At 41.3% G+C, this 144179-nt stretch overlaps 1 protein-coding gene, 3 long non-coding RNA genes and 1 pseudogene across 7 annotated transcripts; 1 reads left to right on the plus strand and 4 right to left on the minus strand.

Moving 5' to 3' along the window:
- Positions 1-15917: 15917 nt before the first annotated feature.
- On the plus strand, positions 15918-39003 carry SLC25A15 (solute carrier family 25 member 15). 3 transcript variants are annotated; one of them, XM_063714894.1, is made up of 8 exons: positions 15918-16115; positions 18535-18756; positions 19625-19748; positions 25557-25815; positions 31624-31761; positions 33794-33963; positions 34939-35097; positions 36040-39003. In XM_063714894.1, the coding sequence occupies exons 3-8, from the start codon at positions 19694-19696 to the stop codon at positions 36162-36164; spliced, it is 906 nt and encodes a 301-aa protein (XP_063570964.1). In that variant the 5' UTR covers positions 15918-16115; positions 18535-18756; positions 19625-19693; the 3' UTR covers positions 36165-39003. The 3 variants fall into 3 exon arrangements, with proteins under 3 accessions (XP_063570964.1, XP_009246873.2, XP_054384913.1); XM_009248598.4 differs by lacking the exon at positions 18535-18756; XM_054528938.2 differs by lacking the exons at positions 15918-16115; positions 18535-18756 and adding an exon at positions 16220-16318.
- LOC100432437 (uncharacterized) lies at positions 23092-76982 on the minus strand. 2 transcript variants are annotated; one of them, XR_010136753.1, is made up of 11 exons: positions 76934-76982; positions 65794-65855; positions 64887-65112; positions 59631-59834; positions 59096-59201; positions 57109-57196; positions 53104-53192; positions 52615-52704; positions 34948-35043; positions 31536-33171; positions 23092-27216 (listed from the first exon to the last, which is right to left on the minus strand). It is a non-coding gene; the product is annotated as an uncharacterized LOC100432437 (long non-coding RNA). The 2 variants fall into 2 exon arrangements; XR_010136752.1 differs by lacking the exons at positions 23092-27216; positions 31536-33171; positions 34948-35043 and adding an exon at positions 51465-52215 and having other exon boundaries at positions 59631-59968.
- A 9483-nt stretch (positions 76983-86465) lies between these two features.
- LOC112128559 (cytochrome c-like) lies at positions 86466-90689 on the minus strand (annotated as a pseudogene).
- Positions 90690-93853: 3164 nt separating this feature from the next.
- On the minus strand, positions 93854-124516 carry LOC134759886 (uncharacterized). The gene is made up of 2 exons (XR_010136754.1): positions 100240-124516; positions 93854-95154 (listed from the first exon to the last, which is right to left on the minus strand). It is a non-coding gene; the product is annotated as an uncharacterized LOC134759886 (long non-coding RNA).
- A 9765-nt stretch (positions 124517-134281) lies between these two features.
- Positions 134282-140911, minus strand: LOC129049502 (uncharacterized). Its single transcript, XR_008512633.2, has 2 exons — positions 140502-140911; positions 134282-136465 (listed from the first exon to the last, which is right to left on the minus strand). It is a non-coding gene; the product is annotated as an uncharacterized LOC129049502 (long non-coding RNA).
- Between the last annotated feature and the right edge of the window lie 3268 nt (positions 140912-144179).

Genomic DNA, 144179 nt, shown 5'->3' on the forward strand with positions numbered 1-144179 from the left:
TAATTCACCCATATAAACCTCCACCTGGATTAAGAAATAGAATATTAGCAGTACGGCATACTTTTCTTGATATCACTTGATACCCAGTGGAAAATCCATTCTTGAGTATAATAAGCAGTCCACGTGGATCACATTTAATAGTTACCTCATCTTTTTTCGATTTCTTATAATATCCTTCAAATGGGTGTTTTAAAACCCTAAAATCTCTTGACAAAGAAGATGAAAACTTCCATCAGTTTCTCTGGGGGAAGATCTTGTCCCAGCTACCCTGTTCTTAATCTACTCTAAAGTAGTGCAGACACAGTAAATTATCTCCCTGCTGCATAAGGGTAGATAGGCTGTGACTGTGTGAAAATGCCTGGCTGAGGGTCACAAGCCAGAATTGAAATTTAGTCTTCTCTACCATTTGGTTCCTTCCACTATCACTTTCTTACAAAAGCGGCTTTCTTTGACCACAGTGGTTAATGTAGTCTCCTGCCCCATCCAGTCGCACTCTGGCACGGATTGCTGTTGTCCACCTATAGCCATTCTCTTCTTCTGGAATTTTAGCTGAGCTGATGACACTGTCTCTACCAAAAAATAAAAAAAATTAGCGGGGCATGGTGCCCTAGTGGTCTCAGCTACTTGGGAAGCTGAAGTGGGAGGATTGCTTAAGCCCAGAAGTTGGAGGCTACAATGAGCAGTGATTGAGCCACTGCACTCCAGCCTAGGTGACAGGGCAAAACCCTCTCTCTAAATAAATAAATAAATTTAACTTTAAAAAAAAAAAAGAGAATTAATAGGCTAGTTCTACTTGGCCATAAATTAAATCATAAAGAGAATTTCAATAAATTCCCCCCAAATTTCAGAAGTCTGTCCTTTGAAAAACTAATATAACTTGTGTAATTTTTTTTCCAGAACAATCATTTATGAGAGTGACAAAAATAAAGCCGAAAGTAAAAAATGTTTTTCCTCCTCTAACTTTCTATTATGGTATTTGATTCACCGTCATTTTCTTCCCAGGGACTCCTGGAAATGCACTTTTTAGAAACAAGGCAAGAAATAGAAAATCAACTGAAATTGCTCCTGATATAGAGTGGTGACTTTGTCCTAGCTATCTCATAAAATTCTATACGAATTAACTCAACTAGCCTTCCAAGAAAATGAAGAAACAAAATCACCCTATATTCTAGTTATCCATTGCTGCACAACAAACCATCCTAACACTTAGTATCTTAAAACAACGATCTATTATCTATCCTGGTTCTGTGGTGGACAGTGCTCAGCTGGGTGGTCCCTACTTTGATCCCTCATGTGGTTGCCATCAGATAAGACCAAATGTCCAGGATGGTTTCTTCACCCACACATCTGATGCCTCAGCTGGAATAGCTGGAAGAAACAGGGGCTGGCTGGGCCTCTCTCCACACAGTGCCCAGCCTAAAGCAGGTTAACTCTTACAAAGTTACAAAATCACAGCGAAGATATTAAAGTAGCAGGTTAGTTAATGGTACAAGCAATTTCACTTCATCACAATGAACTTCTTTCCCATAATATTTAATGTATCCCAGATTCATTTCTAAGATTAATTACTATATTAATTCTTAGAAACACTTTAAATCTAGTAAATAATACATCTTGGAAAGATCTAAGTGAATAAATAATACATCTAGAAAGATTCAGAACAATCTGCATAAACTAGCCACTAGTTCATGCTAGTGGATCACAAAAGGGTAAAAACAATGAAGCCCCTTCTCCCAAGTGGCAGGATGGCAGAACACGAATGTCATAGCACAAGTGAGGTTTACAAGCTCTGTGGCTACTTTGCTTGTGCAGTAAAATGTATCATATTCTGCTGTTTGTTTTATGCCATTTTCCATCATACTTAGTCTATGCACTTGATAGGCAATCAAATGTAATTGATTCTATTAATTGCTTTTTAGTCACTAGAATTGCCTTTATATGTAACTTCATTTCCCAATGAATATGTCTATAAATCTGTATATTTTATGTCCAAAGTAATCCTTTTCCCTAAAATCAACTCTGAATTAACTTTCAATGCCTCTGTGTAAAAACGCATGTAAGACTTTTCCCAATAAAATCAGGAGGCAGCATAAACATGCACAATATGGTAATGAGAATAATAACACCACTAACTGCCATCGTTGCATACTAAACCATTTACATTCTTATCTCACTTAATTTTCTCATTGACATCAGACTTATCCAACAAGAGCAGTCCGGTGTCACAGCAGATGTATGAAACCCTGTAGCAAGGAGTCCAGGAATGGTCAATATTTGAAAATCCAACTAGCCAGGTCAGCAATGGCCCCAGTCTTCTGAGGTTTGCTCTTTGTGAAATAAGCCTGCAGAATAAACCCAGTTGTCCAGCAGTTTCAGCTACCTACTTCAATTTACTTGTGGCTCCACTAGCAAAAGTATTAAAGGATTATGAACATCTTTCCAAAGGCGGTGTACTAGCTGAAGTCACAGAAAGAGGAGAAAATGAGGCTGGATGGGCTCACTGGGGACGTAACTCGTCATGAGGCTTCCTGACTTGGGTGATGGATGATGTGTGTGGTACTACACTGGATGTGGTATTTCCCATCTTTTTTCCTAGGTGGATTAAGAGCTTTTTTGTCTGTGCATCTTCCAAGTTGATAAATTTTTTTCTTTCTTTCTGGAATACATATATATATCTCCAGCTGGTCTATCTTAAAAACCAGATCAAACTACAGTATCAAACACAGCCTAAAACAACACTTTAGGAGGCTGAGGCAAGTGGACTGCTTGAGCCCAGGAGTTAGAGACCAGCTGGGCAACATGGGGAAACCCCATCTCCAAGAAACATACCAAAAAAAGCTAGCTGGGCATGGTGGCGTGCACTTGCAGTCCTAACTACTTGGGAGGCTGAGGTGGGAGGATTGCTTGCACCCAGGAGGCGGAGGCTGCAGTGAGTTGTGATCATATCACTGTACTTGGGCCTGGGTGACAGAGCAAGATCCTGTCTCAAAAAAAAAAAAAAGCAATAAATGAACATGCATGCATGTTTATATAATATATAGACAGATGATATTAGTGTAAATGTATAACATTGTGTGAAAAATGTAGCTTTAGTCCCCTTGGAACACACAGATGAGTATGACTTGCTCCCTGCTTCAAGGGGCTGCTGATCCAGCAGCGATCACAGATGTGGAGCAGGTAATAGAACAAGATATGTAATGCAACAGGTGCCCGGCCTGTGGGGGCCCAGAGAGGTTGCACCCAGATGGATGAGTCTCCTAGAGCCCATTACCTTCTTCACAAGGTCTTTAGTGCCCAAAACCAAAGGACAAAGTAAGGGGGAGGGGCGCGGAGAGGCCCACAGCAGCAGAAATTACGGGAGATGGGACGGAAGAGGAAGTGGTTTCGTGCCCTTCAAATTAGATTGTCTAGATACTTGTCTTTCCCCTCTACGTAAGATGACTCATTCTTAGTATATTCATGTTTAAAATTGCTTTGGATTTTAAGTGCATGGAAGACCAGGATCATGTCACACTAATGTGTATTGCACGGCATATGACATAGAACTTTGCTGAAACTGTGCTTAGCACATAATTTTTGGAGATGACAGAGATATGACCAGGCAGAACTGTCCTTAAGTCAATTTCTAAAGTACATCAAAGTACTCTGGTTTCCTCCGCCCATCCTCTTGACTTCTTGTACTCATTCTCTTCTGTCCCTTGGCCCGTCTCTGTGTTGCCTTTTACCTTCTCAGAGCCTCCTTGCTTTGGGTCTCACCCAGGCCTGACACCCTTGCCAAGACCTCTCTAAATTAGCCTTTCATCCCCTCTCCTACCTGCCAAACTCCTCTGTCATCTCTCCACCAGGGGGAGGGCTATATTATTCAACTAACACTGATGTACGAAAACCCACATTGCTAGCTTATTGTACTAACTATCTCAAGAAAATTTAATTTTTAAAAGAGGTGCTTTCAAATTTCAATAAGCAAAGGCTTCGTCTGAGATTATTTTCTTTTTGCATTCCTGGCCCTCTCCAGTTATGCCTTCGGGAAACTGCTTTTCTAAGTGCTAACCCAAGCTGGCCCTTAGATGCATTTGCTATGTTCAAGTGCCCTCTGGAGGCAAAAACAGTCTCCTGTTAGATAAAAGACAGGTCTGTCAAACACCCACAAATGACTGGTCCCTGTGCTGTGGGGTCCATTCATTCCTTTCCATCTTTCTTTGTGCAGATCTAGCACAGCCCTTCCTCGGGGCCTTCAGCTTAGGCACGGAATCTTCTTTGGCCTGGAATAGCCATTCCAAAGACTGTCCCACGATTGGTTCCTTCACATCATCCACTTTAGTTCAGCAGGGCTCTCTCAGGAGTGCACCACATCTAGCCAAGCCAACCTTCCCACTCTGTCATGTCGTGCTGTTTCCTTGTCTTCCTGCATGCAGCACTATCTGAAATAATCTCCTTCCATTCATTCAACACGTTCATTGAGTGCCTGATCATATGCCCTGTCTTATGCAGTTGAGATAGATCAAGGTATAAATACAACACGTTCTCTATCCTAGTGGAATTTACAGGCCTTGTGAATTACATGGTTTCCTTTTTCATCATCACCCTCCTGGCTAGAATGTAAGCTCTGGGAGAGCAGGGACCTCTGTCAGCCTTGTTCACTACTTTATCCCAAGAGCCTAGAACTGTGCCTGGTACATCCTTCATGGTCAATCAATATTTGTGGAATGAATAAACAAATGTTTATGTTAGCCAGACACAATGGCTGTGGCAAGAGGATACCTTGATGCCAGGAGTTCAATACCAGCCTGAGCAACATAACAAGACTCTCTTCTCTAAAAAAAAAATTTTTTTAAGTTTATATTTTCTATCAGGATACACAACTAACATTTTAAACTTCTTTTGCCATGACAAAGTTAATTCATTCCATTATCACAACTATAAAAAATGAGGCAAACTATATACATCATTATTATTCAAATGATCAATAACAACAATAGTTAGCATTTATTGACCACTTACTAAGTACTAGAGGCTATAATAAGTGCTTTATATGTATTGTCTCATCTTCACAAATTTTTCTGAGGCAAGTAACACCATTCTTCTTTTTTTTTTTTTTTTTTTTTTTTGAGACGGAGTCTGACTCTTTTGCCCAGGATGGAGTGCAGTGGCGCAATCTCAGGTCACTGCAACCTCGACCTCCTGGGTTCAAGCGATTCTTCTGCCTCAGCCTCCAGAGTAGCTGGGACTACAGGTGTGCGCCACCACACCCGGCTAATTTTTTTTGTATTTTTAGTAGAGACGGGGGTTTCACCGTATTGGCCAGGCTGGTCTCGTACTCCTGACCTCAAGAGATCTGCCTGTCTCAGCCTCCCAAAGTGCTGGGATTACAGGTGTGAGCCATTGCGCCCGGCCCATCCTTCTCTTTTTAAGATGAGAAATTTGAGGCTTACAGGAGCTTCTCACCATCGCAAAGTCATCAGGTGGAAGAGCCAGCTTTTGGGACCTGGACAGTCCACCCAGAGTCCATGCGGTCAACCTCCTCCACACAGCCACATTCCCATCATGATGTCTGCATCACTCAGCAGCTCCCTCTACCATCTTCTAAAGAAACTCTACACTCTCTTAGCAGGGCCTGTGAGACCCCACAAGATCAGCCCTGCCTCCTTTGCTAGTCTCCTTCCCGTTACCTCTCCTCTTACCCTGACCAGAGCCCCTGTAGCTCCCAGACACGGTCATAGCTTCCCCACCTCCTTCAATCCTATGGTGTGTTCCCTCCTTCTGCCCTGCCTAACTCCTCCTCCTGCTTCAAGGCTCAGCTCTTGCCCCCTCCAGACCCTTTCCTGGTGCTCTGGGTGCCCATGCACTGCTGCTCCCAGCTCCTTGTCCCTGGCTCTGTGATTCTTAGTGAATGGAATGAGGTGTGGCTTTTCATCTCCAAATTTCCAGTGCTTAATTAGAACAGAGGGGTTGGCAAAATACTTTGAATGATGGTGCATTTGGGAGTTGGCCATGTTTTACAACTTTAGGCACAGTGAGGAAAAGAATACTATTGTAAATAAGAGGGTTAGGGCTGGGCACAGTGGCTCACACCTGTAATCCCAGCACTTTGGGAGGCTGAAATGGGAGGATCATTTGAGGCCAGGAGTTCGAGACCAGCCTGGTCAACATAATGAGACCCTCCCCCCCTCTACAAACAAACACACCAACAAAATAATTTAAAAATTAGCCAGGTGTGGTGGCACATGCCTATAGTTTCAGCTACTTAGGAGGCTGAGGCAGGAGGATCATTTGAACCTGAGAGCTCGAGGCTGCAGTGAGCTATGATCAAGCAACTGCACTCCAGCCTGGGCAACAGAGCGAGACCTTGTCTCTAGAAATAAATTAATTAATAAAATAAAATAAGAAGGTTAGAATGTGGCCCATGGAAGTCCTCAAAGGTGCAATCACATGAAGCTGAGAAGCAGCGGCATGGAGCAGGGAGTACTTACAGCGTCACCTGGCAGAACCTGATCTTTTCTCTTATTCCCACCCCAAGAGACTTTTCTGACTCATCCAGCTGGAAGCAGAGAGGCTAGGATTTTCCCTTCAGGTGTCTGACCCAGAGCCTGCATGCTAAGTCCTAAGGTGGCGTCTCAACTGTGCTGGGCCTTTATTTGTGTGTCCTTTCAATGGTTGTATCTGCCTATGTTTGACCAGAATAATTAATTTAATGAAAGCACTTTAAAAATGTTTATAAACAGCCAAGTATCTAGTGATGGGTGCCATATAAATATTTAGATACAAAGGGTCTAAATTCAGATTATTTTTACTGGGGAACCATTATTAATGTAATTATAAAACAGTACATTGCAGATATGTACACACGAGAGAGAGAGAGAGAAGCTGTGTACACTTGCTACTTCACAACAATGATGCAATTCAACAGATTTATGACAATGATCCCTTTAGACAGATACTAAAACTCACCAGGGGCAGAGCCCTGGGCCAGGCAAGGAGTAAGTCACAGCTCCTAAGCCTCAGCAGGGAACACTAAGATACAAGTACTTGCCCTTCCTGGGTGGAGTAGCTCACACCTGTAATCCTAGTACTTTGGGAGGCCAAGGCAGGAGGATCACTTGAGACCAGGAATTCAAGACCAGCCTGGACGACATGGCAAAACCCCATCTTTACAGAAAAATACAAAAATTATCTGGGGGTGGCGGCGCACACCTGTAGTACTCAGGAGACTGAGGTGGGAGGATTGCCTGAGCCCAGGAGTTCGAGGCTGCGGTGAGCTGTGATCATGCCACTACACTCCAGCCTGGGTGACAGAGCAAGGCCCTGTTCGCCCCCCAACCCCCGACAAAAAAAAAATAGTTACTTGCACTTGTGGTTGGAGCCACAGGGGGCATGAGTTCAGCACGGACTCCTGCCGGCTGCTCCAGGCCACTCTCCCAGCACTCCCTGCTTTACTCTCCTGCAGAACCAAACTACTTACCATTCCCCAAACATGCTCTGCTGGTTCATACCTCTATGCCTTTGCATGTTTCCTTGGACTGGAATGCTCGGTCCATGCAGAGTGGACACGCGTCATGTTTTCTGGCTGCTTAGCAGGGTTTGAAAACCCTGCCTATGTTCTGGGAATTTCCTAACACACGAATGAGTCCTGCCAGATGCCAGAGATCACACTCAGCCAGGCTTCTTTGCAGAGCAGGGTACAGGCACATGACCCAGCCTCCCTCCATCAGCTTCGTCTACACAAGATACCAACTTAGAGATGAGCAACCCAAGGCAGTGGATGCGGTGTGGAAGTGATGTATCAGGCAATGCTGGTAATGCAGGCATCAGGCTTTCGGGGAGCAATAGTTACCAGGCTGTGGCCCTGGCACAAGAAGGGGCAGCATCACAAACCATCACATCCAGAGCTCTACAGGGGTAGTGGCAGTGGCTTCCACTGCAGGACAGGTCTGCAGTGGGTGTAGGGCCTTGTTTCAGGACGCTCTTCATGGCACTTTACCTCCCCATCCGTCAAGCAGAAGAGTCACTCTATATCCTTGTAATCCTTTCAATCAATCCTTTTTGTGCTTTTCTTGATTACAACTAAGAGCCTGGCCTAATTGCAAGTCTTCCAGCCCCTGTGGTAGGTGATACACCAACCTACATTAATCCTCTTAACAAAAGGCCACTTGCTTTGCAAAATCCATGTTGGCATGCAGGTCTCCTGTGGGCCTCCCCTGAAACCTTCTATTCCATCCCTCATTCATGCCCCCCTGGGATGCCTTCGCTACTCACATGCCTCTCGCCGCATGCCCCGCTGGATTAGAATTGCTTGTTTCTTCCTCCTCTGCTTGGACCATGATTTCTTTGAAGCTAGCCGTTGACTCTTTCACTTCTGCATTTCCAGCAGTTAGTTTGGGTTGACAGCATCCAACACAGGATAGGTACTAAAAGGAAGTTTGTTACTGATAGGAAGGAATGCTCCGATTTGCTTTCTGAGAACCAGGAATCAGAAACAGGTGCTGTGAGGTGGCTGCGTCTAACATAGATCTCGGTGAATGGCAGGGATTTCAACAGGCGGAATTGGTGGGGATCATCCTGCATATGACGTGTAATTCGCTTTTTAAAAATTATTATATCACTCAGCAATTTCCCGTATCCTTAATATGCTGTATGGGACATACTCAGTTGCCCAACAACCCTTTCCTTGCCCTTCTTTTTTTCAGGTTTGGGTGGTGATGTCTCCAGGAAGGTGGACCCTGCCACAGCCCCAACAGGATGAGTCCTCTTTGCTCCAAACCAGGGGTTGACCAACTACAGCCTGCTAGCCAAATCTGGCCTGCCACCTGTTTTTCTATGGCCTCACACCATACAAAATGCTTTTTATAGTTTTAAATGGTTGAGGGGGGAAAAAAAAAAAAAGAAAAAATTCTTTGCAACAGGTAAAAATATATATAAAATTCAAGTTTCAATGTCCACAGAGACACTGGAACACAGGCATACGTATTTTGTTTCCAGTGTCTCTAGCTGCTTTGGCTGTACAACGGCAGAGCTGAATATATGTGACAGGGACCGCATGCCCTGCAAAGCCTGACATATTTACTGGCTGGTTCTCTTCAGAAGAAGCTTGCTGACCCTGTTCTCAAGCAATCATGCTAATGCCGATCTCCTCCAAGTGTTGATTTTTGGGAGGAGCATGAGACCTATTTCTCGGCCAATGAAACACAAAAGGAAGCCTGACAGAGGGCTGCTGGGAAATATTGTTTTCTCTGATGAGAGGGAGATATGTGAGCGTGTTTCCTTTTTGCCTTTGGATGTTGCCTGTGAGGACATGATATGCAGAGCTGTGGCAGCCATCTTGTAGTCATGAGGGAAAAGCTAGGAGAATCACAGAGAAGCTGCCCCAGATATTATTGAGCTGTTAAATTAACCAGCTCTGGAACCTCCTACTTCTAGGATTTTTTAACATTCAAAATTAATATAGTAGGCTGGGCACATTGGTTCATCCTGTAATCCCAGGACTTTGGGAAGCTGAGGTGGGAAGATCACTTGAGCCCAGCAGTTTGAGACCAGCCTGGGCAATATAGTGAGACCCCTGACTCTACAAAAAAAAAAAAAAATTAGCTGGGCATAGTGGCACACACCTATAGTCCTAGTTACTGGGGAGGCTGAGGTGGGAGGATGGCTTGAACCCAGGAGTTCAAGGCTTCAGTGAGCTATGATCACGGCACTGTACTCCAGCCTGGGCAACAGAGCAAGACCCTGTCTCTAAACAAACAAATAAACTGATAGTTGGGCATTCTGTTAATCGTGGCCAACTTGTCCTAAAGCATATGACATGGGAAGAGTATTTCCTCTTATTGATGAACCATAAAATTTTAACCATTTATGAGCATTTCCCCTTATTTGCTATTATAAGTTTTATATTTTAAAAAATATATATCTTACAAATTCAAATTTAAGGCTTATTAACTATCAGAACATAGAGAAATAAAATAAAATAAAAACAAATTTAAGGCTCATAAAATATGTGCCTCAGCTAGTGCCTTCTCCCTCTCCCTCTTCTGCTTCCTTCTGCTCCCTGTTCCGCTCGCCATTTCTTTCCCTGTACCATTAAAACGTTGCCAAGGAAAAGACAAATGAAAAAAATTGCCCACCCCAAAACACTGTTCTAACAAGTCTTTTACTGGATGCAGATCGCCCTCTTATTCTACATAGACTGACAGAAATCCAAATCCATGTTTATTTATTTAAAATATAAATTCCATTATGGTTATTAGAGGCTGGGAAAGGCAGAGGGAGGAAAAGATAGGGAGAGATTGGTCAACAGAGATGAAATTTAACCTAGATAAGAGGAACAAATTCTAGCACTGTAGGATGAATATAGTTAACAATAATTTATTGTGTATGTTCCAAGAGCTGGAAAAGAGATTTTGAATGTTCCCAACACAAAGAATGAGAAATGTTTGAGGTGAGGCCTATGCTAATTGCCCTGATTTGACCATTACACATTGTGTACATGTATTAATATATCACTCTGTACCCAACAAATATGTACAATTATTATATGTCAACTAGAAATAAAAGGAACAAATAAAATAATACATAAATTCTACCTGACTCCAAAAAAGACTTGTGGGAGTTTTCAATAAAAGTTACATCAGCAAGCCAAGAATATTTAATGGGTACTAAAATTGCATAATCAAAAGCAAGTTTTCTTCTTCTTCTTCTTATTTATTTATTTATTTTTTTTTTGAGACAGAGTCTCGCTCTGTCACCCAGGCTGGAGTGCAATGGTGCGATCTCAGCTCACTGCACTGCAACCTCCGCCTCCTGGGTTCAAGCAATTTGCCTGCCTCAGCCTCCTGAGTAGCTGGGATTACAGGCACCCACCACCATGGCCAGGTAATTTTTGTATTTTTAGTAGAGATGGGGTTTCTCCATGTTAGCCAGGCTGGTCTCAAACTCCTGACCTCAGGTGATCTGCCGGCCTTGGCCTCCCATCTTCTTTCTTATTAACTATAAATACATTTGAATCAGAGATGTTTTATGCTGTTGATCTGCTTGCAACTCCAATTAACTCGCTTTGTTAAAACATGCCCCATGTGGTATAAGAACCAGGGATACATTTTGTGAAATTATTTCTCCTTTTAGTGTCATTAACCAGTGCATTGTGAAATTTTGTTGAAATAGCAAATGCTTGCTTTTCCATGCAGACATTCCATGTCTGTCCTCTCACCTCTGACCTGCGTCACACTGGCCACCCATCACAAAGCCAGCTGCTTTGAAATCTCTGAATCGTGCAATTCCAAGTGCAGCAAACGGTTACCTGGAGCAGAGAGGTCAGTGTGTTGACGTGTTTCCTGTTTGGAACCTAGGTCTGAAATACTATTGAATTGAGCTACCTCTATAGAGAGCAGTGATCCATGTCTCTAAAATGTTGTTCTCAAGAGGCCACAGGATTCCTAGAAATTTTTTTTTTTTTTTTTTTTTTTTTTTTGAGACGGAGTCTCACTCTGTCACCCAGGCTGGAGTGCAGTCGCACAATCTTGGCTCACTGCAACCTCCGCCTCCCAGGTTCAAGTGATTCTTCTGCCTCAGCCTCCCGAGTAGCTGGGCTAATTTGCCACCAAGCCCGGCTAATTTTTGTATTTTTAGTAGAGACAGGGTTTTACCATGTTGGTCAGGCTGGTCTCAAACTCCTGACCTCAGGTGATCCACCCCCATTAGCCTCCCAAAATGCTAGGATTACAGGCATAAGCCACCGTGCCCGGCCAGGATTCCTAGGAAATTACACTCAGAACAAAGTTTGCATGGACACTTTCTTAATTTAGTGCCAACCAGATGATTTTACAATCACTTCTCTGAGCATCTGAGAGATAGGAAGCATTTTTAACATCTATATATTTATTTATTTCTTCCTAAAATAAAGATAGCAGAAAGAGCCACTGTTGTGGGGGATTTTAAGCTGCAGTGGTGACTTTTATAAAATATTATAGAAGGAGATATATTTCAGAAGAAAGAACTTCCAGTTCCTGCAGCCCTTTTGCCTTTTTTTTGAGACAGAGTCTCGCTCTGTCACCCAGGCCAGAGTGCAGTGGCCCAGTCTCGGCTCACTGCAACCTCCACCTTCTGGGTTCAAGCAATTCTCTGCCTCAACCTCCCAAGTAGCTGGGATTACAGGCACCCGCCACCATGCCTGGCTAAATTTTTGAATTTTTAGTGGAGACGGGGTTTCACCATATTGGCCAGGCTGGTCTTGAACTCCTGACCTCAAGCGATCCACCTGCCTCGGCCTCCCAAAGTGCTGGGATTACAGGCGTGAGCCACCGCGTCTGGCGCCTCTTGCTTTTAATAAGAAGCCTCGGCTGGGCTCAATGGCTCACGCCTGTAATCCCAGCACTTTGGGAGGCCGAGGCAGGTGGATCGCTTGAGGTCAGGAGTTGGAGACTAGCCTGGCAAACATGGTGTAATGCCGTCTCTACTAAAAATAAAAAAAATTAGCCAGGTATGGTGGCGGGCGCCTGTAATCCCAGCTACTTGGGAGGCTGAGGCAGGATAATTGCTTGAACCTGGGAGGCAGAGGTTGCAGTGAGCCAAGATCGCGCCATTGCACTCCAGCCTGGGCGACAGAGCAAGACTCCGTCTCAAAGAAAGAAAAAAAAAGCCTCTAGGAGGGAGCACTGCACAGTGTACCAGCTGAGCGCCTGACCTTTGGAGTTGGACAGAACTTTGCTGAGTCCCTGCTTTTCTCTTAGCGCCTGTGTGGTGTGGCCTCTCAACGCCTTGGTTTCTTCTCCAACCTCATTCTTACCAGCCATTGGGCTAGGCAAGGGGACACAGCAACTAAGTTGGACAGAAGACAAATGAATGAGAGTTTGTGCAAAAAAAACCAAAAAAGGTAACTCTGTAGACTATGGATTAAAAATCTGAGCAAAATTCCGATAGTTTCTTATAGAACAAATTGGGAGCCATGGAGAGGAGAAATGTGGAAGGCTTGGGAGTGATGAGAGTTTGGAACAGCCCTTGTCAGGATAGGAGAAGAAGGGGCTCAAAGAAGACAAGAAAAAGCACTAGGCTAGGGGCCAATGGCTTGAGGAGGGTACCAAGCACCCTGCATGGTGGACTGTTCCAGCAGGCTGATGGAGCACAGGGGGTTCAAAGGAACCAGTGATGCAGTCATGCTGTGGCTGGGGTTTACAAAAGGCTAAGTGACTCACTAAAGGTCACACAGGGACATTTACACAAACATTCTGGCCCCAAGTCCAGTGCTCTTTCTAATCTATAACAGGGTCCTTCCTTTTGTTTGTTTTTTTTGACAGGGTCTTGCTCAGTCGTCCAGACTGGACTGCAGTGGCGTGAACACGGCTCACTGCAGCGGCGTGAACACGGCTCACTGCAGCTTCAACCTCCCAGGCTCAAGAGATCCTGCCACAGCTTCCCCACTAGCTGGGACTACAGGCATGCGCCACCACACCAGGTTTAAAAAAAAACTTTTTTGTTTTGATTTTTAGTAGAGACACGGGCTCACTGGTACTGTCTTTGCAAAAATTATAACCGAGAAAATTATGATGGTGAAAGAGATCTGACCTAACTGATCCCATCTTGCTTCTAACCTCCAAACTGTCCTTGTTTTGGGTGTAGGCCCAACTAAGTTTGGGAGGAGCTTAGATTATAGTTTAGCGTTGAAACAAAGAGGATAACAGCCCTTTCCCAAAACAAACCCCCTTCCTGCCTGGGGGCTAGGCCGCCTTGTAGGACTAACAAATTAGCCACAAGTTTACAAATTATGGTTTAGGAGTCATGCAGCTGGAGGCTGCAGGATTCTAAACCTCCCCAAATAGCTCCTCAGGATGACATCACTATTGTAAAACCTAAGATCACAGATAAGATTGAGATATTTTTGCAGACCCTGTACTTGATGGATTGATCAGCTGGCACTACCCAGATTGATAAACTGCCTCATCTGGTTTTGTGGCCCCCACCCAGGAACCGACTCAGCGTAAGAGGAGTTTAGACTCCCTATGATTTCATCTCCAACATGACTAATCAGTACTCCCACTCACTGGCCCCCTACCCACCAAATTATCCCTAAAAACTCCAAACCCCGAATTCTTGGGGAGATTGATTTGAGTAATAATCAAACTCTGGTCTCCTGTACAGCTGGTTCTGCGTGAATTAAACTGTTTCTTTATTGCAATTCCCCCATCTTGATAAACTGGCTCCGTTAAGGCAGCTGGCGAGAAGAACCCATTGGGCAGTTACATCACTGTGTTGCCCAGGTTCAACTCGAACTCCTGGGCTCAAGCAATCCTCCTGCCTCAGCCTCCCAACATGTGGGGATTACAGGCATGAGCCACCACACCCAGCCAAGTCTGTCCTTAATCAGGGTTCTTTTGGGTCTCATTTTCTTAAGCTGCAAAAGCTATTGGACCAGGTGATATTGCCAACCCCTTTAAGCTGCTGTAACTGTAGTTTCAGCTGCTGGATCTGCTTTCAGTTAGTTATGTTCCCCATCACTTTGGACAAGTCATCCCAACTCCCTGGCTTGTTTCTGTAACTCGATTATGGTCCAGAAGCCCTAGTTCTAAAGTGCTGATTCTGATGAGTGCCCATTTACCAGGCACTGTGATCCCATCATTAGCATCTACTACAGCCTGTGAGGTCTACTCAAGTGGGCATTCACGTTAAGCACTAACACCAATCAAATCACTTATATAATGTAGGTAATTATCCAATAGCACGTCCAGACGTGGTGGCTCACACGTGTAATCCCAGCACTTTGAGAGGCCGAGGCAGGTGGATCACCTGAGGTCAGGAGTTCGAGACCAGCCTGGCCAAGGTGGTGAAACCCTGTCTCTACTAAAAAATACAAAATTAGCTGGGTGTGGTGGCGCCTGCCTGTAATCCCAGCTACTTGGAAGGCTAAGGCAGGAGAATCGCTTGAACCCGGGAGGGGGAGGTTGCAGTGAGCTGAGATTGCGCCATTGCACTCCAGCTCGGGTGACAGAGTGAGACTCTGTCTCAAAAAAAAAAAGAAAAAAATAATAATCCAACAGCACATCTAAACAAGGCTGAAAGTTGTAAAATAAAATTACACTGTGTGGAGGGTGTGTGTGTGTGTGTGTTAGAGATGAGGTCTCTGTCATCCAGGCTGGAGTGCAACAGTGCCATCATAGCTCACTGCGGCCTCCAATTCCTGGCCTCAAGCGATCCTCCCGCCTTGGCCTCCCAAATAGCTGAGACTAGAGCCACATGTCACCACACCTTGTTTTTTTTGTCGTTGTTTGTTTTTATGAGACGGAGTCTCGCTGTGTAGCCCAGGCTGGAGTGCAGTGGTGCAATCTTGGCTCACTGCAACCTTCACCTCCCAGATTCAAGCGATTCTCCTGCCTCAGCCTCCCTAGCAGCTGGGCTAATTTTTGTAAGTTTAGTAGACGGGGTTTCACCATGTTGGCCAGGCTGGTCTTGAATTCCTGACCTCAGGTGATCCGCCCACCTCGGCCTCCCACAGTGCTGGGACTACAGGCGTGAGCCACCATGCCCGGCTAATTCCTGTATTTTCATACTTAGTTGTATTTCCTATTAGGGCCTTGAATCCCGAGTATAATTTTGTACTCAAATATAATTTATAAATAAGGCCTTAGCCTCCCAACAAGGTCAAAGTAGTTAAAAAGTAAGTCCTCCCAACCACTGACATTCCCAGCCCCCAGCCCCCAGTCCCAGCCCAGCACGCTAACTAGGGTCCGGCCTTAGAGAGGGTCTCGGTGATCCCAGACGTGGGAAAGTCTCCGAAGGCGCAGGCCCCGCTCTCCAGCTCCACCAGGGTCGGCGGCAGCACCACGCCAGGTCGCAGGCTGGGCTGTGCGCGCCGCGGCCCCACGCCCACTTCCGCTTCCCGTGCTGGGGGCGGTGGCAGGGCCGGTGGGCGGCGGCGGCTCCGGGTCTCCGCCAGGGCGCGGCCCTGCGCAGCCCGCCCCCCGGCCGCAGGGGCGCTCCTGAGCTTCGCGGGGCCGCCGACCAGGATGCCTGCGCGGAGGGCGGGGCGGAGGGCCGGCTGTTGCCGACGTGGGTGTTAAGTGGCCGCCCCAGCCGGCGCCCCGGAGCCGAAAGCGGGCGGCGGAGCCTGAGCTGGACGCGGCCACGCCGGCGCGGCGGTGAGCGCAGCCCGGCCTGGCGCCTGCAGCTGCGGGGAGCGCGCCAGGCGGAGGGAGCGGGGCGCGGGGCGCGGGGCGGGCCTCGGTGTCCGGGCGGCGTGACCTTCCCGGGCGGCGGGGGAAGCGGCCAGCGTCGCCGCGCACGTGCCGCGGGACCCGGAGAATCAAGGGGTCGTCGGCCTCCTTCCCGCAGTGCCCACCTGGTGGGAACTTTTGTCCTTTTGTCCTTCTTTGCCCCCAAGTCGTGTTATTTGGCTGCGGGGTTCCGCGCCCCCGGGGCGCCAGTGCTGGGCAGCACGGAGCTGCTTGTGAATGGAGACTTGCAGGCTGCCCAGGAGTGGGCGGCTGGGAGGGGCGGCGAACGTTTAGGGCCGGGCAGAGAAAGTTGGAAGTCGTTTCCCTGACCTGTGCCTTGCGAGGCCCGGGAGGAGACGCGCCTGGCCAGTCCTTGGCGCAAAACTGATTGGCATCTCCACGCTTTACCTAAAGTCCGGGCTCTGGGGACTGACTGGATGGCGAGCTGGCCGGCGGCTCCTGCCGCCCCAGCTTTAGCCAGAAGCTGGGATCTTCCCGCAGCAGTTCGTGTTCCCTGGTGGAAAATGCAGCCTCATCTACTGACTCTCCCATCCAAAAAAAAAGTTAATTTCCCCAAGGGTCGAGAAAAGTGGGTGGTCGGCACTGTTCCTCAGTCGCACCCTGGTGTAATTTGAGAGAGGGTTCAAAGGCGCTGAAAAGATTCTTTTTTCTATTCCAAGTGCTACAGCAAGCTCATGAATCAGTTTTAATTCATGCTGAACAGTCTTGCCTCCTCCAAGCCCTGTGTCTTCTCCAAGCCAGAGCTACACATAATGTGAATTAGTTGCCCACTCCTTCTGAGTGAATCTGTTAGTACCCATCATCGTTTTCTATCCTAATAATTCTAGTGGCTATTTGTAGAATTTATTTATTTGTTTGTTTATTTTCTTTGAGATGGAGTTTCGCTCTTGTTGCCCTGGCTGGAATGCAATGGGGCGATCTCGGCTCACCGCAACCTCTGCCCCCTGGGTTCAAGCTATTCTCCTCCCTCAGCCTCCCGAGTAGCTGGGATTACAGGCATGGCCCACCACGCCAGGCTAATTTTGTATTTTTAATAGAGACAGGGTTTCTCCGTGTTGGTCAGGCTGGTCTCGAACTCCCGACCTCAGGTGATCCGCCCGCCTTGGCCTCCCAAAGTGCTGGGATTACAGGCGTGAGCCACTGTGCCTGGCCTATTTGTAGAATTTAATGTGTTTAAGTTTGGCTCACCTAACAGGGTTTAATTCATATGGACAGATAGAATGCAATGTGATGTGACTTTCCTTCAAAATTAAGAAGGAAGTGTCAGTGCCAAAAGAAATAAGCGCGTTGAGGTTTATCTAGGAGGCCACATTGTACTTGCCTCTGTCTGTCTTCTCAGTTGCCCCCGCTTTTTTCTTTCCGTAAAATATAGGGTTGAGTGTTTTGTGTTGCCTTTGGCCAGGTCGAAATACTCAGATTAAGGGTTTGTTTGTAGGCACAGGCCTGAAAAGACAGGACTTTGAACTGAATCCTCTGTCACTGACAGTTGTGTGGCCTTGGAGAAGACCTTGTCTTGCTCCAGGCTTTAGTTTGCCTTCTGGGAAAGGATTAGGGCCCTGATAAACTTTTTATTTATTTATTTATTTTATTTTATTTTTTATTTTCTATTTTTTTTTTTTTTTTTTTTTTTTGAGACAGAGTCTCGCTTTATTGCCCAGGCTAGAGTCCAGTGGCACAATCTCGGCTCACTGCAACCTCCACCTCCTGGGTTCAAGTGATTCTAGTGCCTCAGCCTCCCGAGTAGCTGGGACTACAGGTGTACATCACCACGCTGGGGTCATTTTTGTATTTTAAGTAGAGACGGGGTTACACCATATTCGTCAGGCTGGTCTCAAACTCCTGACCTCGTGATCCTCCCACCTCAGCTGGCCCAAAGTGCTGGGATTACAGGTGTGAGTCACCGCGCCTGGCCAGGACCCTGATAAACCTTTTTAGGAAGATACCAGATGGCCACCACCTTTTCAGCCTAGTAAATGGTCCTGTCTCTCCATATCTATCAACAGCACATAAATCAGTGTCTTGCACTTCTAACTTAGTTACTTTATTAAGTAATGTGCCATTGTTGCCACTGGTTTTAAATTTTTTGTAAATGAAGGAGGATTATTTAAGTCTGGTCATTGGCAAAATACTTCAAGAGGTTTAAACAACTTCTCCATGGCCAATGTTTCCTGTTGACATTCAGGGTGACATTGGTGTTAGGAGTGTGCTTGGTGTTCATCTCTGATCCAGCACGATGGGTCACACGGCTCCTCACTGTGATGAGGAATAAGTTGTTCCTTATTATTTGCAAATAAGTTACTAACACCGTTTGAAATTTATACAGGATTGGTTGTTGAGTTGGATATTTTAGTCAACATTTATTAAGCCCACGCCTCAACAGTAGTTGACTTTTGTCTAAAGAGAGAGAAAGAAATTCTAGTTTACCCAAATGCCCAAGGCTCCAACCAAAACATACTGAATCAAGATTTCCAGAAGAAAGTCCTGGCAATTTGGATATTTAATAAGTGCTCCAGGTTATCAAGTGGATTTGGACACAACGGCCCAGGTATTGTATCTCAAAGTGTGAGTCTGTGGACTGGCATTGTCCGCCTCACTTGGGAACTCATCAAAACAGGCAGAATCTCTGGTCCTGTCCAAGGCTACTGAATCAGAGGCTGCATTTTATTTAGCAAGGCCCCCAGGCTACTCCTGCACACGTTTACATTTGAAGGGCTGGTGGACTGTGCTGACAGGAAGATGTGTGTGACAGGAAGATGCTTGCGCAGGGCCTCGTTCTAAGAACACATGATGCTTGTGCACGGTGTGGCGTCCCATCAGTCTGATGTGGCTATTTGTGACTGCCTTTGTTTTATAATATTTTTATTATTCACCTTGTACAGATGAGGACTCCCAGCTGTAGAGGCTGAAGGAGCCATGCTGCAGGTAGAGCAGGCATTCACCAAGGCGTGTGTGATCCCAGGGTGCAGCTCCCACCCTTGGCTGCCTGGGTGCTCTTTTCCAGACCTACTGTCTTGTGAGATCCCCTTAGGCACCCAGCACAGGCTGCTGTCTGAATTTAGAGCTGAGCCTGTTCAATTGATGGCTCAACATAGGCCTCTAAAAAAACAAGTCTGATGCGGTTTGGTACGCCTGTGGTTGGCTTACTTATTTGGTGTTCATTTTTTCAGTTTTCAGAAAGGTCAGTTGAAGTGCTGCTGGTGGCTGTAGCATTGATACGCAGGGGAAGTTTTTGATCTGTGAGCTTTCTAGGGGGCAGTTGCTAAGCTGCATTGATATCTTGAGCCCCTTTCCTTTGGAACAATGTGGACCCCAGGTCATGGCTCCCAGAAGTTTAGGTTCTGTAATTTGGCTGCAGGCCTAGAGAACAGGATGCTGCAGACTTTGACTAATGGTGAACTCTTGCCTCCCCCCAGGGATATGTGGTGCCTGTCATAAGCTCCAGAGAGCTGCCTTCCACAAGACCAGCAGAAGAGTGGGCAAACATGAAGTCCAATCCTGCTATCCAGGCTGCCATTGACCTCACGGCAGGGGCTGCAGGTACAGTCATGTGCCTCATCACCATGTTTCTGTCGGTGATGGACGGTGTATCTGATGGTGATCCCATGAGATTATACTACCATATTTTTACTATACCTTTTCTGTGTTTAGATACATTTAGATACATAAATACCACTGTGTTATAGTTGCCTACAACATCCAGTACAGTAACATCTTGTACAGGTGTGTAGCCTAGGAGCAACAGGCCATACCGAACAGCCAGGTGTGGAGTAGGCTACGCCATCTAGGGTTGGGTGTGTATGCTCTGTGATAGCACAATGACGAAATTGTGTAATGATGCGTATTTCAGAACATGTCCCGGTCATTAAGCAATGCCTAACTGTAATCCCAGAGAAAACCCAGTTCTCTCTATTCCTCAACTACCCTCTAAATGAGATCAAATGAAAGTGGTATGAAAATACTACCTTTCTCCCTCCAGAAGCGATGTGCTTTACCTTTGGGATTAATCCATTTAATGGAAGTTTAGTATTGTTCAGAGAGTAGCAGAAGGTAGAGGAGTGTCTGTTATTGTTAACACCTTGTGAGTCAGGGTGAGGGGTGGAAGGTGCCCAGTACAGCTGGAAAACAGCTCAGAGGTGAAGCCACATGTCCATTGTCACCTGGCTGGGATATGCAGGTGACGTGGTTCTTCGCTTCAAGCCTGGCAGTCTTCAGAGCCCTTGTAGTGCAAAAATAACACCATAGCATCTCCTGGGAAACACCACTTACTGTCCCTGCTAGTGTTGGGAAAGAAAGGAGGACACTCTTAGAAATGTCTTGAAAAGGCTGGGCGCGGTGGCTCACGCCTGTAATCCCAGCACTTTGGGAGGCCAAGGCGGGCAGATCACCTGAGGTCAGGAGTTCAAGACCAGCTTGACCAACATGGAGAAACCCCGTCTCTTCTAAAAATACAAAATTAGCCAGGCGTGGTGGTGCATGCCTGTAATCTCAGCTACTTGGGAGGCTGAGGCAGGAGAATCGCTTGAACCCAGGAGGCGGAGGTTGTGGTGAGCCGAGATCATGCCATTGCACTCCAGCCTGGGCAACAACAGTGAAACTCTGTCTCAAAAAAAAAAAAAAAAAAAGACATGTCTTTGAAAATGAGACTGATAATGGACTGTGTCTTAGAGCCGTGAAAGTTGTAGGATTTGCTGGGAATGTCAGCTAACCTGAGCCTAGGGGCCTGAGCCCAAGAGCCTGAGGCTCCCCCAGCACAGGGAGGTGCTACCTGTGATAAGGGGGTAGTGCTGGCACCGTGCAGGCTACTCCTTAGAAAGATCAGCTTGAAAATGCAGGAAGAGCAGGACCCTCAGGCTGAGGAACAGGGCGGAATGGGAAGTGCGTGGTGGTAATTTGGTTCTCCAGAGTCCAGAAGTAGGAGGAGTGGCTGGAATACTGATTGCCCAAAGGAAAACCCTGGACTACCCTGGCCTCCCACGGGATTCTCATAGTAGTTGCAGCTCCCTGGAGTGGGGAGGCCAGAGGGGGTGTTGCCCAATGCTGTCCTTATCCAGCACGCCCCCCACCCCCACCACCAACAGATGAGTATGGTCATGAATGTGGTCACCTCATCAGTCATTTGCTCAATTGTGAAAAAGAAATTGTTCAGAGAAGAGCAAAGTGTTTTTCCATGAGCCAAAGGTCGGCCAGGGTACGCTAATGAGGAAGACTGGAGAGAGCGCGTCACCGACCCTAATGAGGAGCACTGGGCAAGGGCACTTCTCCCAGGGCAGAACCCACAAGGAGCGTCCCAGCCCCAGATGCCCAGGGAACTGAAGGCCAGCGGGGGTCTGCCCAGTAGTCTCTCGCCCACTGCGTGCCTTTAGGCTACATACAGCCTCCCAAGCCCTGTACCCCTCCCCTCCCCCATGCCACACTGGGGAGGACGCTGACCCTGAGAATGGTGCAAACATCTGCCTGCCCCAGGCTGCCTCTCACCAGCGAGTGAATGCTCTTGGGCTCAGTTCTGTCTCTGCAGAAGGAGGGTGTTTAGCCACATATAGTCTCAGCTTTTGACATTTTATGTCTTTCAGTCAATCTGTCAAAGATCTAGAACCTATGGTGATAGAATTTAAAAGTTTGCCTTTTCCTGTTTATGTGCATACAGGTATTTGGGTACCACATTTATAATTTACAGTTAGTTTGAAGATAGAAATTGCAACAGTATGGTTGGGAGCCTGGTATGTAAGGCATTTGCTGGTGGGCATGTTTTGAACATGTATTGGTCCCTTATGTATACTGACACACTGTCCCCATTACCGTTGGACAGGTATTTCTCCCTGTGCTGGCGACACAGGGATGCCCCTCACTGAGGTAGAGCTGCCGTGGGTAGTCTTAACTTCTGAGGACAACGAAGCCCATTCCTGGGGGGACGGAATGGGGAGGGGGAGCGAGACATGGTCTATAGGTTGGGGGCTGGGCAGAGGAGGTGCCTAGCAGTGACACAAAACCTCTGTTCTGCTGTGAGGCCTATGGAATGCAAATGGAAAGTAGATTCCCACTTTTGAGGATCTTGGAGTCTTTGAGTGCTGGAGCTAGAGAGACCTTTAGACGTTGTTGGCTCCAATGCTCGTTGGATATGTAGAAAAAGGCCCACAGAGGAGCAGTAGATTTGTTGAAGGTTACACAGCAAGATGGTGTGAAGACAGGGCAGGACTGTGGTCCCTGGGTCCCTTGTCTGGTGTTGTTGCTGTCTCTGCTTTAGTACTCTGTAATGCGTCTGCAGCGCACTGGAGGGGAGGGTTAGTTTGGAGCCTTTGGGCCCTGACTTTCTGGATGTGGAACTTGCTAGGCTTTGGAAATTTTCTGCCAGCCATTGATAGGAGCAGAGGACCTGTTGTGTTTTGTGGCAGAGGTCACCCATGGAAGCGATCTGACTGTAAGCACAGAGCCAGCTGCAGCCCGAGGTGATGTGGATGGAGCTTAAATGTGTTGTTGTGTGTGTCTCTTCTTTTCCTTTTAAACAAAGTTTTCCCCACTACACAGGTTTTCAGCCAGCTCGTCTACTCTAAAGTGCTGGGAAGTTCCCATTTCCCTATCTGCAATGGCTGTAAGACATCTAGATCCCTAAACAGCTAGGATAAAGGAGGATTTCAAGAACTTAGGTGATTAGATAATTATTGAAATGGGGGTACGTGGTTCCCAAAAGTTAAATAGCCTTAAAGAGAAACTTGGTACCACTTTAATAGCCATTCAGCAACTCTAAAACAATGCAGTCACTACTTTGACTACTATTGCAGTGTACCTTGTTTAGCATAGTTGGAGAATGTGGCACTTCAGATCATTGAAGTTTATCTTCTCAAATGCCAAAATTAAAAACAACCCCAAACCTTTTTGATTGGAGTTTCTTGAAAATGATATACTTCCCTGTCCTGTTAAACCTTTACGATGGCCTCCAGAGGGGTTTGAGGGTCTCACCTCTGCTTGGTGGGCCTGGTCCTGTGGTGTGAGTCTGCTTCTCTCTTCTCACCTCTCTGCCTTCTTCAGAGCTGTCCCTTCCCTGAGACACTGTCCCTGCCCTGATAGATTTCCTCTGTATCTCATGATTTACCGACTCTATGTCAAGGACTGAAAATCCAAACCACCACCCTTGGTAAAGTGTTAGGTATGACGTAGTCTGAGTGCCTTTCCTGCGGAATAAGATGCTTGGCTGGCCACCATATCGCCGAAAGAATGTTGTTATTTGTCTTTTAAGGAGAATAAGATCAGAAGTCTGACTTCTAGGCAAGTGGAGAAATATAATATTTATTCATGGCTTTATGGACTTGATAGATCTTTGAGAACCTACTAGGTGTCAGTCTCTGTGGTTGGTACTGGTGTTCAGAACAGTCTTCTCTCACTTGAGGGCACAGTGAGCGCCGTGACCATATCATTTGTGGTAAATTACACGGGAAGTTAGCTTACCCTTGCAGAGGATGGGAGACAGTTGCTAGCATTTGTACATTCATTAGCCTCCCCCTTCTTCCTGTTGGAAATGTAACTGTCCCAGATATACAGCAAATGTGTATTCCAGTAACCTGTGATGCCTGAACTGTTCAAGACGATGAAGTTAAAATATGAATGTGCTGAATTAAATGCTTTATTCAGCTTATCTGCATCTAGGCTCTCTGAATTACACACCCACTTAAAACATTCAGTCACTTCTTCTCTTGGAATAGTTAAATTATTTTAATGTAATTCAGATCTCTTTTTATCCTAGCCCAGCAGTACCTGGGAGAGAATGACTCAGGATTAATCATAATAAAATCTTATTAAATTATATTCCACTAATTCAGAATTGGGGATAATTTGGCAATTAAAGGTGGAAGTGTGTCATTCCTCTCCTGTAAGAAATGAACAGTAATGATGGGCTCAGAGAGATCATATTGCTTGTTGCTTAAAAAAGAGATCAAGCAGTTTTCAGACTCTGGAATTGTTGGCTTATTTGCCAATAAATAATTGAGAATTATTCTTAATGTCCCTTCCCCCAACTCCACTTTCCAGAGTTTAGATGGAATAACTATGTATAACATCAAATTCAGGAAGTTGCATTTCTTAAATATTTTCTGTAAGCCTTCTTTTGCATTTTGATGAAGCTTTAAGAGCTCCTCTCAGGTCCAGAAGGAGACGGTAAACACTAACCACTGGCAGTTCCCACAACGCCAACCCTACTACAGGGTGTGGGGATGTTGTAGGGTGGTTACAGTTCGTTCCTTTTCTTCTGTTTAGAATTTTTACTAAAATGATTTCACGTGGCTGGGCATGGTAGCTTATGCCTCCCAGCATTTTGGGAGGCTGAGGCAGGAGGATCATTTGAGGCCAGGAGTTAGAGACCAGCCTGGCCAACATGGTGAAACCCCATCTCTATGAAAAGTACAAAAATTAGCCAGGCGTGGTGGCGGGTGCCTGTAATCCCAGCTACTCGGGAAGCTGAGGCACAGGAATTCCTTGAACCTGAGAGGTGGAGGTTGCAGTGAGCTGAGATTGCACCACTGCACTCCAGCCTGGGTAACAGAGCAAGACACCATCTCAAAAAAAAAAAAATATATTATTTTGTGCAATGTAGACTTTGCTGTATTTAATCTTATAAAAGTATATAAATAAAGGATTTAAGCTAAGCATAAATAAATTTCAGTACATTCTCTATCTAAATACACGTTATTAATCGGTAGAGCTCAAATTAAAGAGGTTTTTCTATAGAATGAAATATTTAGCTCTTTGAGAATTAATTAGCCAGACTCCTTGTTTCCTTTCCGTGGTGCCGGGTCTGATCAGTCCCACTGGGCATTAGGCAAAGTGAGTGGTGAAGTCTTCCCAGGTTTCCCCTCCCTTTCTGTGGTTTCTGTTTCTTGTGCACACAGTAGCTGCTGGTTACTGACCACTTATGTAGCTGGTGCTGTGCTAAGCCTGTCTCCTCCATTTTTATTTAATCCTCACGCTAACCCTGTAAAGTGGCATGGATGAGGAGCTGAGGCTCAGAAGTTACATGGCTTGTCCAGGATCTCGCAGCAAAGCCGTAGTCCCTCTGACCCTATTGCCCAGGCTCCTACATACTCACTGCACTGTTGCATCCTGTGCCTGCCACTGTTGAATACATGTCTGTCTCTCTCCCCTGCCTGGCATGAGCTCCTTCAGGGTGGGACTTAGATGCCAGGCACATCAAGGACCTGCTCTAAATTGTTTACTGGACATGGCTGGAAGGTTTTGGAGGAAAAGAGGTTCAAATGAACTGAAGCAGGGGTAAGTTCTGGGGTAGGCTGCCTGTGCCTTCCTTCCATGGATAATGGAACTGTAGCCTCATACTACAGCAGTCATCTGTCCTGATTTCAGGGGGTACAGCATGTGTACTGACTGGGCAGCCCTTTGACACAATGAAAGTGAAGATGCAGACGTTCCCTGACGTGTACCGGGGCCTCACCGACTGCTGCCTGAAGACTTACTCCCAGGTGGGCTTCCGTGGCTTCTACAAGGGGACCAGCCCAGCACTAATCGCCAACATTGCTGAGAACTCAGTCCTCTTCATGTGCTACGGCTTCTGCCAGCAGGTGGTGCGGAAAGTGGCTGGATTGGACAAGCAGGCAAAGCTGAGGTGAGTCAAGGACACACACTTTTTTAATTTGTTTAAAAAAACCCCACAAAACTGGCAAGGCATGGTGGCTCATGCCTGTAATCCCAGCACTTTGGGAGGCAAAGGCAGGAAAATGGCTTGAGGCTGAGAGTTCAAAACCAGCCTGGGCAACATAGCAAGATCCTCATCTCTACAAAAAATAAAAATTAAAAAAAAATCTACTGTTGTATGGTCACAATTTTACTGGTGCCTTATGTGGAAGAACATTTCCTTTTTTAAAAATAACTGCTTTCCTTTTATTTATGAAGTTATACATTCTCATCATATAAAACTTGGAAACCACATATGCACACCACAGAGGAGACCTGCTCGTCATCCACCACTGAGAATGAACCGCCCTTCTGTTTCAGTTTTCTCCAGGAGAATGTTGTTCAAATGCAGCTGGCGGTGCTACCTCTCGTCAGCAGACATGCTGCACTGAAACTGTAGATGCTGCTTATGATCCAAGATTTAGCTTTTCTTTCATTAGCAAAAAGCAGAGTATTGGAAGAGGTTGTCTGAGCCAGATGAATTTGAGGAGTTTTAGGAAGGGTCGGAAATGTCTGCGAAGATGCAAGGGAACCCACCTTTGTCTGTCCAAATCTTCCCAAAACATCAGACTTTGCCTCGTTGTTGGTCTTGCCTTGGGTATGTACTATATAGAGACTAAACAGAATTTGGAAACCACTGGGATGTTTAGCTGTCCCTGCTTTGAACATTGATTTATTTTATACCACTTAAAATTATTATGTAAGCAAGATTGCAAAGGGCAGTCTTAGTTATTTCAGTAGGAGTTTGAAACCCGATTGCAGCTGCAGGTCCCACACAACTGAATTCGGTTCCTTGTGCACAGCAGTGTTCTCTGGAGGTGCCTGGAGGTCTGAAGGTGTGCCCTTTTATAGACAGGAATTCCACCATGATAGGTAGAGCTTGTTTTTTATAAAGGCTTGGGACGGGATACGATTGCCGAAGAAGACAGGGTAGACAGCGAGGAGGGCTGAGCATGAATGGGATGAGCCTCCCGCACAGAAAGGGCAGGCAGGAAGGCAGTAAAGAAACAAGCAGGGCACAAACCAGGAGAGTATGGCATGCCATGATGGAGACTGAACAGAAGCAAAAACTACAGGCAACTGTAGTTTTGTTCCCTGTTGAAGGAGAGACACTCTATTGGAGAAGACCTGGACTTCAGTTTCCTTAGCAAAGGACAAAATGGGGAGAGAAGACAGGGAAACAGTAAGCAGCCACGTGAGATTCTGGGGAAGACCTGTGTCTTCTGAGCAAAGCAGCCCCTCCAGCCGCAGGATAGACAGTGACTTCTGTCTTGCATGAGTGAAACCACTGGATCTGGCTCTGCCCGCCCCTCCACTTTCTTGCTTCCTTAGCCTGTGAACAAAGGGAAGGACAGGTAAGAGCATATTGCTTTTCTGCTGAGAACAATCTAATACCTTGCAGCTGCATTTTCCCACACTACTTTCAGAACACTGAATTGCTGGGTGTCCTTAAGAAAGGGGTGGGAAATTACGTCACAGTGTCTGTCTCATGAAGAATCACTCTGGGTACATTTATTTCATATAGTGTATGTGTTATTTAGTTCATTAAAGATGCGCAAGGCTGGGCACAGTGGCTCACACCTGTAGTCCCAGCACTTTGAGAGGCTGAGGTGGGCAGATGACTTGAGCCCAGGAGTTTGAGACCAACCTAAGCAACATGGCAAAACCCCGTCACTACAAAAAATACAAAACTTAGCTGAGCGTGGTAGCACATGTCTGTGGTCCCAGCTACCGGGGAAGCTAAGGTGGGAGGATTGCTTGAGCTCAGGAGGCAGAGGTTGCAGTGAGATGATGCCACTGCACTCCAGCCTGGGCAACAGAGCGAGACCCTGTCCCTCAAAAAAAAAAAAAAAAAGGTGCTTAGCTATTTTACAGTAAAGAAACCATCCTGATTAACCTTGTCTAATCCAGCACTCGTCTTTTTTGAGCTTGGGCCCTTTTTTTTTTTTCCATCCTGAGGAACAGTGTTTGCCTCTTACCTGTTGGGGAAGTGCTCTCTTAGAGTCTACAAAGCTCTGACATGTATATCATGTCTCTATAGCCCTCACCGTGATCCTGTGAGAAGAGCAAGGCAGATGTTACCTCTCATAGGGATGGAAAACTGAGGTGCTGATATTGAGCTGCTCAAGGTCACCCCACTAAGGACTTGAACTTGTGTCCTCTGAGCTCCTGCCCTCCTTTCCATCAGACCACAGTTGGGGGTCTGGAATATTTTATAAGGGTCAGTTCTAGAGAGAAGATTAATCAGGAGCAGTGAAAGGAAATAACTGCTTGTGAGAGCCTGTGGTGAATTTATGCAATCACATTGTAAATATTTGTCTGTTCCCGGTTTCAACATGACCCAGAGTGTTCTAGTTTGACGTTTGGCTGGACAGGGTCTTACATATAGCAGGAGTGCTCAGGTACATGTTTGTTGAATATATGACAAATGGATGATTCTTACAAAATCCCATCCTATACCTGTTACTGTTTCAATTCCAGTTCTACACATTCATACTACATGCAGAACCAGGGGCCCATGCACCTCCTTCTGTGCACTGGTCAATGAAAGTATTTATTGGAAAGCCAAAGTCCACTGCATATCTGATTTGACTGTGTCCTTGCACTATAATAATGTGCTTGGTGTTCGTTCAGATGTCTGAGCCATTATTATATCTTAAACTCAATAGACTTCTACATTTATTGACTGCCACCTTTGTCCTGGCAAACTTGGCAGACCCTGGTTAATGCTCCTAATTGACTATTGCCTGTCAACAGGTTAACAGAGAGTCCCTGAGGGAGGCCAACTGTGGATCTGCAGGCTGGCTGCAAGACAGCAGAAACCATTTTAAGCTTCGGTTCTAACAAGCTGCTAAGGAGTGAAGTGGGGGAAAGGAGTGGACTGCACAGCATTGGATGGTTTCCACACCCCATAAAAGCGTGTGCAGGTACATTTGTGTACCTGGTTCTCCTTTGTTAATGGTTTTAGGCTTAATTCTCTAACGTCAAAAGGAAGTCCGTACTGCAAACAGTGTCTTCCTACTGAAAGAAAGCCCCACTCTAAGCCAAGGCTTCTGAAAGACTTGCATTGGCCATGGCACAGAAGCTAGATCACCAGGGACTAGCAAACCAGGGCCAAGACTGGTGCCACCTTGATTTCATACTAATCTTTAACACTGGAAAAACTTGAGTACCCCTGAATATGGTAGGTCCATCTGTGCTTTTTTTTTTTTTGACGGAGTCTCACTCTGTCACTCAGGCTGGAGTGCAGTGGCGCAATCTCAACTCACTGCAACCTCTGCCTCCCGGGTTCAAGCAATTCTCCTGCCTCAGCCTCCTGAGTAGCTGGGACTACAGGCGCCCCGCCACCATGCCCAGCTAATTTTTGTATTTTAGTAGAGACGGGGTTTCACCATGTTAGCCAGGGTGGTCTTGATCTCTTGACCTCGTGATCTGCTCACCTTGGGCTCCCAAAGTGCTGGGATTACAGGTGTGAGCCACCGTGCCCTGCCCCATCTGTGTTTTTGCTCACAGTTTGGAGAAAAATTGTTAGGGGATTATATCTCTACCTGAGTAGTTAGCAGAGGAGATTCCCACCCACCCTTGGGGGCTTTTGGAAATCTGTGAGGGTGATCTTGGCTGTCCAGTGAGAGCATGATGCTGGCATTGAATGGGTGTCAGGGAACCAGTGCAGTCCTTCCTGCCCAATGAAGGATTGTCCCACCCCAAATGCCAGTTCATGATCCTATGACACAACACTCTTCTGGGGCTGGAAGGGATCTTCTATCCCGACTCCCATGAACCAGGAACTCACAGAGAAGCCTTTCTTCTGAAACACTTCTCAGACTTTTCCCCATATTCATTTTTTTTTTTTTTTTTTCGAAAGAGTCTCACTCTGTCGCCCAGGCTGGAATGCAGTGGCATGATCTCGGCTCACTGCAACCTCTGCCTCCCTGGTTCAAGTGCTTCTTGTGCCTCAGCCACCGGAGTAGCTGGGATTACAGGCGTGCACCACCAGGCATGGCTAATTTTTAGTAGAGATGGAGTTTTGCCATGTTTGCTCGCCTCAACTGATCTGCCTGCCTTGGCCTCCCAAAGTGCTGGAATTAAGGTATGAGCCACCATGCCTGGCCTCCCCATATTCTTGAACTCTTACTGGATTCCAGTTTCACAACCCTGCTGGTGACTTTTGGCTGCTGGTACTAAATCCATATATGAGGTGAATGCTTCTGTTTTGTATTTGTGCATTCATTCCTCTGCCTAGTTTAGATTTCCAGTTTAGCCATTTCACCTAATACCATTGAGCTTGCAGACTTGTACTGGCCTCACCCACTCCTGTGGCACCATTTTACCCTCGTCTGTGTTGCTGAGGTGGTAGGTCATCAGTTGAACTGGAAAATGTTTTTGTGATACAGCAACTTTTGGTTAAATGTTTTTTCTGGGTTTTCATCTGTGGCAGTTACATTGCACATCTGGTTGCTCCAGGTTGGATTGTGGGTATGTGGGGATAGGCTTAGAACCTAGATTTATTTAAAACTTAGGGCATACACACTGAAGTATTAATAGTGCCTGTTTTTTAGTGGGGGACTATGGGTAATATTTTCCTCCTTTCCTTTAGGTTTTTTTTGGAGTTTTATTTTGTCATGTCACGATGTATCTTGGCTTTGGCTGCTGTAACAGAATACTACAGATTGAGTGGCTTAAACAAACATTTCTCACAGTTCTATGGTCTGAAAAGTCTAATATCAAGGTTCCAGCAGATCTGGTGTCTGATGAGGGCTTGTTCTTAATTTGAACATAGCCGTCTTCTCACTGTGTCCTCATATGGCAGAGAGTGAGCGAGCTCTCTGGCCTCTTCTTCTAAGGAACTAATCCCATCCCAGTGGCCCTATCCTCATGACCTAATCTATACCTGATTACTCCCAAAGGCCCCATCTCCTAACACCATCACCTTGGGGGGACAAAATTCAGTCCATAACGCTGTGTGTAATCAAAAGAATATGGGTGTTGCAGTCAGGAAGACCTGGGTTCATATCCTAGCACTGCCACTTAGTAGCTGTGTGACTGGCCACATTATGTTATCTCTAAGTGTCACTTCCCATAGGGAACTGGGGTGCTGCTGTCTGCTTCACAGGGTTGTGGGATCCTTAGATGAAACAGCACATGCAAGTTTCCTTCCTTTCATCATTTTTTTTTTTTTTTTTGAGACGGAGTCTCACTCTGTTGCCCAGGCTGGAGTGCAATGGCACAATCTCAGCTCACTGCAAGCTCTGCCTCCTGGGTTCACGCCATTCTACTGCCTCAGCCTCCCGAGTAGCTGGGACTACAGGCACCCGCCACTACGCCCGGCTAATTTTTTTTTTTTTTGTATTTTTAGTAGAGACGGGGTTTCACCGTGTTAGCCAGGATGGTCTCGATCTCCTGACCACGTGATCCGCCTGCCTCGGCCTCCCAAAGTGCTGGGATTACAGTCGTGAGCCACTGTGCCCGGCCCTTTCATCATTTTTTTAGACATGGAGGTCTCTCTTTGTTTCCGAAGCTGGAATGCAGTGGCTATTCACAGATGCAGTCATAGCACTGCAGCCTAGAACACATGGGCTCAAGTGATCCTCCCACCTCAGTCTCCTGAGTAGCTGTAATCACAGGTTCGTGCCCTCACGCCCGGCTCCTTACCCTGCTTTATCACCAAAGTGCCATCTATGTTGTGAGTGCCGAAGGAATGAAGAAACTGAGGGGTAACTGTCTGCTTGTGTACTTTCAGTGATCTGCAGAATGCAGCTGCCGGTTCCTTCGCCTCTGCCTTTGCTGCACTGGTGCTCTGCCCCACGGAGCTCGTGAAGTGCCGACTGCAGACCATGTATGAGATGGAGACATCAGGGAAGATAGCCAAAAGCCAGAAGTAAGCACCACTTGGGCACAAATGTCAGTTCTCTATTGCCCTAGTGTATTGGATGATTTTTCATTTTATATTGTACTAAAGTGGCAGATGTGGAAGCCGATTTATCTACTCCAAAATATTGTTTCTAGAATGCTTTCCCCTATCAGAGATTTTCTGAAAGGATTGGCTGTGATGGGACCCACCACCCACTGCATAGAAAGTCTTAGACAGATATTTAATACCCCAGAACTGGAGAAGCCAGGAGCTTAACACCCTTTTTGGCCTCTTGGAAACATAAGGCATGATCTTCAACCATTTTTGGACGTACATAGTGGGTGGCTTTTGAACTTTGCCTTAGACCTGAGCCTTCATAAGTGCCAATTTGGATTCTGAAATGAATATTTGATGCCCACTTCCAGGTTTCATATGGGTGTTCAGGCTGATTGACCCAGATCCTAGAGGTAACTATTCTTACCCCATTTATCTCCAGTCCTTCAAGTGTACCTGCAAATGGCCCAAGTTCTGAGAATATTAATCAATACTTTTCTAAGCATAGCTACTCTTCAATGATTAAATCACTCTCTAGCTCACTCTTGAAAACACATTCTCATTATCCTTTGAGAGTGCTGTGTCATACACAATTTGATTTACTTGAATTGGAAAGCAATTTATTGTCCTTATTAATTGCAAAACTTGCTTATCTTGACATCTGGCCGAGTTCTGACCAAGGATATTGCTGTGGTTAACTCAAAGCCTATAAATCTGCTGGGAAAAAGCAGTAGATAAATTGACCATTTTCAGGGATCAGTCCCCACTCAGAATGGGGTTTGGAAAAGTGCCCTGTTTTCTGCACCCTTGAGATTCATTACAACCAACTTGAATCTAATATTCATTGCCTAGAAGTCCAAGAGTGTAAGTCTTTAAAACTTTTTATTGAAATATACACATAGTATCATGAATGCACATTTAAGTCACAGTATGCAGTTCTATAAATAGTGACACAATTTATGTGCCCTTGTAACCTGTGTCCAGATTAACAAGTAGAACATTAACAACACCCAGAAAGCTGCCCTCATGTCCCTTGGAACTAATTCAAGGTAATTAAAAGATAGTAATAGTTATATCCAAAGGACTTAGGCAGATCTACACCTTGAATTATCAGTTGACTTTGTATTTGAGGTCTAGCAGTGTTCACACAAGGCATGGTATGGTAGCTTGGGGCTAAGACTCGGATTGGAAGGGAGGTTAATTGTGTTGAGCTGGATTACTTTGTTACATTCCATGTAGCAGTGCTGCAGGAAGGGCTGGCTGATGAGGAATACCTGACAGTGTCTTCTGAAGCTCTCAGAAGGAAAATAGTTTTTAAACGTCTGTGGCCTTTATTACCTTGGGACTTGATCCTTCATCTGTCCAAGCCAAGTCTCCTTCTTGCTGAGAACAAAGTGAGGAGAGAGGGATTCACTAAGTTGCACTGAGTATGTGATTTCTTGGCCTGTTCTTAGCAGGGATAAACCTGCCCTGGTAGCCCCCCATCATGAAGGGGAGTCAGACAAAGAGTGTCCTGTGTTCTGGCTGCTACAGGAGCAGGGCCGCTTAGAAGAAATTCTCCTGCATCCCTGGTGCTCTGAGAAATAAATTCTTGGTGCTTCTGCATAACAGGAGCTATAACTTGTTCTCAGAATTTGTCTTGCCTTCAAACAACATTTACTCCTTCACTCATTTCTCTGCACTGAAACAAAACAGATCCTATAAACACCTGAATAAATTTTCCAAAAACACACCAGAAAGATTGAGGAAATAGGAATCACGGCGATAAGGGACTGGGCAATACAATGCCATTTTATGCTTGCTGAGTTTAGATAATTCCTTACTATAAATAAATTTCCTTCCCACAGAAGGATGCCTTTTAGTCTCAATTCCTGGCTCTTCATTTACAAAATCAGCTTCTTCCTTATTAGTGCCTGATCAGATCTGTTAATTGGTTGCAAATGCCCTTGTCTTTTCTTCCTTCCCCCCTGCCATAACCGTGCTATCTCTCTGTGTCTCCTCCCAGTACAGTGTGGTCTGTCATCAAAAGTATTCTTAGGAAAGATGGCCCCTTGGGGTTCTACCATGGACTCTCAAGCACTTTACTTCGAGAAGTACCAGGCTATTTCTTCTTCTTCGGTGGCTATGAACTGAGCCGGTCCTTTTTTGCATCAGGGAGATCAAAAGATGAATTAGGTAAATGTGTTTGCATTGACAGCAGTGGGGTGTGATGGTGTTTGCTCCCTGCAGGTATGGTTTCTGTGGATTCTCTGCCCTTTGTGCTCTCCTTCCCACATTGGTGGCTCCATCTGGCACAGGGAAGCTTCTGGATGCCTGAAGGTAACATGGTGGCAGGCAGTTGATAGCGTCCACCCTCCAGGCCTGATAATTTCCTTAGGACGGGGCCTGAAGCAGTACATCCCAAACTTTCTTACTGGAATAAAGTTTTTTAATTTTTCTGGATCTATTTTAGGGGAGAAGAAATCCAGAAATTACTTTCCCAATTGGGGAATCACCTATAAAGAATCTTGAAATAAGCTTAAAACTTGGAAATCTTAATAGTGTTTTGAGAGCAGTGAAAACTAGTTCTTTGTAGCTTATCATGTTTAGCTGGTTGGTACAACTACATGCAATGTTTGGCTCACATAAGTGAGTGAGTTTTTCTTACCATCTCCCTCAGTGTGTGTTGAATCTATTCTATGGTTAGTCAAGCTCCCAGACTTAACTGCTATGTTTAATAAAAACAATTTTGGCTTTTAATGATAAAGGAAGAATCAGGGCTATTAAAATGCTTAAGAGTGAGAAAGTTGAAAAAAGACATAGATTGTGTTTGGCCTGTCTTCTCCCCACTGTAGGGGGTTGCCACTCAGCTGGAGGCCTGCTGGTTTGTGTGGGCCAGCCCTTGACACCTCAGTGACCAAACGAAATATAACCCTCACTAGGGCTTCTTGTACTTAGCAAGACCCAGGGGTAGACCTGGGCTACCAAACAAAACCTTGTGTTCTTAGAGCTTGGGAACAAGAGCTTTGACAGTTTTCCTCAAAGAATTGTATTCTGCAGCATTAGCATTTTTATTTTCATCTACCTGCAGCCATTACTACATTGACCTCTGGAAATGTCACATCAGCTGTTCTTGAGACAAAATACCATTTGCTATTTTTTTTTCTCTAGGCCCTGTACCTTTGATGTTAAGTGGTGGAGTTGGTGGGATTTGCCTCTGGCTTGCGGTATACCCAGTGGATTGTATCAAATCCAGAATTCAAGTTCTTTCCATGTCTGGAAAACAAGCAGGATTTATCAGAACCTTTATAAATGTTGTGAAAAATGAAGGTGAGCAAATACCTGTTTTTCAAGCATCTATATACATCTTAAAATCTGAGATACGGGCTGGGCCTGGTGGCTCACGCCTGTGATCCCGGCACTTTGGGAGGCCGAGGCAGGCGGATCACGAGGTCAGGAGATCGAGACCATCCTGGCTAACATGGTGAAACCCCATCTCTACTAAAAATACCAAAAAAATTAGCTGGGCGTGATGGCGGGCGCTTGTAGTCCCAGCTACTCAGGAGGCTAAGGCAGGAGAATGGCATCAACCCGGGAGGTGGAGCTTGCAGTGATCCGAGATTGCACCGCTGCACTCCAGCCTGGGCAACAGAGCGAGACTCTGTCTCAAAAAAAAAAATAATAATCTGAGATATGAACTCTGTTTTGATTGTAAAAAGAAAGAGGACAGTAACACAGAAACTTTGTGTCCCAAATAGAGGACAGATACCTTGTCTGTTACTCATAGTAATCCTCCCTTAAATTTGTACAACATGTAAAGTTTTACAAAGTACTTACACCTCCCTTATCTAATTCAATCTTCATAACCACCCTGGGCAGTACTAATACTATAAACAGGTCTCCAACTTCAAGGTTGGTGTTCCTGCCACTGCCCAGGTGAAGCTGCAAAGCTGCTGCCACCTCTATCTCCATGGTTGCCTCTTTCTGGCCATCTCAGGCCTCAGCTCTGCCCCATCGATATACTAAGAGTTAACCAAGCGTGGAATTGAGGTATGTTACCTGAGCATCAGTCAGTTTTGCCAGGAGACCTGATAATTGTCCTTGTTTCTGTTAGTCTATTTCGGAAAAGCTGGGAATGCATCCTTCGTGACGTGTTGGTTTTTAGCACTGTTGTCTGGGTTTGCATGTGTAAATATACCTGTGCTATGCAGCTGCATGGGTATCCCCAAAGGAGGGATTGTTGCAGTCTTTGATCGCCCTTTTATTTGCTAGGAATAACAGCCTTATATTCTGGACTGAAACCTACTATGATTCGAGCATTCCCTGCCAATGGAGCACTCTTTTTGGCCTACGAATATAGCAGGAAGTTGATGATGAACCAGTTGGAAGCATACTGAAGTGTCTTGGTGGGCCTGAGCCAAGCACAGGTGTTTGAGGACTACAGTTCATCTCAGGGTTTCTTGGAGTACAAGACCAGTGTGAAGTTATTCTGATTTCTTGGGAATTTTGCTTTTTGTCTTCCCTTCTACCCTACATCTTAAACTTTATGGAAGAACCTCTATTTTGCATCATATCATTTCTGTCCATAATTGTACTGAAATAGAAAAGTCACTGCTCTTGCTCTTGGTAAAATATAGAGGAGTGGTCAGTAGCCTTATGCACCTAATTCAAAAGGTGGAATATAGTTCCGTCAGGGCTTTTACATAAACCTCCACTTGTACATGCAATTTGGACAGTTATGTGTTGAGGGAAATACAGTTTGGTTCCATGTTTATTTCAAATATCAGAAAAACCCAGAGGTGATCATTTCTCATGAAGATGCTTATAAATGGTTGCTTAACCCATTCTAGATTTAGGGTCTGCTTAATGTGTGTACTTTTCTAAGTGGTTGATTATTTTTTATTTTTTTGATATGGAGTCTCACTCTGTCACCCAGACTGGAGTGCAGTGTCATGATCTGGGCTCACTGCAACCTCCGCCTCCTGGGTTCAAGCAATTCTCTTACCTCAGCCTCCCGAGTAGCTGGGATTACAGGTACACGCCACCATGCCCAGCTAATTTTTTTTGGTATTTTTTGTAGAGACGAGGTTTCACCATGTTGTCCAGGCTGGTCTCGAACTCCTGACCTCAAGCGATCTGCCCACCTCAGCCTCCCAAAGTGCTGGGATTACTGGTGTGAGCTACCACGCCCAGCCAGTGGTTGAATTTTTAAAAAAGTGTTCATGGGGTGCTTGAAAACTAAAATATCCTTCTAGATTTGTAAGACAGTGTACCTGCATACTGGTGTGGCTTCCATACTTGAGTAAAAGCTTCAGAGTAGGCATCCTAGATTTCCCCAAGATGCTGTACTCTTAAAATAGTGCCATTCATTTTCTAGGTGGGATCATATTCCACACTGACTATATTGCTAGGGGTGGCCCAGAGGGTCAGGCCTTTGGGAAATAGCATGGCCTTTACCAGCTTCCCTTCTCTCCCAAAGAACTTCCTTTCTTGGGCTTTAGATTGAGGAAGGGGCTGAGTGGTAGGCAGTGCTGCTGTGCGTTGATGAAGACCCATGTGGCTGGCAACAGCTCTTACCTTTTGTCTCTGGGTCCTGGCCTGGGTAGGATTCCTGGGTGTTCTGTTGGCTCATTTGGGGCCATCAATCCACTTTGGACCACTCACTGTCTGCCCTGCCTCCACCAGTCAGAAACCCTTCCAAGGAACAGTGAGAGCCAAAGCCAAGAGAAGCCTTCTTCCCTGTTTGGTGATTGTGTGACAGTGGGCGAAATCCTCTCTCAGAGAGAACTAGAAAGAACTCAGTGCTTGTACTCCACAGTGAGTACAAGACAGGATGGGTCTGACCCATCCTGAAGCCTGTCTTGCCATGCTTTTACAGTGTTGGAGGCTTCTACATTTGGTACTGGCAGTCAGTAAGTCTTAATGATGACTGTATATGGGATATGAGTTTATAAAGCAATGGAACATAAGCAAAGCAATTGTAGGCCAGGCGCGGTGGCTCACGCCTATAATTGTAGGCCAGGCGCTGGGCTCAATCCCAGCACTTTGGGAGGCTGAGGCAGGCGGATCACAAGGTCAGGAGTTCGAGAACAGCCTGACCAACATGGCAAAACCCCATCTCTACTAAAAATACAAAAATTAGCTGGGCGTGGTGGCACGCGCCTGTAATCCCAGCTACTCAGGAGGCTGAGGCAGGAGAATCGCTTGAACCCGGGAGGCAGAGGTTGCAGTGAACTGAGATTGCACCACTGCACTCCAGCCTGGGTAACACAGTGAGACTTCATCTCAAAAAAAAAAAAGAAAAGCAATTGTACTTAACTATGCCCTATGTATGTATTCACTAACCAACCAACCAAACTCCACACTTCATCTGATCCCCCATAGACTTGGGGATGGACAGCTGTTCTTTGGCCATATGGTATAAGAGGGTCATTCTTGTCACTGCTAAAGTTAGCCTCATCATTTTGTGCTGCTCCAAGATCAGCAGGGTATCTCCCAATAAAGTGTTCCTAAGCAGCCTGTATACTGAGTGCAAGCAGGCTAACAATTTTAATAATAGTCCATACCATGTATGTGTTTCTGTCAGCAGAATGTACATGTTGTACAAAACCTCCAGGTTCCTTAAGCTTTTTGCTGTCCATGAATCCTCTGTGGCAACTGTAGTCATAGAGCCAGAAGACAGAGGGCCAGGGATATGAGAGGCTGACAAACAGCAGGGGACATCTGGGGAGGAGATCCCGGTCATATCTCTTTTGCCGTGGAGCTATTATGGCTGGTCTTCCATTTGCTTTTTCTTTAAGTGAAAACCATTTTTCTACTTTGCTTTTCTCTCCGCACTTAAATGGTTAGTAGCTACTGAGTGGTGCTTTATCTGAATAGGCCTGGATTGAAGTAAAATAGAAATGGGACTGGCTTTCCACAGGAAGTAAACTGCTTCAGAGCCCACAGTCCCCTGCTCAGTGCCTGGAAACACGTCAGTCATCCCTGTTGGCAGTAAATCTTCCCCCAGGCCGTCCTAGAGATTTAACTGCATGTCTTCAATAGAAAGAGTCTGAGGCAAGTGGGAGTGCGAATGGAAGCTTAGGTCGGGAGAATTTTTTTTTTTTATTCATTCTGTTTAATTAATTCAGAGTACAAGTTTGTGCTATTTCATATCTGTACTCCAGGCAGAAATATAACTTGAAAATACTGTGTCTAAAGACATTTCAATGTTCTATCATTAAATTATTTACTTAATATTTGAGTCTGATGAATTTCATTGAAGTTCTTTACATCCATGTTGGGAAACAACTGTCAGGAATGTTAGAGTTATGTATAGTAGTGTTTCAAGGCAGTGGTTTTATTGCAACAAGCATTGTTTTCTGTCAGCAAGATACCTGATGTAAAATAATTTCACTATAGGTAAGGTGACAAAAACATTTCTATGCTCTAAAGTTACGGAACTTGGCTCACTAGAATTACTTTCTCCCTCCACCTCTTTCCCTCTATTTTAAAAAATAGTTAAACTGCTCTTAAGTTTTGGATGATTCCATTCCAAGTTACTAAATTCTACTTAAGAAAACAAGTATCTGAAGTGCCAAGATGGCTGACTAGAAGCAGCTAGCGTGCGCAGCTCTCACAAGAGGAGACAGAGTGGTGAGTGAACACGAGCTCTTCAGGTTGATCATCCAGCAGGCTGTGTTGGGATTCATCAAGGAAGCAGTGGTGAGTCATGGAGAGCATAGGGGAGTAAGGAAGGACAGCCGTCCACCTGGGATTGGTGCAGAGCAAGGGGAGGCTCCCTACAGCAGGGAAAGTGTGAGTGAGTGAAGGCTCCTGGGGACTCACACTTCTGCCAGGGACCTTGGCAATCCCCAGGCACAGGAGATCCTCCCTGACTCCACCTGTCCTCCCTGCCCCCTCACACACACCCTGGGGCTCTAGACTGACACAGAGAGCTGTTTGGAGTCTGGGCAGAGCCACTGCTCAAGCCAGTGTGGATCCCTGAGCTGCTATGGCCCTGGCTGCCATAGTCCGGCCAACAAGGTAGGCCAGGCTCTCTCGTGTGCCCCTAGGATAGGGGCCATATCCATGGTGCTTAGGAGCGGACAGATTGCAGGCCTCACCTCCGCTGCACCTTGCCAGGCAAGGCCCACTGGCCTGGGCCTCCATCGCAGACATCCTACCCACTACCTGAGCACTCCAGCTGGTCACAGCCCTCATTTCTCTGGGATGGAGCTCCCAGAAGTAACCAACAGGCCCTCTGCCCTGCCGTAGCCTGTGCCCCTGCTGCCCTCAGGCTGGAGAGGGAGCAAAAAGCCCAACAGCTGTCATGGGCCTCCAGCCTGCTACAGCTGACATATAGAAAGGCAGCCCAGACTGTTTTCCACGAGTCCCTGGCCCTGCTGCTCACTGGGCAGCGTGCCTCCTGGCTTGAGCCCCCAGCACAGCTCCTGCCTGATCAGTTGGTGGTGGCTCTGTGTTTCTCTGGGATGGAGCTCCCAGAGACAACTGACAGGCCTCTGCCATTGCTGCCACCACAGTACCTGCCCTTGCTTCCCCCAGGCTAGGGAGGGAACAAAGGACCTGATTACTTTCTCAGCATCCTATAGAGAGGACGCCAGACTGTCTTCCGTGTCGAGTTGCCTGACCTCCCTGCTCTTCAGACAGGGCCCCCAGCTTGGGCCCAGCAGCACAGCTGCCCCAACCCTGGCTGATAACAATTGGCTGTGGTTTTGCATTTGTCTGGGGTAGAGTCCCCAGAGGCAACTGATAGGCCCTCTGCCGTTGCCACTGCCCAGGTCTCCACTCCTGTTGTCCCTAAGCTGAGGAGGGAACAAAAAGCCTGAGCTTGCACTGGGGCTGCAGTGTGGCAGCTTGGAAGTGCCAAGGCGAGATCTGTAGCAGGCACTAGAGCAGGAGAGGAGCCCACACTCTCAGAGTACTGAGAGTGCTGAGTTACATGAACCTGTGGGCTACCACAGCAGTGGGCATGCCTCCCTATGCAGGGCCAGCTGGCTGGAAAAGGGATGGCCTATCTCCCTACCTCAGCCTCTGCCTGAAGGAGTGCACCTGACAAAAGAAACACGGGCACAGTGCCATTGGTTGGAAGGGGCTCCCCTAGGGCCCAGGAGCGGACCTGATGAGGTGGTCACCTCTCTTCCCACTGCACCACAGAGCACAGCCGGAAACACCAGGAAATACAAAGGAGCAAATTGGCTAAGATCTACCGACCATTACTCCTAAGTGCCATCTACTGGAATTCAGCCAAAACTACAAAAATAGTTTGCTAATATACCTTCCTGTAAAACCAAGATAAGAATTCAACCACAAATGCACAGAGCCTTGGTCCTCAGAAAACATGAAGAAATTCAGCCAACTGACTGTGCTCAACTTACACCACAGTTAAAAGAATACCAACCCTCAGATGAGAAAGAATCAGCACAAGAACTCTGGCAATTCAAAGAGCCAGAGTGTCCCCTTACCTCCAAATGAGTCTACTAGCTCCCTAGCAGTGGTTCTTAACCGGTTGGAAATGGCTGAAATGACAGATGTAGAATACAGGATCTGGATGCCAAGGAGGCTCATCAATATTCAGAAGAAAGTTGAAAACTAATCCAAGGATTCCAGTAAAGTGATCCAAGAGCTGAAAGATGAAATAGCCATTTTAAGAAAGAACCAAACAGAACTTCCATAGCTGAAAAATTCACTATAAGAATTTTATAATACAATTGGAAGTATTAACAGCAGAACAGACCAAGCTGAGGAAAGAATCTCAGTGCTCTTCTAACCAACTCAGACAAAAATAAAAAAAGAATTTAAAAAAATGAGCAAAACTTCTGAGAAATATCGGATTATGTAAGGAGACCAAGTCTATGACTCATTGGCATTCCTGAGAGAAAAGAAAGAATAAACAACTTGGAAAATATATTTGAGGATACAGTTTATGTAACTTTCTCTAATCTTGTTAGAAAGGTTGACATGCAAATCCAAGAAATACAGAGAACCCAAGATAGATACTATATAAGATGGTCATCTTCAAGGCACATAGTCATCAGATTCACCAAGGTCAATAGAAAAGGAAAAAATCTTGAAGCAGAAGAGAAGAGCCAGGTTATGTACGTGGGGAAACCCATCAGGCTAGCAGCAGACTTTTCAGCAGAAACCTTACAAGCCAGAAGAGATTGGGGAATCTGCTTTCAGTCTCCTTAAAGAAAATAAATTCCAATTAAGAATTTCATATCCCACCAAAAAACTTCAGAAGTGATGGAGAAATAAAATGCTCAGAGAAACAAACACTGAGGGAATTCAACTAGACCAGCCTTATAAGAGATCCTTTAGAAAGTGCTAAACGTGGAATTGAAAGAACCTGCTACCACAAAAACACATTTAAGCACATAGCTCATAGGCAATACAGAGCAACCACACAAACAAGTCAATACAACAACCAGCTAACAACATGATGACAGGATGAAAATCACATGTCATTACTAACCCTGAATGTAAATGGGCTAAACTCCCCACTTAAAAGGCAAAAAGTGACAGGCTGGATCAAAAGACAAGACTCAAATCATCTGCTGTCTTCAAGAAACCCACCTCACTCCTAATGACATCCACAGGCTGAAAGTAAAGGGATGAAGAAAGATCTATCATGCAAATGGAAAACAAAAAAGAGCAGGAGTCACTATTCTTATGTTAGATGAAACATTTTTAACCAATAAAAATTAAGGACAAAGAAGGGCATTATAGAATGTTAAAGAGCACAGTCCAGTCAGAAGACCTAGCCTAAATATGTACATACCCAATATTAGAGCACCCAAATTCATAAAACAAGTTTTTCTTGGCCTACAAAAAGATTTAGACAACCACACAATAATAGCAGGAGACTTCAACACCCCACTGACAGCAATAGACAGATCACTGAGGTAGAAAACTAACAAACTCTGTACTTACACTTGACCGTTGACCAATTGGACTTGAGAGACATCCACAGAACACTTTATCCAATAAACACAGAAGATACATTCTCATGTGCACACAGAACATATTCTAAGATCAACCACATGCTTGGCCATAAAGCAAGCCTCATTAAATTCAAAAAGTTTGAAATCACACCAACCGCACACTCTAACCACAGTGTGACAAAAATAGAAATCAGTATCAAGAAGATCTTTCAAAAATACATAAATACATGGAAATTAAATAATTTGCTCCTGAATAACTCCTGGGGTGAACACTTAAATTAAGGCAGAAATAAAAAAGTTGTTTCAAATTAATGAAAGTAGGGACACAACATATCAAAATCTCTGGGATGCAGCTAAAGCAGTGTTAAGAGGAAAGTTTATAGCACTAAATGCCTTCATCAAGAAGTTAGAAATATCTCAAATTAACATCCCTACTTTGCACTTAAGGGAACTAGAAAAAAAAGAATAAATGAACCCCAAAGCTGGCAGAAGAGAAATTACAGAACCACTAAATGAAGTGCTTTTTGAGGTGCTGTTTTTTTTTTTTGAGACTAGATGCAAAAATCTACACAAAAGATCAATGAAACCAATAATTAGTTTTTCAAAAAATAAACAAGATTGATAGGCTGATAGCTAAACAAAGAAATAAAGAGCCAAATAAGTACAATCATAAATAACAAATATGACATTACAATCAATCCCACAGAAATACAAAAGATCCTCAGAGAACAGTATAAACAACTCTGTGCACACAGATTAGATCATCTAGAGGAAATGGATAGGCCAGGCATGGTGGCTCATGCCTGTAATCCTAGCACTTTGGGAGGCTGAGGTGGGTGGATCACGAGGTCAGGGGTTCAAGACCCTCCTGGTCAACATAGTGAAACCCCGTCTCTACTAAAAATACAAAAAATTAGCTGGGCATGGTGGCGGGCGCCTGTAATACCAGCTACTCAGGAGGCTGAGGCAGGAGAATCACTTGGACCCGGGCGGCAGAGGTTACAGTGAGCCGAGATCGCGCCACTGCACTCCAGCCTGGGCGACAGTGCGAGACTCCATCTCGAAAAAAAAAAAAAGTAAATGGATAAATTCCTGGAAACATAAAATCTCCCAAGATTGAATCAGAAAGAGATTGAAACCTTGAATAGACAAATATTGATTTCTGAAATCAAATCACTAATAAAAAATCTACCAACAAGGAAAAGCCCTGGACCAGATGGAGCCACAGCTGAATTCTACAAGATGTACAAAGAACCGGTACTGGTTCTAGTGAAACTATTCCAAAGAATTGAGGATGAGGGGCGCCTGCCTAACTCATTCTATGAAGCCATCATCAGCCTAATACCAAAATCTGGCAGAGACACACACAAAAAGAAAACTTCAGGCCAATTACTCTGATGAACATAGACACAAAAATTCTATATAAAATACTAGGAAACAGAATCCAGCAGCACATCAGTAAGTTAATACACCACAATCACGAAGGCTTCAGTCCAGGGATGCAAGGCTGGTTCAACATACGCAAATCAATAAATTTGATTCACCACATAAACAGAACTAAAAGCAAAAACCATATGATCATCTCGATAGATGCAGAAACAACTTTTGATAAAATCCAACATCCCTTCACATTAAACACCTCAACAGATTAGGTATCAAAGGAACATACCTCAAAATAATAAGAGCCATCTATGACAAACCCACAGCCACCAAACTACTGCATGGGCAAAAGCTGGAACCAATCCCCATGAGACATGGAACAAGGCAATCATGCCCGCTCTCCCCAATCCTATTCAGCATAGTACGGGAAGTCCTACCCAGAGCACTCAGGCAGGAGAAAGAAAGAAAGGCATCCAAATAGGAAAAAGAAAAAGTCTAACTATCTCTCTTTGCTGATGATATGATTCTATGTCCAGAAAACCCTGAAGACTCTGCCAAAAGGCTACTAGAACTGATAAACAACTTTAGCAACGTTTCAGGATAAAAAAATGTACAAAAACAGCATTTCTGTACACCAATAATGTCCAGGCTGAAAGTCAAATCAAGAACAGAATCCCATTTACGATAGCCATAAACAAAATGAAATACCTAGGAGTACAGCTAACAAAGGATGTGAAAGAGCTCTACAAGAACCACAAAACACTGCTGAAAGAAATCAGAGATAACACAATTAAATAGAAAAACATTCCATGCTCATGGATTGGAAGAATCAGTATCATTCAAATGACCCATACTGCCCAAAGCAGTTTACAGATTCAGTGCTATTTCTATCAAACTACCAATGTCATTCTTCACAGAATTAGAAAAATGTATTCTAAAATTCATATGAAACCAAAAGAGAGCCTGAATAGCCAAGGCAAATCTGAGCAAAAAGGGCAAAGCCAGAGGCTTCAAACTATAATGCTATAGTAGCCGAAACAGCATGGTACTGGTAAAAAAGCAGACACACAGACCAATGGAACAGAATAGAAAACCCAGAATAAAGCCTTACACTTACAACCATATGATCTTTGACAAGGCTGACAAAAACAAGCAATGGGGGAAGGACTCCCTATTCAATAAATGGTGCTGGGGTAACTGGCTAGCTATATGCAGAATAATGATACTGGACCCATACCTTTCATCATATACAAAAATTAACTGGAGATAGATTAAAGATTTAAATATAAGACCTCAAATGATAAAAATCCTAGAAGAAAACCTCAAAAATACCCTTCTTGACATTGGCCTTGGCAAAGAATTTTTAACTAAGTCCCCAAAAGCAATTGCAATAAAAACAAAGATTGACAAGTGGGACCTAAAAAAACTAAAGAGTTTCTGCACAGCAAGAGAAATGATTGACAGAGTAAACAGACAACCTACAGAACAGGAGAAAACATTTGCAAACTATGCATCCAACAAAGGTCTAATATCCAGAATCTATAAGGAACTTACAGAAAATCAACACGCAGAAACCAAATAACCCCATTAAAAAATGGGGAAAGTACCTGAACACATACTTCCCAAAAGAAGACATGCAAGTGACCAATGAACATATGAAAAAATGCTTCACATCACTTATTGTCAGAGAAGCGCAAATCAAAACCACAATGAGATACCCTCTCACACTAGTCAGAATGGCTACTAATAAAAAGTCACGAACAACAGATGCTGGCAAGGCTGCAGAAAAAAGGGAATGTTTATACACTGTTGGTGGGCATGTAAATTAGTTCAGCCACTGTGGAAAGCAGTCGGAGATTTTCTCAAAGAACTTAAAACACAGCTACTATTTGACCCAGTAATCCCATTATTGGGTATATACCCAATGGAAAAAAGATCATTCTACCAAAAGACACGCACACTGATATGTTCATTGCTGTGCTATTTACAATAGCAAAGATACGGGAGCTGTGCTATTCACAATAGCAAAGATATGGAATCAACCTAGGTGCCCATCAGTGGTGGACTGGATAGAGAAAATGGTACACATACACGATGGAATTCTATGCAGCCATAAAAATGTGTGAAATCATGTCTTTTGCAGCAACATAGATGGAGTTGGAGGCCGTTATCCTAAGCAAATTAATAAAGGGACAGAAAACCAAATACCACATGTTCTCACTTATGAGAGCTAAACAACAGGTACTCTTGGACATAAAGATGGGAACAACAGACATTGTGGACTACTAGAGGGGGATGGAGGGAGAGGGGTGCAGGTTGAAAAACTACCTATTGGGTACTATGCTTACTACCAGGATGCAATATACTGATGTGACAAACTTGCACACATACCCCCATATTTAAAATTAAAGTTTTAAAACATGAGTATCATTCTGATATAAGTTTCTTGAGTTGTTCAAATAATCATTCATTTTGCATTCTAAGAAAGCAATACCCAAAGAGGTCTTAAACAAGTTTTCTTTGAATAAGCAAAAGCAGAATAGTGTAACAACTCATCATTTCCAGAAATTTGGTGGGTCTTGGAGGTTTGGGGAAGAGAAACCTTAATGGTAACCTCCTTATTTCAAAAAGTGAAATTCTTAAAATAAAAAAGGGGGGTTCCTTCCTTCCTGTATTGCTAGTATTGAAAAAGACAGATCTTACTCTTCCCTGAGCCAGCTAAGTATTTTCCTCCCTATTCACCTAAACCCAGGACATAATCTGCCCTCTGTAGATTATTGCTGTGTGAATTTTAAATGAAATAGTCCTATGTTGTGCCTATACATGTTTCTGTAATATGGATGGCAGGGTATAATATTAATAATCATAACATGAAGGGAATTTGAAAGCATGTTGTATGATCTTTTCTTCAAAGGGGGAACCAGATTAGCGGGAGTAAAGAACAAAAGCCTTTAGGTGGGCTGCTGCACTGGCAGTTGGAACCTTTTTTGGAATATTTAGAGGAGAAAAAATCACCTGCAGCTAGGCTGCTCACCAGCCTCGTGGAGCTCTTCGCTCCTGGCAGGTTGCTGCCTTCCATGCCAACCATGGCCCGGGGCTCTACTCTCATCTGCGCCACTCTGGTACCCGCAGCCCTTATATAAAGTATTCTATTTCCACTCAAAAATTAAAAAGCTCCTATGGCAAACTCCAGACATTGAGCTGCTGATGTGGATGGTCCGAGTGGTTAGTGTGTTGGTTACAAAGTTGTTATGCTGGAGTGGTTTGCCTTGAACTCTCAAACCTTATATTTTCATGAACTGCTTCTTTTTTTATTGCTTTCTGTAGAGTGCAAGGTTTTTCAGGAACGAGTATATCGTGTTTTAGCAGTGACCCCTGTCTTATTAGTTGCTACCTTTCATTTCCTGATGAATTCATCTTGGTTTAGATTGTTGAGAGCCTTGCCAATAAAAGGAAAATCATTTGAATAAGAATAATTTCTATAAAGCCAAAATAGAACTTTTTTCAAGGACAATCATGGCCTGAAGATACAGTGGCAATGAAGGTACTTTGAATAAAGTAACACCCACTGGCTGGGCATGGTGGTTCATGCCTGTAATCCCAACACTTTGGAAGGCTGAGGCAGGCAGATTGCTTGAGTTCAGGAATTTGAGACCAATCTGGGCAACATGACAAAACTTCATCTCTACTAAAAATACAAAAAAATTAGCCGGGTGTGGTGGCATGCGCCTATAGTCCCAGCTACTCGGAAGGCTGGAGGTGGGAGAATCACCTGAGCCTGGGAGGTCGAGGCTGCAGTGAACCAAGATCACACCACTGCACTCCAGTCTCTACAACCAGAGTGAGACCCTGTCTCAAAAATAAAAAATAAAAATAAAAAATTTGTTTTAAAAAAGTAGCACCCAGCACCAAAGAGGAAATAATAATGATTTCCCGTAGACATAAGGCTAACCGGTGTTTATAATGAAAAGATTACCTCCCTTCAGAGTCCCCCAGGCTTAGGTGAAGTTGGTTGTGAGCAGGAGTAGCGGATTTCAAAATAATACACCTAGATTACTCTAAGAACAAATATTTCTTTTGATTCACTTACAATTTTATACAAAAGCAGAAGTTACTGAAGATTATTTATCCTCCATATTTACCACGATCTTCTTACCCCAACCCCCATGTCTGTGTGTAATTAAAGGAAGCTTGTTAAGCAAGCTACCCATTTAGTGCTTGGAATGAGAGAAGAGTGTGCGTTGGGAATTGGGGGACTGCTTGTGTGAAACATTTCTCTCTTCTGGATTTAAAACTTAGTCTTTGCTGCCAATCTGTTAACAGTTTGTAAATGAAGTAGAAGAAAAAAATATAAATTAGCTTTCTAATAAATCTGAAATTACATATGTGAAACAAAGCAGGGAATAAATACTTGACCAAAAGTATGTAAGTAAGTGGGTGTTGGGGAATCACAATTTTTAAATATCTCAATTATTTTGACATGAAAATTCTATTTCAGAGTTCTTCAAAATGATACCTAATGTTCCTGCGTACTGTGTTCCAAATTTATAGAAATACAAGATGGAAACTGTAAAGTATATGCCTTCAAAAAAGAAACAAAACTGACATTTTATCTATATCTATTTAATAGATTTATCAAGAACATATGTAAACATATATAAATATAGATATATCATCAAGGAAGATTTAGAACATATAACTATGTGGCAGGGGTTGGAAAGAACATAATTCTTTCCCAGAAGTGGAAGGGGGAACTATACTTAATCAGATACCAGCCACAACATAACTGTAAGTCATTTCTAATAAAATCTCTACTGCAAATTCTGGTGGGTAAATTTTCCATGTCTTTTGTTTATGTGGATTATCCAATTCATTTCTTTGTGGTTTAAGCCTAAGAATAGAAAAAAAATTATTACATTTTTATATTGGGGCTAACTGAAAAGCCATGCAGTTGGGTACCCTTGTTAGAGCTTGAAGAAACAAAAAAAGAACCTTACCATGAATAGAACCTCAGCCTTGTTTTTTGTGTCTCAGTTGGCTCCAGCAACACATCAGTAACTCATACTGATTCTTTTTTTTTTTTTTTGAGACCGAGTGTTGTTCTCTTGCCAGGCTGGAGTGTAGTGACCTCGGCTCACTGCAACCTCTGACTCCCTGGTTCAAGCGATTCTCCTGCCTCAGCCTCCTGAGTAGCTGGGATTACAGGCACTCGCCACCACGCCCGGCTAATTTTTGTATTTTTAGCAGAGATGGGATTTCACCATGTTGGCCAGGATGGTTTCCATCTCCTGACCTCATGATCTGCCTGCCTCGGCCTCCCAAAGTGCTGGGATTACAGGCATGAGCCACCATGCCCAGCTGCTGATTTTTTTTTTTTTTTTTTTGAGATGGAGCCTTGCTCTGTCGCCCAGGCTGGAGTGCAGTGGCTCAATCTCGGCTCACCGCAAGCTCCACCTCCCAGGTTCACGCCATTCTCCTGCCTCAGCCTCCTGAGTAGCTGGGACTACAGGCGCCCACCACCACGCCCGGCTAATTTTTGTATTTGTATTTTTAGTAGAGACAGGGTTTCACCGCGTTAGCCAGGATGGTCTTGATCTCCTGACCTCGTGATCTGCCTGCCTCGGCCTCCCAAAGTGCTGGGATTACAGGTGTGAGCCACCGCGTTCCGCCGCCCAGCCGCTGATTCTTTTAACACTGCTTTTTATGGAATTAATGACATTCAGGTTTAATAAAATATCTAAATTTCAGAAATCAGTCAGGCTAGGTATGAATGAAAACCCAGTAATAAAATACTATATCCCTTTAAATTTATGTGTGAGGTTGCAATTTTTTGAATTTTTACGATCAGACCTTGGAGAGGACTTTGAGCAGTAGCATATAACTCCCACATGCTTAGCATTCCAATAATGGAACACTAGGCATAAATTTGTTAACCCATTTATGCCTAATGTTCTAAATGATAGAAGTTGGCATTTTTGGCTAAACAACAATCTCATAACAAAAACAGCTATACCAAGTAGTATATAAATTTAAATGTTACAGAAATCTTTAGAAATTTATATAAAACTGAGAATAAAAGTGATCTAACTTATTGCTTCTTCAAAATGAATATGGTGTTTTGAAGGAATAAAACTGTATCCTTTAGGAAGAACCACTTTTGAGGAACAGCATCAAATGAAGCTCCACCCAGCTCTCACTATTTGAGGGACTTTGCTCATGTTAGAAGAAAAAGCTTATTGTTTGTATGCATCCAAGAAAAAAAAATCGTAAAAATTTCCATCAAATCCGAAGTTCACTCTATCAAAATCCATTAAATGTCTATGCATTACAAGTGTGTAGATCACAGGTTTAATTTACCGTTGCCTTGCTGGACTTAAGGAGTTATTAGATCCAGCCCACATCTGAAGAAAAGATTAGGACTGGATGTAACAATAACTATAAATTCATGCTACATATAATCATAGCCACTTCTCCAACTCTCACCTAAATCATTTAAAAAATACTTTCTCCTTTTGTATTGAAGAGTATGGTTGATTAGAAAAAGTCTCAATTTTTCACCACCACAGAACAAATGCTACTTATACTGGAGAACTTCTAGATTGAAAAATGAGTTTCCAAATATGGCAGAAGGTTTTTTTGGAACAATAATCTTCAAATCCAATTAATAATTTTTCAGAAAGTTTTCCCAATTCAGTTATTAGAAAGCCACATTTAAATGGGAGGCTATTACTTAATGATATTTTTTAGCTGTACTCCTTAATACTTACTGTGTCTTATAACTTCTCTTAGATATGTGTGTCAGTCAGCTTTTCCGCTAGCTGAAGCCTCCCTAGATCCTGCCTTACTTTAGCACAAAATTTGGTGTTGGTTTGTCATTGGTAAATCAGTGCCTACTGAGGACCTGACGTATTGAAGGTACTCAGCAGACTCATATTGAACTTCTCTGGGAAGAATTTACTACCACACTTAAAATCTGGTTATAATACTTTTGAACTCATAACACAGTCCTAGTCCTATGGCATGGACCTTGAGGATACTGCAACAGTGGGTCTCAAGAACAACTGTATTTTTAAAATAACCAAATTAAGAGGAGTACAGCAATGGTCAATGGTGGCTCGAGGATTTTTTGCTTTCAATAAAGTTCATGACAACCAGGAAAAGACTTGCCATTATATCTTATACACAGACACTGAAGATTAGGCTGTTTCTATAGGTTTATATTATATCCATATCTGTTATTTTGTATAAAAGATGTGTTAAACCAGAAGAAAAAAGGACAGTTGTCATAGTATTTAGGAAGATCCTAAAAAGAAAAAAAAATTTTTTCAAAATAAAACTGATACCAAGAACTAATCATTCCAAAGAAATTAAAGTTCATTCCTTTATTCCTTTATATATTTATCAAACAATTATAACCATTAAATACGTAGCACTCTGCAGTCTATAACAATAAACTCAAGGCACAAAGGAGGAGGCTTAAGAAAATGCTATTGCATTGTCTTGCTGTTTCTATCAAAATTTTCAAGGAATAGTATTTTTTCCATGCTAGATATATAATTTAAATGCTGATATTTGAATCTGGTTTAGATAGTGCTAAACAGCATCTACTAAGGACCTATGCCTATATATACCCAAGTATATTATAGTGAATTCTTACAATTTTTTTGTTGCCTCAGCATCCCTTTTAAATATAAATTGGACTTTCTGATATCAGAAGTGGGGTTCAGTCACCCTCAGCAGTTTCCAGTTCACCTCCCAGTTTCTCAATGTGACTGATCCTGGTATCTACCTTATTCAACCTTCTCCTGGGGACCACCTCATTATGGGACAGCTAGATATAACCTACTTGACTCACCCCACAGACCCCCATACTCCGCATGAACCATGTGGATATATCAGTGACCACCTCTCAGTCACAGCAGAGACTCACGGCTGCTTGCATTAAACCAAAGTGGACCTCCCTGTAGGAAACCTGCTCAGATAGCACCTTACATCCCAATAAAGGCTTCCACTCCCAGGTCCCTCCCTCTCTCTCGCTATTGTTCCCCAACCATCAGTCAAGCACAGGTCTTCTGGATGGCTCTCCCTTCCAGTTAGCCCTGCAAAGTGTGCTGCCCTCTTCTCTCTGGAATTAATAAAAAAACTGCTTCAGTTATTTCACGTGTTGTACTGTGCTGCCTTCTCTGTGTTTCACCCAACTGAGTCACCCAAACCTAACTCTTTCCAGTCAGTGCTCCCAGCTACTTGGGAGGCTGAAGTGGGAGGACTGCTTGAGCCCAGGAGGTTGAAGCTGCAGTTAGCTATGATCACGCCACTGCACTCCAGCCTGGGTGATAGAGTGAGACCCTGTCTCAATTTTTTTTTTTTGGCAGGGTCTCGCTCTTGTCGCCCAGGCTGGAGTGCAGTGGTGCAATCTCGGCTCAACTGCAACCTCTGCCTCTTGGGTTCAAGCGATTCTCCTGCCTCTGCCTCCCGAGTAGCTGGGATTACAGGTGCCTGCCACCACGCCCAGCTAATTTTGTACCTTTAATAGAGACGGGGTTTCTCCATGTTGGTCAGGCTGGTCTTGAACCCCAGACCTCATGTGATCCACCTGCCTCGGCCTCCCGAAGTGCTGGGATTATAGGCATGATTAATTTTTTAATTTAAAAAAATGCAAAACAAAATGTAATCATTGCTATGCAGTAAAACATAACTTTGGTTTTTTTAGCATCTTGGCTTTTTTTGTGTGTGTTTATTTTGTATTTTTTGTATTGGTAATATATGTAAATTTAGAAAAAATTAGAAAATTTACAATTTAGAAAAAAAACAAATGAACAAAAATTATTCAAATTACATATGTTCTTTTAAAAAAAATTGTTATAAATCTGATTTATTGTTTTTCTCCCCCCTCCCTCTATGGGATGACATCTATCATCTCCCTTGTTGGGAAGTGTAATAAAGCGAATCTTAAATAAAATCATTCAAAAGACCAGACAAGAACAATGGCAGAGGCTGTTTCTTGATTACTCACCAAAGAGAAAAATTGCACTTTCACATCATCATACAGAGGTGGACTGTTGAATACATCAATTATTGCTCTGTTTCAGTGTCATGAAATACCTGTGAATGAACACATGGAATTTAGAACTATAAACCTAACTAATGATAACAATGAAGTTCCTTTTCACTTGTCATGACTTCTAATATTTATCAAGTACTTTTGGTCTCATAGCCCAATCACTACATGCATAAATAATTATTAATAACCTTTTCTATTTGCAATACTGTTGTTTGTATGTATGTGTGTGTGTGTGTGTGTTTTTGAGATAGAGTCTCACTGTCACCCAGGCTGAAGTGCAGGGGCGTGATCTGGGCTCACTGCAACCTCTGCCTCCCAGGTTGGAGTGATTCCTGTGCCTCAGCCTCCTGAGTAGCTGGGACTATAGGCACATGCCACCACAACCAGCTACTTTTTGTATTTTTAGTAGACATGGGGTTTCACTATATTGGCCAGGCTGGTCTCGAACTCCTGGCCTCAAGTGATTTGCCCACCTGGGCCTCCCAAAGTGTTGAAATTACAGGCGTGAGCCACAGCACCGGTCCTGTTGTTCACGTTTTTTAAAGGCCAACATGTTTGAGGGTTATCATGAGGCACTTTTCTTTTCTTTCTTTTTTTTTTTTTGAGATGGAGTCTTGCTCTATCACCATGCTGAAGTGCAGTGGTGGGATCTCGGCTCACTGCAACCTCCGCCTCCTGGGTTCAAGCGATTCTCCTGCCTCTGCCTCCCGAGTAGCTGGGACTACAGGCGTGCACCACCACACCCAACTAATTTTTGTATTTTTAGTAGAGACCAGGTTTCACCATGTTGGCCAGCATGGTCTCGATCTCTTGACCTTGTGATCTACCCGTCTCGGCCTCCCAAAATGCTGGGATTAGAGGCATGAGCGACCGTGCTCGGCCATGAGGCACTTTAAAAAAATGCCTCACTTTTAAAAAGTACTGAATTTTCTATTAGACTTTAATCAATTAAATATTATTATTTAATGTGTGTCATTTGATTTCATGCATTAGGGCCTCTTTTGAGAATACATTAAGAAGCTCAATTTTAAAGCTAGCATTGACATTCAAAAAGCAATGTGTAACTCACCAAGGTTTTTTATTTTCTAAATTTAAAAAATAACAATGGGGGCCTGTAACACTTGGGCGGTGGGCCCACCTGCTCCTCCCGAGGGAGGGGGAGAGCGGGGTCCCCCTGCTCATCATGTTTTATCAGAACTCTTGTGTTTGTCAATGGGATCTTTGGACTTGACCATTGCAGCCTGGTGGATGAAGTGACCAAAGATAGGTCAAGTTTTGGAATGAATGACTTTGAAGCTATACTATTTCTTTGATTCACTCGCCTATAAATAATGGCACCCACAATAAGAAAGGTCTAGGTCCTGTGAAAAACACAAAAGGAGGTACAGACTCAGTCAGTCCCTTCAGCGAGCTGTACACATAAGAAACAATAGTAGAATGGTATATTAACTCAATCTGTATAATGAAGACTGGGTGTGCTGTTATGCACTGTTGGGGGCTAGTTAACAGAAGGTGCAGAATGCAAAAATTTCATTGAGGAGGTAAAAATTGAATTGGACATCAAACAGTTTAGATAAAGGAAGAAGGGCTCTGAAAATAGAATCTAGTCCATACAGAGGGAAAAAGACCAGCAATAATGCAAAGTAGAAATTAGAAAAATAGGCCGGGCATGGTGGCTCACACCTGTGATCCCAACACTTTGGGAGGCCAAGACGGGCAGATCACCTGCGGTTGGCAGTTCGAGATCAGCCTGACCAACATGGAGAAACCCTATCTCTACTAAAAATACAAAAATTAGCTGGGTGTGGTGGCGCATGCCTGTAATCCCAGCTACTTGGGAGGCTGAGGCAGGAGAATCACTTGAACCCGGGGGGCAGAGGTTGCAGTGAGCCGAGATCGCACCATTGCACTCCAGCCTGGGCAACAAGAGTGAAACTTCGTCTCAAAAAAAAAAAGAAAAAAAGAAATTAGAAAAACAGCAACAAAGAAGGTCAGGCAGTGTGGCTCATGCCTATAATCTCGGCATGTTGTGAGGCTGAGGTGTAAAGGTTGCTTGAGCCCAGGAGTTTGAGACCAGCCTGGGCAATATAGCAAGATCCAGTCTCTACAAAAAATAAAAAAAATTGGGGGATTACTTGAGTTCAGGAGGTCGAGGCTGCAGTAAGCCATGATCACGCCACTGTGCTACAGCCTGGGTTGTCGACAGAATGAGACCCTGACTCAAGAAAAGAAAAAGGGAAGGAAGGAAAGAAAGAAATAACCAAGTAACTAACTAAATAAAGTAGAGTTGTGTTCCAAGAGCCAAAGGGGATGACCCAGTTTATTTGGAATGAAGTCTGTTGGTCAAGCTACTGATGGAAATAAGGTCAGGTACTACATTAGGGCTATTACATCTTAAGAGCTCAAAAGCCAAAGAAATAAGAGTGAAGTTGTTGAAGAATATGGTGGGGCATTTCCTTTGTGACAGAGATGCCTGATAATTATCACATATAACACTTATTTAGTGATTTATAGTTTACAAAGAAACTTTATATATATTATCTAATTTAATTCCTATAACACTTGAGATGTGATATTTATTTTACAGATAAAGATGTTGAGCCAAAGGTGTTAACTGGCTCTGACCATGGGCACGCAGTGTGTCTTCTGCTCTACCTACAACTTTCACAATGAGAGCAGTATTTCAGGATGCATATTTCAAGATTCTATACATTGCATTATATAAGGAGAAAGAAAAGGTAAGGAGACCATTGTAGAAATCTAAGCATGAGCAAATGAGGTTCTGGACAGTTAGTGGCAGTGAGAACAGAAAGGAAGGAGAACACAGAAAAATTTCAAAGGCATAATCAACAGGGATTGATAACTAACTGGATTTAGGGAGCCAAGGCAAAGAGAATCAAAGCACAGGGCCTGTGTCAGAATGCTGGTGCCATTTGCAGAAGCAGAAAAGCTCATTGATAATTCAGACCGGCTAATGCATTTGAGTTGGAGTGGAAACTGTTCATGTTATAGCTTCTGCATCTACAACTCAGTGGGTTCTCATAAACATCTGTCCAGTAAATGAACAAATAGTAGTTTAAGTAAGGGGAATGGGTCATTCTTCAACCAAGAATAAAGCATTTGCTAAGAACAGAAAGCCAAGGGTCAGGCCTGGGTGAATGCCCTCAGTTGAGAGAGGCCAAAAAAAGAGGGGGGGTGGCGATGCAGAGAGGGAAGGAATAGGGTTAGTAACAAGAGAATCTGAGACAAAGGCCTGGGTAGGAAAAGTTTATGGTTATTAAACCCATAAAGGAAGCTTTCTTATTGTTTCAGAAAAGGTATATAGTTTTAGGCATTTCTTCATTGCAGCAAAACATTGACTACCAGGTCCCTTTTGCTTTGAATAAAGAGATTCCTCCCCAGTTCATTCACTCTTGCATTATTTCTCATAGGGTCATCCCACAGAACGTCTGACTTAGAATCACTTGGGACACTGCCAAGTCTGTGGATTCCTGGCCCCCATTCCAGATTTCCCAAATCATACTTTGGGGGTACAACCTAAGAATGTAAATCTTTACAAGCTCCTCAGTGGTTTTCATGCACACTAAAATTTTAGAATCAGTACTATATAAGATAAAATGAACAACAAGAGAATATGGCTAAAAATGACCAGATATGTAAATTAAAATCCTTAATACATTCCTGGGAACATGCTCAGCATTTGTGGAAAAGTGAAAGGCAAAGCAACACTGAACAGAAATAAATTCTGGAAAGGACCCTGAAAAAACTGTTTTGAACAAAGAGGTTAATTTACCTCTGGTTTGCATCCAAACCCAGTGACACCAAGTTGGATGGTAACCAGAAAGCGTTATGGACTCTTTATGGTGAGTGATCATTTAGGAAGGTGAACATTGCTGCTTTGACATTCAGCCTTAAAACAAACATCAGATTTTTTTCAATTCACGTGATTTCTCTTACCTAACAATTTCTTAAGTACAGGAAAAGACAACCTTTTTCTCCATTACTATTTTGACTTTTAGATCATATCCATCGCCTGCTCCAACACCTAAATGAAATTAAAAAGTTAGGTTGGTTAGCACGAAGATCAAAATGTCTCACCAATTAACATCACGGATGAAAAAGGGAAAAAGTTATCCAAGCTAACAATGTAACAGTGGTTACTTATTTGGTCTTGCATGGATTTTGTCTTTGAAAGACAAGGCTTCAAGCCCAGTTCTGTCTCCTAAAGCAGATTTTATAAGACTAGAGAGGAGAGAAAAAAAAATACATATAATTCACCTTTAAAGACTTAGAATACCATCACTTTCTCTTTCCAGAAAAAATATTTAGGGAAGGTGGGCCGGGCACGGTGGCTCACGCCACGATAATCCCAGCACTTTGGGAGGCCGAGGTGGATGGATTAATTGAGGTCAGGAGTTCGAGACCAACCTGGTCAACATGGTGAAACCGTGTCTCTACTAAAAACACAAAAATTAGCTGGGCGTGGTGGCACGTGCCTGTAATCCCACCTACTTAGGAGGCTGAGATAGGAGAATCACTTGAACCCAGGAGGTGGAGGTTGCCGTGAACCAAGACCACACCACTGCACTCCAGCCTAGATGACAGAGCAAGACTTTGTCTCAAAAAAAAAAAAAGAAAGGAAAAATTTAGAGAAGGTGACTTGCAACCTTTCTTGCTAATACATTGCTTTCTTCAGACTTATAATAATAATGATTCTTAATAATAAATACTGTAGTCTAAACTACTTTGGCCCTGTTTTAAGTCTAGTTCCTGATGCAATCCCTATAAAAATACAGGATAGTTATATCCAAAAATTCCCGTGGTGTTCAGCATATATTTACGGACAAAGGCTCTTTTGCCCCTTTTTTTCAATTCAAACGACTCACTTCCTTTAGCATTTCCTCAAAGACTTGGTTTCTCAGCCAATTAATTTTTTATTGCTTTTCTCTCAATTGTACATTAATTTAAATATGCACAAAATTAAAGGTATATAATTAAAACAAATATTTTAATAAGCTAGTGTATTAATTATTCTTGATTGCTCATCTCGTATGCTGCTTGTTTTCTTTTCATTTAATTTTGTTTTCACTGACACCATGATATTCATTTGTCATTAGAAATCACAATTTCTTGCCTCAGTTCCCTCTTTCCCATTCCAGGTGCAGAACTTCTTTCTATTGATGTCTACCAGAAATCAGTGAAATGTAGAACTAAACTCAGAAGGCTAAAAATACTAGGCTGTCTGTGTGGAAACCAGCATCCTGGCACCATGGCACCTATAACACTCAGCACTGGCACCACCTCAGGTCCACAAGCTGGCTGCTATAAGAGGTTTGCTTTAGGGGTTCAGAAGCATCGCCTCCCTGCTACCTCTCTGGCAGTGGGAGTGGTGAGACCCCATCCCTTCCACACAGATACATCCGGCTTTCCCGCCTCCCCTGAGTGTAAGCTGGGAGTGAGAGGGTTGCAGATGGAGGAGAGAGGGGAAAGGGAGAGCCCAGGGTGATGAGAAAAAAACATGCCTCTTAAAGAAGGTGAGAAAATGATATGATATGGAGACACTCCACCAAGGCAAACTCTGAGCTAGAGGTGGTTATGAGAAATAGCTAGTCTTGAGGGCACATGGGTCCTCCTCCTCCCTCATCAGAGGCTCACTCTGCCCTGAAAAGTCCACCCTGGGTTGAGACCAGAGGAGCAATGAGAACAGGAGAGATGGGAAGGGGATGAAGTCCCCCAAAAGAAAAAGTGAAGAACATCTAAGGGCTGGTAATCAATGGACAATTGCAGGAGGAGGGGCATACGTAAGGAGGAGTTCATGCGTAAGATATGTAAAAAGACAGATATGAGTTAGGATGATCTGTATATGTAACTATGAGCAAAAACCTCCCAGAGTGGGAACATTGGCCCTCCTGCTCAATTCTCCAATTATACATAAAGCACTTACCATGAATCGAATAAATAATGAATCTTCTTATAAAGAGTATCCTTCTTGGAGGGAGATTCCAGTTGTAGATATGTTTCACTTGTGCAAAATATCCAACATATCTATTCTGAAAAGCAACAGAAGCCTCACTTTAAGTGGAGATGAAAAGTCTAAAGTCAGCATTCCTATTTTTTTTTTTTTTTTTTTTTTTGGCATAAAGCTTGTTAAGGGCAGTAAGTAATTAAGGAAACATTTACTGGATGCCATTATATAACTAGACATTTTGAGGGATGCTGCCTCACAACTATCTACCTTGGGAGTAAAGTACTGAATTAAGTGCTATGGGGAAGTAACAAGGATGGAGCCAGGTCTTGTTTATACGTTGATTACAGTTGAGAGGGCAACTAATCAAAACCAACAACAAAACAGTTACAGCATTATCAGTGTGCAGATAGAAGCTTAGTTGTGACTGAGTTACAGGAAGGTTTGTGGTTTAGTGAAGAGCAGTTTGCTAGGCATTGAGAGAATGGTATATGTGAAAACTCAAGAGCAATACCTCCATATCTCAGTAGCAGATTTCATGTCATTCTTCTCTTGTTCCTGACAGCTATAATTTCTTCAATTTCCATTTCCCCAATTCTGTTTTCACAAGCAAGCCTTGGAATTCTCTTAGCCTTGTCCTTTCCCTGGGGCAAGCTGTTCACAACTGTTCTCCTTGAATCTTTCTTCAAGGTGTTGAAGAGCTCTGGTACTGAATCAACTGGTTCACAATTCAAAAGTTGGCTGGGTGCTGTGGCTCACACCTGTAATTTCAACACTTTGGGAGGCCGAGGTGGGTGGATCACTTGAGGTTAGGAGTTTGAGACCAGCCTGGCCAACAGGGTGAAACCCTACCTACACTAAAAATACAAAAATTAGCTGCGCGTGGTGATGGGCACCTGTAATCCCAACCACTTAGGAGGCTGAGGCAGGAAAATCGCTTGAACCCAAGAGGTCAAGGTTGCAGTGAGCCGAGATTGCACCACTGCACTCCAGTCTGGGCGACAGAGCAAGACTGTCTCAAAAAAAAAAAAAAAAAAAAGAACTCATAAGTTCACAGACTGTTCCTTACCCATTGGGAAATGTTCATTCAAGTAACTAACTGCCATACTTTACTTTAGAAAGGGCCAGTCATGAGGAAGTCTCATGAAAGTTCTTAATTTAAGAGTAGATGTAGTCAGTAGAATGGCCCCCAGTGCAGGATCAGAATGTGGTGGTGTCTGAGAATCACCAGCAGACACAGAGGGCACTCTGTCCTGAGGTCTTGCCAACACAGCTCTCAAACATGCAGCTGAGTCTCTGTGTTGCTTTCTTAGTGATTCAGAAGAGATTCAGTTGCAGCCTTTGGTGTACTAGTTCTGGACTAAAGTTCAGGAAACTATGCATGACTGCAGGAGAAATGGGGATGGGGAGATGTGTGGGGAGAGTTGTTGAAGGAGCTCCATCTAGCATCCCCTTAGCTCCTGCCACCAGATTCTCCACCTTCCCCTAAAGGCTGTAACCTACCAGGGCCCTCAAGCTGCTTGTGCTCCCATGCTTCCTTCTCCTACAACTTAAAACAACATGGACTAGTAGTAGAAATTAATACAATCAACACATAGAAGCCACTTGCTACAAACAAGGAAGATATTATGAGAAAAAGATGGAAAGATGGGTAAGCCATGGGCTTTGCCTTTAAAGGGGATACAGAAGTCACCACTTCAAATAGCTAGAGAATAATGAAAAGTAACGTAGTCCCTAAGAGAAACACAAAGGGCTAAAGAATTGAAAAAGCAAGAGACTACTTGAGGCTGAGAAGGGAAAGAGACTCCAGGAAAAGGGGCATGAGCAATGGCATTTGGGAATCAAGTGTCTACAGGCTGGGAAACAGCACACAGCCTAAATGTGTTAGAGTGTGGGATGTGTGTATGCACATAGTGGAAGAAAATGTTGGAAAAGTCAAACTGTGGCTCTTGAGTGCCAGGTTGAAACATTTAGTTTATTGCCATTGGCAGTGGGGACATAGTATGGATTTTGAGCATGGAAGTGGAATGATGAGGGCTGCACTTCAGTAAATTCACCTATTACTTTTAGCTTAGGGTCTATGACTATCTTTGTTTTGTTTTGTTTTTGGCTGGGGTGTGGCAGAAAAGTATCAGTGGATAAGGCTGAGTTCTTTTGGCCCAAACTAAGGGTTTAGGGCCAGTAGTTATAGTGTTCTTCTAACGGGGCCAAGAGTACTTATTCAGCTCCCACCACTTAAAGAAAAACTCACAGCCACATCCAAATCTATTTAAGAATTCCCAATCCACGCTCACTTCAGTTTTAGGAGCAATATAGAAAAGGCAATATAAATGAGAAGCTGTGCACAGCAATGGCTTCAGAGTCTGACATCTAGATTTCAGTCCTTGGTTCAAAAGTTACTTTCTCCGAACCTCGGTTTTCTAATTTAGAAGATGAGAATCATAGTAGTGCCTACTCATAGAGTTACTGAGAATATTAAATGAGATAGTGAATATATAACTCTTAGAATAGCTCGGCAAAGTCTAGAATGTTGTAAATGCTATAGGATAAACATCCTGGTTTCTGCAGTAAACAAATTACAAGTAATAAAAAACAGTGAGAAATCCATGAAGTTAGATTCTTAACAGAGACTTAGGAGACACAGCAACCAATGAGATGTGTGGACCTTGTTTGAATTCTGACTGAAATAAACTAAATTTTTAAAGATTTTAAGACAATTTTGGAAACAAACATGGGCTACAAATTTGATATTAAGGATTTTTAAGGTGTAATATTTTTAGATATGATAAAGAGTATTCAGGTTTTTTGTTGTTAAGAGTCCTTAAATGTCATACTAAAATACCTGTGGGATAAAATGATCTGAAGACTGAAATTTCCTTTAAAATAACCCAGGTTTAGGGAAAGCAAGAGTGGAGAGTGGGGTTAGGGGTGTGAGTAGAGTGAGAAAAGAATGGATGAAATGTGGCTGGTTGCAGGCTGAAATGACTGTTGCAGCAATGTGATGACTATATGGGGATATATTGTATGATTCTCTGGACTTTTGTGTAGGATTAAACTTTTTCATAACAAATGTTTTTCTTTTTTTTTTTTCCAGATGGAGTCTCACTCTGTTGCCTGGGTTGGAGTGCAGTGGCGCTATCTTAGCTCACTGCAACCTCTGCCTCCTGGGTTCAAATGATTCTCCTGCCTCAGCCTCCTGAGTAGCTGGGATTACAGGCACCCGCCACTATGCCCAGCTAATTTTTTGTATTTTTAGTAGAGATGGGGTTTCACCATGTTGGCCAGGTCGGACTCAAACTCCTGACCTTGTGATTTGTCCACCTCAGCCTCCCAAAGTGTTGGGGATTACAGGCGTGAGCCACTGTGCCCAGCCAACAAATGTTTTTAAAAGAAAAAAATAGAGTAACAGTGTATATTTCATATAGGTGTTATGGGTATTAAATGAGATATTTAAAAGTGCAATACTGTCTGGTATATAAAGAGCTTTTGAAAAGTTTATTTCCCCTTTACTTTCTCTTTTAAAATACACCTCCCCCACAACACACAGAAAACACACACACACACACACACACACACACACACACACCAGGAGTCGCCTAAAAACAGTCTTTGTGATATTCTGCAAGGGTTGAATTGCCCTAGTAAGGGTTTGTGAAAGACTTGTATCTTTTTTATATTGAAATCAAAGGCTGGTGATTTTAGATAAACTTCAGGGTCCTGGAGCCTTAGGTATTGGACCTTCCTACTTTGGGAAAATAATCAACTCCTGAGCTCTGTAAACGATAACCAGTATAGAATAGAATGCAGGATGCTCTGAGGGGAAGCCAGAGCCCCCAGCCTGTGGGTCGCACCAGAAGCATGACCCTCAGCCTCAGGGAGGGACCAAGGCCTGTTGCAGGGTGCCCAAATGCTGCTGCCTGATCACCAAAGGAGAAGAGTCTAAAATGAAACCAAATAACAGGTGGCAATCTTAACCCACTCCCCTAAAAAAACTCCCCTTTTAAAAAAGAAAACTTACCACAGAAGGAGTTTCTACTCCCTGAAATTTAGTGCTGTTGGTTTTATCTGTTCACCTTTCTCCAAAATAATACAGGCTTTCCTACAAAAAAGGGTATAATCCAACCATGGTTCATCTACACTCTTTCCTTTCCTATGTTAGGTACCCTTAGTGTTTCTATGGCCACCTTCTTTCCTAAAGTCAGTGATTTTTTTTTTTTTGGTAGATTCTTGCTCTGTCACCCAGGCTGGAATGCAGTGGTAGGATCTCAGCTCACTGCAACCTCTGCCTCCCGGGTTCAAGCAATTTTACTGCCTCAGCCTCTTGAGTAGCTGGGACTACAGGCATGTACCACCATGCCCAGCTAATTTTTTGTATATTTAGTAGACATAGAGGTTTCACCATGTTGGCCAGGCTGCTCTCGAACTTCTGACCTCAAGAGATCTGCCTGCCTCAGCCTCCCAAAGTGCTGGGATTACAGGCGTGAGCCACTGTTCCCGGCCGCAGTGATCTTTGGGCAGAGGCTACCCAAAATAACAAAATTAACAAAGCCACATCAAGGACTTCTTTCATTAAAGGATTCATAAATTCATAGAATTTTAGAGCTGGTCCTTAGAAATCACTTGGTCCAACCCTTCTTTCCATATTACAAATGAGAACACTGAGACCAAAAGAAAACCAAACAATCTGCCATGGAGATGCTGCAGCCAGGTAGAGACAAGTCCCTGGTTCTCACTCTAGGGCTCTGGATCAACAGCTGTCAATGACTTTCAAAACTTTTGTTTTTTAAGCTGCAATCCACATTAATAAACCTAGGAGATACACACAAACACACACACACCCACACACCAATACTTAAAACTTTTGATATTTTCTATTCTGTTCTGTTCCATTTTATTTTTAAAAGATGTTAGTCACAACCCAGTCACTTTATTTTACAACTCACTGATAAGTCATGATCCATAGCTTGAAAAACACCATCTTAGAACATCCATTTTCAAAATCTGTGTGGCTCAAATTAGAAAAACCAATGGTGGTGTAATTGGAGTGCTGGGCATTGTGCATAACCACCACTTCTTCCCTAGACTGTAGGCCAAACAACTTGAGCAGAGCTGCTGGAGATGGTGGCATCTCAGCAAGAAAATCACAGAAATAAAAATGACTGAGAACTCTACTTCAAGTGGAAACAGCCCACCTTGTCTTATCTGAAATTTCTAGAGATCAGACTCCACATGTATTGACTAAGCAAAGATGTTTACATTCAGGGGAGGCTTTGTTTTGAGTTGCAAAATGTTGCCTTTTATCTACCTAAGAGTTGTGAGGATGGTCAAGGCTCTTTGGAGAATTTATCTAATTAAGCCTGATAATATTCTCACAAGGAAGGAAGAAGTCATGGTGAGAGACAGGACTAGCTGGATTTCCTAGGCCGACTAAGAATTCCTAAGCCTAGCTGGGGAAGCTGACCGCACCCACCTTTAAACACGGGGCTTGTAACTCAGCTCACACCCGACCAATCAGGTAGTAAAGAGAGCTCACTAAAATATGAATTAGGCTAAAAGCAGGAGGTAAAGAAATAGTCAATCATCTATTGCCTGAGAGCACAGGGGGAAGGACAATGATCAATATATAAACCCAGGCATTGGAACTGGCAGTGGCAACCCCCTTTGGGTCCCCTCCCATTGTATGGGAGCTCTGTTTTCACTCTATTAAATCTTGCAACTGCACACTCTTCTGGTCTGTGTTTGTTCCAGCTCGAGCTGAGCTTTCACTCACCGTCCACCACTGCAGATCATTGCTGTCACAGATCCACTGCTGACTTCCACCCCTCTGGATCTGGCAGGATGTCCTCTGCACTTCTGATCCATCGAGGCGCCCATTGCCGCTCCCGATCAGGCTAGAGGCTCGCCATTGTTCCTGCGCAGCTAAGTGCCTGATTCGTCCTAATGGAACTGAACACTAGTCGCTGGGTTCCATGGTTCTCTTCCGTGACCCACGGCTTCTAATAGAGATATAACACTCACTGCATGGCCCAAGGTTTCATTCCTTGGAATCCGTGAGGCCAGGAACCCCAGGTCAGAGAACAAAAGGCTTGCTGCCATCTTGGAAGTGGCCTGCCACCATCTTGGGAGCGGCCCGCCACCATCTTGGGAGCAGCCCGCCACCATCTTGGGAGCTCTAAGAACAAAGACCTGCCGGTAACAATTGTACTGGCAGGAGTAAGAGCAGGGCCAGGTGAGGTGAGGGAAGCACTGTGATTACTGAATGTTTTTGTATCTGTGTAACATGGCTTTACTCCCCTCACCTTAATCTGGCCCCATCAGGTCTTGTCTTTATTTAAAATGTTGATACTATATACATCATAGATTTTTTTGCATTAATTTTTATTGTTAAAATATTGCATTAAAATTATTTATTTTAATTATTCCAATTTTTAGCATTCCCTTAAATTTTCCACCTCACTGACCTTACTCTAGTCTTGGCCCAAAGAGATTCTTAAGTCAGCTACTAACTAGTGCATGTTAAACAAGAAAGTATCAAAACATGCTTTCTAAAAACTGCTTCTCCAATTACAATTTCACTAAGCACCATGACTAAATCGTCTTAACATCCTACCAGTGATGTTTCAGAACTAGCAAACTCAATCATCATAAGACAAAGTTTGTAGTAATATCTTTCATACCTCTGCAGTTAAAAATATTTCAGATGCAATAAGGCAGGCACAAACCACAGTTCCAGTTCTTCCTAGAAAATAAAAGAAGTTAGTTCAAGGAACATATGTGGTATAAAAACACACAGAAATATACAAGGAGTTAATTTTAAGGAGTTAATATACAAGGAGTTGATTTTCTTTCTTTTTTTTTGAGACAGAGTCTTGCTGTGTCACCTGGGCTGAAGTGCAGTGGCACAGTCTCGGCTCACTGCAACCTCCACCTCGCAGGTTAAAAATACGCAAATTACATTTATAGTAAAAATATTTCTCACCACCTCTCTGCAAAAGGACACGATGAGGTTTTTATTAAATCTATAAGAAAGCAATAATTCATGTCTTTTATAAAATCTTTTTGGATAATAGTAGAAAAGAAAAATTCCCAACTCATTTAGTACACTAATATAACTGATTCCAAAATTGCACAAATACAGTAGAAGAAAAGATAACTTTATCCCAGTCTATACACATGAATGTAGGTTTTAAAATATACATATTTTCAAAGTGAATTCAGCAATGTAGAAACACCATGTATCAACACCAAGTGCCATTTGTCTTAAGAATGCAAGGATGTTTTTTTCCAAGATGGTAGATTACAGGTTTTTAGCATTTCTCAGTCATTTGGAAATAGCAAGCTAGTACATAAAGATCAACTCTGTGAGCTTTAATTCAAGAAAGGAAATGGCAATTCCCCGGAATTATGAAGGACACCCCAGATCCTGGGGAGGACAGTGCAGCCAAACAGCCCTCATGACAGCATTCAACTGATAAAAGAGAGTGAAGTCTCAGTATGTGAAAGAGGCAGACGGCATCCCTCTGTCTTGCCTTTCCACTGGGGATTCAAGCAACCTGGGGCAAGGAAGAGCACTGTTTCTCCCAAGCCCTGGAGCTAAATTGAGGAGAGACTTGGAGACTTTGTGAGGGAAAGACACAGGGAAAAGCTTGCAGGCATTTTTCCCAAATCTGAACTGAGAGCAGGAAAACATTGGGGGACCTTCCCCATCTGGCTCCACCCATCTTGTACCCACAGCGCCCCTGAGGAGGGAGCTCAGATTAATGTATATTCTGGCAATCAGCCATTGCCTGAGGCAACAGAAAGCTCCTCGCAATAAACAAGGATTAAGTATACAGCCAGCAGCACTGGCCACAGCCAGCTCTTACCCATGGCGCCATCTACTGGCTTGTAGGTTAAACTACACGCCCAATATAAAACTTTCTGATCGAAGTGCATAGGGCTACAGAAGCAAAGCCGAAACACCCCACCTAGCATGCTCTACAGTCACACCCCCTAGGGAGGAGGGAAAGGAAAAGAAGAAGAAGGAGAAGAAAAAAATAATATCATAGGAAAGGAAAGAAAAAAAATCCTACCCAAAACAAAAATAATTACAAAAATCAGAAGTGCTAGCATCTCCAGATAAGAAGGCCCATTGCAAGAATTCTGGCACCACGAGAAATCTGAATGTAGTGACACCACCAAAGGATCACACTAGCTGTTTGGCAATGCTTTCTACCAAAATGAAAACTCAGAAATGACAAAGAATTCAAAGCACGGGTTGCAAGGAAGCTCAATGAGATTCAAGGTTGAAATCAAGAAAAAGAAACTTCTATATCAACCAAGGAAATGAAGAAAGAGATAAACATCTTGATAAGTAATTAACCAGAACTTCTGGAATTAAAAAAACTCACTTAAGGAATGTCAAAATACAGTTGAAAGCTTTATCAATAGACTGGACCAAGTAGAAAACATAATTTTAGAGCTTGAAAACTGGTCTTTTGAACTAATCCAGTCATACAAAAATAAAGAAAAGAGATTTTTAAAAAGTGAAGAAAGCCTTTCAGAAATGTGACATTATGTAAAGTGACCAAACCTACGAATTACTGGCATTCCCTAGAGAGAAGGAGAAAAAGAAAACAACCTGGAAAACATATTTGATGGAATAATTCAAGAAAATTTCTTGAATCTTGCTAGAAAGTTAGACATCTAGATACAATAAAGCCAGAGAGCACCTGCGAGATACTATAAAAAACTGAACATTACCAAGGCATATACTCACCAGACCGACCAAGGTCACCGTTAAAGAAAAAATCCTAAAGGCACTAGAGAAAAAGGCCAGATCACATACAAAGAGAGCCCCATCAGAATAAGAGCACAATTCTCAGCAGAAACCTTACAATCCAGGAGAGATTGGGGGATCTATTTTCAGGATTCTTAAAGAAAATAAATTATAATCAAAAGATTCATATCCTGCCAAACTGAGCTTCGTGAATGAAGGAGAAATAAAAAACATTTTTCCAGAGAAGCAAGTGCCAAGAGAATTCATTACCACTAGACCAGTCTTACAAGAGATGCCTAAGAGAGTTCTAAACATGAAAATGAAAAAATGATACCTGCTATCATAAAAACACACTTAAGTACATAGCTCACAGACCCTATAAAACAACCACACAACAGAAAATACAAAGCAACCAACTAACAATTTCATACTAGGGTGAAAAGCTCACAGGTCAATATTAACCTTGAATGGTACATGGTTTAAACAAACAACTTAAAAGTCACAGAGTGGCAAGTTAGATTAAAAAAAAAAAAAACCCTTCTATCTGCTATCTTCAAGAGACCCATTTCACATGTAACAACACCAATAGAATCAAAGTAAAGGGTTGAAGAAAGATCTCTCACACAAAAAAGACACATAATTGTCAGATTCACCAACAGTGTGCTGTATTCAACTAACGAGCAAAATAACCAGCTAACATCATAATGACAGGATCAGATTCGCACATAACAATATTAACTTTAAATGTAAATGGACTCAATGCTCCAATTAAAAGACACAGACTGGCAAATTGGATAAAGAGTCAAGACCCATCAGTGTGCTGTATTCAGGAAACCCATCTCACATGCAGAAACACACATAGGCTCAAAATGAAAGGATGGAGGAAGATCTACCAAGCAAATGGAAAACAAAAAAAGGCAGGGGTTGCAATCCTAGTCTCTGATAAAACAGACTTTAAACCAACAAAGATGAAAAGAGACAAAGAAGGCCATTACATAATGGTAAAGGGATTAATTCAACAAGAAGAGCTAACTATCCTAAATATATAGGCGCCCAATACAGGAGCACCCAGATTCACAAAGCAAGTCCTTAGTGACCTACAAAGAGACTTAGGCTCCCACACAATAATAATGGGAGATTTTAACACCCCACTGTCAACATTAGACAGATCCACGAGACAGAAAGTTAAAAAGGATACCCAGGAATTGAACTCAGCTCTGCACCAAGCAGACCTAATAGACATCTACAGAACTCTCCACCCCAAATCAACAGAATATACCTTTTTTTCAGCACCACACCACACCTATTCCAAAATTGACCACATAGTTGGAAGTAAAGCTCTCCTCAGCAAATGTAAAAGAACAGAAATTATAACAAACTGTCTCTCAGACCACACTGCAAGCAAACTAGAACTCAGGATTAAGAAACTCACTCAAAACCACTCAACTACATGGAAACTGAACAACCTGCTCCTGAATGACTACTGGGTACATAACGAAATGAAGGCAGAAATAAAGATGTTCTTTGAAACCAATGAGAACAAAGACACAACATACCAGAATCTCTGGGACAGACTCAAAGCAGTGTGTAGAGGGAAATTTATAGCACTAAATGCCCACAAGAGAAAGCAGGAAAGATCCAAAATTGACACCCTAACATCACAATTAAAAGAACTAGAAAAGCAAGAGCAAACACATTCAAAAGCTAGCAGAAGGCAAGAAATAACTAAAATCAGAGCAGAAATGAAGGAAATAGAGACAAAAAAAAAACCCTTCAAAAAATTAATGAATCCAGGAGCTGGTTTTTTGAAAGGATCAACAAAATTGTTAGACCGCTAGCAAGACTAATAAAGAAAAAAAGAAGAATCAAATAGACACAATAAAAAATGATAAAGGGGATATCACCACTGATCCCACAAAAATACCGACTACCATCAGAGAATACGACAAACACCTCTACACAAATAAACTAGAAAATCTAGAAGAAATGGATAAATTCCTGGACACATACACTCTCCCAAGACTAAACCAGGAAGAGGTTGAATCCCTGAATAGACCAATAACAGGATCTGAAATTGTGGCAATAATCAATAGCTTACCAACCAAAAAGAGTCCAGGACCAGATGGATTCACAGCCGAATTCTACCAGAGGTACAAGGAGGAACTGGTACCATTCCTTCTGAAACTATTCCAATCAATAGAAAAAGAGAGAATCCTCCCTAACTCATTTTATGAGGCCAGCATCATCCTGATACCAAAGCTGGGCAGAGACACAACCAAAAAAGAGAATTTTAGACCAATATCCCTGATGAACATTGATGCAAAAATCCTCAATAAAATACTGGCAAACCGAATCCAGCAGCATATCAAAAAGCTTATCCACCATGATCAAGTGGGCTTCATCCCTGGGATGCAAGGCTGATTCAACATACACAAATCAATAAACGTAATCCATCACATAAACAGAACCAAAGACAAAACCACATGATTATCTCAATAGATGCAGAAAAGGCCTTTGACAAAATTCAACAACGTTCATGCTAAAAACTCTCAATAAACTAGGTATTGATGGAATGTATCTCAAAATAATAAGAGCTATTAATGACAAACCCACAACCAGTATCACACTGAATGGGCAAAAACTGGAAGCATTCCCTTTGAAAACTGGCACAAGATAGGGATGCCCTCTCTCACCACTCCTACTCAACATAGTGTTGGAAGTTCTGGCCAGGGCAATCAGTCAAGAGAAGGAAATAAAGGGTATTCAATTAGGAAAAGAGGAAGTCAAATTGTCCCTGTTTGCAGATGACATGATTACATATTTAGAAAACCCCATCCTCTCAGCCCAAATTCTCCTTAAGCTGATAAGCAACTTCAGCAAAGTCTCAGGATACAAAATCTATGTGCAAAAATCACAAGCATTCCTATACACCAATAACAGACAAACAGAGAGCCAAATCATGAGTGAACTCCCATTCACAATTGCTTCAAAGAGAATAAAATACCTAGGAATCCAACTTACAAGGGATGTGAAGGACCTCTTCAAGGAGAACTACAAACCACTGCCCAATGAAATAAAGGAGGACACAAACAAATGGAAGAACATTCCATGCTTATAGATAGGAAGAATCAATATTGTGAAAATGGCCATACTGCCCAAGGTAATTTATAGATTCAATGCCATCCCCATCAAGCTACCAAAGACTTTCTTCACAGAATTGGAAAAAACTATTTTAAAGTTCATATGGAACCAAAAAAGAGCCCACATTGCCAAGACAGTCCTAAGCAAGACAGTCCTAAGCAAAAAGAACAAAGCTGGAGGCATCATGCTACCTGACTTCAAACTAAACTACAAACTAAGGCTACAGTAACCAAAACAGCATGGTACTGGCACCAAAACAGAGATATAGATGAATGGAACAGAACAGAGCCCTCAGAAATAACACCACACATCTACAACCATCTGATCTTTGACAAACCTGACAAAAACAAGAAATGGGGAAAGGATTCCCTATTTAATAAATGGTGCTGGGAAAACTGGCTAGCCATATGTAGAAAGCTGAAACTAGATCCCTTCCTTATACCTTATAAAAAATTAATTCAAAATGGATTAAAGACTTAGATGTTAGACTTAAAACCATAAATACCCTAGAAGAAAACCTAGCCAATACCATTCAGGACATAGGCAAGGTCAAGGTATTCATGACTAAAACACCAAAAGCAATGGCAACAAAAGCCAAAATAGACAAATGGGATTTGATTAAACTAAAGAGCTTCTGCACAGCAAAAGAAATTACCATCAGAGTGAACAGGTAACCTACAGAATGGGAGAAAATTTATGCAATCTACCCATCTGACAAAGGGCTAATATCCAGAATCCACAAAGAACTTAAACAAATTTACAAGAAAAAATCAAACAACCCCTTCAAAAAGCGGGCAAAGGATATGAACAGACACTTTTCAAAAGAAGACATTTATGCAGCCAACAGACACATGAAAAAATGCTCATCATCACTGGTCATCAGAGAAACGCAAATCAAAACCACAATGAGATACCATCTCACACCAGTTAGAATGGCGATCATTAAAAAGTCAGGAAACAACAGGTGCTGGAGAGGATGTGGAGAAATAGGAACGTTTTTACACTGTTGATGGGAGTGTAAACTAGTTCAACCATTGTGGAAGACAGTGTGGCAGTTCCTCAAGGATCTAGAACTAAAAATACCATTTGACCCAGCAATCCCATTATTGGGTATATACCCAAAGGATTATAAATCATGCTACTATAAAGACACATGCACACGTATGTTTATTGCAACACTATTCACAATAGCAAAGACTTGGAACCAACCCAAATGTCCATCAGTGATAGATTGGATTAAGAAAATGTGGCACATATACACCATGGAATACTATGCAGCCATAAAAAAGGATGAGTTCATGTCCTTTGTAGGGACGTGGATGAAGCTGGAAACCATCATTCTGAGTAAACTATCGCAAGGACAGAGAACCAAACACCACATGTTCTCACTCATAGATGGGAACTGAACAATGAGAACACTTGGACACAGGGCATGGAACATCACACACTGGGGCCTGTTTTGAGGTGGGGGGATGGGGGAGGGATAGCATTAGGAGAAATGCCTAATGTAAATGATGATTTAATGGGTGCAGCAAACCAACATGGCACATGTATACCTATGTAACAAACCTGCACGTTGTGCACATGTACCCCAGAACTTAAAGTATAATAAAAAAAATTCTTTGAAAAAAATGAAAACAGAAACACAACATACCAAAATCTCTGAGATGCAGCAAAAGCAGTGTGTGGACAGGAAAGTTTATAGTGCTAAATGTGTACCACAATAAGCTAGTAAAATCTCGAATTAATGACATAACATCACACCTAGAGAAATCAGAAAAACAAGAACCCCAAACCTAGCAGAAGAAAAAAAAATACCTAAAATCAGAGCAAAACTGAGCAAAATTGAGACCCCTAAATCAAAACAAAGAGTCAAAGAAATGAAAAGTTTGTTCTTTGAAAAGATAAAATTGATAGACTGCTAGCTAGATTAACAAAGATAAAGAAAGAAGATCCAAATAAGCATAATCAGAAATGACAAGGTGACATTACAACCAATCTCACAGAAATACAAAATGTCCTCAGAGACTATTATGAACACCTCTATGCACACACACTAGATAATGTAGAGGAAATGAATAAATTCTTGGAAACATAGAATCTCCCAAAATTGAATCAAAAAGAAATTGAAACCCTGACCTGACCAATACCAAGCTCCAAAATTGAGTCCATAATTTAAAAAACCTACGAACCAGCAGGGCGCAATGGCCCATGCCTGTAATCCCAGCACTTTGGGAGGCCAAGGCGGGCAGATCACGAGGTCAGTAGTTCAAGACCAGCCTGGCCAATATGGTGAAACCCCGTCTCTACTAAAAATACAAAAATTAGCCGGGCATGGTGAAGGGTACCTGTAATTCTAGCTACTCAGGAGGCTGAGGCAGGAGAATCGCTTGAACCCGGGAGGCAGAGGTTGCAGTGAGCTGAGATTCTGCCACTGCACTCCAGCCTGGGCGACAGAGCAAGACTCCATCTCAAAAAAATAAAATAAAATAAACTTACGAACCAAAAAAGCCCTAGATCAGATGTATTCACAGCTGAATTATATCAAATATACAAAGAAGAACTGGTACCAGTTCTATTGAAACTGTTCCAAAAAATTGAGGAGGGACTCTTCCCTAATTCATTCTATGAAGCCAACATTACCCTGAAACCAAAACCTGGCAAAGACACAATTAAAAAAAAAGAAAAAGAAAAAGAAAACTAAAGCTAATCTCAATGATGAAGATAGCTACAAAAATCTTGAACAAAATACTAGGAAACCAAATCCAACAGCACTTTAAAAAGTTAATTCACCATGATCCAGTAAGCTTCATTCCAAGGATACAAGATTCAGCATATGCAAACCAATAAATGTGATTCACCACACAAACAGAATTAAACAGAAATCATATGATCATCTCAATAGATGCAAAAAAAAAAAAAAGCTTTTGATAAAATTCAACATCCTTCTTGATAAAAAAAAAAACACTCAAGAAACTAGGAATCAAAGGAACATACTTCAAAATAGAGTCATTGGCCGGGGGCGGTGGCTCGTCTGTAATTCCAGCACTTTGGGAGGCCAAGGCGGGCGGATCACTTGAGATAAGAAGTTTGAGACCAGCGTGGCCAACACAGTGAAACCCCGTCGCTACTAAAATACAAAAATTAGCCAGGCATAGTTGCACACGCCTGTAATCCCAGACACTCAATAGGCTGAGGCAGGAGAATCGTTTGAACCTGGGAGGCGGAGGTTGTAGTAAGCCAAGATCATGCCACTGCACTCCAGCCTGGGTGATAGAGTGAGACTCCATCTCAAGAAGAAGAAAAAATAAAAATAGAGACATCTATGGCAAACCCACAGCCAACATCATAACAGGCAAAAGCTGGAAGCTTCTCTATGTGAACTGGAAGAAGACAAGAATGCCTAGTCTCACCACTCCTATTTAACATAGTAGTTAAAGTCTTTTGCCAGAGCAATCAGGCAAAAGAAAGAAAAAAGGCATCCAAATAGGAAAAGAAAAAGTCAGACTATCTCTCTTCATCAACAATATGATTCTATATCTACAAAATCCAAAGAACTCCACCAAAAGGCACTTGGAACTGATAAATGACTTCAGTAAAGTTTTAGGATACAGAATCAATGTGCAAAAATCAGTAGCATTTCTATACACCAATAATGTCCAAGCTGACAGCCAAATCAAGAACATAATCCCCTTTACAACAGCCACACACAAAAAATAAAATACCTAGGAATACAGCTAACCAAGGAGGTGAAAGATCTCTACAAGAAGAACTACAAAACACTGCTGAAAGAAATAGATGACACAAACAAATGGAAAAACATTCCATGCTAATGAACTGGAAGAATCAATATCATTAAAATGGCCATGCTACTGAAGCAATCTATAGGATCAACATTTTTCCAGTCAAGCTACTAATATCATTTTTTTACAGAACTAGAAAAAACTATTCCAAAATTCATGTGGAACCAAAAAAGAGCCTGAATAGCCAAAGCAATCCTAAGCAAAAAGAACAAAGCTAAAAGCATCACATTACCCAACTTCAAACTATACCATAACGCCATAGTAACCAAAATAGCATGGTACTGGGGGGAAAAAAAAAAGACAAATAGACCAAAGGAACAGAAAAAGAACTCAGAAATAAAGCCAAACACAGAAATAAAGCCAAACACAGAAAGTCATCTGATCTTTGACAAAGTCAACAAAAATAAGCAATAGGGAAATGACTTCCTATTTAATAAATGGATAGTGGGCTAGCCATATGCAAAAGAATGGCTAGCTAGGATAGTGGGCTAGCCATATGCAAAAGAATGATCTGTACCTATGCCTTTCACCATATACAAAAATTAACTTAAGATAGATTAAAGACTTAATTGTAAGACCTCAAATTATAAGAATACCAGGAGAAAACCTAGAAAACAACATTCTGGATATTGGCCTTGGGGAAGAATTTATGACTAAGTTTTTAAAAGCAATTGCAACAAAAACTGACAAGTGGAACCTAATTAAACTATAGAGCTTCTGCACAGCAAATAAACTATCAACAGAGTAAACAGGCAACCTATAGAGTGGCAGAAAATATTTGCACACTATGCATCTGACAAAGGTTTTATATTCGGAATCCATAAGAAACTCAAACAGTTAAACAGGCAAAAACCAAATAGCCCCATTAAAAATGGGCAAAAGATATAAACATACACCTCTCAAAAGAAGACATACCAGTGGCCAACAAACATATGAGAATGTAGAACTACCATTTGACATTGCAATCTCATTACTGGGCATACATCCAAAGGAAAATAAATGCTACCAAAAAGACATGCACTGGTATGTGCTTCTCAGCAACCCTGACAATAGGAAAGACATAGAATCAACCTAGGTGCCCATCAATGGTGGACTGGATAAAGAAAATGTGGTACATATACACCATGGAATACTACACATTCATAAAAAAAAAATCATGGCTGGTTGCAGTGGTACATATACACCATGGAATACTACATATTCATAAAAAATAAAATAAAATCATGGCCGGGCGCAGTGGCTCACACCTGTAATCCCAGCACTTTGGGAGGCCGAGGCAGGTGGATCACCTGAGGTCAGGAGTTTGAAACCAGCCTGGCCAACATGGCAAAACCGTGTCCCTACTAAAAATACAAAAATTAGCCAGATGTGGTGGCAGGTGCCTGTAATCACAGCTACTCAGGAGGCTTAGGCAGGAGAATCTCTTGAACTTGGGAGGCAGAGGTTACACTGAGCCAAGATCACACCATTGCACTCCAGCCTGGGCAACAAGAAACTCTGTCTCAAAAAAAAAAAAAAATTATGCCCTATGCAGCATCATGTATGCAGCTGGAAGTCATTATCCTAAGCAAATTAATGCAGGAACAAAAAACCAAATACCATTTGTTCTCACTCATAAGTGAAAGCTAAACAATAGGTGCTCATGGACATCAAGGTGGCAATAATGGACACTGGGGAATTCTAGAGGGGGCACAGCAGAAAAGGGCACAGGCTGAAAAACCAACTATTGGGTCCTAAGCTCAGTACCTGGGTGATGCAATCAATCATACCCCAAACCTCAGCATCACACAATATATCCAGGTAATAAACCTGCATATGTACTTCCAAATCTAAAATAAAAGTTAAATTATACCAAAAAAACTAAGCTCAAAAAGAAAAATATGTCTTTTGCCCATTAAAAAACAAGTAATTAAAGAATACGAGAATCATCCTATATCAGAAATCTACACTAATATAATTTATCATATTCATAGATTAAAGAAGACATACCTTACAATTATCCCAATTAATGCAGGAAAAAGCATTCACTAAAATTCAGCCTACACCTGTGACTTTAAAAATTAACAAAAACTAGGAAACTTCCTTAACTCAAAGAGAATCTAGCGAAATACCTACCAGGAACATCATATTAATGATGTAACATTGACAGCATTTTCTTTAAAGCCTGGAATTAAACAAAAATGCCCTCAATTCATTGCTTCCATTTAACAATATACCGCAGAGCCTAACCAGTGTAGTCAGTGTAGTAAGTAAATCTATAGAATAGCTCCTTAATCTAATGAGAGAGTTTAGGAAGATTTCTAGATGCAGGCTCAACACAAAAATTAATAGCTAAATCAAGGAGGCAAGTTGAAATCTTTACAGTAATCACTAAAAACATAGAAAAGGAGTACATGACTTCAAGGTAATGACAGAAGGTGAGAAGGAAAGAATCATATTGTTAAAATTCAATCAAACCAAAATCAAAGTCAGTAAGAATATAGAAGAGTTAAATAAAATAATTAACAAATAGATGTACATAGAACACTGTTCTCAACAATGCATAATACATGTTCTTTACAAACGTACAGAAAAAATTTGACCAAACATCGACCAAATTCTGGGCCATAAAACAAGTCTAAACAAATTTCAAAGAAGTGAAAAAAAATACATATGTTCTGTATCCACAATACAGCATAACCAGAAATCAAAAACTTAAAGATCAATACAAAATTCTCATATGTTTGGAAATAAGGAAGTATACTTCTACATAACTCATGGGTCAAAAAAAAAAAAACCAAGCACAGTCAAAATTGGAAAATAGTTTGAACTAAGTAAAATGAAAACACTACAAATAAAAATTTATGGGATGAAGCTAAAGCAATTCTTAGAGGAAAATTTATAGCCTTAAATGCTAAATAGAAAAGAGAATGGTCGACACTCTAAGAATTACCCATCTCAAGAAGTCAGGAAAAGAACAAATTAACCCAAGGAGTACAGAAGAAAATACTAAACATAATCATAATTGATGAAATAAAAAATAAATAAAAAATAGAGATCACCAATAAGGCCCAAAATTTGTTACTTTGGAAAAACTAGTAAAATTGATAAATCCCTGGTGACATTAATCAAAAGAAAAAAGGGGAGACGGTACCAAGAAAGCAATGTAAGAAATAAAAAAGGGAATACCTCTGTAGACATTAAAATGCTTAAATGATATTGTGAACAATTTGATGTCAAGACATTTGGAAAGTTAAATGGAAAAACACTGGAAAAATTATAATCTACCAAAATGGGCAAAAGAAATAAAATTATAAAAAATTCTATATATGGAATTGAGCCATAATTTAAAAACTTCTCTCCAGAAAGAATTCTAGGCCAATGTGGCTTCACTGGTGAATTTCACTTTACACTTGAGAAGAAAAAAAATCAGCATGCATAAATTCACCCAGAGAATAAAAAAAGAGAAAATGAAATCTAACTCATTTTACAAAGCCAAGATTTGAAAAAACTATGAGAAAGGAAAATTATAACCAATTGCCCTGATGACATGAATTTGAAAATCCTAAATATTAACAAACAGAATCCAGCAATTTAATAATAAAATAATTTAATAATTATTTCATAAAATAATACAGCACAACTGAATTACATTTGTTCCAGAAATAAGTTGGTTTACCACTTAATCAATCAATGTAATTAACCACATTTATTTATAGGATAAAGGAGAAAAATTATCATCTCAAAGATTCAGAAAAATCTGAAAAAATTCAACATCCATTCATGATTAAAAAAAAAAAAACTCTTAGCAAACTAAATGATTTTCTTTTTTCTTTCTTCCTTTTTTTTTTGTTTTGTTTTTTTGAGACAGGCTCACTCTGTCATCCAGGCTAGAGAACAGCGAGCGGTGCAATCTTGGCTCACTGCAACCTCTGCCTCCTGGGTTCAAGTGATTCTCGTGCCTCAGCTGGAGTAGTTGGGATTACAGGCATGTGTCACCACACCTGGCAAATTTTTGTATTTTTAGTAGAGATGGGGTTTCACCATGTTGCCCAGGCTGGTCTTGACCTCCTGGCCTCAAGTGATCTGCACCCCTGGGCCTCCCAAAGTGCTAGGATTACAGGTGTAAGCCATGGTGCCCAGCCGAGGAATTTCTTAATCTGATAAATGGTAGCTAACACACACACACACACACACACACACACACACACACACACACACACACACACACACACACACTCGTAAAGCAATTGGAGAGATACTGAAAGCTTTTCCTTTGCGAATGGAACTGTACATTGATGTTTACTATTGCTATTTCTAATTCTACACTGCACTGAATGTTCTAGCCACTGCTAAAGGAGAGAAATGACTGAAATGGAAAAAATACAATTTATTATTTTTATATGATGTAATCATGTAACATAAAATCCAAAATAATCTGTTGATAAATTCGTAGAAATAATAAGTGAGTTTAGGGTAGGCACGGTGGCTCAGGCCTGTAGTCCTAGCACTTTGGGAGGTGGAGGCTGAGGCTGGCAGATCACTTGAGCCCAGGAGTTTTGAGACCAACCTGGGCAACAGGGCGAAACCCCGTCTCTACAAAAAGGTCAAGAAATTAGCTGGGCATGATGGCACCTGCCTGTAGTCTTAGCTACTTGAGAGGCTGATGGGGGAGGATCACCTGAGCCCAGGGAGATTGAGGCTGCAGTGAGCCATGGTCATGCCACTGCACTCCAGCCTGGGTGACAGAATGAGACCCTGCCTCAAAAAAAAACAGTGAGTTTAGTAAAGTTGCTAATTGCAAGATTAATAAATAAAGTGAACTGCATTTAAAACAACAAAAAAACATTTAGAAAATAAACATTTTAAAAGTATATAATTTAAATAACCACAAAATATCAAATATCTAGGAATAAATATCACCAAAAATATGCAAGCTTTCTATACAGAAAATGAGAAAGCATTGTAAAGAGAAATTGAAGAGGACCTAACTAAATGAGAGAATACTTCTGTTCTTGGGTTGGATGAGTCAATACTGTGAAGATTCAATTCTCCCCAATCTATAAATTCAACGCAATTCCAAATTTCTATCAGGTGTGTGTAACTTGACTAGTTGATTCCCAAATTTATATGGAAATGTAGATGGCCTAAAATACCCTAACAATTGTGAAGAAAAAGATGATTGTGCTCACATGACTGGAAATGAGGACTTGTTAGAAAGCCACAGTAAGATAGGTGTGCTTTTGGCACACAGATGAAAAATCAATGCACAGAATAGAAAGGTTAGAAACAGATTCATGTTCTGCAGGGTAGTAAAGAAATGAAAATATTCTCAACTAGTGTGCTAGAATAATTGGATAGCCATATATGGAAAAAGATTAAACCTGACCCCTTCCTCACACCACACACATAAATCAACTTAAAAGGAATGAACTTTCTAGAAGAAAATATAGTAGTAAAATGTCCTTTAAACTCAAGGACAACTTTCTTAATCAGGACACAAAAACACAAACTTTATAAAGGGAAAGCATGATACACATGATAGTAATACAACTAAGAATTTCTGTTAAGCAAAAGATACTCCTAAGAGAGAGAAAAGGCAAATTATAGAGCAGAAAAGCTTTCTTGAAATACATATATGACCAATAACAGAAATTGAAATCAGAATACATAAAGAACTCCTACAAATCAAGAGAAAAAAGATGAATAATCCAGGAGAAAAATGGGTAAGAAAATTAAAAAGTTACTTCACAAAAAAGGATATCCAAATACTTAATAATCTTAGGAAAACATCCTCAATCTTATTAGTAATTATAGAAATGCAAATGATCACCACCATAAGATGCCATCACACAAACACCCAATGGCTAAAAATAAAAATACTCAGTATTGCAAGTATTGGGGAAGATATGGAATGCCTGGAGTGTACAAGTGGAGTAAAAATTGGTACAACTGTTTTAGAAAACAGGAAACATTATCAAGTAAAGTTCAAGGCTCATTACCCTAAGACAGAACAATTTTAATCCAAGATATATACTGGACAAAAATATGGCCACATGTGCAACAAGAAACGTGTATTTTTAAAAGCAGCATTATTGGGCTGGGTGCTGTGGCTCATACCTGTAATCCCAGCAGTTTGGGAGGCCGAGGCAGACAGATCACTTGAGGTCAGGAGTTCGAGACCAGCCTGGCCAACAGGGCGAAACCCCATCTCTACTAAAAATACAAAAACTAGCTGGGTGTGTTGGTGGGTGCCTGTAATCCCAGCTACTTGGGAGGCTCAGGCACGAGAATTGCTTGAACCCAGGAGGCGGAGGTTGCAATGAACTGAGATCATGCCACTGCACTCCAGCCTGGGTGACAAAAAAAGAAAAAAAAAAAAAAAGCAGCATTATTTATCACAGTAAAAATTGGAAACAACCCAAATGTAATAGAAAGAAAGAGATTCCATTTGCAGTCACAGTTTGTATAGGAATGAATTTTTGAAAAGATGTGCAAAGACATGATGAAGAAAAGTATAAAATATTATTAAAGAATGAACAAGATGATTCACATATACAACTCAATATTGCAAAGTTGTCAGTTCTCTCAAGTTAATCTATAAATTCAATGTAGTTCCAATAAAAATCCTAAATGTGTTTTATTATGGCACTTGACAAAATTATTTTAAAATTGAATGTAATAATAAAGTTCCAAGAAGAGCAAGACAATTCTGCCTTTATCAAACTATATTATAAGGCCACAATAATTACAAAAGTGGTATAGAGAACTTAGAAACAGTTTTAAATATTTATAGAAACTTGGTATATGACTGAGAGGGATTATAAATTAATGGAGAACCAAATAGCATGCAATTGATGGTGTTAGCACAATTGGCTATCCATATGAAAAAAAATACTTCCCCCAACTTCCAATTAGATTAAAGACTCAAATATTAAAAATGAAACTTGAATATTTTTGAAGAAATGTGGAATATCTTTACTAAATCAGTATGGGGTGAATTTCTTAAACATGACAGAAAGGCATGAAATACATGCACACACATAGATGAACACATTTTACTACATTCAAAATTACAAACTTCTCTCCGGGCATGATGGCTCATGCCTGTAATCCCAGCACTTTGAGAAGCTGAGGCGGGTGGGTCACTTGAGTCCAGGAGTTTGAGACCAGTCTGGGCAACACAGCAAGACCCTGTCTCTACAAAAAATACAAAAATTAGCCAGGCATGGTGGTGTTTGCCTGTAGTCCTACCTACTCAGAAGGCCCGAGGCAGGAGGATCACTTGAGTCCCAGGAGGTTAAGGCTGCAGTGAGCTGAGATCGTGCCACTGCACTCCAGCCTGGGTGATAGAGCGAGACCATGTCTCAAAACAAAACAAAAATTTACAAACTCCTGCACAACAAAATAAATCACAGTCAAATTTAAAAGGCAACATATTGGGAGAATATACTTACAATACTAAGAAAAATTGGCATTCAGATTCTTTAAAGAACTCCTATAAATCAATATAAAATATTTTTACTATCATGATACTACTGGTAACCTGCAGGCAGCAACCAACTAGAAGACAGCAAGACTAATATGAATGAACACTTAAAAAAAGAGGCTGCTCTGGTACATACCAGCTGAATATTAGCCCTCTAAACAACCTTTAAAAAAATCAACAAAATATTATGTGAACACAGAATAATGTAAACCCCCTCTCAGCAAAAAAGTAAAAAGTCAAATGTGAAATGAATACTTTCCTTCAAGCAAGGAATGTTTTCCTTCAAGCAAGGAATGTTTTCCTTCAAGAAAGGAATTAGCATTAGCTAATAGAAAACTGATGCGAACTGCTTGAATAATAAGGTTGGACAATGTGAAATGGCCATTTTTAAAGCAAAAGATGGTTAAAAACTGGCAATTTCAAATGATTCAACCTCTATATTCTTAATGTAACTATGGTATTATAAATTGCCAGTTTATACACAATATTCCAACCTGTAGAGCTAAACACAGAACCTGTATATTAACTAATATACAGCTAAACACAGAACGTGTATATTAAGCAATGGGCTTGAAACTAGTCAATAAGACTAAAACTTGATTTTACTGAATTATATAAGTCAGTTTACAGTGTTATGTTTTCCTGGAATTTGATATAAAAATTGATTTAGAGCCCACCAAAAATGTAATTCTTTATGTTTGTCAAAAATTGTGAAATATGCTTAGATGATTATTCAAAACCCAAACCTGACGGAGAGGAAATCTAACTGAACTTAAATTGGTTGGATTTACAAATGGCTTTTTCCCCCCATTTTAACCTCACCAATGTCAACTTCTTTGTATCATCACACCATAAAAATTCCAGTATAATTTTTGAAATAGCATCTCCGTTGGCTCCCTTAATCTAAAAGAGTCTCACAAAGTTTAAGAACAACCTTAAATAATACTGGAACAAAAATGGACATATAGACCAATGGAACAGAATAGAAAGCCGAGAATAAATCCATGCATTTATAGTCAGCTGATTTTTGACAAAGGTGCCAAGAATCCACGATGGCGAAAGGACAGTCTCTTCAATAAATGATACTGGGGAAACTGGATATCCACTTGTAGAAGAATGAAATTGCACCCTATCTCACCCAATATACAAAAATGAACTCAAAGTAAACACTTAACTGTGAAACCTGAAATTGGAAAACTACTAGAAGAAAACATAGGGGAAAATGTTCTTGACATTGGTCTGGGTCAAGATTTTTTTTAATGTGACTGACAGACATAGGCAACAAAAGAAAAAATAGACAAATGATATTGTATCAAACTAAAAAGCTTTTGCAGAGCAAAGGAAACAATTATAAAGTGACAGCCTACAGAATGGGAGAAAATATCTTCAAAGCATACATTCAATAAAAGGTTAATTTTTTTTAAAGGAACTCAAACAACACAATAGCAAGAGAACAAGTTACTTCTCTAGAAAATGGGCAAAGAACCTGAAAAGAAATTCCCCAAAAGAAGACATACAAATGGCCAAGAGGTATAAGAAAAAATGCTAAACATCATTAATCATCAGGGAAAAGCAAATTAAAACCACAAAGAGATATCCTCACACCTGTTCGGATGGTCATTAACAAAAAGACCAAAGACTTGGTGAGGATGTAGAGAAAAGAGAACCCTCTTATACGCTGTTGATGTGAATGTAAATTAGTAGTTATTATGGAAAACAGCATGGAGGTTCCTCAAAAAACTAAGAGTAAAACTACCATATGATTTGGAGATTCCTCTTCTGGGTATATATCCAAAGGAAATGAAATTTGCACTGCCATGTTCACTGCAGCATTATTCATAATAGCCAAGCTATGGAGTCAATCTAAATGCCATCAATGGATGAATGGATAAAGAATATGTGGTATATATACATAAGGACACACTACTCAGCCTTAGATATCCTGTCACTTGAGGTAATATGGATGAACCTGATGTTATGCTAAGTGAAATAAGCCAGGCATAGAAAGACAAATACTGTGTCTCACTTGTTTGTGGAATCTAAGAAAGTCAAATTCATAGAAGCAGAGAGTAGTATGGTAGTTACCAGGGGCTGGGGGGACAAAAGTGGGGGGATTGTGGAGATGTTGGTTTTTATTTTATTATTATTTGTTTTGAGATGGAGTTTCATTCTTGTTGCCTAGGCTGGAGTGCAGTGGCGCAATCTCAGCTCACTACAACCTCCACCTTACGCATTCAAGTGATTCTCCTGCCTCAGTCTCCTGAGTAGCTGGGATTACAGACACCCACCACACCTGGCTAATTTTTTATATTTTTAGTAGAGACGGGGTTTCACTATGTTGACCAGGAATAAGGTTGCCTGAGAATAAGGTAGAACGATTCCATCAGTGGTCTCAATTCTTCATCTTTTCCTGAATCCATGCCCTCACATTTCACCTTGTAGCGCCCTTTCACTCTAATTTTGTGTTCCATTATGTGAGTTGATTTGGTCACTGGAATGCCACAAAGGAGAGGCTTGCAAAAGCACTTGTAAGATTCCACTCTAGCTCTTTCCTTTTGCCATTACCTTGAAACATATCCATCATATTCATCCTGATGGAGGATGAAGATAAGTTGAGCAAACAGGAGTTACCCAAGACACCTAAACTAAGGTAATTATAGACCAGCTGATAAAGACATTTCAAAGAAAGAAAACTGTATATCACTCATGAACATAGATGAAAAGTTCTAAATAAAATATTAGCAAATAGAATCTAGTGATAGATAAAAAAGATAATACATTAAGACCAAAGGGAGTTTATTCAAAACTAAAAAAATGTTGGTTTAATTTTGAAAATCTCATTAATGGAATAACAGAAAAACATTTTGATTACCTTGACAGATGCAGAAATAATATCTGATATATTCAATACCAATTCATGATTCAAAACTTTTAGCAAACTGCAAATAAAATGGACTGTCTTAATATGCTAAAGAATGATTACAAAACCCTATAGCAAACATCATTTCAAATAGTGAAGCATAAAACTCTTCCTGAGTTTGGGAACAAGTCAAGGCTGCCTCCTCTTACCATTTCTATTCAATATTACAGTGAAAGTCCTAGATAAAAAATAAAGAAAAAACGTATAAAAAGTGGGAAGAAAGTAGTAACTTTATATGATTGTATACATCAGGAAATCTACACATTAATTATTAAAATGAATGTGTGAATTTATGAAGGATGCTAGATATAAAGACAATATACAAGGCTGGGTGTGGTGGCTCACACCTGTAATCCCAGCACTTTGGGAAGCTGAGGTGGGAGGATTGCTTGAACCCAGGAGTTCAGACCAGCCTGGGCCAGTGAGACTAGTGAGACTCCTTCTCTACAAAAATTAATAAAAAAAAATTAGCCAAGTGTGTGATGCCTGCTTATAGTCCCAGCTACATGGGAGACAGAGGTGAGAGAATTGCTTGAGCCCAGGTGCCACTGCACTCCAGCCTGTGGTGACAGAGCAATGCCCTGTCTTAAGACAAATAAACAAAAGTCAATATACAAAAATTAGTTATGTTCCTATATACCAATAGCAAATAATTAGAAAATGAGGATTTTCAAATATCATTTAAAATAGCATAAAAACTTATCAAATACTTAGAAATAAAACTAACAAAAGGTGTAAAACCTGTACACTGCAAACATTGCTAAAAGAAATCAAAGAAGACCTAAGTAGAGAGATATATTATGTTCATGAGTTGGAAATCTCAATATTTTTATATGTCAATTGTCTCCAAATTAAGTTACATAGTCAATCCCTAGGTCAAAATACTGGCAGTGTTACTGGGTATATATCCAAAGGACTATAAATCATGCTGCTATAAAGACACATGCACACGTATGTTTATTGCGGCACTATTCACAATAGCAAAGACTTGGAACCAACCCAAATGTCCAACAATGATAGACTGGATTAAGAAAATGTGGCACATATACACCATGGAATACTATGCAGCCATAAAAAATGATGAGTTCATGTCCTTTGTAGGGACATGGATGAAATTGGAAATCATCATTCTCAGTAAACTATCGCAAGAACAAAAAACCAAACACCGCATATTCTCACTCATAGGTGGGAATTGAACAGTGAGAACACATGGACACAGGAAGGGGAACATCACACTCTGGGGACTGTTGTGGGGTGGGGGTAGGGGGGAGGGATAGCATTAGGAGATATACCTAATGCTAAATGACGAGTTAATGGGTGCAGCACACCAGCATGGCACACGTATACATATGTAACTAACCTGCACATTGTGCACATGTACCCTAAAACTTAAAGTATAATAATAATAAAAAAAAATGCTGGCTGTGTGTGTGTGTGTGTGTGTGTGTGTGAGTTTGGGTGTGTGTGTGTGTATGTAAATTGCCAAGATGATTCTAAAATTTATACGGAAATTCAAAAAATCTAGGAGAGCCAAGATAGTTTTTAAACAAAGAAGTACAAAGTTGGAGGACTTATACACAAGTTTTCAAGACTCACTATAAAGCCATAATAATTAAAACTGTGGTCTGGGCTTAAGTATAGACAGGTCATAATGAAAGGACAAAAAGCCCAGAAACAGACCTATACATATATGTTCACTTGATTTGCAATAAACATACCTCTGCCATTCACTGGGAGAAATTATGCTCTTTACAATAAATGGTAGAGGGGGGATTGATAGCTAGATGAAAAACATGAACCTTGATACTTTATATCTTTACAACAATTAATTGGAGATCAGTCATAGACCAATATAGAGGTGCTGGTTACATGCATATATACTTATGTATAATATCATCAAGATATACACTTGATTAGTGCAACTTACCATATGTGTTCTACCTCAATAAAAATGTGATGATATGCATGCATATACATATGTCTACTTACATCTAGGCATACGTACATACAGATAATTTCATATATCTTTTTACTTCAACTTTTAGATTCAGGGGTTCATGTGCAGGATGTGCAGGTTTCTTACATAGGGAAATGTGTGCCATGGTGGTTTGGGGCACAGATCATCCGATCCCTAGGTATTAACCCCAGCATCCATTAGCTATTCTCCCTGATGCTCTCCTTCTCCCACCCCTGCCCTCCCAACAGGCCCCAGTGTGTGTTGTTCCCTACCACGTGCCCATGTGTTCTCATCGTCAGCTCCCACATACAAGTGAGAACATGCAGTGTTTGGTTTTCTGTTCCTGTGTTAGTTTGCTGAGGATGACAGCTTCCAGCTCCATCCATGTCCCTGCAAAGGATGTAATCTCATTCCTTTTTATGGCTGCACAGTTTTCCATGGTGTCTATGTACCACATTTTCTTTTTTTATTTTTTTAAGTGTTAAATAATCTTTACTTGATATTACACATAAACCACACTAAAATGCCATTCAATAAGTAAAAGGAACCATTTTAAATACAGGGAATTCTAATTAGATTGGCACAGTTAAGGCCAAAAATATAAAGTAAACATTGCTACCTTATCTTCAACCCTTGCCTTTAAGAGGCAAATAAACACAAAATATAGGTGAATCTTGTGTGGTTCTGAGACAGTGAAGGAATTTCCCCAGTATTTAAATATATTCACATAACCAGTTATATAAATCTACATAAAAAACCACTCTCCAATAAGTTTTAAGATGGCACTCACCATCTTTGTGAAAAGTTGAACATTATTAACAAAGTCTAATCATATCTTTAAAAGGGGTAAACAGTGATAGCATTTACTGAATTAAAATTACTATTAAAATTCAAAAACCAAACTTATTCATTTAATCACAAGCCAGTCTTGTTTTAAATCAGGACTGTCCAACAAAATATGCTCTCAGTCATTCATGATCTGAAGTCTGGTGTATGAGATCTATTAAATTATGGTACACATAAAAAAGTCAGGAGACATTTCTGTTTTTTAATAAATAAGGCAGTGGCCAATTGTTACTCACTAACAGCTTTTTTGAGATAAGCTATCAAGTCTGCCTTTCTGCCTTCTTAATGCCGGCAAAGATCATTTTTGTTCCAGGGATGTACTCTTGGGATTCTCCACATACTCCATCAGTGTATCCTCTCCCCAGGTGATGCCTTTGTTCTTACTGGCATCTGTGTAAGAGAATCCAATGGCCTGACCTGTCTTCTGCCTGAAGAGACCATGGAGATTAGGCCCAGTCTTGTGCTTGCCTCCCTTTTCCACGGTGTGGCACTGGGCACACTTCTGAACAAAAATCTTCTTGCCTTTCTCAACATCACCCGTATTTAATTCTCTCTTTCATCGCTGGCACTACAAAGGTTTCTGCTCGGAAGCCAGATGTCCCACTCTCTCTATGTACCACATTTTCTTTATCCAATCCATCATTGATGGCATTTAGATTGATTCCATGTCTATGCATGCATGCATGTATCTTTATAAGACAATGATTTAGGCTGGGTGCAGTGGTCTTGAACTCCTGACCTCGTGATCCTCCTGCCTCAGTCTCACAAAGTGCTTCTTATAAAAGTACAAAATAGCTTTATGCATTATGAAAATAATCAAACTTACCCTTCTACAAATACTTGAAGAAGAACATTCACGAGAAAAAATAAGGCAATAGCTAGAGAAATAGAATGATATTCCAAAGGAATATAAACTTTGCTATCAGTGAAAATTAGGTTGGCAAGGATGAGAGCCACATCCAATAAGATCAAAAAACTCCAAATATTCTACAATAAATAAATAAATAGGTAAATAATAGCAAGATAAAGGAGCTTTTGTCCCTATAGTTATACTATATTTAGGCCAATGATTGGGTACCAAAATGTAATTATTTAGTATTAAACTGCTCAGTGGCAGGAAAAACTGTAATGCCTTAGAATCTCAGAAAAATCACTGTTTTCACCCAATAGAAGCAGTTCTTAATAAATACAGTTCCCACCAAACCATTTCACAAGATGTCATCATGCCCTTTTATAGAAGACACATCAGACCAACACTTCAAGAGAGAAAAGTAAAACTGAATTAAAATTACCTGTGTCTGTAAACTCTTCTTAAAATTTGAGTTTATACCAATTTCTCATAAAAAATAAAACCTCGTTAATTTGTATAATCCTAAAGAATTCATTAATAGAAACCAAATGAAAGCATGAGTAACATAAGCTCTTAAAAGACCAAGGCTTTTCGAAAAGTCAGTGACATTTTCAACAAGTACATGATTACATATTTGTGGGTGCTTCTAGCACAGTGATGGGCACATGAGAAAGAATTCAATTCCATAAATATTTATAGTATTGAACTCTAAATTAGCTCCTGACACTTGCTGTTACATATTCTAAATACATTCCCCATAAATTGATTATACTATTTGCCTAATCTATGAAGATGAATTAGTCTTCAAAGTACTTTTTTAAAAAATTGCAGCGCAAATTAAAATATCATTAATTCAAAATGAACCAATTATATTGCATAAATCTATATCATAGTATGAAATCTTACTCTTATGTAGAGGAGAGTCTAAGTAAATTGTTTCCAGAATTAAAGAGTAATTCTAGATGTATAAGGTACTTAGTAAAACACTTTACTTATAATTACAGAATTTTAACATGCAATTTTCATTAACGTTACCTTTGCAGATGGAAGAAAAACAATATTAGTATGTTACTATTAATCTTAGGCAAAAGCCTAAGTCTTCTTTGCAAGTCTTAATGTCCAGCTTAAACCAAAATTACGTGATAAATTAGATTACATTAGGTGGGGCACATGGCTACTTAGCAACCGATGGATGGTGGAAATGCTTTTTGGTTTCTTTTTTTTATTTCAGTGTTTCTCATTGAAATATTAAGTCTCATCTACATATATATATATGATGAACTCGACATTCTCGTCAGTGAGCTCCGTGATCCGCACGGTAGGCTAGTTGGCATATGGCATTGCGCCCAGGTGCCACCAGCCTCCGCGTCAGCTCCGCGGTGACTCTTCTTACACATTCTTAAATACAAGTCCTTTGTTTCTATAGGAGATATTCTCAAAGTGGGATGTGCATCTAAGTCATGAAGCATAACAATTAAATAACATCCATACACCCATCACCTCACGCAGAATGAAATATTTCTAGTCCTGCGGAAGCTACAGGGCTGCTGGAATTTCTTCTCTGATCCAGTCTCCTTGCTTCATCACAGAGGTGGCCACTCTTCTGAAGGTTATGTTCATAATCCCTGTGCTTTTCTTTATAGTCTACATATATATCTATGTATAGAGAGGGGAGGTACAGGTATAAATATAGATATATCTAAAAATATATTATTTTGTCATATTTATTTTTAAGCTTTAAAAAAATGGGTATCATGCTGAGGTGGTATTTACCTTGAAGCACACTGTGATCAATAAAAACAACACCATCACGCCCAGTGGTGTAAGCATGGCGCACACAGCTAATCCTGGCATTTTGGGAGGCTGAGGCAGGAGGAGTTCAAGACCAACTCTATAAAAAATGGGACCAGGAATTCAAGACCAGCTCTACAAAAAATGAGACCCAGACCCTACAAAAAAATTTAAAAATTAGCCAGGCATGGTAGCATGTGCCTGTAGTCCCAGCTACTCAGGAGGCTAGGGCAAGATAATTGTGTGAGTACAGGAATTCAAGGCTGCAGTGAGTTGTGATCAGACTACTGCACTCCAGCCTAAGTGACAGAACAAGACCTTATCTTAAAAAACAGAACAAGGGAGAGAGGCAAAGATGGCTGACTCAGAGCTGCTGCAGTCCATGGCTCTCATGGAAAAGAATGAAAATGGTGAGTGAATTCAGCACCTTCAACCGAAGTATCTGGGTTCTCACATTGGGACTGACTAGGGGGATGGCTTGACCCACAGAAAATGAAGAAAAGCAGGGTAGGGCAATGGCCCACCTGGAAGGGGCATGGAGTCAAAGGAATCCTGTCATGGTTAATACTGACTGTCAACTTGATTGGGTTGAGGGATACAAAGTATTAATCCTGGGTGTGTTTGTGTGAGTGTTGCCAAAAGAGATTAACATTTGAGTCAGTGGGCTGGGGAAGTCAGATCCACCCTTAATCTTGTGGGCACAATCTAATCAGCTTCCAGCGAATATAAAGAAGGCAGAAAAACATGAAAAAGAAGAGATTAGCCTAGCCTCCCAGCCTACATCTTTCTCCCATGCTGGATGCTTCCTCCCCTTAAACATTAGACTCCAAGTTCTTCAGTTTTGGGACTTGGACTGGCTCTCCTTGCTCCTCAGCTTGCAGACAGCCTATTATGGGACCTTGTGATTGTGTAAGTTAATACTTAATAAATTCACCCCTTTATATATATATAATATATATGTAATATATATAAATTAAATATATGTAATATATATAATTTATATATGTAATATATATAAATTAAATATATGTAATATATATAATTTATATATGTAATATATATAAATTAAATATATGTAATATATATAATTTATATATGTAATATATATAAATTAAATATATGTAATATATATAATTTATATATGTAATATATATAAATTAAATATATGTAATATATATAATTTATATATGTAATATATATAAATTATATATATTATATATTATATATAAAATATATATTATATATAAATTATATAAAATATATATAATTTATATATAATATGTATTATATATAAATTATATATATGTATTACATATAAATTATAGATAATATATATTACATATAAAATATATATTATATATAAATTATAGATAATATATATTACATATAAATTATAGATAATATATATTACATATAAATTATAGATAATATATATTACATATAAATTATAGATAATATATATTACATATAAATTATATAATATATATTATATATTACATATAAATTATATAATATATATTATATTACATATAAATTATATATATTATATATTATATATTACATATAAATTATATATATTATATATTATATATTACATATAAATTATATATAATTATATCTTACATATAAATTATATATAATGTATATTATATATTATATAATTTTATATAATATATATTATATATTATATATAAATTTTATATATAATATATATTATATATTATATATATAAATTATATATTATATATTATATATTATATATAAATTATATATTATATATTATATATAAATTATATATAATATATATTATATATAAATTATATATAATATATATTATATATAAATTATATATAATATACATTATATATTATATATAAATTATATATATAATATACATTATATATTATATATAAATTATATATAATATACATTATATATTATATATAAATTATATATAATATATAAATTATATATAATATACATTATATATTATATATAAATACACCTATTTATATATATAAAGGGGAGTTTATATATTATATATAAATATATATAAATATAATAGGAGATATATATATCTCCTATTAGTTCTGTCCCTCTAAGAGAACCCTAATACAGATTAGATTTTGGTACTGGGAGTGTCGTTCTAGAGGAATAGAATATAAAGGATGGAGTTCTTTCGTTGGTTTGGGAGTCTCTGGAGTTGGCTGATTAATATGATTAGACCCAAAAATGCTAAGGTCTCTACTTCTAATAGTATGGAGAACACTGATAGTTTTTGGTGGAAACTGTGTAGAGAGTTATACAAAATAAATGCATTTGACACTCCTGATTCACCACTCTTGAGAGGCAAGGAGTTTAGTGACTCTATACATAATACCTTTGACCATATGTGGAGAATCAAGGAACATAATGAAGCTGGTTGGTTGCTCCTAAGTTCAGTGGACAAAGTGATGAAAGAAAATGATGAACTCAAGTATTCTATCTCCCAGGTTCAGAAGCAGATATGGAGCCTCAAATCTGCTAAGACTGCCCTGAATGAGAGTCTTATCTCCTGTAGAAAAAGAGCTGAAACTGTGGAAAAACAGACCCAAGCTCTTACACGAGTGGCTGACCAGCAATGAAAGATGCATGCACAGTCTCACCAGGTGTCTACTGTTAAAGTGAGGGCATTTGTTGGAAAAGAATGCGACCTGGCAACTTGGAATGGGGACATGTGGGAGGACCCTGAAGAAGCTGGGGACATTGAGTTTGTAAACTCTGGTGAACCTTTTTTGCCAGAAGGAACAGCTTCCCCATCCCCAGTAGTGGCAACATCCCCTCCCTGACCTATGCTGCTATCAGCCTTTCCACCTTTGTCCAAGGAGAAAAACCCTATGCTGCCTGCAGCAACAGTGATGGCCTCCCCTGAGCCAGTTGCCAGGCAAGATAATGTTGAGTCTCCTCAGAGGCCACCCCCAACACCTCCGTTTGCTTCTAAACCTATAACTAAAGTCCTGGTGGCCCCCTAAGGATGATGTTGAGAGTGTGACCCATGAGGAAGTGCGCTATACTTGAACTGTTGGAGTTCTCTAATTTATATAAATAGCAATCTGGAGAACAGGCATGGGAATAAATATTAAGGGTATGGGATAATGGTGGAATGAACATAGAGTTGGATCTGTAGCAGGATAAGCCATGGACAAAACCCCTCAGACACTGGGTTGAGGGAGGAGGTAGCTTTATTTGGCCAGGAGCGTCACCAGACTTGCATCTCAAAAACTGAGCTCCCCAAGAGAGAAATTCCTGCCCCTTTTAAGGGCTTACAGTTCTAAGGGGATCCACATGAAAGGGTTGTGATCAATTGAGCAAGCATGGGGTACATGGCTGGGGCCCCATGCATTGGTAGTTAAGACAGAACAGAACAGAAAGTTTCACAATGCTTCCTCATACAATGTCTGGAATATACAGACAGTACAAGCAGTTAGGTCAGGGGTTGATATTTAACTAGCAGACCAGGCCTGGGGTGCAGGGCCAGGCTGCCTGACTATTTATCTCATTTTTGCCTTCTTTAACTTTTATTTCTTCCTTCTTTTTCTGAGGTATGAAACAATAAGAGAGGTGGGCTCCTTCCTCATTCCCCCCTTTGAGAATCTCACTTATTAGTGGGAGTTCTCACTTTCATCTTCACTACCTAGGTCTTCCTGCAAGACAGATTGATAATGATTCATGTAATACATTTGAGCCTTATCTGTACTTGCTAGTTTCATGTTCCTTGAGGCTTAGCGAGTTCCTGCTTCACCTCCCCAGTGCAGCTGCAAAGTTACAAGGTTTATACAGAAACGTGGTTTCCCAAGGATGTGGAACATGTAGTATAGATAAATGTAAGACTGATCAACTGCCTTTGTTCTTGCTTCTGTAAGTATGCCTCCTGCATCACGTAGCTCCCGGCCACTGACTGCTTAAAAGGTGGCTGCTTTCTTTGTCCAGGGCTCAGACTTTCCTGTACACTAATCCTACTGAGCCAGGTGATCATCTTTTAATAAAGACCTTTCCTGAACTCAATTTGTTCGGTCTCTCCCATCTTTGATTGTCCCGCAACAATAATAACTATAAAACAGAACTGTTTTAATTTGTTGCCCTACTCAGTGACCTGATGAATACATTGGGAACAGTCCTCCATGTGGGGAAAATCAGTGGAAGTTCTTATTACATAAGTCCAAATTTTAAGGAGAATAAGTCCCACAATGAGCTTCCTCATGCTTCAGCTGTGCATAGGTGAGTCAGCTTCTGGGTGTGACCAGAGCAGGGCTTGTCGTCCATCTCAGTCACTTTGCAGGGGTTGTCCGGGCTTGGTCTCACTTTCCAGGTCTCAGAGGCTGCAGGTTTCACGTGGCTGTGGTGGATCCAGGCTTGGATTCCTTCTACCTTTACAGCTGTGGGGGTGGTCAAGATGATGGTCTGGGGTCTTTCCACCATGGTCGCAAGGGGACTACGTTCCAATCCTTGATCCACACTTGATCACCTGGAGAGAAAGGGTGAACTGGGGAGAATAAGCTAATGGGGCACCTCTCATTTACCCAGGCTGAAATTGTTTGAGCAATTTTTCCTATGGCCTGTAGCTGTCATTGTAACTCAATTTCACCTAGCTCTTGTGGAGTGCCTGGGAGTCCCCATAGTATGGGAGGGGGGCCTATGATACAATATTTTATAAGGGGAATATCCTGTTCTTTTAGAAGGGGTACATCTTATTTTAAACAATACCATCAGGAGAGCCTGTATCTATTTTAATCTTGTTTCCTGACACACTTTCCCTAAGCTATTCTTGATAGTCCGATTCATTTGCTCCACCTTTCCTGAACTTTGAGGTCAGGAGGCAGCATGCAGTTTCTATGTGATCCCTAATACCTTTGCTGTCTTCAGTACCAAGTCAGCCACAAACGCCAACCCATTATCTGAGCCAATTCGTAAGAGCAGTTCAAATCTAGGAATACGATCTCGAAGAAGCACACGGGTTACTTCACGAGCTTTCTCAGTTCGTGTTTGATAAGCCTCCACTCACCCAGAGTAGGTATACATGAGAACTAGTAAATACTTGTTATCTCCACACTTGAGCATTTATGTTAAGTCCACCTGGAGCTCTTCAAAGGGAGCTGCTCCATAAACTTGTATGCTGAGCAGAATGGCTGGACCCTGCCTCACATTGTGCTGTCAGCAGGTTACACACCACTGCGCCACTATTTTGGCAAGGGCTGACAAATGCGAGATGTAGAAGTACTGGCCTAACAACTTTTCAAGTGACCCCTGACCTAGATGGGTGGTTTCATGCACAGTCAGTACGACTGCAGCTCCCAGCAGCTGTGGCACAGCTACTTTCCTATCTGGTAACCGGATCCATCCTTCTTCCATCACCTGTCCTCCCTCTACCTGTAGAAAGTCCTTTTCTTCTTTAGAATAAGTAGTTACAAGGTCAGGTGCTTGAGGGAGCAGGGGGGCTGTGACTGATGCCTGGTAGGGGGCAGATGCTGCTTTTCGAGCCTCTGAGTCAGCTCGGGAGTTTCCCAAGGCAACTGAGGTGGAAGCTCGCTGGTGTCCTCTGCAGTGTATGACTGCCACCTTTTGGGGTTTCCATACTGCTTCTAATTAATTGCAAGATTTCTTGCTGATATTTTATGTCCTTTCCCCCAGAGTTCAACAGGCCCTTTTCTTTATATAATGCTACATGCACTTGGAGGGTTAAAAAGGCATACCGGGAGTCAGTGTAAATGTTTACAGCCTTAACTTCACTGAGTTCTAAGGTCCAAATTAAAGCAATGAGCCCAGCTTTCTGGGCTGAGGTACCTTGGTGCAACGATTTGGCCTCAATTACAGCGTCCAGGGTTACCACTGTATTTCACGCAAACCTCTCTCCTTGTGGGTTGATGAAGCTGCTCCTGTCTGTGTACAGCTGCCAGTCCACTGATGCCCAACATTGGTCCTGGAGGTCAAGTCTGCTAGAGTAAACTGAGTCTAACACCTCTACACAGTTATGCTCGACAGGGTTCTCTGATACGGGGAGCAAGGTGGCGGGGTTCAGGGTGTTACAAACTTCAATGGTTATGCGGGGATTTTCACAGAGCAAGCTTTGGTACTTGGTTAGTCTAGCATTCGTTAGCCAATGATGTCCTTTGGTATTCATTAAAGTCACCACAGCATGGGGGGCCTTTATGTTCAGATTTTGCCCAAGGGTTAGTTTATCTGCTTCTCGTGCTAGCAGGGCAGTTGCTGCTAAGGCCCTTAAACCTGGGGGCCAACCTTTAGAAAGCCTGTCTAGTTGTTTAGAGAGGTAGGCCACCGGCCTCGACCAGGGTGCCACAGTCTTCGTCAAAACCCTAACTGCCATTTTTTCTCTCTCTGACACATATAGTATAAATGGCTTTGTCAGGTCAGGCAGACCCAGGGCTGGGGCTGACATGAGTTTTTCTTTCAACTCATGAAAAGCCTGTTGCTGTTGGGACCCCCATTTGAAAGGTTCCATGTCACCCCCCTTTGTAACTTGGTACAGAGGTTTGGCCAGTACTGCAAAATTTGGGATCCATAACCTGCAGAACCCTAAGAACAGCTCCTAAGAATTCTCTCACCTGCCTTCTGGTCTTAGGCTCTGGTAGGTTGCAAATGACCTGCTTTCCTTCTGATCCTAGGCTGCGTTCCCCCTGCTGGACTGTAAATCCTAGGTAGTGTACCTGCTGTCTGCAGATCTGAGCTTTCTTCTTGGACACCTTATATTCACAGTCCTCCAGGTGCCAGAGCAGGGTGTCTGTTCCTTTGGCGCACCCAACTGCTGTGGGGTGTCCCAGCAGGAGGTCGTCGACGTACTGGAGCAACACACAGCCTAGGTCTCTGGTGGGAAACTTTTGCAGGTCTCGAGCCAGGGCCTCCCTGAAGATAGCGGAGGAGTTCCTGAACCCTTGGGGAAGCCAGGTCCAAGTGTACTGAGTGGTGACACCTGAGCCCAGATCTTCCCACTGGAAAGCAAACAGTTTCTGGCTCTCAGGAGCTAGTCTGGTGCTAAAGAAAGTGTCCTTCAAGTCCAGGCAGGTGAACCAGCTGTCCTCAGCTGGCAGTAACCCTAACAACATGTACGGGTTAGGTACCATTGGGTGCAAAGTCACTGTAGCTTGTTTAACCAAGTGCAAGTCCTATACTGGTCTGTAAACCTTGGTTCCTGGATTGGGAACAGGCAGCAGGGGTGTGTTCCAGGGAGACTGACAGGGGGCTATAATTCCAAAGGCCTTCAGGCACTGGAGATGGATCTGGACACCTTCAAGAGCTTCTCTGGGTATGGGGGCTTTGTTGACTGCCAGCCCCAGAGGATTATCTTCTGCCCACACCCTTAGACACTGCTTAGCCAAAGCTGGTCCTATCTCTTGGCCTGGCTCAGTTAAGAAAAGTCCATTCTTCCTCCCAGGGGACTGTAAGGGCCATAATGACTCCCATTCCAGGTAACTTTAGCAGTAAAGAGCTGTGCTTTGTAAAAGAGATGGTGGCCCTCAGCTTGCTAAGCAAGTCCCTTCCCAGCAAGGACAAGGGGCAGTCAGGCGTGTACAAGAACTGGTGAATCACTTCATGTCCCCCTACAGTACAAGTCCAGGGCAAGCAGAAAGCTTGTTTTGTCGAGACTCCTGTGGCTTTGATTATATCAATAGTCTTTTTGGATAAGGGGGTGACTGGGGTCGTTACTAGTGAATGCTCACACCAGTATCGACAGGAAACTCAATGTCCTTGCTCCTGACTGTCATCCTGACCATGGGCTCATTGGGGGCACCTGAGCCCGGTCCCCCTCAGTCCAGTAACCCTTCTGCTAGATTAAACAAGGCCCCTTCATCCTTGCCTGAGACCTCTGGCTCGGAGTCATTTTGTTTCTCTTTTAACTGCGGGCACTTGTCTTTCCAATGCCCTATTTCTTTACAGTATGCACACTGGTTACACTGCAGGCATGGTTGGTCAGACTGAGTGTTTTTCCCAGGGCCCCCTCCTTCCTCGGCCCTTCGGGGGAACTCCTCTAATAGCTGCAGCTAGCAGATAGGCATTTTGCCAGGCTTGACACTTGCTTTCTTTGCGGCTGTCTCTACGGCCTGCCACATCTCTATTCACAAACACCTGACTGGCTGTTTTTAATAACTGTGAAGTATTCATACCCACAAACCCAGCCTGTTTATGAAGCTTTCTTCTAGTATCTTCGGTGCTTTGACTAACTAAAGCCATGTTAATCATGCGCTGATTTTCAGGGCTATTGGGATCAAAGGGAGTATACGTACGATAGGCCCTTGTAAAACTGTGCTGGACTCTCTTCTTTTCTTTGAATGACCTCAGAGACTTTGTTAACATTTGTGGCCTTCTGAGATCCCTTTTTTTAACCCTTCCAGGAGGGCCTGTCTATACCGTTTTAGTCTCTTCATGTCTGGCCCTTCACTTGGGTCCCACTGGGGGTCTGTTCCTGGTAATTGGACTCTCACATACTCCTGGGGGTTTTGGTAACTGGCTGGAGCATGTTCCTCTAGCCACTTAGTTGCTGCCTGGAGTACCCTTCGCCTTTCATCTGTGTTAAAGAGGTACATGAGCAGCTGGTGGCAATCAGCCCAAGTAGGGTTATGAGTCTGGATAATAGTTTGGAGCAAATCAATTAAGGCTTGAGGCTTTTCACTATAAGATGGGGTATTGTTCTTCCAATTGAGGAGATCAGCAGAGGTGAAGGGTTGATACACAAAGGCACTCCTTTCTACCATATGCCCATCCTCGTCTACCCTAGTATATCGCTGCTCCCTCAGGGGCATTTGTATTCCAGTCTTAGGCCATAAACAAGCCACCAGGGGAGGGGTTTCTCCCACAGCTTCACATCCTCTCGTCTACTCTGGGTGGTCTAGGGGTGTGTGTGTCCCGTGGAGGCACAGGTGCTGTGGGCTCAGAAGTGGGGAGTCTCTCTTCTCAGTAAGCAGGGGGCATCGCTGGTGCCATTTCCTGCCATTTGTCTTCTGATATTGGATTGGACAGAACTTTAGGGGCTGACTTCCCTTGGCAGGTGGAGCGGGATCCTTCCTTGGCTATCTGTCCTTTCGCCACTAACACTGTGGCTGCCTGTCCTCTTAACCACGGTGGGGGGTTCTAAAACCAGCTGTAACCAAGTGTCTATGCATGGGAATTGGTCTGGGTGCCCTGACTTACAGGTTATCTTATGCCATACCTTTGAAACAAGGGTCCCATCCAGGCTTCTTCTGATGGCCAACCCACCTCAAATACTGGCCAGTCTATCTTACACAAAGTTCTAAGTTTTCCTGGTGTGATAGTAACTCCATAGTCTCCCTTAAATCCCTACTTAAAATTTTTTAACATAGTTCCTAGTGGAGTGAGTTTACTTTGTGTCTGACCCATTTTTCTCTCGAGACAAGACAATGTTCACACTACAAGAAGGAAAGGGTAAAGATCACACAGTCATCTAATTCATACTAAATCAAGCATTTTAAGCCAAGTCAAAATCAAAACCAAAACCAAAGTGTCGATAAAGGCACGCCGTGGGTGATCAGGTCACGCTTCCACTCAAATGGAGTGGGCAAGTCCCCAAGACCAGTCTTACCATATTCCAGATGTCCAGACTCCAAGTGCCAGTTCCTTCCCGGTGTTCAGCCACTGCGTTGAACCTCCGCAGGGGCCTGCTATGCACCGCTCTGTTGAGGCGTTCCACCGGGGCAAATGCCTACCCAGGAGTGCTCTCAGGATCCGCGTCACTCAAGCTGGCCAGAGTCCCCTGCAGGGATGCTCCACAGGACAGGCCTAAGCCACCTAAGGGGCTGCCTTGACCATCTGCTAATCACCTTGCTTCCCAGTCAGAGAACCAAGAAATGTAGCAGGACGAGCTGTGGACAAAACCCCTCAGACACCGGGTTGAGAAAGGAAGTAGCTTTATTCGGCCGGAAGCATCAGCAGACTTGTGTCTCAAAAACCAAGCTCCCTGAGAGAGAAATTCTTGCCTCTTTTAAGGGCTTACAATTCCAAGGGGGTCCACGTGAAAGGGTCGTGATCGATTGAGCAAACATGGGGTACATGGCTGGGGCTGCATGCATCGGTAATCAAGACAGAACAGAACAGAGCAGAAAGTTTCACAATGCTTCCTCATACAATGTCTGGAATCTATAGATAATACAAGCGGTTAGGTCAGGGGTTGATTTTTAACTACCAGACTAGGCCTGGAGTGCAGTGCTGGGCTGTCTATTGATCTCATTTTTGCCTTTCTTTAACTTTTACTTCCTCTTTCTTTTTCTGAGGTATGAGACAATAAGAGAGGTGGTCTCCTTCCTTAGATCAGGCTGAATTTATTGACTTGGGCCCACTAAGTAGGGACTCTGCATTTAATGTTGCAGCTTGAGGAGTTAAAAAAGCACTTCCTGTACAGCCTGCAGAACCATGAGCCAAAATAATTTTTGTTTTTTTTGATGGAGTCTCACTCTGTCACCCAGGCTGGAGTGCAGTGGAACAGTCTCAGCTCACAGCACCCTCCACCTCCTGGTGGTTCAAGCAATCTCCTGCCTCCACCTCGCGAGTAGCTGGGACTACAGGCATGTGCTACTATGCCCTGCTAATTTTTGTATTTGTAGTAGAGATGGGGTTTGACCATGTTGGCCAGGCTGGTCTTGAACTCCTGACCTCAAGTGATTGGCCCACTTTGGCGTCCCAAAGTGCTGAGATTACAGGGGTGAGGCACCATGCCTGGCCCTCTTTTCTTTATGAATTACCCAGTGTCAGGTATTCCTTTACAGCAAGGCAAGAAATAACACAATCCCATAGGACAAAATAAATACCCATAAATCTATATGGACATAAATAAATAATTCAATAAATAAATGTATGAGAGAAGAGACACTTCTTCCTTACAGAATTCCAATTAATCAATATAGAAGGAATGAGTAAAATAAAAAATCCCCACTAGAACACCACAGTAGTAACTGTTGACAAGATCCACCAATGAATGAGAAAACCAGTAGGCAAAAATTTGAGAAGAAACAGGATGCTAGCACGGTCTCAAAGCATCTCTCCAAGATGTTTATCATTTACAAAGGGAGAAAAGTAACTTACAGTAATGAAACCTGGGAGATTCCACCTTAACCAAGTGATGGTGGTAAATATCACTAATAAGCCACGTTGGCATCCTGTACCCCTGATAGGAAATAACAAGAGCATTTCACCTTGTGATCTTCTTCCCCCAAACCCATCACCTTAGTCTAATCATGAGGAAAACGTGGACAAAACCAAACTGAGGATCATTCTACAAAAAAGCTGGCCAGTACTCATCAAGAGTCCATGAAAGACAAGGAAATAGGAACAACTGTCACAGATTGGAGGAAACTGAGGGGACACAAATGAATGCAACGTGGGATCTTAGATTATATCCTGGAATATTAAAAAGGCATGGTAGGGGTGGGAGGAGATGGTGAAAATCAAAGGGCTATAGTTTAATTCATAGTATTTTATCAAAGTTAATTTCCTCATTTTGATTATTGAACTACAGTTATATAAGTTTTTAACATCAGGGAAGCAAAGTGGTAGAAATATGTGAACTCTGTACTATTTCTTCAAATTTTCTGTAAGTCTAAAATTATTTCAGAAATAAAATAAAAACACATGCATCAACAAACTAGTAACTATGGAGAGGTGATAATATGTTAATTAGCTTGATTTTGATGGTCATTTCACAATGCACGTGCATATCAACCATCAAATTGTACACCATATATAATTTTTATGTCAATAAATCTTAAAATATATAAAAATAAATGAATAAACTAAAAAATAAATTAAAAATAAGAATAAGCTCCATCTGAAGCACTACTTGCATAGTGCACATTGAAAACCATATCCTGCTGCTGCTTGCTGGAGGACTTGAATACCATTCAGAATTTCCCCTAGTACTGTGCAGCTCTTCATCTAAAATCATAACTACAAAATTGCTGGCAAGGTACTCTCTTTGGTCCTCGATTTTCCATACCTATAAAATGAAAGGGTTAGGAAAAAAAGATGCTATTCTTTCTCTTTTTTTTTTTTTTTTTTTTTTTGAGATGGAGTCTTGCTCTGTCACCCAGTCTGGAGTACAGTGGTGCAATCTCAGCTTACTGCAAGCTCTGCCTCCCGGGTTCACGCCATTCTCCTGCCTCAGCCTCCTGAGTAGCTGGGACTACAGGTGTCTGCCACCATGCCCGGCTAAGTTTTTGGTAGTTTTTGTAGACACAGGGTTTCACTGTGTTAGCCAGGATAGTCTCGATCTCCTGACCTTGTGATCCGCCCACCTCGGCCTCCTAAACTGCTGGGATTACAGGTGTGAGCCACCATGCCCAGCTTCTTTCTCAGTTTTGAAATTCTATGCTTCATGCTTCATAATTCTCAACTCTTCTTAGCTTGGCCTTCATTGCCAAGTTAAGCTAACAGCTTTGGTGTAGAAGTGACCAGAGATTATATATACCAGTTTGGGGCTTAATATGTCATCACATTAACCAAAGACAGTCAATGTATGTGGTAGAGGTAATTGGGTTCTTAGTTTTCTTTTTTGTTTTCCTTTTTGAGACACAGTCTCACTCACTCTGTCACCCAGGATGGAGTGCAGTGGCATGATCTTGGCTCACTGCAACCTCCGCCTCCCGGGTTCAAGCGATTCTCCTGCCTCAGCCTCTCAAGTAGCCAGGATTACAGGCATGCGCCACCACGCCTGGCTAATTTTTATATTTTTGGTAGGGACAGAGTTTCACCATGTTAGCCAGGCTGGTCTCGAACTCCTGACCTCAGGTGACCCGCTCGCCTCAGCCTCCCAAAGTGCTGAGATTACAGGTGTGAGCCACCGCACCCGGCCAGGTTCTTAGGTTTCAATATCTCAGAAAGCTAATTAACAATCATAATCTCATTTAAATCTCTTGATTTTACACAGTAATAACAGTGAACACATGGTAAAATTCAGCTCATCTAACTCAGAAACTTCATTTTAGGACAATATTTCAAACTCCTTTCCCATCAAGGCATTTTTCAGTAGCAGACATGTGGCACATCTGACTCCCTTCACCTCCCTCTTAGTGAAGATTTAGGGATTAGAGATGTACTCAAAGCCAGAACTCAGTGGCCTAAATCAACAGTCCTTGGACTACTACAAGCTCACCTAGAGTCTAAAAGAACAATTCTTGTTATGCCCATGTGATCCTGGAAGCATTACTTCTCTCCTCAGTTGCTCTTTCTCACTTAGCATCTCATTTTGAAAATCTTTGTTTCTCTGTGGCCACTATGACTTTTGCTCCACTGAGCTTTCTGGCTTTAATTTTTGCCCCCTCAATCAGTTCCAAATAGCCCTACTGAAGTAGCCCCAGAAACTCGCATTGCTATTCCACTCTTTAATGATTTCTCATCTACATATTAACTACCACTCCAACATTCCTGCATTTGTGGTCATCTTGTCAGCACATCTTGATGACCTAAATGAAGAAATTCCTATTCCTTTTACTCCAGATTTTCCATATAATTCTTCTTGAAAGCTATTCTTGGGATATACTGAGGAAAGTACTTCACTTTTGGAGTCTGCTGATCTAGGGTTTAAGTGCTGGCTGCACCACTTACTTAGCAAATTTCAGAAAGGTATTAAATTCCTATAAATAGGAATAATGTCTACTTTATTAGGTATTTCAAAAATTCAGTGATAATGTATGTGATACTCACAGCACAGGGTCAGTCTGTCAAGCAGGACCCTGCCACTGGTGGCTAAAAAGATGATGATAAGTACCCATGGGATGCCATGAACAGAGCAGTCACCTCTACTGACCTCAGCCACCAAACACCAGCCCTTCTAGCTTCCCTGGATTCTTTGCTAACTGTGCTTTTTTCTAGGAGAGTATGTGTTTCTCTGTTTGGCTTGAGAACTGAACAATCCTTCAAAGGGTTTGAAGTATCTTTATTATATATATGGTCTATGCTTTATCATACTAATTTTTTTTTTTTTTTGAGGCAGGGTCTCACTCTGTTGTTCAGGCTGGAATGTAGTGGCATGATCACAGATCACTGCAGCCTTGAACTCCTGAGCTCAGGTGATCCTCCTGCCTCAGCCTTCTGAGTAGCTGGGACTTTAGGTGCACACCACCAGGTCTGGCTAATTTTTTTTTTTTTTTTTAGAGATGGGGTCTCACTATGTTGCCCAGGCTGGTCTCAAACTCCTGGGCTCAAGTGATCTTCCCGCCTCGGCCTCTCAACGTATTGAGATTACAGATGTAAGCCACCTTGCCCAGGCCTAAATGTTTTTTCTTATGGTAAAATACACAAAAATGTACCATCCTAACCATGTTTAAGTGTGCGATTCAGTGGTGTGAAGTACACTCACATTGTTATGTAGCCATCACTCCTATCCATCCCCTGAACTTTAAAAAAAATAATCCCAACAGAAAGTCTATACCCATTAAACACTAACTCTCTATTCTCCCCTACCCCAGCCCCTGGAAACTACTTTCTGTCTCTATGAATTTGCCTATTCTAGGTTCCTCACATAAGTGGAATCATATTTGTCCTTCTGTGACTGGCTTATTTCGCTTAGTATAATGTTCTCAAGGTTCATCTATGTTGTAGCATATATAAGAATTGCACTTCTTTTTAAGGCTAAATCATAGTCCATTGTACATTTATACCTCATTTTGTTTATCCATTCATCTGTGGATGAATATTTGGGTTGTTTCCACATTTTGGCTATTGTGACTTTATCCTGTTTTACATTCTGCAGAAATTTACATCTTTATTTTCAGAACTATTAAGTTTCCTCATATTAACAGTCACAGGGAGAGAGTCATGAAAGACTTTCATTTGATTTCATTTTTTGGCCATTCATTCTTTTTTTTTTTTTTTTTGGCAGCCACAAAGACTGGGATTTCTAATTCTAGTTATGATAAGTAGACAATTTAAGCCATTTATCCTTTTTTCTGTTTCCTTTTCAAAAAAAGAAAATAGTATTTTTATAAAATATGATCGTGTCAGTTTGGTGTATTTTTATACGTGTTAAGGAGGGCAATAATAGACAAAAGAATAACAATATAACGATTAGGTATTTAGTTTAAAAAAAAAAAAGTAGAGGATGGGGCAATAGATAGCCTGCCTCTTCTCTAACCAATTTGTTAACTGTTTAAGAAATTGACAATAAAGAATATGGCATATGGAGGCCAGAATGTTACTTTTATCATGAACAAAGTTGATTTCGGAGAATGCAGCTTATCTCTACTTGCAGGCAGATGGCCATCTTAATTCTATACCCCAGAATTAAACAGGTCTCCCAGCCACTCTAGACAGGTCTCCTGCAGGGAAGGAAAAATTATCGACTGACAAACAGTCTGATTAAATGCTTGTCTTTTATACCTGCTATGGTTTGAACGTGTCTCCTCCAAAACTTAGGTGTTGCTAATGAGACGGTATTAAGAGGTGGGGCCTTTAAAAGGTGATTAGGCCACAAGGGCTCCTATCTTGTGAATGGGATTAGATGCCCTTATAAAAGGGCTTCAAAGAGGGAGTTCATCCCTTTGTGTCCTTCCGCCTTCTGTTATATGAGCACACAGCATTCTTCCCCCACTCGTCAATACACAACAGTCAAACTGCCATCTTGGAAGCAAAAAGACCAGACCCTCACCAGATAACTGAACCTGCCAGTGCCTTCATCTTGGATTTCCTGACTTCCAGACCTGTGAGGAAACAAATTCCTGTTCTTTATAAATTACCCAGTCTATGGTATTCTGTTATAGCAGCTCAAAACAGACTAATACAATGTCCTCACCCCACCTCTCTGCCTTGGTACCCATCACATTGTGTAGTAATGGCCTGCCTTGGCCTGTCTCTTTCCTATGAGCATGTTGCCTTCATCCATTTTTCCACTCACTCAACTGGTTTTATTGAGTGCCTATTTTGGGCCTAGCAATATGCTAGGTCTTGCATTCAAGTCTTCTGTCAACAGAGGTGACAGAAACTGACACAACACCTGCCCTTAAGGAAGCAGCATAGAAAATATTGTAAAGGAGACGGAGGGCAGCATTAGACAATAAGAAGGGCAGAGTGACTTAACAAAGTGGGAGGCGGCTTTTCTTGGGAAGTCACATTTTTGATGACACCTCGAGGTCAAGGAGTACTTCACCAGTATATTATACTCTGGTGTCCAGTAGAGGCATAGTACATAGCAGAGCTCAGTAAATGCTTAACAAATTAACCAATGAGTGATATATGTGAAAACACTTTCTGCTTAACAAATTAATCAATGAGTGATATATGTGAAAACACTTTATATGCAGTCAAAGTACCACACAGATGTTAACCATTATCATATAGTTAATATGGAGAGATCTACTTTTGTTCAGCTTCTCTGGAATACCCAAAAAGATATATGGCAGTGTCTGGAGACATTGTGAGTTGTCACAACTGGAGTTGAGGGGAGATGTGGTAATGGCATCTAGTGAATAGAGACCGTAGTTGCTACTAAACATCCTACAATATACACAGCAATCCCCCAAAATGTCAATAATGCCACTATTAAGAAATCCGATTCTGAAAAAAGGTTCCAAGATGGCCGAATAGGAACAGCTCAAGTATACAGCTCCCAGCGTGAGTGACGCAGAAGATGGGTGATTTCTGCATTTCCGACTGACCTCTGAAGACAGTAGTTCTCCCAGCATGGAGTATGAGATCTGAGAATGGACAGACTGCCTCCTCAAGTGGGTCCCTGACCCCTGTGTAGCCTAAGTGGGAGGCACCCCCGAGTAGGGGCAGACTGACACTTCACACAGCCGGGTACCCCTCTGAGACGAAGCTTCCAGAGGAACAATCAGGCAGCAACATTTGCCGTTCTGCAATATTTGCGGTTCTGCAGTCTCTGCTGGTGATACCCAGGCAAACAGCGTCTGGAGTGGACCTCCAGCAAACTCCAACAGATGAGCAGCTGAGGGTCCTGACTGTTAGAAGGAAACCTAACAAACAGAAAGGACATACACATCAAAACCCCATCTGTACGTCACCATCATCAAAGACCAAAGGTAGATAAAACCACAAAGATGGGAGAAACCAGAGCAGAAACGCTGAAAATTCTAAAAATCAGAGTGCCTCTTCTCCTCCAAAGGAATGCAGCTCCTCGCCAGCAATGGAACAAAGCTGGATGGAGAATAACTTTGATGAGTAGAGAGAAGAAGGCTTCAAAAGATCGGTAATAACTAACTTCTCTGAGGTAACGGACGATGTTCAAACCAATTGCAAAGAAGCTAAAAACCTTGAAAAAAGATTCGACGAATGGCTAACTAGAATAAACAGCATAGAGAATACCTTAAATGACCTGATGGAGCTGAAAACCACGGCACAAGAACTACAAGACACATGCACAAGCTTCAGTAGCCGAATCGATCAACTGGAAGAAAGTGTATCAGTGATTGGAGATCAAATGAATGAAATGTAGCAAGAAGAGAAGTTTAGAGAAAAAAGAGTAAAAAGAAATGAACAAAGCCTCCAAGAAATATGGGACTATGTGAAAAGACCAAATCTATGTCTGATTGGTGTACCTGAAAGTGACGGGGAAAATGGAACCAAGATGGAAAACACTCTTCAGGATATAATCCAGCAGAACTTCCCCAACCTAGCAAGGCAGGCCAACATTCAAATTCAGGAAATACGGAGAACACCACAAAGATACTCTTCGAGAAGAGCAACCCAAGACACATAATTGTCAGATTCACCAACACTGAAATGAAGGAAAAAATGTTAAGGACAGCCAGAGAAAAAGATCGGGTTACCCACAAAGGGAAGCCTATCAGACTAACAGTGGATCTCTCAGCAGAAACTCTACAAGCCAGAAGAGAGTGGGGGCCGATATTCAACATTCTTAAAGAAAAGAATTTTCAACCCAGAATTTCATATCCAGCCAAATTAAGCTTCATAAGTGAAGGAGAAATAAAATTCTTTACAGACAAGCAAATGCTGAGAGATTTTGTCACCACCAGGTCTGCCTTACAAGAGCTCCTGAAGGAAGCACTAAACATGGGAAGGAACAACCGGTAGCAGCCACTGCAAAAACATGCCAAATTGTAAAGACTATCGAGGCTAGGAAGAAACTGCATCAACTAACAAGCAAAATAACCAGCTAACATCATAATGACAGGATCAAATTCACACATAACAATATTAACTTCAAATGTAAATGGACTAAATGCTCCAATTAAAAGACACAGACTGGCAAATTGGATAAAGAGTCAAGACCCATCAGTGTGCTGTATTCAGGAAACCCATCTCACGTGCAGAGACACACATAGGCTCAAAATAAAGGGATGGAGGAAGATCTGCCAAGCAAATGGAAAACAAAAAAAAGCAGGGGTTGCAATCCTAGTCTCTGATAAACAGACTTTAAACCAACAAAGATCAGAAGAGACAAAGAAGGCCATTACATAATGGTAAAGGGATCAATTCAACAAGAAGAGCTAACTATCCTAAATATATATGCACCCAATACAGGAGCACCCAGATTCATAAGCAAGTCCTTAGAGACCTACAAAGAGACTTAGACTCCCACACAATAATAATGGGAGACTTTAACACCCCACTGTCAACATTAGACAGATCCACGAGACAGAAAGTTAAAAAGGATATCCAGGAATTGAACTCATCTCTGCACCAAGGGGACCTAATAGACATCTACAGAACTCTCCACCCCAAATCAACACAATATACATTCTTCTCAGCACCACACCACACTTATTGCAAAATTGACCACACAGTTGGAAGTAAAGCACTCCTCGGCAAATGTAAAAGAACAGAAATTATAACAAACTGTGTCTCAGACCACAGTGCAATCAAACTAGAACTCAGGATTAAGAAACTCACTCAAAACTGCTCACCTACATGGAAACTGAACAACCTGCTCCTGAATGACTACTTGGGTACATAACGAAATGAAGGCAGAAATAAAGATGCTATTTTAAATCAATGAGAACAAAGACACAACATACCAGAATCTCTGTGACACATTTAAAGCAGTGTGTAGATGGAAATTTATAGCACTAAATGCCCACAAGAGAAAGCAGGAAAGATCTAAAATCAACACCCTAACATCACAATTAAAAGAACTAGAGAAGCAAGAGAAAACACTTCAAAAGCTAGCAGAAGGCAAGAAATAACTGAACTGAAGGAGACAGAGACACAAAAAACCCTTCAAAAAAAATCAATGAATCCAGGAGCTGGTTTTTTGAAAAGATCAACAAAATTGATAGACTGCTAGCAAGACTAACAAAGAAGACAAGAGAGAAGAATCAAATAGATGCAATAAAAAATGATAAAGGGGATATCACAACCGATCCCACAGAAATACAAACTACCATCAAAGAATACTATAAACACCTCTATGCAAATAAACTAGAAAATCTAGAAGAAATGGATAAATTCCTGGACACATACACCCTCCCAAGACTAAACCAGGAAGAAGTTGAATCCCTGAATAGACCAACAACAGGCTCTAAAATTGAGGAGATAATTAATAGCCTACCAACCAAAAAAAGTCCAGGACAAGCCGGATTCACAGCTGAATTCTACCAGAGGTACAAAGAGGAGCTGGTACCATTCCTTCTGAAACTATTCCAATCAATAGAAAAAGAGGGAATCCTCCCTAACTCATTTTATGAGGCCAGCATCATCCTGATACCAAAGCCTGGCAGAGACACAACAACAAAAAAAAGAATTTTAGACCAATATCCTTGATGAACATCAACGAAAAAATCCTCAATAAAATACTGGCAAACCAAATCCAGCAGCACATCAAAAAGCTTATTCACCATGATCAAGTGGGCTTCATCCCGGGAATGCAAGCTGGTTCAACATACGCAAATCAATAAATGTAATCCAGCATATAAACAGATCCAAAGACAAAAACCACATGATTATCTCAACAGATGCAGAAAAGGCCTTTGACAAAATTCAACAACCCTTCATGCTAAAAACTCTCAATAAATTAGGTATTGATGGGACGTATCTCAAAATAATAAGAGCTATCTATGACAAACCCACAACCAATATCATACTGAATGGGCAAAAACTGGAAGCATTCCCTTTGAAAACTGCCACAAGACAGGGATGCCCTCTCTCACCACTCCTATTCCACATAGTGTTGGAAGTTCTAGCCAGGGCAATCAGGCAGGAGGAGGAAATAAAGGATATTCAATTAGGAAAAAAGGAAGTCAAATTGTCCCTGTTTGCAGATGACATGATTGTATATTTAGAAAACCCCATCCTCTCAGCCCAAAATCTCCTTAAGCTGATAAGCAACTTCAGTGAAGTCTCAGAATACAAAATCAATGTGCAAAAATCACAAGCATTCCTATACAATAACAGACAAACAGAGAGCAAAATCATGAGTGAACTCCCATTCACAATTGCTTCAAAGAGAATAAAATACCTAGGAATCCAACTTACAAGGGATGTGAAGGACCTCTTCAAGGAGAATTACAAACCACTGCTCAACGAAATAAAAGAGGACACAAACAAATGGAAGAACATTCTATGCTCACGGATAGGAAGAATCAATATCGTGAAAATGGCCATACTGCCCAAGGTAATTTATAGATTCAATGCCATCCCCATCAAGCTACCAATGACTTTCTTCACAGAATTGGAAAAAACTACTTTAAAGTTCATATGGAACCAAAAAAGAGCTCACATTGCCACGACAATCCTAAGCCAAAAGAAGAAAGCAAGAGGCATCATGCTACCTGACTTCAAACTATACTACAAGGGTACGGTAACCAAAACAGTATGGTACTGGTACCAAAACAGAGATATAGATCAATGGAACAGAACAGAGCCCTCAGAAATAACACCACACATCTACAACCATCTGATCTTTGACAAACCTGAGAAAAACAAGAAATGGGGAAAGGATTCCCTATTTAATAAATAGTGCTGGGAAAACTGGCTAGCCATATGTAGAAAGCTGAAACTGGATCCCTTCCTTACACCTTATACAAAAATTAATTCAAGATGGATTAAAGACTTAAATGTCAGACCTAAAACCATAAAAACCCTAGAAGAAAACCTAGCCAATACCATTCAGGACATAGGCATGGGCAAGGACTTCATGTCTAAAACACCAAAAGCAACGGCAACAAAAGCCAAAATTGAGAAATGGGATCTAATTAAACTAAAGAGCTTCTGCACAGCAAAAGAAATTACCATCAGAGTGAACAGGCAACCTACAAAATGGGAGAAAATTTTTGCAATCTATCCATCTGACAAAGGGCTAATATCCAGAATCTACGAAAAACTTAAACAAATTTACAAGAAAAAATCAAACAACCCCATCAAAAAGTGGGCGAAGGATATGAACAGACACTTCTCAAAAGAAGACATTTATGCAGCCAACAGACACATGAAAAAATGCTCATCATCACTGGTCATCAGAGGAATGCAAATCAAAACCACAATGAGATACCATGTCACACCAGTTAGAATGGCTATCGTTAAAAAGTCAGGAAACAACAGGTGCTGGAGAGGATGTGGAGAAATAGGAACACTTTTACACTGTTGGTGGGACTGTAAACTAGTTCAGCCATTGTGGAAGACAGTGTGGCGATTCCTCAAGGATCTAGAACTAGAAATACCATTTGACCCAGCTATCCCATTACTGGGCATATATCCAAAGGAGTATAAATTATGCTGCTATAAAGACACATGCACATGCATGTTTATTGCGGCACTATTCACAATAGCAAAGACTTGGAACTAACCCAAATGTCCATCAATGATAGACTGGATTAAGAAAATGTGGCACATATACACCATGAAATACTATGCAGCCATAAAAAAGGATGAGTTCATGTCCTTTGTAGGGACATGGATGAAGCTGGAAGCCATCATTCTCAGCAAACTATCGCAAGGACAAAAAATCAAACACTGCATGCTCTCACTCATTGGTGGGAATTGAACAATAAGAACACTTGGATACAGGCTGGGGAACACCACACCCCAGGGCCTGTCGTGGGGTGGGGGGAGTGGGGAGGGATACCATTAGGTGATATACCTAATGTAAATGACGAGTTAATGGGTGCAGCACACCAACATTGCACATGTATACATAGGTAACAAACCTGCATGTTGTGCACATGTATCCTAGAACTTAAAGTATAATAATAAAAGAAATCTGATTCTAAAATAATTACTGCGTTTACAGGTGCATTCATCTGTTTTACAGTGGAGAAACATTTCACTGTATAAACATAATACAATGAATGCTAACATTTTTGTATTCATTCATTCAACAAATAATTACTAAACACCTATTATAAGATAGTATAGTCCTCAAGACTGTGGGGGATTTTTATTTTATTTGTAGAGAAAAGGGGCTTGCTCTGTCTCCCAGGCTGGAGTGCAGTGGAAGGATCATAGCTCACTGCAGCCTTGAACTTCTAGGCTCAAGTGATCCTCCGGTCTCAGCTTCCCAAGTAGCTGGGACTATAGACGTGTGCCACCACTCTCAGCTAATTTTTCTGTTTTTTGTAGAGACAGGGTCTCACTATGTTGCCCAGGATGGTCTGAAACTCCTGGCCACAAGGCATTCTCCTACCTCAGCCTCCCAAAGTGCTAGGACTACAGGCATGAGCCACCACACCTGGCTGGATTTTTAAAATATTAAAGACACATCCTCGACCATTTGGAAGTATGTGAGATACTTTAAGAAAGTTACTAAAGTTCTAAATAAATAAATGTGCTAAAAGCTCAGGAGAGACCACACCTGACTGTGAAGAGGAAAGGGTTTATACACCCCTAAGGGCTTTGGACGGTAGAAGCATTTGCAAGAGTGAAGGGGTGGGTCTCCAGAGGCACAGGGAATGGCCTAACTGGAGCACTGGGGTATGAAAAGACACTGCATAGAGGGGTATGGAGAAGCCCAATTTGCCTCAAGTCCAGGACTTGACTTGAAAAAAAAATCAGAGCAGTGAAAAATACAGATAAAAAAGAAGCAGAGCTGTGCACAGTGGCTTATGCCTGTAATCCCAGCACTTTGGGAGGCTGAGGCAGGCTGATCACCTAAGGTAGCGAGTTCGAGACCAGCCTGACCAACACGGAGAAACCCCGTCTGTACTAAAAATACAAAATTAGCTGGGTGCGGTGGTGCATGCCTGTAATCCCAGCTACTCAGGAGGCTGAGGCAGGAGAATCGCTTGAACCCAGAAGGCAGAGATTGTGGTGAGCCAAGATCATGCCATTGCACTCCAGCCTGGGGCAACAACAGCAAAACACCATCTCAAAAAAAAAAAAGTCCGGGTGCAGTGGCTCATGCCTGTAATCCCAGCACTTTGGGAGGCCGAGGCGGGTGGATCATGAGGTCAAGAGATCAAGACCATCCTGGCCAACATGGTGAATTCCTGTCTCTACTAAAAATACAAAAAATTAGCCAGGCGTGGTGGCAAGCACCTGTAATCCCAGCTACTTGGAAGGCTGAGGCAGGAGAATCACTTGAACCCAGGAGGCGGAGGTTGCAGTGAGCTGAGATCGCGCCATTGCACTCCAGCCTGGGCAAAAAGAGCAAAACTCTGTCTCACCAAAAAAAAAAAAAAAGAAGAAGTTAACAACTTCTGAATGCTGGAGTAAGTTCACTTATTAAAATTAAAAATTAATAGTATCCTAATAGCATCTTTTACTCTCTAATCAAGGTTAGTCCCCTGAGTCTATCCTTACCCCTAAACACACAATCACATAGCATTTATATCTACCTTTTTTTTTCTTTATTCAAATAATGCTTTCACCTCTATTTTTAAATGGCTAAAATCAGCATTTTTAATGCAAATATTAAAGTAAGCACGATAACATTATATAAAACAGTTTAAATGAAGAATTGAATTAGAATGTTATATTCTAATTTTTTCTATGAAAAGGATAATTAGTTTTGCAAAAAGAATTTAAAAATCAAAAGGCAGACTTAACAAAAAGAGAAGCCCATTCACCCCTAGGTTCTTTGACTTCTTTTTATCAGATGATTATACCATCTGCCTTTAGCAAAAAACCTTCAAAATTTGCACCTTAAAATACTCTAACAAAGTGCTAACATAGGGAAAACTGCCAACATTTTTAATCAGACATCAAGTGATGGTATATGTATGTGGGGTATGTGGTCTCAAGTGTTTATTTTCTTTAGGAGCAAAGAAATGTAATAAACAATTGTTTTCATAATAAGAAAAATATGAAATCATGTCACTGGGATAAAGGTGGAGTATAGTATCTTTAATGTAATTTACATGTTTAAACTCTACATACATAAAAACAAATATTTCATAAGAATCTCTAGAATTCCCTAAAGTAAAGTATGATTTCTTTTTTTTTTTTGAGACAGAGTTTCTGTCACCCAGGCTGGAGTGCAGTGGTGTGAACTCGGCTCACTGCAACCTCTGCCCTCCGGGTTCAAGTGATTCTCCTGCCAGCCTCCTGAGTAGCTAGGATTACAGCATGAGCCACTGTGCCCAGCTAATTTTTTTATAAAACAATATACCACCGATATTTTCTCATACACGGTATTAAGTGATAGTACTCTGGTTACTTTAAGGTGTCGCTTCTGGTATATTTATCAAAAGGAGACAGAAATCCAATAGCTGGCAATGACACAGCAACAGTTACTGAAAAGAACTGTTAATATTATCTGAAAGATTAAAATTGCATCTTGCTCCTTTAATTTTCAACTCATCTGAAAAATGAGGGCCTGAAAAGTACTGTGTTTATCACCACACTAAACCTGGCCACAGGGCACCCTATATTCACACTTCATGTTCCTGTAACTATTTACACATTGTCTATAAAAAGTTCCTTGTCTCACCTGAAAAGCAGCACAGACCAGCATTCACATCTACTGAAAGCCATCATGACCTATGGAATTGTGCAGCATGAACAAAGAGGCTTTTATAAAGCCAAAGGCAAAGCTCTTAGTAACAACCTGTTTCAGCTGAGACAAGCTGACCTCCACTTTTGAAATTAGACTTAATCATTCACCAAAATAGCTGCATATAATAAACCACTTAAAGCAGCTTTTTTAAAAAAGGTAAAGGAGTTTGGGTGCAGCGGCTCACACCTGTAATCCTGGCACTTTGGGAGGCTGAAGTGGAAGGATCACTTGAGCTCAGGTAGTTGAGACGGCAGTGAGCCATGATAGTGCCACTGCATTCCAGCATAGGCAACAGAGTGAGACCCTGTCTCCCCCAGCAAAAAAAAAAAAAAGGGGAAAAGAAGGGAGGGGCTAATTTTCTATGAATTCCCTTTTACACTTAATTCACTTTCAATGCTTGCACTTTCAAATGTTTCAATGTTTTTAAAAATGAAGTTTTAAGTCTTGATTCTGGCAGATAGTTCTAGAATTAGCACTAGTCTAATTTCAGAGGTGTTTATTGCAACCATTAAGAAACCATTCTATTTTCATTTAAGTCAAAATACTTTAAAAGTTAACTTAAAACTTTGGCAGTTTGCTTGAATGTTGTTCTCACATGTACCAGGAAGGCTCTCAAGGTGTTAATATCCCAAAAGAGTATTCACGGGTTATCAATAAGAATCCCTACTGTGCTGGATCATTAGTTCTCAACATTATATGTATTACCATCTACCTCTAAAGTCTCCTTTGCATAGCACAGAGTTTACTTTTTTCCAATGAAAGAAACTTCAAAATTAAAGAGATATCATTACTCTTAAGCAATCATGACATCCAGACACCACCATCCTAAGTGGTAAGTAAGATCCCACTTACCACCACAGGCTAACATGAAGGGATCTTTCCCAGAGACTAAAGAGCTGGGGCAATTTATTGGCAAACTTTTGAGAACCATGTACTTCAAGACTGTACTCATTAAATAATTGCTTCCCTGATCTTCAGAATGCAACTTTCCCAACATACTCTTACTGAGCTCTTTGCACATTTAATTGTTACATCAAATGCCTTTGTCTGATAATAGCTCAGTCTTCCTGAGCTCAAACGAATACATCTACCTTCTTTGTTTTTAAACTAAAATCTTTTTATAATCACTTTTTAAATGCAAAAAATGGCAAGGAATGGAGAAGACCTCAAAGGTCTTCTCTCAAGCTTCTAACAGCTCATTTCAAATATTTGCTGAGCACTTACTCTGAGCCAGAAACAGTGCTGGTACATAAGGACACAGCCTCTGTTCTTCTTAATTAATCAGAAGAGACATTCCCATAAGTAAAAAGATTCCAGTATGTGTCATGTGTAATGAATGACCCATGTATCAGGAAATAATGAGTTATCCTGAGGGAAACATGCTAAAATGTCACCAGTGGTGAGTCTGAGTGATTACTTCCTAAGCTCCTTTATCTTTTCCAGATTTTCTATGATATGTTATAATATGCATTTACTGCTTTTACAGCCTGAATAAAAATCTAAATAACCAAAATAATAGGAATAGTACTAGTAACATTTATTGACTTTTATTATATACCCTGTGTGCTACACGCTTCACATACATTATCTCACTTAATAGAATCACCCTATTTAAAAAAAAGACCGTTATCCGTATTTTAGAGAGAAGGGAGCCAAAATATGAAATAATTTGCTGGAAATGTCTTTTCAGCTAGAATTTTTACTTATTTCCTCAGAAATAAGCAGGGGTTGAGACAAAAACAATCAGTTGTGTAAACAGAAAGTTGGAAATAGGTGCCATTTGTTGAATGTATAACCGTAAGCAAGCAACTTAATCTCAGTGAGCCTCAGTTTCTCCTACTGTATTGTATTGTAAATGATTTAGTAGGCCCTAACTCATTTAGGGTTCTCAAGAATAAATGATATTATGTATTAAAAAATAAAGAACTCTGTCAGGCAAATAACTGACAACAGAATGCTAGTATCAGTATCTTCATCAGTATAATCAGCCAAAAAACCTGGGCAAATTATTTAACATCTCTGGGTTCAGTTTCTCTACCTGTAAAATGGGGATAAAAATACCTACACCATGCAGTAACTATGAGAATTACATGAGATAATACACAGTACAGTGCCTGGCATGTGATACAACAGTCAAAACAGCTATTGTAATTCTCCACAAGCCAAACAAAATGGGGCTGGCTAAATAAGGTACAGTACATGCATATGATGAAATACTTTGCTGTTGAATACGTGAGGACACGATAAAAATATCGACAATGTATAGCTGTTTAAAAATTATGTAAATTCTTCTTTTAAAAATGTATGAATATATATCACAAAATATATGAAAAGTAACAATAATACATTCCAAGATCTACAATTTGTGGATCTTTTTTTTTTTTAACTAACCCAGTTAAAAAAAATTAAACAATTCTCACTGTTATCACCACCACTGTATGAAGCAAGACATTAAAACAATTTTGGCCGGGCGCAGTGGCTCACGCCTGTAATCCCAGCACTTTGGGAGGCCAAGGAGGGTGGATCACAAGGTCAGGAGATCGAGACCATCCTGGCTAACACGGTGAAACCCCGTCTCTACTAAAAATACAAAAAATTACCAGGATGTGGTGGCGGGCGCCTGTAGTCCCAGCTACTTGGGAAGCTGAGGCGGGAGAATGGCATAAACCCAGGAGGCAGAGCTTGCGGTGAGCCGAGATCACGCCACTGCACTCCAGCCTGGGCGAGACAGTGAAACTCCATCTCAAAAAAAAAAAGAAAAATTTTTTTAAATTTCCATTTCTATGTATTCAGACAAGCAGGAGCATCATGCCCAAATACCCCATTCCATTCCATTCCATTATCACCAGGATTCTCTAACATATATATATTCTTCTCTGAACATTAAAAAAAAGGGATTCACTTTCAAACTTCAAAGTGAAGAGAAAAGGAGGCTATTTTGTTTCTAAGACATACATTTTTATTTCCCACAATTCCAGGCTTTCCTATTTTGTATTGTTTAATACAGAAAAATTATACTGACTAAAAATAGGAACACAACAACATTTCCACAAGGGCAAATTCACCCCAAAAGACTGAGAATTCTAATTCTTAAAGGGAATAAAAATTAATGCCAAGCATGGTGGCTCACACCTGTAATCCCAAAATTTTGGGAGGCTGAGGCAGGTGGATCATGAGGTCAGGAGTTCAAGACCAGCCTGGCCAGCATGGTGAAACCCCATCTCTACTAAAAATATAAAAAATTAGCCAGACACAGTGGTGTGCGCCTGTAGTCCCAGCTACTCGGTAGGCTGAGGCAGGAGAATTGCTTGGAACCGGCAGGCAGAACTTGCAGTGAGTTAAGATCACACCGATGCGCTCCAGCCTGGGAAACGGAGTGAGACTGTCTCAAAAAAAAATTAATTCTTAAAATGAATATTTCACAATATAGGTGACACTAAAGTCACAATTCCGAGACTGTGACCAGAGAATAGTGTCATTAAATAAACAAAATGAAATAAAAAAATCATAGTTTCTTAATTTCTAAAAAATTAATAGGCTAACATGAAAGGTGATATTCAGTAAAAGGTAGAAATAATTATCAGAGATAATGAAAAAATATGAATCCTGGCTTGGAAAAAACATATTAAATATTATATTGTAAAATAGGTAAGAAAAGCTATTTCATTAATTTCAGGGTTTTACCTCTTTCTCTTCCTACTTTCATTGCAAATTATATATCACTCAAATTAATAACATTTAACCACCGACTACACATGGATATGCAACATTCATTCAGCCTCGAAGGTGGGAAAGAAAAGAGAATTCTCAAAAGCATAGAAATCACCCTTAATTACCCTTGCATCTTAAAAGCTGCAAATTTCACAGACTCTCTAATACTAAGCAGATTCTCCCCAGAAAATGCATCTTTTCTCAATTTACAAAGGTTCAAGATATCTGAACAGTGAAATACAATCAAGATATCTGAATACATGGAAAGCAAATTATTTTAGTATTGTTCTCTCTTAGTGTCCATAAAGTAAGCCCCAGTAACTCACAGATTTTATTTTCAGTATTCTAATACTGTCTCCCTCTACCGTATAAAAAGGAAATTGAAAGATTTTTATCATTTATTTCCCTTAAGACATAATTAAGAAAACTTCTTTCAATTTGTTTTCCCCCAAATAGTTTTTAGAGTTAGTAATCTAACAAGAATATATTTGTGTGTGTGTATATATACGTATATATACGTATATATATATATATAAAACACATGAAATATGGAGATTCCAGGGTCAGGACAAGAAAAATAATCATCCTTTAGAACAAATCCTTAGAATCCAAGTTCTTTAATTCAAAATTTAGAAAAAACTAAGCAAAGACGCACTAGCTTGGTTGGGAGTCAGAAATGTATGTATGTCTCCTGGGCCAGGCTGAGCAATTTAGTTAACTAGGCAAACTTGGGGAAAGATTTAGACTCCATTAACTTCAGATTTTTTTCCACCTGCAAAACTAAGAATAAAAATACTCTGCCAATGTCACAGGACTAAAACTAGAACCCAATTTTGATTCATTCACTGAATTAAGCACCCACTGCACAATACACACAGCAAGGGCTGCCAAGTTTAGCAAACAAAAATACAATACAGAACATACTTATATAATAAAAAATTAGGCCAGGTGCAATGGCTCACGCCCATAATCCCAACACTTTGGGAGGCCAAAGCAGGCAGATCACTTCAGGTCAGGAGTTCGAGTCCAGCCTGGCCAACATAGTGAAATCCCTGTCTCTACTAAAAATACAAAAATTAGCCGGGTGTGGTAGCGCATGCCTGTAATCCCAGCTACTCAGGAGGCTGAGACAGGAGAATCACTTGAACCAGACAGGCAGAGGTTGCAGTGAGCCGAGACTGGGCCACTGCACTCCAGCCTGGGCAACAGAGTGAGACTCTGTCTCAAAAAAAATAAAAATAAAAAATTCATTGTTTATCAGAAATACAAACTTAATTGAGCATGTTGTACTTTATCTGGGAACCCTAACTGGGGCACATAGAAAAATATAAATAAGACATGCTTCTTATCCTCAAAGACTTACATAGGCATGAGGGATATGAAATGTATACATAAACGAGCTACTGTACAAGGAAGAAAAGTAGTTACTTAGCATTAAAGAGGAAAGGGGAAGAAAAGGCAAATTGAGAACATAGTAAGTAGGATTGAAGAATGGTTAAAATCAACAAATGCAAGATTCAAAACAGAAAAAAGAATGAGAGATGAGAGTGCTTAATTACATCCTCAACTCTAGCCACACAGATCTATGTATTTACCACACATGCTATTCTTCCACCAGTATATGAGATGGCTCAGTAATACAAGTTCTTAAGTCATTTATCATTTATTCACAATGTAATTTACTTCAAATGAACCTGCATTAGCAATCTCTTGATAGACATAAACCAAAAAAATCAAATTCATAACTTTTGGAACTATATCCCTTTCAAATCTACCTAGAGTTTTGTGCTTAATTCCTCAAAATTATTTTATTAAGCAAATTCCACACTATGTGGATAGGACCAGGGACAGACCAAAATCCTGATAAGGGCTGGGCGTGGTGGCTCATGCCTATAATCTCAGCACTTTGGGAGGCCAAGGTGGGTGGATCACCTAAGGTCAGGAGTTCGAGACCAGCCTGGCCAACATGGTGAAACCCCGTCTCTACTAAAAATACAAAAATTAGCCAGGCGTGGTGGCATGTGCCCATAACCCCAGCTACTCAGGAGGCTGAGGCAGGAGAATTGCTTGAACCCGGGAGGTGGAGGTTGCAGTGAGCTGAGATCGTGCCACTGTACTCCAGCCTGGGCAACAAGAACAAAACTCTGTCTCAAAAAAAAAAAAATCTTGATAAGATTTCATCTCTTTTCTCACTTTCTATTGTCCCAAGAGCTATTTCATAAATCTGCCTCATAATTAAGCAGCTCTGTTATTGACAATCTTTAAATAAATAAATAGGCAGATCCTTTTTAGCTAGATGCAAAAAACAACTTCACTTTGCACTTCCTGCTCCAACCCTCTGAACCTGTCTCCTTTCTGAAGGCCCAGTTACCATTCTCCATGACACAGACCAACCTGATCCTATTCCACAATAGGAAACTTCACATGTCCTTAGAACTTCAAGTTAATAAATAGTAACACAGTATGCTACATGACTTTGTATAAAAAAGGAGTACTGGCCAAGCGCCGTGGTCCACACCTGTAATCCCAGCACTTTGGGAGGCCAAGGCAAGTGGATCACTTTGGGTCAGGAGTTTAAGACCAGCCTGATCAACAATGGTGAAATCCCATCTCTGCTAAAAATATATAAATCAGCCGGGCATGGTGGTGGGCTCCTGTAGTCCCAGCTACTCGGAAGGCTGAGGCAGGAGAATTTCTTGAACCCAGGAGGTAGAGGTTGCAGTGAGCTGGGGTTGCACCACTGTACTCCAGCCTGGACAACAGAGCGAGACTCTGTCTCAAAAATAAATAAATAAACAAAACATAAAAAAGGAGTAGTAATGGAAAAAGCCTACCTATACCATTTGTTCTCATTAAGTCATTTATCATTATACCTTCATACAATTTTACAGCTGAAAGGGCTCCAGAGCTCATTTGGTCCACGGACTTCCTTTCAAAGGTACTGAAAATTTAGTCATAGTCATTTTGTGCCTAGACTAAATTCACGGGGCAAGCAAAGATCCAGAGTCAGATTTCTTGGTTTTCAGTTCACTACTTTTCTTACTAAACTACACTATTATCTACATTTTTTTTTTTTAATTGAGGCAGAGTCTCACTCTGTTACCCAGGCTGGAGTGCACTGGCATGATCTCGGCTCACTGCAACCTCTGTCTCCCGGGCTCAAGTGATTCTTTTGCTTCAGCCTCCCGAGTAGCTGGGATTACAGGTACGCACCACCACGCCCGGCTAATTCTTATATTTTTAGTAGAGATGGGGTTTCACCATGTTGGGCAGGCTGGTCTCTAACTCCTGACCTCAGGTGATCCACCCAACTCGGCCTCCCAAAGTGCTGGGATCACAGGCATGAGCCACTGTGCCTGGCTATTATCTACATATTTTGAGTGATAGTTAAATATTATCTGACTATTAATTCTATTGTATATCTTTTATTTCTTTTTGAAAATATAAAGGAATCTAAAACTTAAACTGTAATTTAAATTATTCATTGTTCCCTCATAAAGTAACATAAAATTCAGCTTAATTAAAAAACAAAACAAAAAAGCAGATTTGTCTTTATAGTAGTTTGTACTTTTTTTTTTTTTTGAGATGGAGTCTTGCTCTGTCACCCAGACTAGAGTGCAGTGGCATGATTTTGGGTCACTGCAACCTCCACTTCCCAGGCTCCAGGGATTCTCCCACCTCAGCTTCCTGAGTAGCTGGGATTAGAGGCACCCACCACCACACCTGGCTAATTTTTGTATTTTTAGTAGAGACAGGGTTTCACTATGTTGGCCAGGCTGGTCTTGAACTCCTGACCTCAACTGATCCGCCTGTGTCAGCCTCCCAAAGTGTTGGGATTACAGGTGTAAGTCACTGCACCCAGCCTAAAAAGTGTTTTAAAGAAATAGAATATATATTAGCAGGCCTGGTGGGGTGACATGCACCTGTAGTCCCAGCTACTTGGGAGGCTGAGGTAGGAAGACTGCTTGAGTCCAGGAGTTTGAGGCTGCAGTGAGCTATGATGGCACCACTGTACTCCAGCCTGCATAATAGAGCAAGACCACATCTTAAAAAAAAAAAACAAATTAAAAGTTACTTTCATTCAATTCCACTATAATTTTTAATAATTGAACAGACTTGAAGGTCTTCATGTCCAAAACAATAAACATTACACTGAATTAGGGATAAACATTTCCAATTTTCCTTAACTTTTGTCTTAGCCTATCATAAAAAGCCCTACAAGTGATTCAAACTGTAATGCAATAAATGTAATAAATTACATTTATTTAGGTTTTAGTAAGGAACAGATAAATAATCATTTTGTTCATACTAAAACATACCAAATCAATTTTAACCACACAATAAATTCATTGTAATAGCCCAATAAATTTCATGACTAGAAACTTCTATATTTATCAAAAAATGATTTTATTTCACTTCCTAGAGGAACCAGTACTTAAATGGAATTGCTTAATATTTAACTGACAGAGAGCTCATCCTGAGTCCTGATTTGGTACTTGAAATTTAACATAAGTAAATAAAAACATGAAGAATGAAAACTCTGGACTTAACATCTCAGATTCTGGGCCTATTAAAACATAAATAGGAAGCATTTTCAGGTAACAGTACATTTATAAGGCAAAGGTATTTATATGATTTTTATTGCACAAACATACTGATTAAGCAAGCCAATTCTCCATACCTTTCAACTAAAGAAAAGTGGTTTCATTTTGCCTCCTGAATTCATTTTAGATTCCTTAGTAATTTCTTTTTTTGAGCTGGAGTCTCATTCTGTCACCCAGGCTGGAGTGCAGTGGCATGATCTCGGCTCACTGCAACCTCCGCCTCCTGGGTTCAAGCCATTCTGCCTCAGCCTCCCATGTACCTGAGACTACAGGCACGCACCACCACGCCCAGCTAATTTTTGTATTTTTTTAGTAGAGATGGGGTTTCACCATGTTGGCCAGGATGGTCTTGATCTCCTGACCTCGTGATCCACCCACCTCAGCCTTCCAAAGTGCTAGGATTACAGGTGTGAGCCACCATGCCCAGCCTAGACTCCTTAGTAATTTCTTACTGAAATGCCATACAAGCAAATCCACCCAAATCTCCTTTTCAACGTAAGAAGCTAGGCAAAACCAGTGTATTTTTGGAAGTCTATATTTAAGGAAACATGTATTATTTAAAATAAATTATAAAGGTAAAACCAAATTTGTTTAAACCAAAAAATTTCAAGTGTTTACTTCTTTTTAAATTGAAATACCATGGGAGACCTACATACCATTCTGAGCTTCTTGACACCTTTTAATTCAGTCACTGAAATTAAAATCTGCACCTAGAAAGAAAAAAACTGACTATCACATCACTCATCTGCACAACCTATTAATCAACAAATCATTATTAAATACCTACTGCATCCCAGGCACTATTCTTGGCACTGGGGAGTCAGCAGTGAATAAAACCTGTCTTAACAGAACTTAATGGCAAACTCTGTTATAGCTATAAATATACCAATAGTTTAACATTTAGTTGTTCATCCTGAAACATTTTGATTTTTTAAAATTAATTTTAACTATAGTCAACCTTACTAATTTCACAGATATAAATAATGTACATTTCCCTCAGCCCTTCTGCCCTTAGAGAAGCTTCCTCATACACACAACAAAGTCAGAACTAAATCAGACTCCCAATGTGCCATTAGTTCGGTTGAGGAGGAGGCTTGGTAACTGAGAGCTGAGGTGAGGTCCATAAGCCTTTCCCAGCCCCAGCTTGCTCTTCAATGCAGCTACCTACTCAGTCTACTATTCTCTCAGTGGCTTTATCTGTTACCATGCCTTTCCTACCAACACCGAGAAGCATCTTTAAATTCTGTGAAGTTTTGTCACATCTCCAAGTTACATGGCAGTTGAGAGGCTACAGGTGATAAATTTTATACTTACAGATAATAGTGTAAATTTATCCATAAACAAATTTTTCATTTCTGGGGACACAGAACAATGATTACATTTAAACACAGTGCATAGTAAAATATGTAACTGCAGGCAAGAGCAATCTGGAAATTTTAAAATAAAAATTTCTTAAAACAATATTTTCTAATTTATAAAAGAAATACGGAGGGGAGGAGCCAAGATGGCTGAATAAGAACAGCTCCGGTCTACAGTTCCCAGCGTGAGCGAGGCAGAAGATGGGTGATTTCTGCATTTCCATCTGAGGTACCGGGTTCATCTCACTAGGGAGTGCCAGACAGTGGGCGCAGGACAGTGGGTGCAGCGCACCATGCGCCAGCCGAAGCAGGGCCAGGCATTGCTTCACTCGGGAAGCGCAAGGGGTCAGGGAGTTCCCTTTCCTGGTCAAGGAAAGGGGTGACAGACGGCACCTGGAAAAACGGGCCACTCCCACCCAAATGCTGCGCTTTTCTGACGGGCTTAGGAAACCGTGCACCAGGAGACTATATCCTGCACCTGGCTCGGAGGGTCCTACGCCCATGGAGCCTCGCTGATTGCTAGTACAGCAGTCTGAGATCAAACCGCAAGGCAGCAGCCAGGCTGGGAGAGGGGCGCCGGCCCGCCGTTGCCCAGGCTCGCTTAGGTAAACAAAGCAGCCAGGAAGCTCGAACTGGGTGGAGCCCACCACAGCTGAAGGAGGCCTGCCTGCCTCTGTACGCTCCACCTCTGGGGGCAGGGCACAGATAAACAAAAAGACAGCAGTAACCTCTGCAGACTTAAATGTCCCTGTCTGACAGCTTTGAGGAGAGCAGTGGTTCTCCCAGCACGCAGCTGGAGATCTGAGAACGGGCTGACTGCCGCCTCAAGTGGGTCCCTGACCCCTGACCCCCAAGCAGCCTAACTGGGAGGCACCCCCCAGCAGGGGCAGACTGACACCTCACACGGCCGGCCAGGTACTCCAACAGACCTGCAGCTGAGGGTTCTGTCTGTTAGAAGGAAAACTAACAGAAAGGACATCCACACCAAAAACCCATCTGTACATCACCATCATCAAAGACCAAAAGTAGATAAAACCACAAAGATGGGGAAAAAACAGAGCAGAAAAACTGGAAACTCTAAAAACCAGAGTACCTCTCCTCCTCCAAAGGAACGCAGTTCCTCACCAGCAACGGAACAAAGCTGGACGGAGAATGACTTTGACAAGCTGAGAGAAGAAGGCTTCAGACGATCAAATTACTCCGAGCTACGGGAGGATATTCAAACCAAAGGCAAAGAAGTTGAAAACTTTGAAAAAAATTTAGAAGAATGTATAACTAGAATAACCAATACAGAGAAGTGCTTAAAGGAGCTGATGGAGCTGAAAGCCAAGGCTCGAGAACTACGTGAAGAATGCAGACGCCTCAGGAGCCGATGCGACCAACTGGAAGAAAGGGTATCAGTGATGGAAGATGAAATGAATGAAATGAAGTGAGAAGGGAAGTTTAGAGAAAAAAGAATAAAAAGAAACGAACAAAGCCTCCAAGAAATATGGGACTATATGAAAAGACCAAATCTGCGTCTGATTGGTGTACCTGAAAGTGACGGGGAGAATGGAACCAAGTTGGAAAACACTCTGCAGGATATTATCCAGGAGAACTTCCCCAATCTAGCAAGGCAGGCCAACATTCAGATTCAGGAAATACAGAGAACATCACAAAGATACTCCTCGAGAAGAGCAACTCCAAGACACATAATTGTCAGATTCACCAAAGTTGAAATGAAGGAAAAAATGTTAAGGGCAGCCAGAGAGAAAGGTCGGGTTACCCACAAAGGGAAGCCCATCAGACTAACAGCATATCTCTCAGCAGAAACTCTACAAGCCAGAAGAGAGTGGGGGCCAATATTCAACATTCTTAAAGAAAAGAATTTTCAACCCAGAATTTCATATCCAGCCAAACTAAGCTTCATAAGTGAAGGAGAAATAAAATCCTTTACAGACAAGCAAATGCTCAGAGATTTTGTCACCACCAGGTCTGCCTTACAAGAGCTCCTGAAGGAAGCACTAAACATGGAAACGAACAACCAGTACCAGCCACTGCAAAATCATGCCAAAATGTAAAGACCATCGAGGCTAGGAAGAAACTGCATCAACTAACGAGCAAAATAACCAGCTAACATCATAATGACAGGATCAAATTCACACATAACAATATTAACTTTAAATGTAAATGGACTCAATGCTCCAATTAAAAGACACAGACTGGCAAATTGGATAAAGAGTCAAGACCCATCAGTGTGCTGTATTCAGGAAACCCATCTCACGTGCAGAGACACACATAGGCTCAAAATTAAAGGATGGAGGAAGATCTACCAAGCAAATGGAAAACAAAAAAAGGTAGGGGTTGCAATCCTAGTCTCTGATAAAACGGACTTTAAATCAACAAAGATCAAAAGAGACAAAGAAGGCCATTACATAATGGTAAAGGGATCAATTCAACAAGAAGAGCTAACTATCCTAAATATACAGGCACCCAATACAGGAGCACCCAGATTCATAAAGCAAGTCTTTAGTGACCTACAAAGAGACTGAGGCTCCCACACAATAATAATGGGAGACTTTAACACCCCACTGTCAACATTAGACAGATCAACGAGACAGAAAGTTAAAAAGGATACCCAGGAATTGAACTCAGCTCTGCACCAAGTGGACCTAATAGACATCTACAGAACTCTCCACCCCAAATCAACAGAATATACCTTTTTTTCAGCACCACACCACACCTATTCCAAAATTGACCACATAGTTGGAAGTAAAGCTCTCCTCAGCAAATGTAAAAGAACAGAAATTATAACAAACTGTCTCTCAGACCACACTGCAATCAAACTAGAACTCAGGATTAAGAAACTCACTCAAAACCGCTCAACTACATGGAAACTGAACAACCTGCTCCTGAATGACTACTGGGTACATAACGAAATGAAGGCAGAAATAAAGATGTTCTTTGAAACCAACGAGAACAAAGACACAACATACCAGAATCTCTGGGACACATTCAAAGCAGTGTGTAGAGGGAAATTTATAGCACTAAATGCCCACAAGAGAAAGCAGGAAAGATCCAAAATTGACACCCTAACATCACAATTAAAAGAATTAGAAAAGCAAGAGCAAACACATTCAAAAGCTAGCAGAAGGCAAGAAATAACTAAAATCAGAGCAGAACTGAAGGAAATAGAGACAAAAAAAAACCCTTCAAAAAATTAATGAATCCAGGAACAGGTTTTTTGAAAGGATCAACAAAATTGATAGACCGCTAGCAAGACTAATAAAGAAAAAAAGAGAGAAGAATCAAATAGACTCAATAAAAAATGATAAAGGGGATATCACCAGCAATCCCACAGAAATACAAACTACCATCAGAGAATACTACAAACACCTCTACGCAAATAAACAAGAAAATCTAGAAGAAATGGATAAATTCCTGGACACATACACTCTCCCAAGACTAAAACAGGAAGAAGTTGAATCCCTGAATAGACCAATAACAGGATCTGAAATTGTGGCAATAATCAATAGCTTACCAACCAAAAAGAGTCCAGGACCAGATGGATTAACAGCCGAATTCTACCAGAGGTACAAGGAGGAGCTGGTACCATTCCTTCTGAAACTACTCCAATCAATAGAAAAAGAGGGAATCCTCCCTAACTCATTTTATGAGGCCAGCATCATCCTGATACCAAAGCCGGGCAGAGACACAACCAAAAAAGAGAATTTTAGACCAATATCCTTGATGAACATTGATGCAAAAATCCTCAATAAAATCCTGGCAAACCGAATCCAGCAGCACATCAAAAAGCTTATCCACCATGATCAAGTGGGCTTCATCCCTGGGATGCAAGGCTGGTTCAACATACACAAATCAATAAACGTAATCCAGCATGTAAACAGAACCAAAGACAAAAACCACATGATTATCTCAATAGATGCAGAAAAGGCCTTTGACAAAATTCAACAACCTTCATGCTAAAAACTCTCAATAAATTAGGTATTGATGGGACGCATCTCAAAATAATAAGAGCTATCTATGACAAACCCACAGCCAATATCATACTGAATGGGCAAAAACTGGAAGCATTCCCTTTGAAAACTGGCACAAGACAGGGATGCCCTCTCTCACCACTCCTATTCAACATAGTGTTGGAAGTTCTGGCCAGGGCAATTAGGCAGGAGAAGGAAATAAAGGGTATTCAATTAGGAAAAGAGGAAGTCAAATTGTCCCTGTCTGCAGATGACATGATTGTATATCTAGAAAACCCCATTGTCTCAGCCCAAAATCTCCTTAAGCTGATAAGCAACTTCAGCAAAGTCTCAGGATACAAAATCAATGTACAAAAATCACAAGCATTCTTATACACCAATAACAGACAAACAGAGAGCGAAAGCATGAGTGAACTCCCATTCACAATTGCTTCAAAGAGAATAAAATACCTAGGAATCCAACTTACAAGGGATGTGAAGGACCTCTTCAAGGAGAACTACAAATCACTGCTCAAGGAAATAAAAGAGGATACAAACAAATGGAAGAACATTCCATGCTCATGGGTAGGAAGAATCAATATTGTGAAAATGGCCATACTGCCCAAGGTAATTTATAGATTCAATGCCATCCCCATCAAGCTACCAATGACTTTCTTCACAGAATTGGAAAAAACTACTTTAAAGTTCATATGGAACCAAAAAAGAGCCCACATCGCCAACTCCATCCTAAGCCAAAAGAACAAAGCTGGAGGCATCACGCTACCTGACTTCAAACTATACTACAAGGCTACAGTAACCAAAACAGCATGGTACTGGTACCAAAACAGAGATATAGATCAATGGAACAGAACAGAGCCCTCAGAAATAACGCCACATATCTACAACTATCTGATCTTTGACAAACCTGAGAAAAACAAGCAATGGGGAAAGGATTCCCTATTTAATAAATGGTGCTAGGAAAACTGGCTAGCCATATGTAGAAAGCTGAAACTGGATCCCTTCCTTACATCTTATACAAAAATTAATTCAAGATGGATTAAAGACTTAAACGTTAGACCTAAAACCATAAAAACCCTAGAAGAAAACCTAGGCATTACCATTCAGGACATAGGCATGGGCAAGGACTTCATGTCTAAAACACCAAAAGCAATGGCAACAAAAGCCAAAATTGACAAATGGGATCTAATTAAACTAAAGAGCTTCTGCACAGCAAAAGAAACTACCATCAGAGTGAACAGGCAACCTACAAAATGGGAGAAAATTTTCGCAACCTACTCATCTGACAAAGGGCTAATATCCAGAATCTACAATGAACTCAAACAAATTTACAAGAAAAAAACAAACAACCCCATCAAAAAGTGGGCAAAGGATATGAACAGACACTTCTCAAAAGAAGACATTTACGCAGCTAAAAGACACATGAAAAAATGCTCATCATCACTGGCCATCAGAGAAATGCAAATCAAAACCACAATGAGATACCATCTCACACCAGTTAGAATGGCCATCATTAAAAAGTCAGGAAACAACAGGTGCTGGAGAGGATGTGGAGAAATAGGAACACTTTTACACTGTTGGTGGGACTGTAAACTAGTTCAACCATTGTGGAAGTCAGTGTGGCGATTCCTCAGGGATCTAGAACTAGAAATACCATTTGACCCAGCCATCCCATTACTGGGTATACACCCAAAGGACTATAAATCATGCTGCTATAAAGACACATGCACACATATGTTTATTGCGGCACTATTCACAATAGCAAAGACTTGGAACCAACCCAAATGTCCAACAATGATAGACTGGATTAAGAAAATGTGGCACATATACACCATGGAATACTATGCAGCCATAAAAAATGATGAGTTCATGTCCTTTGTAGGGACATGGATGAAATTGGAAATCATCATTCTCAGTAAACTATCGCAAGGACAAAAAACCAAACACCGCATGTTCTCACTCATAGATGGGAATTGAACAATGAGAACACATGGACACAGGAACGGGAACATCACACTCTGGGGACAGTTGTGGGGTGGGCGGAGGGGGGAGGGATACCATTAGGAGATATACCTAATGCTAAATGATGAGTTAATGGGTGCAGCACACCAGAATGGCACATGTATACATATGTAACTAACCTGCACATTGTGCACATGTACCCTAAAACTTAGAGTATAATAATAATAATAAAATAAATAAATAAATAAAATAAATTTAAAAAACAAAACAAAACCAAAAAAAAAAAGAAATACAACTACATGGGCCTTAATAAAAATTTTAAATACACTCTCACACATACTATATTCTAGGTAAGAACTATTACATCAAAATCCTAGCTTTGAATAACTTATTATTTTAAATAATCAGTAACTAAAACCAAGAAATCTATCACACAGAGAGGGGGGGAAGGTAATATTCTGAGTTATAAATGTTTTACCCTGTCTGATAAAAATAGAAGCATAAAAGTTTAACCTAAATTTTTCCTGGATTTAAATTTATAGATAAATTTGTTTTTCAGTGAATCCTTAATAGCAATTTTGCCAAGGAGGCCTTCTTCTGAAGGCCACCTCTGAAATAATTAGAGAATAAATGTCAATGGCATGATATTAAGATATTATTCTGCTGGGCACAGTGGCTCATGTCTGTAATCTCAGCACTTTGGGAGGCTGAGGTGGGCGGATCACGAGGTCAGTTCAAGACCAGCCTGGCCAACACAGTGAAATTTGGTCAGAAATTTTTATATCTACTAAAGATATAAAAAATTAGCCTGGTGTGGTGGCGGTGCCTGTAGTCCCAGCTACTCGGGAGGCTGAGGCAGGGGAATCGCTTGAACCCAGGAGGCAGAGGTTGCAGTGAGCCGAGATCGCACCACTGCACTCCAGCCTGGGCGAGACTCCGTGGAAAGAAATAAAGAAAGAGAAAAGAAAGGGAAAGAAAAGAAAGAAAGAAAAGGAAAGAGAGAGAGGAAAGAGAGAGAGAGAGAGAGAGAGAGAGAAAGAAATTATTCATTCAAGAAAAGCATTTAGGGGCCAAGTGCAGTGGCTCATGTCTGTAATGCCAGCATTTTGGGAGGCCAAGGCAGTAGGATCACTTGGGGCCAGGAGTTCAGAGACCAGTCTGCGCAATGTAGCAAGACCTCGTCTCTACAAAAAAATATTTAACGAATTAGCTCAGTGTGGTGTCACACGCCTGTAGTCCCAGCTACTCAGGAGGCAGAGGCAGAAGGATGGCTTGAGCCCTGGAATTCAAGGCTGCAGTGAACTATGATGGTGCCATTGCACTCAAGCCTGGATGACAGAGCAAGACTCTGTGCCCCCAGCCCCCAAAAAAAGAAAAAAAAGAAAGGAATTTAGGCAGGAAACTTTTCTATTGCTCTTAAAAGTAGTAGGGCCTAGAAGTGTAGAGGATGAGGCTAGGCACAATGGCTCATGCCTGTAACCCCAACAATTTGGGAGGCCAAGGCAGGCGGATTGCTTGAGCCCAGGAGTTCAAGACCAGCCTTTGCAACATGGCAAAACCCTGTCTCTGAAAAAAAAAAAAAAAAAAGCAAAAATTAGTTGGATGTAGTGGCACGTGCCTATAGCTCCAGTTACTTGGGAAGCTGGGGTGGGTGGATCACTTGAGCCCGGGAGGAGGAGGTTGTAATGACCCAAGTTTGCACTATTGTACTCCAGCCTGGGCAACAGAGTGAGACCTTGTCTCAAAAAAAAGAAAAAGAAAAAAGAAAATGTAGAGGATGGTATGACTCATGTTTTTTCAGGGTTTTCAAATATGTATCAAGGCACTAGATAACCTGACTCTAGAATTTGCTAAGAGTATAGATATGCTGTCTTGCTGACTGAATAGCCCTATTATTCACATGCCGAAACTGAAACTGGGATAAGCAAATTTGAGAATAAGCCCTATCACCCAGACCTTTCCTTTCCTAATTTGTAGCTTCCATTTGTGTAATGAGGCCTAAAATCCTTTTTTGAACAGGTATACAGCAGAAAAGCAAACCTTTAAAGCAGTACAGAGTAAGAATTTGACATATAATATGAAAGAGCAGTTTCTTAACTCAGCACTACTGACATTTTGAACTAGATACTTCTCTGTTGGGCAGCACTGTCCTGGGCATTATAGGATATTTAGTAGCACCCCTGGTTTATATTCATTACATGTCAGTAGCTCATCCCCTATCCAACATTCATGATAACCAAAGTCTCTTCAAACATTGCCTAAAGTTTCCTGGGAAACAAAACTGTTTCCAGTTAAGAACCACTGCTTTAGAGAATTGTGATAAAATTCTATCATAACATAAAGATAAAATAATAGTACAAGTAGGATTATGTAGTCTACAATTTTCTGGGATTACTCACAATCTCTTAGTATTTTTCCAATTTTAAAATTCTTGCTCTCACAATTTCTATATATGTCTAGATATCTACACTGCTGTGATAATCTTCATATATTCCCCTAAAAAATATAACATTAAAAACTCACAATACTCTCAAAACTCTGTGTTTCTTCTGTACCCTCTCATAATTTATCAAAATATACACTTCACTTCTCTATAAGTGTTAAGATTTCCCATCTCAGCATTCTGAATAACTTAAAATGAACAGACTTCTGACCAAGAAAGCAAATTAAATTTTCATTTCTCCATTAGAAAAAAACAAAGCCAGACTAAATAGAGGGCTCGCATGTTAAGTGTTTCCATATGGCTTTTTACTTCTAATAGTAAGTTTATCTGTGGTTTAAATGCTAAAAGGCTGATTTAACCAATTTTAAGTGATCTCATATCTGCAATCAATATGAAGTGTAATTAAGATGAGAAAAATAGGTATTGGGTTTCTGTAATTAACTTGAGATTAACATTAACAAAATTCAGCTTTGGTATTTCAGACAGAAATGGATAAGTTTTTAAAACTACAATTTAATTCTTACTATCTAATGTTTATCCTTCTATAAAAGTTTCTAGAGCAGCAGCATAGTTTTTTTTAATGGTATTCACATATCCTGCATGAACATATTTAAAACAAATTAACACACACACAAGATCTGGAAAATAGCCTTCTTTCTAAATAAAAACATCTTAGTATTTTCTATTGTTGAAAGAAAAAATTTATTTTAAGTATATGTAAGCCAAGAGACTTTCTAAAATATTGTTAACATCTAGTACAATTTACAGTAAAATTCAATTTTAGAACTTACTTCAGAAGGAATTTCACTTTAATTATACATACTTGCTTATTCCAAAATATAATTATAAAAAGGAATTAAAGCAGTTTCTCACTTGAAGAATAAAGTTACACTTACCAACAGAAACAAGATGGGATATAAAGCCCATAGATACAGAGCTTTCATAGCATTACATGTAGCCTATTCAGCTTGGTTGAATAATAGGATGTTCACTAGTCAGTTAAATAGAGTAAATTCCAAATGATAAACAAAAAGGGAATGTGAAATCCATCAGTTTCATCTATACCCTGCAGTTATTTCAATCATCACTATTTAAAAATATATTAAGTATAGATCTCCTATCACATACTATGGTTAACAAAATAATAGAACTATAACTTTATATTTAAAATTGAATCATATCTCTGGTATAAAATGTATAAATACAGAATTTTACTACTTATAAAGCTTACAATGAATTCATTCAACAAATTAAACATCTACTATTTACATTCCAAGCTCAACAAAAAGAGTAGCTATTGCAGACCCTTTTCTCAGCACAGCAGTGGAATTATTTGGATTGAGTTCGCGAGACTTCTTTACATCAGCAACAGCAACTATGTAGAAAAAGATGGGTTTTTGGCCAGGCATGGTGGCTCATGCCTGTAATCCCAGCACTTTAGGAGGCCAAGGCAGGTGGATCACGAGGTCAGCAGATCAAGACTAGCCTGGCTAACATGGTGAAACCCCATCTCTACTAAAAAAAAAATACAAAAAATTAGCTGGGCATGGTGGCACATGCCTGTAGTCCCAGCTACTCAGGAGGCTGAGGCAGGAGAATTACTTGAACCTGGGAGGTGGAGGTTGCAGTGAGCCAAGACTGCGCCACTGCACTCCAGTCTGGGTGACAGAGCAAGACTCCGTCTCAAAAAAAAAAGAAAGAAAAAAAAGATGGTTTTTTTGTCAGTTATTTACAGATTCTAGCAAATACAAACAGAATATGGATCAGTTTTAGATTTCTAAGTTTTCAAGTTGGTAGAAACGCCAGATGGTTTTAAATTTGGAAAAGCTAATCCAAGACAGAATTCAAATAAATATTACTCTTGTACCTTCCTTTTGGCTTAACATTTAGCTTCCTTCCTAAAGCTCTTCAGTCAATGAATACAACTGTGTCACAAAATTCACCTCCTTTTCTCATTAGCATCATCTATGTAATTTGGCCGGGTGCAGTGGCTCACACCTGTAATCCCAGCACTCTGGGAGGCCGAGGTGTGTGGATCACCTGTGGTCAGGAGTTTGAGACCAGCCTGGCCAACACGGTGAAACCCCATCTCCGCTAAAAATACAGAATTAGCTGGGCATGGTGGCACGTGCTTGTAGTCCAGCTACCTGGGAGGCTGAGGCAGGAGAATCGCTTGAACCTGGGAGGCGGAGGGTGCAGTGAGCTGAGATCGTGCCACCGCACTCCAGCCTAGGCAACAAGAGCAAAAATTCATCTAAGAAAAAAAAGATATTCAGTTTTTGCCTATCCAGATTCTTCATCAGAATAATTTTTAAAGTTACACAATACAGAAATACATTACTTTTTAAATATAGACTCGAACTCCTGGGTTCATATGATCCTCCTGCTTTGGCCTCCCAAAGTGCTGGGATTATAGGAGTGAGCCACCATGCCTGGCCACATTCTTTTTTATAAAAAAAAATACAAAGAAGAGCATTTCATTTCAATACTCTGTCAAATAGTAAATATGATACTAATTCTTTATCAGCCTACCCAATAACTATGAATGAAATCTATATACATTATCCACCCACTGAGGAAAAAGAGACATCCATAAAATTTAAATAGGTGTTGTTCAACATGTCTGTCACACTTGAGCTACCTTACCTTGTATGAAAGACCAATTTAAAAATCCTCAAAGACAACCTTTATTTTATTTGATTAATTGGTCATGGGTAAAATGTATAAGTAACTTATTAAAAAGGGACAATATACTTTATAAGAAAAACTACCACAGTAATTCCCAAGAAGAATCTGACAATAAGCTCTTTGACAATAATATTGTGCATCATCTGGTTTCTGTTCCAAAGCCTTAGTCAGCTCCTACAAAAACAAACATGTTGAGTGTCAGTAAAAGTTTTTAAAAAGCCATCAAATTCTAATTAAAACATAATTTTTAAACAAATAACTTACCAGAAACTATTTGGAGGAAAGATAACAGGGATGTAATCTTGGAGTGTTTCCTCATAAGAGGATCTCCCCTTCTCCTTCCCTTCCTCCCAAAAGTAGACAATCTAATATAGTATCTCTGTACTGTAAAGCATTTAGGGGCTGGGCACGGTGGCTCACACCTGTAATCCCAGCACTTTGGGAGGCTGAGGCAGGTGGATCACCTGAGGTCAGGAGTTCAAGACCAGCCTGGCCAACATGGTGAAACCCTGTCTCTACTAAAAATACAAAAATTAGCCAGGTGTGGTGGCACACGCCTGCAATCCCAGCTACTTGGGAGGCTGAGGCAGGAGAATCGCTTGAACCTGGGAGGCAGAGGTTGCAGTGAGCTGAGAACATGCCACTGCACTCCAGCCTGGGTGACAAGAGTGAAACTCCATCTCAAAAAATCAACAACAAAAATAGCATTTAGTTCCTGGCCTATGGAACTCAATAAATGGTAATTATTATCACCTCACATATTCTGAAGAGTTTAATTGATGCATATTGACCATTACAGATTTTGTCCTTCTAATTTGGAGAAGATTCAAACATCATATAGAATTTAAGTTTCCCAGAAAATGTGAAGCTGTCCAATAAAAAAAGACTAAAAGTTAAATCTAGAGCTCAGGGAGGTTAAGACAATCAATACATACACCATCAAGCTTACCTGGCCCTCTCTTAACCTCTATCAATAACACACAACTCTAATAAAATGCAATTAAACATTCTGTTCAAAGCCCAGATACAACCTAATAGATGGCTATAGTAACTGATTAAGAGTTAACATTAGACAGATTAAAACTTTTTCACCCTGTGCAGTCACAACATATAGGTGTGCTAGCTATAAAAATAATAATGTAAGAGATTACACAATTAGGGAGATCAAGGGCAAGTGCAGGAACACAGGAACACTTTTATTTTCTGCCAACTGCCTACAAACTCTAGGGATTTGGTAGTTTTCTTAAATGGTAAAATTATTTCAATAGTCACATGTGTCACTGACTTTGCTTTAACCTAGTAGCATAATTCTCACAAAGCAATGAATACAGATGCCCTTCAGCTCACCTGGGGTTACATTCAATCAACAGAAAGAAAGTGTGGCTCAAACTAAGACAGCAAAGAAGCTATAAGATGCTACTTTAAGGGCCTCACTTTGTACCTTGCAAGCTGTTATAAGAAATTTGGACCTTAGGTGTGATGGAAAGCCATGGAAAGTTCATTGTTAGTAGGAGAGTGACATGGTCCAATTTACCCTTTTTAAATGTCATTCTGGTTGCTGTATGGTGAATACATTATAACAAATCTGGACTGGAAACAGAGACTTCTTAGGAAACTTCTACATTAAGTCTAGGCTAGAAAAGGATGTTAGCCACTTTTCTAAATACAATAATGATGAGAGGTGATGAGAAATACAATGAGCTGGAATATATTAGAACCAGCAAGACTTGCCAATGTGGGATAAGATAAATTGAAGATCACTCCAGGGTTTGGGGTTTACTTAGATCTATACCTGGCACCCAGTAAGCACTCAGTGAAAAGTATTGATTTCTGTCCTTACAGACATTTTTCCACCTTTTCCCCAATCTCTAATTTGACCGCATCTCCTTTGCCACAAAATATAAAAATGTTTGCCTCTCCAGTCTTAATCTTCTCAAAGCCACTAGTAACCCCTTATCAAATCTAACAAGCTGAAAGGTAAGGCCTTTCAGCTTACCATTCTGTTGCTTCTTAAAAACTAATGTTTTCCAGGCTGGCCGTGGTGGCTCACACCTGTAATCCCAGCACTTTGGGAGGCCGTGGCAGGTGGATCATCTGAGGTCAGAAGTTCGAGACCAGCCTGGCCAACGTAGCGAAACCCCATCTCTACTAAAAATACAAAAATTAGCCAGGCATGGTGGGTGCATGCCTATAATCGCAGCTACTTGGGAGGCTGAGGCAGGAGAATTGCTTGAACCCAGGAGGTGGAGGTTGCAGTGAGCCGAGATTGTGCCACTGCACTCCAGCCTGGGCGACAAGAGCAAAACTCTGTCTCAAAAAATAAAAATAAATAAATAAATAAAAATTAAAAACCTAATATTTTCCTTGGGCTCAGTACTTAGACTTCCTCCCCTTTAGAAACTTTCTTCGACTCTTTAAGTGGTGTCGGGGCTTCACATACGTCTTGAATCATCCTGATGACTCAAGTCTATCTTAAGAGCCTAGACAGTGCTCCTGTGCAGTATCAGCATAGTTTTCTCTAGACTTCACCCGAAATGTCCCAGAGGCAATTCATATACAAATATTCAAAATCTAAAACTACTTCCTCTCTGCAAACCTATTCCCCCATGCTGAACGCAATCTTCTAAGTGCTATCATCCTAGGTACTATTTAAGTGAAAGGCACCAAATACTACTACATTCTCCCAGCCAGAAACTCAGGAGTCATCCCTTATATTCCAATTATCAAGTCCAGTGAATTTTACATAAAACAACTCCCCTCTATGCCCTCAATCACCGCCCTATATGCAGATATAATTCATTATCTACTCTGCTTTTAAAGTAGGTTTTGTAATTCAGAAAATTTCGTTTCCTTCATCTAAATTCTTCACAGATCTCCATGATCATATGATAAAACTGAAAACCATCTGCTGAGATTTAATGCCTTTGATGGCCTGGCCTCTCTCCACTTGTTTAGCCTTTATCTCCTAGCACTTGCCTCCTCATATTTTATGTTCTAATACTACTGAACCACTTGTATTATTCCCAAAACAGAACAGTTATGTAGTCTTTACCATGTGCCTGGCATTGTACTAAGCATATAATACAGGGTACCTCACTTATCCTCATAATAACACTTTCAAGTAGGTCCTATTTGTTCCCATTTGACAGATGAGAAATCTGCTCTGGAGTGATGACAGGAACCTTACTGAAGTTACACAGTTATCATGAAACCAGAATTTTGACCCAAGAGTCTCTGACTCCAGAGCCTGGACTCTTAACCACCACACATACTACACCTTGAACGATTCTCAAAATTCACACATTTTCTCTCCCTACTGAATTTTGCAACCTCCTCTGTAAAGTTTTTAACTCCCTCAGTCAGATTCTATTTTGCTATGCTCTTTTATGCACAACCCCATTACAGTAGTTACCTTGTCTGTCTTTCCACTAGACTGAAAACTCACTTATTGAAGTTTTTTCATCTTTAGATTCCTGATTTCCAGTACAACATTCACCACTTAATGTTCATTCTTTGTTGAACGAACGAAAAATGTGAAATAGCATATGTGATAAGAACATTTCCCCTTTATTCCTAATTGGATGACCTTATATAAAATATACACATTTTAACTCACATGATTCCAAGTGACCTGAATCCCAAATGGCTGTTAAAGTAGCCCTTGGGAAAATCCAGGAGAAATACCCTCACATTAATCATCAAGGTTTCAGCCCTACTTATCATTACCAATTATTTAATAATTTACATTGATCTGTTCATCTTTGTGAGGTCATCTCACAGTTTAAAAAGAACATTTCTTCTTAACACAGCTGGTTCTTATCATGATCATTCTCCCCACACCCAAGGTTTCTGATTAGGGGTCTGTGGTGGGTCCTGAGAATTTGCATTTCTAGGGCCAGGCACGGTGGCTCACGCCTATAATCCCAGCACTTTGGGAGGCTGAGGGGAGTGGATCATTTGAGGCCAAGAGTTTCAGACCAGCCTGGCCAACATGGTGAAACCCCATCTCTACTAAAAATACAAAAATCAGCTGGGTGTGGTTACACGTGTCTGTAATCCCAGCTAATTGGGAGGCAGACACAGGAGAATTGCTTGAACCTGGGAGGCGGAGGTTGCAGTGAGCTGAGATTGCGCCACTACATTCCAGCAGGGCCCACTAGCCAAGGAAAGGGTTATAAAATAAATAGCAAAGGGAAGGAAAAACACGCACCTCTGGGATGCTGCAGGTCCTGCGGCAGCCGCCGCCATCCCTCGTAGTCCATGTTGCTGCCGCCGGAGCTGCTACTATCGCGCTCAGCAGCTCCGCCACCGCTCACGGGGGAAACTTCTGCAGAAACATCAACCGAGCTTCCGTCTTAAGCAGCCAACGAGCAGCCACGCAGCGTGCTGCTAGCGGGACGGGAGGCGACACGCGGGCGCGTAGCCGGCTGGGACAGTGGAGGACCGAGTCCTCCCAGCCCGCACCCCGGCCCAGGACCCGCGCTCCCAGTCCCCGCCCCTCGTAGCCACGTTTACGGAGGGCTGGGCCTACAGGTTCTCCCTCTTTTCCACCGCGCCCACGCCCGCGGGCACTCCAACCGAGCATCCAGGAGTAGTAGCTCAGAAGCACTTTTGTAACATACTGTAACAGGAACGTGTACGGGCACGGGCGTTTGCTTGTCCGTTAATAACACAAGCTACAGGCCGAGCGTGGTGGCTCACACCTGTAATCCCAGCACTTTGGGAGGCCGAGACGGGTGGATCATGAGGTCAGGAATTCAAGACCAGCCTGGCCAAGATGCCGAAACCCCGTCTACTAAAAATATAAAAACTAGCCGGGCGTGGTGGCACGCGCCTGTAATCCCAGCTACTTGGGAGGATGAGGCAGGGGAATCCCTTGAACCCGGGCGGCAGAGGTTGCGAGGTTGCAGTGAGCCGAGATCGCACCACTGTACTCCAGCCTGAGCGACAGAGCAAGACTCCGTCTCAAAATATATATATATATATATAAAATATAAATAAAATATAAAATATAAATAAAATATAAATATAAATAAAATAACACAAGTTACTTCGAGCTCCGTTTTCCCTGGGTTTTATCACGGCTTTCGTCTCCGTGATGTCACTGTCGGCTGCGTGGTCTTTTCAGTGAACAGAGGGGCCTGGATGGCTCCTGGATTCCCGCGATCGTTGCGCTGGGAATGGAAAAGGGCTGGGACTCGCTGTAAGTCGTTCTGACCTGGCAGCGTCTAAAAGCCGTCTGGTGCCCGGGGAGACGCGCCCGGCGCCCGCGTACTGTTCATACGCGTACTCTTCTTCGTAACTCCACAGCCCAGGCTTTCTTCTTAGTGGGCTTCCCGGATCAAGAAGGAAAACCTTTTCTATCCGAAAGCACTGAGGGGCGGCAGGTGGCCTGAAGTGATCTCAGGGCCGCTTTGTTTCCCAACCTAGTCGGTCAGGCCCTCCCTCAGCGCCCTTTGACCCATGCACATCCGATGGGGAAAGCTGCCAGCGCGTTCCAGGGGTGGGGTCAGATTGGGGAGCTGGAGGGAATGGTCTTTATCTAACTTTATACCACTACCAAACTGTGTTAATTCATGTAGCTTTATAATAAGTCTTGAAGTCCTTTATTCTCCCAAGATTGCTTTGGCTTATTCTAAGGCCATTGTATTTCTAGGTGATTTTGGAATTAGCTTGTCAGTTTAAAAAAAAACAAAACTGCTGGGATATGTACTGGGCTTGCATTGGATCTATAGATCTGTTTGGGGATAACTAGTATATTAACAATATTAAGTCCTTCAGTCCATTTAAGTGGCCGTTTATTTAAGTGGCCTCTAATTTCTCCTGGCAATGTTTTGTAGATTGTACACAAATTTATACTTTAATGCAGCTGTGCTTGGATAGATTGCAGTATAGAGATCAAACATATTTTTCATTAGATTTCTTCTTGAGTAGTGTTTTGAATGCGATTTTAAATAGCATTTTTAAAATATTCTCGTTTTTTGTAAGACTATAGGAACGCTATTGATTTTTACATATTGATGTTACATTCAAGCATCTTGCTAAGTTCCCTTATTATTTGTAATACTGTGTAGAGTCTTTTGGAATTTATGTGATCACAATCTTGCAATCTGTGAATAAAGATAGTTTAACTTCTCCGTAATCTTTATATGTTTTAGTTTTGTTGCTGGCTAGTATGTCCACTATTGAATAGAAATAGTGATAATGGACTTCCTTGTCTTGGTTGTAACATCAAGAGGAAAGCATTCAATATCAAGTGCTTTTTCTGCCTTTATTGAAATGTTCATATGTATTTTTAAATAATAATGTTAGTTATATAATAATTTAAAAAATATTTTTAATAATAATGTTACAATGTAACCAATTACATTGGTTAATTTTCATGTGTTATCTAAATGGCCAGTTATCCTTCCGGATCCGCATTGATTCCGATTGGGATGGTACTATATGAGAGGCAGAGCCAGCTAAGGAGATATAAGGTTTATTCAGGACTTACATACAGGGGTGGTCCAGTGGTGGTGGGCTGGCCTGGAGAACCGCTACTGTTCATTAAAAAAAGCATGTAGTCTATATAGCATTTTCACCTAGCACCCTCCTTCTAGCAACCTCCATTTAACCCAAAACAAAGGGACTTGCTCCACTGTACAGCCTGTGTTCTAAGAGATGGGGCAGGGGTGTGGATGTCCTTCATAGATAAGGAGTGAATCTTAGTGTTGGCTACTCCTGGCTTCCTTAGCCTAGGACTCCAAACACACTTAGAATAGGGTTATTCTCAGGTATGCTCCAGTTACGGCTCAGCCATACACCAAGGTGTGTACACCAGCCCCTGCCATGCACCAATATGCATATAAATATGAATAGCCTCTGAAAGGGTGAATTCCAAGATTGACCTATAGGTCCAACATGAAAAGTTCTATATTAATAGCTATGTTATGGCCAGGCGCAGTGGCTCACGCCTGTAATTCCAACATTTTGGGAGGTCGAGGTGGGTGGCTCCCTTGAGGCCAGGAGTTGGAGACCAGCCTAGGCAACATGACAAAACCCCATCTCTACTAAAAATACAAAATTAACTGGGCGTGGTGGTGAGCACCTGTAATCCCAGCTACTAGGGAGGCTGAGGCACAAAATTGCTCGAACCTGGGAGGCGGAGGTTGCAGTGAGCAAGGTGGCACCACTGCACTCCAGCCTGGGCAATAGAGTCAGACTGTCTCAAAAAAAAAAAAAAATAGCTGTATCATGGACATTGAAATTGTAATGAGATTCCAAAACTACCACTAGAATGGCTTAGATTAAAAGGACTTCCAATACCAAGCATTGACCAGAATATGGGGCAACTATATGTTTCATATATTGTTGATGAGAGTTTAAATTGGTTGATCATTTTGGAAAACTGTGTGACACTGTATTAGTCTGTTCTTGCATTGCTATAAAGAAATACCTGAGACTGGGTAATTTATAAAGAAAAAATGTTTAATTGGCTCATGGTTCTGCAGACTGCACAAGAAGCATAGCAGCTTCTGCTTTTGGGGAGCCCTCAGGAAGCTTCCAATCATAGCAGAAGGCAAAGGTAGAGCCGGCATCTTACATGGCAGGAGCAAGAGCAAGTAGGGTAGGGGGAGGTGCCACACACTTTTAAACAACCAGCTTTCCCAAGAACTCACTCACTGTTGCGAGGACAGTACCAAGGGGGATGGTACTTAATCATTCATAAGAAACCCACTCCCATGATCCAATTACCTCCCATCAGGCCCAACCTCCAACGCTGGGGATTATAATTTGACATGAGGTTTGGGTGAGGGCACATATCCAAACTATATCAGACACTATCTACTAAAGCTAGTTATACACATACCATACGACCCAATAATTCTACCACTGGGCATATACC

Source organism: Pongo abelii, chromosome 14, assembly GCF_028885655.2.
Source record: "Pongo abelii isolate AG06213 chromosome 14, NHGRI_mPonAbe1-v2.0_pri, whole genome shotgun sequence".
Classification (NCBI taxonomy): Eukaryota; Metazoa; Chordata; class Mammalia; order Primates; family Hominidae; genus Pongo; species Pongo abelii.

Coding starts and splice junctions, on each gene's coding strand:
- SLC25A15 (XM_063714894.1), top strand. CDS start 19,694: ATGAAGTCCAATCCTGCTATCCAGGCTGCCATTGACCTCACGGCAGGG. Junction 25,816..31,623: donor GACAAGCAGGCAAAGCTGAG/GTGAGTCAAGGA, acceptor GTGTACTTTCAG/TGATCTGCAGAATGCAGCTG. Junction 35,098..36,039: donor AAATGTTGTGAAAAATGAAG/GTGAGCAAATAC, acceptor TTTATTTGCTAG/GAATAACAGCCTTATATTCT.